This window comes from Squalius cephalus, assembly GCF_949319135.1.
Source record: "Squalius cephalus genome assembly, chromosome: 9".
NCBI classification, from domain to species: domain Eukaryota; kingdom Metazoa; phylum Chordata; class Actinopteri; order Cypriniformes; family Leuciscidae; genus Squalius; species Squalius cephalus.
The window spans coordinates 40,791,846-40,915,997 of record NC_137130.1 but is presented as its reverse complement, the minus strand read 5'-3'; the positions used below and the strand labels follow the sequence as shown (position 1 = coordinate 40,915,997).

The window sequence follows — 124,152 nt, the reverse complement described above, 5'->3', positions numbered from 1 at the left end:
GGGGGTCAGCGGCCGCCCCCAAAAACCAACCGTCCAACCGCGAGTGCACTGGACCAGGTGGCGGGGACCACTCAAGACCAATGGCCGCGGCTGCCCGGGAAAGCATGGCAGTCATCTCGGGATCAGACTCGGGCAATGCTGGCGCACCCGAAGGTGGCAGCACAGCCGAATCATCACTTCCCAAGGACTCCTGCCCACCTTGTGATGCAGCGATCGACATCACTTCTTCCTCTGGAGTGCCGAATGAGACCCGCAGCAAGTCAGAGGACTGTACTGCGGGCTCATTCGGAACACTCACGGGTTGCACGGTGCTAGAGGGCGGTGTGGAGCGTGGAATAGTCGGTGCTTTGTCCCACACCGTAACCCTCAGATCACCCTGGCCGCCAGCCGAAGTACCAGCTCACGCGGAGCTCGTAGATCGGAGTGCGGATGAGGGGACTCTACTATACAGATCATTGAGTCTCGATCGCAACCGTGCGATGGGCATGTTCCCGCAGTGGGAACATGACTCATCCACAAACGCTGTCTTAGCGTGCTCAATGCCCAAATACACAAGACAGCGATTGTGCCCATCAGAGTCAGAAATGTACAGACCGCAACCAGAAGTGCATGGGCGGGGCATCTTTAAAAAGACGTGCCGCGTGCAAGCTCTTTTAGAAAGGAGATTTCTCCACAAGTGTTGAAGCGACCAGAGAGATGAACACACAAACACTGGCAAATCACTGCACAGATAAGCAGGGAATGTGCACTCGCTGGAACTCGCTGTCACACCAACACCTGGAGAGAGGCTCGTCTCGAAGAGAATAGAGATGAAAACTCAGGATTTGGCTGTGGAGTGAAGTACTGAACTTGGCTCCGAAGCGAAAACATATCTGCATGTTGCCAGCACACTTCCTTGTATACCCCCAGGGTGGGGCGGAGTTACGCTATGCAAATTCCGCAGACCCATGGCATTTCTTTGCCATTGGCTCGTTTTATATACTCGAAGATGATAGGCTTTCTAAGCAAAACCTCATTCGTCGCTATCCGGCGTAACTCGGAGTGACGACGAAAGGGAACTACTGTTTTGAAACAGTTTAATTCAGTTCCCATAATCAATTGCCAGATGTGAATTTTTTATGTTTTTCTACCCATTTGCGTCTACATTACAAGTGTTGGTAGAGACGTCACACAGAGTAGCCTATGATCATACAAGCATTCAGCAGCAGAAAAAAATAATGACTGAATTTAAGTTTTAGGGGCGAGCCATCCCTTTAAGATTTAAACATTAATAAAATATTTTGCGTACTCAACACTGACTTTAAGATACAGTGCATGCATCTCACCTTCACAAAGGTATTCATAAAATGAACCTATCTTTTGAAGGTAGTCCTGGGCATAGGCGGAGAGTGTGCAGCGAGGGGTTAATATTTCACACTTAATTTCTTTTTTTTTTTGGTGTCATTTCCAAGAAGCAGAACTGGCTTGTATCCAATGGCATGGAGTTTCTCAAGGTGCAATGACAACATTGTGTATTTGCTGTTTAAAGTAATAGAAAAACAACATAAAAAATAACTAAGAATATTAATTATTATTTTAACCTAATGGTGAGTTTAGCTTTTGTATAACCAAGTATGTGCAAACAGGAAAGGCTCATTGTCACAGTGTCTGGTTGTGTTTCCCCGGGTACCCACTAGATGTCCTCCTTACCCCCACGGTGTCTGGCACTAGGAACTTCATCTCCCACAATTCTGTCTGTGAATTGCACCCAGGTGTCTGTATTTTGTAATCACCAGCTGTCTCTTGTTATCCCCTTGTCATTCATGTATATAAGCCCTGTTTGTCTTGTGTTCTTTGTGTATCAATGTTTAACGTCACACCGCGTCTGTTGCCCGAGTTTTTCCCTGCCTTGTCTGTTTCTTGTTTTGTTATTTGCCTACCTGGATTCTGACCTTTGCCTGTTTTTGGATTTCGCTTTTTGGATTACCCTTTTTATAATAAACACCTCACCTGCTGCACTTTGGATCCTGTGCTCATTCTCTTTGGCGGTCGTGACACTCATACAGTAGAAGCAAAAAACAACTCTTTGAGGGTACAATGTAACTTTTTGTAACATTAGTAGCTCAGGTTTTGCACCTACATTGATAAGATTATGTAACCATTATGTAACAATGACAATCTAAAGATTTATTAAAAATAAATCATTGTAAAGTGCTTTGAGTAGCATTTACAATGTGTACGCGTCAACTGTACATATGTGCAGCATTCACCCATTTGGTCATGTAATCACTTAGGTTCTGCCTTTATTTTTAACAAATCTTTAGATTGTCAATGCAGTTCATTTGTTATTTCTCATCCACCCGATAAGAAAGTTTGATTATTATATTGCACCTGTAATTTTGTCATAATGCATGCCTGCATTTGTTATGAACTAAAGAATTCCTGAGTATCAATTATATTTGCTGTGTGTTCAAATTTTGCTCTGGTAGATAATTTAGGTCTGTGATGTGTTACGGAGGAGATGTTATTACTTAAGGGTATTACCACTAAAATAAAAACTAAAAATCACAATTACATCTACCTTCAAATTTGATAGTTAAATTGTCCCAGCGAGCAAGAAGTAGTCTAGTAGACGTCTAAAAGACGTCATTCTTAGACATCCAGAAGACATCCTCACAGGAGCCAGAATGAAAGTTTTTTTGACGTCTTTTCTGGATATTGTATAGACGTCAATTAAAGACGTGATAATGACGTCATTTTTAGATATCCAGTAGACGTCTTTTCTGGACATTGTATAGACGTCAATTAAAGACGTGATAACGACGTCATTCTTAGACATCCAGAAGACGTCCTCACAGGAGCCAGAATGAAAGTTTTTTTACGTCTTTTCTGGACGTTGTTTAGACGTAAATTAAAGACGTTGTACAGACGTAGTTGTTAGACATCCAGAAGACGTCCTCACAGGAGTCAGAATGAAAGTTTTTTTGACGTCTTCTCTGGACGTTGTTTAGACGTAAATTAAAGACGTTCTACGGACGTAGTTTTTCGACATCCATAAGACGTCCTCACAGGAGCCAGAATGAAAGGTTTTTTGGCGTCTTTTCTGGACGTTGTTTAGACGTAAACTAAAGACGTTCTACGGACGTAGTTTTTCGACATCCAGAAGACGTCCTCACAGGAGCCAGAATGAAAGTTTTTTTGACGTCTTCTCTGGACGTTGTATAGAAGTAAAATAAAGACGTTCTACAGACGTAGTTGTTAGACATCCAGAAGACGTCCTCACAAGAGCCAGAAAGACAGTTTTTTTGATGTCTTTTTAGGACATTATTTAGACGTCAAAAACGTGCTAAATATGTCATTTTTAGACAGCCAGAATAAAAGTTGTATTAGATGCGTTTTCTGTAGAAATGTCAAAGATGACTGTTAAAGACTCGTATTAACATGGAAATCCTATCTGGACATATTTGCAAGGATCAAAATTCAAAAAAATGTTTGCTTCAAACAGTGGCATTGAGTGAGTTAGTTCTCACTGAGAAAAACCCAGTTACTCATTGTTAATGGTTGTCGTGTCATGAAACTGCAGACAGACCATAGACCTAAATTATTTGAAAGAATATGGATTATATTGAATATTCAATTGAATAATTGTTTAGTTTATATACTAGTCTTGCATTTTTGTATCTTATCAATATAATTGTAATAAACTGCTTACCATTTTCCTGTAAACCAAACTGATCACTCCAAGAAATCATCTAAATTTCAAAATATATTTTTATTACTAATATTTAGTAAAACTTGAAAACCAGAACAGCAGTATAAATTAAAACAACAACACACTAATACTTAAAACGAGAACAGAAAGTATAAATTAACACAATAACATAATAAAACTTAAAAGTCAGAACAGTAAAGTAATAAATAAAAGTGCTATAAAATTTTGTACTATTAGCACAGTGTATTTATTTATTAATAACCACCACCCCCGACTCTCCCAGGGGCATGTTTAAGGTGGTCCGATGCAGCCGACTTTATTTGGGCCTCTGTGGCAGCTGCATCCCATTTCATGACAGCATCTACAATCAAAGCAAAAAAATCCTGTGTAAAATAAATCAATTCAAACGCCACTGTTGTGGTTTAGCTTGCAGCAGAGATACATATTATGCTTAGATGAAAATTTGAGTAACAAATCAACTAAATGAAATAGATCACAAATTAAGTAAAATTACATCAAGCCTGATATTAAGCATTCCACACACATTTTTTTTAAATTACCATAATATAAATTCTTACCTTTTATTGCTGAAAACAATTTCTTGTCTTCGAGACCAATTTTCTCTTTTTTGCCCTTCCCCTTCAAATTAAATAGTGTCATTAGGTGGTTGGTGAAGAGCCTAATCCAATCCAAGACAAAAATAAAATGCAATTATTCCACCACATGCAGAATTGTCTTCAAATTAAAAAACAAAAAAAAAAACAGTGATTTTGATAGAGCATTGGCATTATGCACAGCCACACTATTTTTACCTTCATCAAATCGCCTGAAAAGACACTATACAATATAACCATATAGATCTCTACATACATTAGACCTCTTAGCTGAGAAGCACATAGGGATTCATAAATTAGCCAGTGTCAGCCTTAGGCTGGCTACACAAATTGGCTGCGTCGCATGAGCCTGGCGTTTCTGTTGTGTGGCGGCTGCGTTGCATTTTCTATGTCTTTGCACACCAGAAACGTGTCTGACGCTGCGCTGCTAGCCTTGTCTGTACACACGCATGTTTCCAATTGATTTACTGCAGTAGTACACTTCATGTTAACCCTCTGGGGTCTGGGGTGTTTTTGGGGTCCTTGAGATGTTCTGACATGCCCTGACATTTGTGCTTTTTTCAGTTGCTTATAAACATATTAATGGCAAAGGTGTAAATTCACTCTATATAGCACAAACAGGACTTCCATAATATGTGAGCCACATGTATGTACATGTTTTCATTTTTGAGAGAATAATGTTTATGCATGGTTATCGAAAAAACTAAAAATTAAAGTTTCTGAAATAAGGCCACAAAACACATACTAAATATGTGGCAATAAGACTTTTGACTAATGGATTTCATCGCCTAGTGTTTTTTCTTCAAAATGATATGAAAATCATCCTGCCTAATCATTCACAAAAAAACGATACATTGATTTTAATTTTGTGAAACACTTTTAGTTTGGAAAGCCAATATGCGGATGGGGCGTAACCGCTCCAACAGCATCATGCATATTTAGTAGTTCACACCTGGTGAGACTACGTCCCTGCATACTTAATGAGCCATTCATTCAGGTGTGTCACCTATAGCTAACTTTTCTAGGAGAAAATTTCAGATGGCATTTAGAGGCTTTTGCATCTGAACTCTTCATATATACACACACACACATATATATATGCATGCACATACATACTTTATAATCTTTTCAAAACTAGTCAACGTCTTTCAAAACTAAAGTATACATTTTATCATACGTATTTCAAAGTAAAGGATTCATTAGTTAGTTGATGACTTTATTTTTGACAAAACACATACAGTATATATTCCTCATCTCAGTATAGCAATAGAGTTTGCTAAAAGCTGTTCATTCAATACAGCAGTATTTGAAAATTGATCATATTTTGTAAAATTACATTTATATTTGCATTTATGTCAAAACCTAGACACTTTTAAACATCAAAAGGACATTTATTAATATGTATTCTTGTCAAAATGACAAATAAACAGATTTTCCTATTCAATTTTGCATGGAAACGCTTCCAAGACGCTTGCGTGTCGCGTGAAAAATAGGCGTCGGTTCTATTTCTAGAATGCACGCGTTTTCCACGCGGCTCGTGCCGCGCCTGAGACGCGCGTCTCACACAGGCAGTGTGCAAACTCTAAACTGTTAACATGGGAGCCGAAATAAAAACGGACACGCCACGCAGCTGAGACGCTTACGCCACGCATCCAGTGTTTCACCGGCCTTATCCAGCGGATGTGGGCGTTTCACAGGTTTGTATGGATCGCCTCACATTTGCGTTTGAATAGCGCGGTCTCCGTAGGCGGAGTCACATTAAAACTTAATTAGCTGAGATGAGAACGACTGACATCTCTCTCTTTACATACATATTATATAAACTGTGAATATTTGTTTTTTATAAAAATTACTTCATTTGAAAGAAGATAATTCAAGCTTCATGCCTGTGGGACTGTATGCCTGTTTGACTGAGTATTCGCTGAGTTACAGTTCATTTTCGGACGCGTTTCAGAATTGACTTCACTGACGGAGAGTAGGCAGAACTCGCATCATGTTTATTTTTCTTTATTTGGCGAAAAGCACAACACTTTGTTTTTATTATGAGCATACACAAAAAAATACACACTAAACAGGATCGATTGATGTATAACACAAGTATATAAGATAAAAAAAAAAAAATTTTTTTTTTTTTTTTTTTTGCACTCATACGGAAAAAAACGAGCCTATCGCGCCGGCGCGATAGCCGACCTCAGGGGGTTAAACATAAAAATATACTGATTTGATTTGAAGACAACTTTGGAAGTATTGACTTTTATTCAAGTATTTAATTAAAGTATTGCATTTTTTTATTACATTTATATCTGCATTTTTGTCAAAACCTAGAGACTTTCAAACAACATGTCATCGCGTGAAAAATAAGCGTCGGTTCTATTTCTAGTATGCATGCGTTTTCGGTGCGGCATTCTTGGATTGGAGCCAGGCAAAGCCACGGTGCCACTGCAAATTAGCCTTGGGAAGAAATTTCTTTTGGTGTAACATACATGTTCAAAAGTTGTTTTAGTCGTACAACAGAAAACTCAGATTGGACAGATAGTCTAGCTAGCTGTATGGATTTACCCTGCAGAGATCTGAGGAGCAATTTACATAAATCGACAGATCTTAAATTTATTTTCACGAGTTCACACTTACAAATAAGTCAGATAGAATAAATGCGTATTTGGCGTGCTGTCCGAGGAGAGGGCTCCGGGCTCGGTATTTGGCCCGAACCCAGAGTACTCCCCCCGTATTCCTGGCTGTGAAGAACAAGCCAAGAGTGAGGAGTCGGGGTGGTGGAGGGATGCTGAAAACTGTCAAGGAAGTTAGGTGAGTTGACAGAGTGAATATATATATATGCTTCCTCTCATGCTGATAGGGTAGACATGGTAATTGTTTGATGAGTTGATTGATTGATTGATTGATTGCTTGATTATTTGAACGTGCTCCTCCCGAACTTTGTTAATAAAACATCATTTCACGAGTTCACACTTACAAATAAGTCAGATAGAATAAATGCGTATTTGGCGTGCTGTCCGAGGAGAGGGCTCCGGGCTCGGTATTTGGCCCGAACCCAGAGTACTCCCCCCAAAAGCTGCAAATAAATGCCGGACAGCCACCAGAATGATGTTGATGTTGATGACCCCCCAAAAACTTGCAGAGTGCAAAGCTTAAGGTATCAGAAGTGGGAAAGGGTTAGTCGCTGGAAGGCTTCTTGTAACATCGGATGGGAGTTGGTTGTCATGACGTTGGATGGTTGTGCCTCTCCGGTAGTAGGCTAGGGATGGTACGTAATGTACTTTTGCGGAAGAGAATGGTATAACCGCTGCAGTGTGATGGAGCAAGTGTGATGAGAATTAGTTCCTGCAGGAGCGGAGGAGATGACACTGCTGCGGCAGTGGATCAAACTTGATTTCGACTTGCTTTCCAACTATCTGATGCAGAAGGATGGAGAATTGAGTACTTGTGGGAACGGAAGAGGAAACACTGCTGCGGCAGTGAAAGCGAGTTGGATGGAGAAACGGAGCTCCTGCGGGAGCGGAGGAGATGACACTGCTGCGGCAATGTACCAAACTTGCTTTTCAACTTGCTTTTAATTATCCAAAACAATTTGGACATAGAACTGAGCTCCTGCGGGAGTGGAGTAGATGAAGCTGCTGCGGCAGTGGAGCAAGTTTGGACGGAGTAACAGAGCTCCTGCGGGAGCGGAGTAGATGACACTGCTGCGGCAGTGGACCAAACTTGCTTTTCAACTTGCTTTTAAATATCCAAAACAATTTGGACATGGAACTGAGCTCCTGGTGGAGTGGAGTAGATGACACTGCTGCCGCAGTGGAGCAAGTTTGGACGGAGTAACAGAGCTCCTGAGGGAGCGGAGTAGATGACACTGCTGCGGCAGTGGACCAAACTTGCTTTCAACTTGCTTTTAAATATCCAAAACAATTTGACATAGAATTGAGCTCCTGCGGGAGTGGTGTAGATGACACTGCTGCGGCAGTAGAGCAAGTTTGGATGGAGTAACGGAGCTCCTGCGGGAGCGGAGTAGCTGACACTGCTGCGGCAGTGGACCAAAGCTTGCTTTTAAATATCCAAAACAATTTTGGATATAGAACTGAGCTCCTGCGGGAGCGGAGTAGATGACACTGCTGCGGCAGTGGAGCAAGTTTGGACGGAGTAACGGAGCTCCAGAGGGAGCGGAGTAGCTGACACTGCTGCGGCAGTGGACCAAGCTTGCTTTCTTAAATATCCAAACTATTTTGGACGGAGTAACGGAGCTGGCTGCGGGAGCGGACTAGATGACACTGCTGCGGCAGTGGACCAAACTTGCTTTCTTAAATATCCAATCTATTTTGGACGGAGTAACGGAGCTGGCTGCGGGAGCGGAGTAGATGACACTGCTGCGGCAGTAGAGCAAGTTTGGATGGAGTGACGGAACTTCTGCGGGAGTGGAGTAGGTTAGCTGTAGTAGACTTGGTTGACTTGCTTTTAACTGTCCGATGAGCCAGTTGGGTGGAGAATGGGCTCCTGTTGGAAGAGATGATGCTGCTGTTGTGGTGTTGGAAACAACTTGCTTTCAAACTGTGATCCAAAAGGTGAGTGGGACAGAGATCTGAGCTCCTGCTGGAGCGGAAAATAGCACTGCTGTTGCAGTAAAGCGAGTTAGGATGGGGAACGTGGCTCCTGCAGGAGTGGTGGTCTGTAGGGTTGGGTGTATGAGAAGTTGTCAAAGAATTAATGAGGGTTCGTTGGGCTTCTTTGATATGGAAGCGATTTGAGCGGATGTAACTCGAAAGCCTCCGCTGACCAGTGGCCAAGTGCTTGGATCTGCTGCTGAGAGAGGCCTTTTTTGGGCACCTGTTGTTGCGCCTATGCAAAATGAATGGCTGGAAAAGTGGTCTTCTGGGATGCCTGAATGGAGCAAAATTTGATCTGTCTTACTTTGCTTTATGGAGTAGGAGATGGTTTCATTGTCTAGCACTGATAGATCTGTGATTGTGGGGTGGACTTTTGGGTTAAAGCTGGAAGTGATGGTGAGTTCTGAGCATCTGAGGAAACTGAAAAAAGCCACTATGAACATTGCGTCCAGTGTGCGGGCAGTGTTGGTAGAGTGGTAGCCTTGGCGGAGGGTGGAGATGCATAGTAAGTATGTCTAACGTTATTGGTTGTCTGGCATCTGGGCGAGTAGGTTGGGTTATGAGGTTAATTGCTCATGGAAGAGATGGGTTTTCATTGGTCTTTGAATGTTGCCAGGGATTCTGCATTCCGGATGAGGGTGGGGAGAGCATTCCACCAGCATGGAACTGTGAATGATAATGTTCTGGAAAGTGATTTTGTGTCTCTCTGTGATGGAACCACGAGACGTCCCTCGTTGATCGACCGTAGGCTTCTGGTAGGGATGTAGGCTTGTAGGAGTGAGTAAAAGTAGGAGGGAGCTGAGCCTGTGATAGATCTGTGAGCAAGCGTCAATGCCTTGAACTTGATGCGAGAGGTAGCCAGTGCAGAGAGATGAACAGAGGAGTGACGTGGGCCCTTTGGGCTCGTTGAAGACAAGACGAGCTGCAGCGTTCTGAATCCTTTGTAGATGTTTAGTTGCACATGATGGAGGTCCAGCTAGAAGAGCATTGCAGTTCTTGATGCTGTTGAGATAGGATATGAATGAAGTGATGGCGAGCAGAGAAATTGGGAAAAGGCAGGTTGTATTGGAAGTGGAAAGACTTATAAAGCTTCCATGCGGTTAAGTAGGATTGTAGGGTGCTGGGTGAAACGGCTTGAAGAATGGAATTAAGAGAGGCGTCAAGAAGTGGTTTCAATGGGTGGTTAATGTGGATATCAGCTCTGAAGTGAGGTACTGAGGTTGGGAATGGGTCCGTGTCTGGTGCCAGCAACCTGAATTTCTGGAAAGCAAAACGTGACCCGGGAACATGTTTTGCAGTTATGATGAACTGATCGCAGGCTGCAATCCAAATGAGGCATCTTAGGAGAGGCATTACTGCAGGGGAAATTTGAGCGGCCTTGTTGATGCAATGCACGGATGCTTCGTTGTTGCAGTGTACTATGATGCTGTTAGAGGACCATTCTTTACCCCACAGGAAAGCTGCTTCCACTAAAGGATACAACTCGAACAGCGCCGAGGATGTTAATGACTGCGGTGAGTCTAACAGCTGGGCGGGCCATGTAAACTTGAACCAACGGCCTTGGTAGAATCCCCCGAAACCGATAGAGGGAGCTGCGTCGGTGAACAGTTGGATATCCACAGGGAGAGAAATCAGATTTTTTTTTTTAGAAAAAGGACAGGCCATTCAATTATTTAAGGAAGGTTAGACAGAAACTAAGCTCCTGCGGGAGCCAATGGTCACATCACTGCTGCGGCAGTGGAGAACATTAGCTAGAGAAACTGAGCTCCTGCAGGAGCGTGAGGAGACATCACTGCTGCGGCAGTGAAATCAATGTTAGCCAGAGAAACTGGACTCCAGTGGGAGCAGAATGGACTGCTGTGACAGTGAAGAAGTTTAACCAGAGGAACGGCAGAGACGGAGCTGCTGTGGGAGCGGAGGAGATGACACTGCTGTGGCAATGTGAGAAGCAAATGGGATCCTACGGGAAAGGTGGATATGGTGAGCTTGTAGGTTTAGAGTTTAGAGGGCAGCCTTGCAGGATTATGCACATCTGAAGTTTAAGTGGCCGAGCGAAGATAGTAGTTCGCGTTTAGGACAGTTTAAAATGTCTGAGAAGGTGGATGAAACCAGAAATATCCTTTGCAGTGCAGTGCAGCCTGGAAATTAACTGTATCCAAGTTAATGCAGAATTCAATGGATGTGGCTAGACCCATGGTTTATCCTGGGTGACTGGAATCCAAAGCTCACCAGAACCGTGTGGGGCTGAGAGATCGATTGCTAAATTATTTTTATTTTATTTATTTTGAATAAATACATTAGAAGCCTAAATGGTTTATAACCTGATTTGATAACGCATCGATTTGATACTGTAGTTGTTGTTTGATAATCAAACAGCAAAGTACAATCTGATTTAGATGATCGTTTGTTCCTTTATCTGTTGCTGGTTCATTTATTTAGTCAAGTTCAAAATAGACTCACTTATTGTAAAAGACAAAGAGCTTTCATAGAATTTTGCGCCTTGAATTTATCCAATTGTGTTTTAAAAATCACTAAGGACTTCAAACTTTGCCGTGGAAACACACTGCTTGTGTGTATTTTATCTAAAAATTTCTCTTCATTTCTATGGGTCACATTACCTGCCGATTTTGTTCGTTCTTAATCAGATTTTTTCAATGGTGAAGCTGTGGTTTTAAATTACTTTAAAATAAAATACAGCTGTGCTATAACGAAGTTTCGAAGCGATTTTGTAGATAAATTGCAAGACAACGTTAACGATAGGTTCTTAATGATTCTGTGTGCTTGCAATCTAATGTGCGAGCTACTGTTTGTACGTGATAGTTTAAGCCACAAGGAAGCAGCGCGTTAATGACGTCAAATAATTTGAACAGAAACCGTTTAAAACGTGTATTCCCCCGATCAAAATTAATATCCAGATGGCATAACTGTGCTTGAGACTCGACTGAAGCGATGCGAAATTTAACCAGGGACAAAAATGAGAAGGTTTTGAGCTGAGCACTCACGGAGTCGAGCCAGCGGGTCTAGAGTGTGAGCTGGCCGGCCGGGACTGAATCTGCGGCGCGGCTTACTGAGGGCCTGCTGCGGCGGCCTGGTCTTGGAGGAAGACCCGTTTGTTCGTGTGAAGAGGGCGGCATTGCCCGAGACGCGAGCGTGGTGCTCGGCGGGCCTTATAGTCCATTTCTCTATTGCAGGAAATATTGAATGGTCCGGTTTAGAGCAATGCGCGGAAGGAGATCGCGGATGTTTCGCCCATGGTGGTGAGGACCCGTTTGTTTGGCCTGACGCCCGCGAGATAACACCAGAGGATTGCGGCAAAGATTCCTGAAGGACGAAAGATTCTTCATTGGACGGGAGAGCTCATTTCGGAAATGATAGGAAGGTAGGGCGAGGCCAAATGCTGAAAACTGTCAAGGAAGTTAGGTGAGTTGACAGAGTGAATATATATATATGCTTCCTCTCATGCTGATAGGGTAGACATGGTAATTGTTTGATGAGTTGATTGATTGATTGATTGCTTGATTATTTGAACGTGCTCCTCCCGAACTTTGTTAATAAAACATCATTTAAAGAAAGATAACAGACATCTGGCCGAAAAGAGTGAAATCTGGTGGAATTTCCTCTCATGCCCTCTTTTGTCCGTGAGCCCCTGTCTGTCTCTCCTTCTCCCTCTCTTAATCCTCCTGTTATTGTTGTTGGAAACCAGAAATAGGGCTTTTTTTATTCAACGTAGGGAATAAAACAGGGAAGTAAACCTCTGCATTTTATTTTAATGACCATCCGTTTAAATAAAAGTGCATATGTCATCTCTAAGGTGGATTTGACTTACAAATTTAGCCATTTTCATAAAATATATGATATGCAGTTTATCTTTTAGCACCATTTAGCCAAAAAACACCAAGATATAAAAACTATCCATATTGCCAAGCCCTAGTGCACAGTCCTGCTCTTTACTTAAACCAACAACTAAACCAAACTACCAAATGAAAACAGATTGGGGATCTGTGTCTGTTAAGTTAATATGTAAATAAATACCTGTCCATCACTTTGTGCGTGCAGTCCTTCACATCTTTCCCACCCACTCTTGCCAGCTGACAAACCTATAATTAAAAAAACACATGCAAATATATTAATGGTAAAAAGTTGAGAACATTGGGGTCCAGTTGTTTGCCGCCCTAAAAAACATCACATGTAAACCATACAAAAATCATATGTATAATCATGAAATAATTGAAAGATTTTAACTCAAATATAACATTTTTTCCAAAACATTTTATCAGCAGGTAAATACAAAAAGCTGAAAGAATTTGCTGGATCGATATTGAAATGTATCAATATATAAGATCTCTGCTGTATTACTCTGTTGCATATATTTTCTGGCATAAAATGCGACTGCAGGGTGTGTCTCCTTACAACAAAATTAGCACGCATAATCTTTCGGAACCATATCACCCTGACTGACTTGCAGCTTGGCAAAACAAAAACTCCTGCTGTTCGGATGTTGCCATTGCTGATATTTTAACATTCCAACATTTTAATTAAAAGAAATACACTACAGTTTGCTCAGAAATACAAATTTTATTATAATAAGCAAAACTTAAGTTACCTAAGACATCACCTACCACTGCAGATGTGTTCTGTACTGAAGTGAAAAGTGGAAATAAGACCTGTTTTCCGGTTAGAACGTTCGGTGTTCCGCATAGCCCCCTATTGGCATTAGTCAAGTCAAGTTAGTGCTGGGCGGTTTGACCAAAAATTTATATCACGTTTTTTATTTTATTTTATTTTTTTATGATGACGGTTTTCCGGTTTATGACGTTTTTTTATTTTATTTTCATGCATAGTCAGGTGTTCAATGCATTTTCTACTCGTTGAGAGAGGAATTACTGCAGTAAATTGACTTAGGATGGTCTATTTTACTGTCATTAGTGAATATTGTAGAATATTTCCACACTAGTAATACAGGTTTGCATGGCCTCAGAAAATTATGCTGTTGCTTACAAATAAGAGCCAGTCATGCTTCTAATGAAGTGAGGAATCAGAATGCAAAGACAATTGTAGTCAAAATTCAGAACTTTAACTTTTCAAATTTCACTTTTTTTTTTTTTTTATAAAAACCAATACAAAAAATAGAACAACTTGCAATACAGGTACATTACACAGTATTCAAGTAAATCTAAAAAGGAAATATAAAACAAGTGACTTAGTGAAGTTACAATTTGCATTAATATTACATACACTATCACACACACAATCTCGCTCTTTTAATAAGTGTTTATGTTGAGAGGAATGGATTCCGAATGGCTACTGTTCTCTGTCATTTTACATTCAAAGCTCCGGTTTCTGTGTTTAGCGTGAAAGCTCACGTGATTGCCACCAACTCGGGATAAAATTTGTGCAGGACAGTCATGCCGTGTACCGGCTGCATTGATGCGAATGTGTGCAATATCTCACGACCTCCCAAGTGTCCGAACTTGCAGCGTGTACATCCGTAACACCAGAACACTGCCGTTTGTTTACCCTCACCACTGCCAAAGAGTAGGCTATAGAATCCCAAGAGGCGAAACTCTGTTGTGTTATGGGTAACAGTCTGTAGATGGCGCTGCGGAGGCGCGTCCGCCATTATGGACTGAAAGCTGCTGAAATCGTTAGCGCCAGTCAATGGCAAAATCCATTTTAGTAGGTGTTTATAGTTCATGTGTGCACTTGCTAGATTGCACATCTTTTTTGTACCTTTCCGCCTGTAATAGGACATTCATAGATTGTTTTTTTTCTTGCCATTGAAACGTTCACTGTGTGCACTTTCACTGAAGATGTTGAAAAAACAAGTTGTTAATATTTTTGTGATATTCTATGTAAAATATTAACTGTCTTTAGAAATGTTCATTTATAATTTTATTTATTTATTTATTTTTCCAAATCATATATATGGTGATGTTCACTAATTTCAAAATCAACATTTGAATAAATATCTTATATCTAATTACTGTGTGTCTGCCTATAGCCTAGCCTATATTATTTCATGAATTTCTGTTAGTCATATAACAAGGAAAGTGCATAATAGTACATAAATATTGATAGATTAAAGGTTTGCAGTAATTTTATAATTGTATCTTTGCAAACCGTGGTAGGCTGAAGCCGATTCGGTGGGGGACATACCCTTACGAAAAAGTACTATATAGGAATCTTATAGTATTTTGGGACAAAATATTATAGTAATCTTATAGGAATACTATAATTTGGGACATACTACAGAAGTACGATAAGACTACTATATAAATACTATAGCAGCTTAAAAATATTATAGAGGTATTAACATCACAGAAGTATGTTATGTTCTGTAATACCTCTATAATATCCTAGAGCAGCTATAGTATTTCTATAGTAGTCTTATAGTACTTCTATAGTAATATTTTGTCCCAAAATACTATTTTCTTAAGGCAATTATGCATAACCAACACATAGACGTATATTTCTGTCATTTAACGTCATTTAACGTCGGTCATCCTCATTATGTATTTTAAATTGTTTTCATATTTAGATATGATGGCCAGAAAAAATTAAGTTATGTTAAGTTTTTGTTATGTTAAGTTTTTCAGTGCCATTGACTTCCATTATTTTTCAGCGTTTTCCTTCAGTTTTCAGTCCATAATGGCGGCCGCGCCGTCACGTCATGGGGGCAACTGTTGCTATGGAGCGTTCTATTGAGTTTCGCCTCTTGGGCTTCTATACTCTTTGCCACTGCTTGCAATCGCTGAAGTGCAACATTTTAAAGGGTCCGTCTGAAACAGTGTCGTGTGGCGCAGTGCAACGTTCCGACTTCCGAACGTTGTGTACTTGAATACATCGGTTTGGCGGTTTATTAAAAATTAACATCGTAACGAAAATATACACCGGTTTTCGGTATGAACTGGTTTACCGCCCAGCACTAAGTCAAGTCAAGTCAGGTTTATTTATATAGCGCTTTTCACAATACGTATTGCCCCAAAGCAGCTTCACAGTACCAAATTAAAGGTAATAATGTAACAAGGTTTATTTCTAGTGGAAAAACACAATGTGATAATGTCTACGTTTATTAAGGATAATCAATAGGATTGTAAACTCATTAGAGGTTGAAAACTTCTTACCAAGGTTTCAAATTTGTTTTTATCCAGAAGAGAAGCCTCCTCCCTCTCGAACTCTTCCAAGGTGTTAATCTTTCTGATCTCAATGCTAGATTTAGGCATGCTCCTCTGGAGTTTTTTGACCTCATCAGTGAGAGTCACCAGCTTTGTCAGCACTATTTTTTGGAATTCTGGCAATAATGAGAAATTAAGAAAAAAAAAAAAAAAAATTACTCACTATAATCATGGTTCTCTGGTAACAGCAAGGCATTTCAGTAAAAGTGTGCTCTCTAGCAATCCCAGAAAAATGAATAACTATTCAATTTGTTACAAAACACTATTTAACAGGTAAACTTTAACCCTGTATTTGACAAATCAGTTGTATTAAATAACAATTTTATTAAGAGATGGTTCTAGACTAAATGTCATAAATGCCAAAGCAATAAGATGAAAACCTGAAGTCTGATTCACCAGTTACAAAGAGAATGTAATGTTAATACATAAGTAATTAGTCTGGGTGTTACATGAAAATATTCTTGTACTTACTCGCTTCTGACAGGGGGAATGTGGTTGGCACATCCCTATTATAACTGGACTTTTCATGTGAAAGACCTAAGCAGGAAAGAAAAAAGTGTGTGAAGCGATCAATATATTTAGAACACTTGTACAATGTGCCTCATTGAGTGATACAACCAATGACATTCACCATCTATGGACCTACTTTCCACAGCCTGGGACCTGGGTACACCTGAGAAACCCAAACCACCAACATTAGTTATTCAGTATGAATAGTATTATTCATGCTAATTTGATATTCAATAAGACAAGCCAAATGTAACTGGCAATACTCACGACTGCTTGAATTGTCCCGGCCCACAGACCTGGATGAACCTGTGCAACCCAAATGTAGCCATTATCAATAGTGCTAATTACCTATGCTAATTTAATATTCAATAAAACACAACTGTGCCTGGCTATACTTACAACTAATTGAACTGTCCCGGCCCACAGACCTGGAACTGGATCTGGATGAATCTGTGGAACCCAAAACTGAAACATCATTTTGTCATGACCAATTAGTAACCTGCATGCTGATTTGAAAATTTAAAAATGAAAAGTTTAACTCACCACTAGTTGACCTCTCGCGGTCCAAAGACCTGGGTGTGCCTAAGCAATGCAGAGCAGAAACATAAGTCATTCATTATCATTAGTCCTAGTGACCTGCCTGCAATATTCAGCAATGAAAGGCTATACTCACGACTAGTTGTCCTGTCACGGCCTGCAGACCTGGCTGTGCCTAAGCAATGCAGAGCAGAAACAAACATTAGTGATTCTTTATCAACAGTCCAAGTGACCAGCCTGCAATATTCAGCAATGAAAGGCTATACTCACGACTAGTTGACCTGTCACGGCCCGCAGACCTGCGTGAACCTAAGCAATGCAGAACAGAAACATCAGTGATTCATTATCAACAGTCCAAGTGACCAGCCTGCAATATTCAGCAATGAAAGGCTATACTCACGACTAGTTGACCTGTCACGGCCCGCAGACCTGGGTGAACCTAAGCAATGCAGAACAGAAACATCAGTCAGTCATTTTCAAGTGTTAGTTACCTGCATACTGATTTGATAATCTGGAAATTAAAAGTTATACTCACGACTAGTTGACCTGTCACGGCCTGCAGACCTGGGTGAACCTAAACAAACCAAATCGAAAATGTCAGTCAGTCATGATAAGTAGTAGGGCTGCACAATTAATCACATTTTAATTAAAATGGCAATATTTGTTAAAGGCAAAATATGTGTCATACATTCTAAAATAAAAGTATTGTGGTTCTGCAGAGACATCCTTGCCTACAAATAGTATCCTACAGTCTAAAGCAAAAAATCTTTGTTTGGTACAGATTCTCTCAAAAAAATAAATGTTTTTTTAATATTTCATTTTTTATATATATATATTTTACAATGAGCATAATGCTACAAAAATTATCATTCCCTCAAATATCATAAATCATATCACAGTTGCAATATCAGTCAAATTAATTGCAATTAGATATTTTCCTAATATCGTGTGATCACAGTAGTGATTACTTGCATGCTGATTTGGTATTCTAAAAATAAAAAGTAAACTTTGGAACGAATTGTTACATTTAAAATATAATTTGAATAGTAAAAAAAAAAAAAACTGATTAATCCAGGTGTGCCTGGCCTATGTAGTCACAGTAAACACTAATCAGACACACCTGGATTAATCAGTTTGTCCAATAATGTCAGACAGGAAACAAAAGAGCAGGCTGAAGCTCAGGAAGTCGTTCAACTGTGCATAAAGCCAATTCAAGTAAATTCAAGTTAGCGAGAGTGCGAAACACAAGGCAATGTGAGGTTTTTAGATTACTGAGCTAATGTTATGTATCATGTAATGTTAGTGACAGGCTGCAGCTGGGATTCGGAAGGATGGGTAATAGATTTAACATTAAGTTTAAAATTGTCATCCACCAAGCCAAAATGCTTATGTTATCATTATCATTAGACGGCTAATTATGTTTGTTTCAAATTATTCTAATGTTTCATTACAGTGTTGATAATGCATAATAGTGAAGTACAGGCTTCATTTGAGCATTAAATATTTGAATATTAAAAGAAAAATTAAATTTGAATAGTATTAAATGGGAAGATTGACAGCTCTACTCACCACTATTTGATCTGTCGAGGCCCACTGACAACAAAGACAGACATGGTTTAATACAAATACTTAACTTAAAATTTGAATCTGGTTAAAATGCACATGGTCATCTTAGTAACAACTCACCATTCTTTAACTTGATTGGTGGGGTGGGAAATACTGGAATTATTGGACTGGAATCTTAACAGTAAATAAGGGGTATAGCAAAATTAACATACAGTTTACTTGATTTTGTACTGAGCACAGGCAACGTTTCAATACACATTAAATGAATGCCACAATAAACATTTCTGTACCTCCTTTCCTCTTTTCTTTATCATCCTCCTCAGCAGTCGCCTCAGACAGGTCAGATCCTTTTAATATTAAAACACGTTGCAATTGTAACATGAGTTTGCATGTTTTCACTATTCAACAAATGATGGGGACATACCTTCAACAAAATCATCAAAATTTTTTGTTTTTTTCATCCTCTTTTTAACTACAACCTCTTCGTCTTCATCTTCTTCACATAGTTCAGCATGGCTGGTTTGATCGTAGTCTTCACACTCATGGAAACTTTCTGCAAAGACAGCATGCATGTCATCAAAGCTTATATCAATGTATAGTCCACATAACTTCTCCAATTTGTTTTACCAATGTATCAAAATATAAGAGGTTACCTGAGGTAAATTTAACTTTCAGCAATGGGAAAGTTTCCCAGTCCTCCTTAGGAGCCACATGATTGTCGAAACAATATTTTGCTCTCGTCTTTGGCCATCGAAGGGTTTTCTCGGCTAAATTAACCCAGGCATCAGGGATGGTCCCCTCCATTTCCTTCCCATTCTCATTCCAGACGGCTCTGACGAAAAGCATAACCTGCAACAAAAATGAATATAATAAATAAATGAACTATTATATATATGTATATATATATATATATATATACTCACTGCTCTTGACTAAAGAACTTTTGAAGCTTTATTAAGGATAAGTCTATATTTTATTTATATTTTACGCAGTGCAGGTTGTTTGATAATTAAATTTCGGTATATGTTCAAGGCCTACCAGTTAGACAGTAAGGGCACAGGTAAATATGACATCTTTACTGTTGTACTATTGAGACAAACAACAAGTTTGCAGTATTGCTAATATGTCAATATTTAGTTTAATTATATTTTATTTTAGAAAGCACAGTGCATTTAGTTTTTGCTTGTTTCGAGATTTGAGTTGAGCAATACACATTTCATGCAAATCATGCACCCATATACATACCCAGTATATACCCAACGTACTTTATGTCTTGCCAATCTTCATCATGAATGTTCAATGCCATGCAGCAGAGGAATCATGACAGGGCCATTGTTGAAAGGAAGGCAGGCTACTTTTCGACCAAGGTCTTTTTCCTTGACTTCTTTTCTTCTAAGTCTACGGCCATTCCCTATGTAAGCAATGTTCAAGAGGTTTGACGGACATGGTTTGTCAAACAGGTCGACAGTGTGTCTCTGTTTTACCACATCGCAAACAACTGTACCATCTCCCCTCCTCTCTTGAACAAAAGCAAAGCTCTCATCTTCCAGAAGGAAACAGCTGTCTCTCCTTTTTGATGAAATGTACATTTGGGGCTTTGCTTTAGGCTGTGCAGTGGAATTCCCCTGGGCATGTTCAATTTCGACCAGGCGTTTGGACACCTGCGCTAATGGATTTTGGCCAGTCCTGACCAATCTTTTGATCTGCTGCAAATAGTTCTCATATGGAAAGCAACATATGTCATTTAAAGAGCACCTGAAACGAGAGACATCTTCATGGATGTGTAACAGGGCATGCACATGCACAAATGTTTTTCCATAGAGTGCAGGGCAGCTAGACACAAAGTGCCTCATCAGTTCAGCAGAAAAATCCAAATAGGCAGCTCTTTTCCTCTCATCTGAGTCCAGCATGATGGATACTGCCACGGTCAATGTCACAAAATGAGCATACAGCTGTGAGGAGACTGTATTTTTGAGTACTATGGGTCCCGTGTACAGAAGAAACTAACGGAACTCTGTGGCTTTCCACCTGTCCAACTCCTGAAGGCCACGGGGCTGTCGCGCAAACTCACTGGGCATCTGGCCTCGTAGCAGGTTAAGTTTTTGTGAGATTTCATTTTTCTGTCTCACAGAAAGCCTACACAGTTTTGGGCCTCTAGTCAGATACACCAACAGCCGCCTAACAACACCCAAGCAAACCGTATGCATATAATCCAACACAAAGGCACTGACACAGGGAATCCCAGCAGCTATTAAAGGGCTAGACCCATTTTGATGGCGGGAATACTCTAACTGACTAAATCCTTCATCTGTGCGCAAGGTGGATGTCAGCTGATTGAAGACAACTCTTCTTTCAACATACTGACCTTTCACTTGGCATCTCTCACAGCTGTCATATGCAGTATGACCTTTAATGCATTTTAAATATGCTCTTGCCGGTGCATCACAGATAAAGGTACGAACATTTACGGCATACTTTTTCTCACGAAACACCAGGCCATTCTGTTGGAGATTATTGAACTCCTCCAAAAAGTCATGGAGATACGCATCAAGGGGCTCAGACTTGCTTTCCCCGCAGTATAATGCCACAATAAATGGACTGAAATTGCTAAATGTAACCAGTATGGGCCAGAACTGGACTTTACTACTTTTGAAGATTGGTAGTCCATCAATGTTCACATCCAAACTGACCGTACTGTGTTGTTGTCTGAAAGCATCATTTTGAGACAGTACACGGGAAATGCCCCCCTCCAAGCCATAGTAAATATACTGTCCATTGCATTTAGAATGGCTGTCAATGACTTGAGGAGTGGCTAGTAATGTCCGTGCATCTTTGGGGAGTACATGTCCATGATCCCTTAGAATCTGCAATAATTCATTTAGGGACCTATTAGTAATTTGATGTCTTGTACTCCACTCTCGCAAGTCATCGCCGATGTTTCTAACTTGGACTTCTGGTTCGGGGTTCAAAATCTCCACATCTGAGTCACACATTCCTATGTTAGTGTCAAAGTCTGAACCATCAGTGGTCACACTGATGCTGTGGTCATCAGTATTGCTTCCACCATCATCATTGGTTGTTTCCTCTCTGTCATTTGTGGTTACTGCGTCATCAATTCGTCATCAATCGTCAGATTGGAGAAGTTCATTGATGTCTGCTCTACGTTTCCTCCACATTCTTAAATAAGCCATCTTTAACCCTTAAGTTGAAAGTGTCAAAACAAAATTCAGTAAAATTAAATATTTTGCGTGTGCATACACACACACACTAGAGATGATGCCTTGTCCGGTTTTTATATGCAGATTCCGGATCACGTGTTCAGTTACAAATAAGTTAGATAGTATAATGTATATTTGGATTGCGGGCTCTCTTTGGCGTTTTTTTTTTTTTCCAACAGACAAAAAAAACTAAACTTATTTGGGTTTAAAACAACGTGAGAGAGTAAATTATGAAAATTAAATTTTTTGGGGGGAACTATCCCTTTAATGTAAATAAAACAACAAAACACAAGAGAAAATCTCACTAACAAAGATTTTTATCTTTGCCACTTTGGCCTAAATGTCTGCTATTCTATTTTATTCTTCTACAGGGGTGTATGTCTACCGTATGCATACACATTAAGGGTGTCACGATTTTGATTTTTAATCGAAATTGATCGAAATTAAATCACAATCTCGATCATCGAATTAAAAAATGTAGTTGTCAATACTGCTACGCCCCCATGTCACGTCCGGTCTACTACAGCTTACTAATACTCTAATGAGAGTTAGTTGACATGTAGCTGCTAGTTGAAAAGTTACTAGTTAGTAGACTGTCTAAAGTGGACTATCAAAATAAAGTGTAACCAAAAAAACTTTATGATATTTTGAAAAACACTCACTATTGGTATTACCCTATTATAACAATGTTACTTACAAAGTCCTTGATGGGACGTCGACTCAAGTGCAACACCGTCAAACAGCGACACGAGGAGCCTTCCTTGGCAACTATAAGCTAGCTTAAGTAGCTAGCACGTCCTTTTAGAGGGAAAAAACATTTGAATTACTTAGCTGAACCAACTTGGACTAACGAAAAAAACGTTATGATATAATTTCTGGAATCACTCACTATAAGTATAACCAATATTATAACATACTTACAAAGTCCTTGATGGGGACGTAGACTCAAGTGCAACACTGTGAGACAGCGACGAGGAGCTAGCTTAAGTAAGCTAGCGCGTCCATTTAGGGAAAACAAATTGAATTACTTAGCTGAACCAACTGGGACTAACGAAAAAAAAACTTTGATAACATTTCGAGAAACACTCAGTATTACCATATTATAACAATGTTACTTACAAATTCCTTGATGGGGACGTTGACTCAAGTGCAACACCGTGAGACAGCGACACGGAGACTACTAAGCGATCTTAAGTAACGTTAGGCGTCCATTTAGAGGGGAAAAAAACACATTTGAATTACTTAGCTGAACCAACTGGGACTAACGAAATAAAAACATTATAATAACATTTCGGGAATCACTCACTATTAGAATTATCAATAGTATAACATACTTACAAAGTTCTTGATGGGGACGTCAAGTGTAACACGATACAGCAAAAAGCCTTGGTGCAGAATGCGGCGGAGCATGCTGCGCGGACTGCAGTCACATATCCGTCCGCCACAGAACTGAGAAACTTATTCCGAGCATGTTTGATCATTATATAAATCATGTTATAAAAGTAAAAAAAAATCAAAGTAATTGACACAGTTTGTATTTTTATTATCACTATTAAGGTAGAACTATTTTTCGCATGGGATCTAGGGAATCTTCTTGAAACCGGAAGGTGTACCCAATAAAACCGCCTTTTCCACCACACTTTTAAGAACAAAAACGAAAGGGAAAAAAAACACTCTTATCCGAAAAACATCTATGCTTATCACTTTTAAAAATATATAATTTTACTAATTAGCATACACGTAATAAAAAAAACACCAAAACAATAAACTATAAAATAAATTGACATTTAGGAGTATTGGTTTAATTTATTTTATATTTGGGCTTGCCCATGTTGCTGAAGGGGTCAAGGTGGTCAGAACAGCGTGGAACCCCAGGCCTTTAAAAAGAACTTAAGGCCCAATATGTGGAAATTTACCCATCACCCTCAAACAAAGACAATGACAAATGGAAAAAATACAATAAATAAATAACTTTTTCTAGAATAAATAATTTAAAAACTTTAGAATATTAGTCCATATGGACTGGAAGTATTTGTGTCAACGTCTACCATTCCCACTTCTCAAAAATCATGTGGTTATAACTCACATTATCAGTTATTGACAGTTTGGTTTATTCCTCGCCTTGAGTTTGAGGCTCGATGGTGTTTTATGCCCCCAATGGCTCCTTAGAGGCAGCTAACCCTACCCTCAACCTTAAACCTACCCATCCCCTCGCTGCCTGGAAGGCGCCGTTGGGGGCATAAAACACCAAAGACCGAGTTTGAGGGACCAGATCTGTCAATTTGTGCCAACCTGCCTGTATCCTATAGGCCTACCTCTCAGAGATGATCAGATCATAAAAAATCATTATTCTGCCACTGCTTTCCCCATTGTAACTGACCTGCCTAAGTTTAAAAGAGCAAGGTGACCAAAATAATAAAATTATGTAGAGGGTTGAATGCAATACAATTGTGATATTGACAAGGATCTTAGCTAGCGTCAACTATGGCGTCGCTCCTACAGCGTTGTGACCGTTTCGGAGTGATAGGGTGATAAGTCTGATTTTGAAGATCTAATTTCAAAATGTTACTGCATATTGTAGGTTTTTTTTTGCAAATTCAGTGACTACTCCACACAGCTGATCAACACAGGACCAGTTTTGGAACTGTCTTTCACATGGATATTTTGGTGGTACATTTTGTAAATTTTATAAAATATTATGTGAATCCTAACTTTGAATTTAAATGTTTTCATGAATGTAAAAAGAAAATTGATAATTTTTAAATCTGAAAAAATTCTGTTTGCTAAATGTATTCACAAATGTAAATTTTATGCAATCCTCTTTTTAAAGATTTAAACATTTGCCCAAAAATGAAAATGCTGTCATCATTTACCCACCCTCAAGTTGTTTCAAACCTGTATGAATTTCTTTTTTCTGCTGAACACAAAAGAAGATATTTTGAAAAATGTCGGTAACCAAACAGTTGATGGACCCCATTGACTTCCATGGTATTTTTTTTTACTATGGAAGTCAATGGGGTCCATCAACTGTTTGGTTACAGACATTTTTCAAAATATCTTCTTTTGTGTTCAGCAGAAAAAAGAAATTCATACAGGTTTGAAACAACTTCAGGGTTAGTAAATGATGACAGAATTTTCATTTTTGTGCGAACTATCCCTTTAACTGCAGGGGTTAGGCCTTTAGCATTGATAAAGGACAAAAATCTTCTCACTGTGACAGTCTGTTTAGTAAAGATTGTTTGTATGGATTGTCCCTAAACTAGAGCTATTGATGCATTCAAGACATACCTAGTATCATAAAGATCGTATTTACAAATTGAACACACATGAACGCCCCCACAATGATGAAAAATATGAGTAGGAAGCTTGGGATTTTCTTTAAGCCCGATCTTGAAGAGTTATGAGTGTGTCAGTGAGAAACATTGTGGAATACCACAATACTTAGGTATTTAGCAGTTACATTGTCAGGCTTTTCTATTTACGATGAAGTAATGCCTGCACAAAATATGACAGTATTATAGTATAACAATATAACTTGTAGTAGGCTAATGATAAATTTTACAGTGGCTTCATAAATTAATTTAAAACATAAAAAAAAACAAATAGTAAAACCTCATGAATACAAACTTCCCAGGAGGACTTAAAAGCGCCATGTGTGCATCATGAACCCTGTTGGTGTCTAACCAGCAAGATCAATTTAACAGTTAATGATATAGTCCATAAATTAACAGTCAGTTAATTAATTTACAGATATTGTTTGTCATTTTGTTCTGAACTAGTTCTGGCTGTCAGTCATTGACTGTTTCTGGATTTCAACAGACGTCCAGATTATAGTCAGTATGAACGTCTTTTCTGAACTAGTTCTGGCTGTCTGTGGACGTTTAGATTATGGCCGGATTGGACATAATTTCTCAGCGTCATTAATCGACTAATTCTGGCTGTCAATGGACGTTCAGATCATGGCCTGGACGGGCGGACTTGATATCAACCTGTTTTGTACGTCCACAGACGTCGCTTGCTCAGTGGGGTACTTTTAAATTAGTTCTGATGACACAGGGAGGACAAAGTATCATTGAAAAAAATTATTCAACTTTATCTATATTGGCAAAAAATAATGCCTTTCTGACCTTGCGCTGGCATGCTCACTTAATAACAAATGGTGCCACTGAATGTACTTCCTAGATGATCTGGACAGTTTAATGTCATGTATGAAATTGTACGTACCATAATATTGGCTTCATCCTTGATGGATGCAATGTTGTGGTTTTTCTTATGGCCAACCACCCATTCCTCTCGTTTCTCCTCAAACCTCTGAAGCTTCTTCTTGAGGCGCTGCTTCAGAGCCTGCTCCTTTTTACAATGTGAACAGATCTTTTGTGCGCAAAATAAAATGCCCTGACAAAAGGGGCAGATCTTTTTTGTAGACCCCCCTGGCATTATAACAGTCAGATACAGACAGACAGACAGACTGACAAAGATGGATAAGACAGACAAGTAGACAAAGACAGACAGAGAGAAAAGAACGAGCAATAGATAAAGACTGTGAGATAGATAAAGATATAGATTGGAGAGATGGACAGAAATATAGATATTGAGAACAGAGAGGATGTGAGATATAGAAAATAATGAAGATATAGAGGTTGGCTCTTAAAAGTGCCTTTGGGTTTTGAAAATCAGGTGTGGCTATAGGTTTGGACAGGTGATGTGTTTGACAGGATCTGCAGGGAGAACAACAGAAAATGTTAACTAGTGTTATTATGTTGATATAAGATTTAAAAAGTTTACACTAATAGTGAGTGATTCCCATTTTCTTATAAATACTTAGGATAAATAAATACAGATTCACTTAACATTTTACTGCTTTAATTTTCCTTGCTTTTATTTTGTGATTATTTTAATTATATAAAATAATAGCCGGCAATACCAGCTTTTTTTCTTATCAGTGCAGAAGAGACTCAAAATACTCTGTTGATTTTGATCTTACATATAAGTGTTATACATCATTCTGTTAAATGATGTATAAAAAAAACTGTTAAATGTCTTCTTTTATTTGTGTACACTCATAATAAAAACAAAATGTTGTGTTTTTCGTAAAATAAAGAAAATAAACATGATGCACGTTCTGCCGTCTCTCTCAATGTGAAGTTCATTCTGAAACACGGCAGAAAATGACCTGTAACTCAGCGAATGTTTGTCACACAGATTTGAGACATATGTCTATACAAAGCTTGTAAATTATATCAAAAACAAATATTCTCTGTTTAAGTAATCCGTATGAAAGCAATGACATGTACAGTTTCTCAAACGCATCCTCATTGTTTTTATGTGTCTTTCCACTTTAATAAAGACAAACACCCAAACTATCTTGACTCTTCTTTTTAATAAACTTGTGGGTCTCTAACATAGACAGTGGTCTCATACACACATTTCACATGTGACTGCTCTCTCTGGTGTGTTCCCTTTTTTGTGGATCCCCACTCCAACAACATCTACAACAATAGTTCCTATTGTTACATCCTTTCTGTTACAGACCGTTCTTTTTTAAATAAGAACTAACATTCCAAACCAAAACTCCTAATCAATTTCTGGTACCGTCAAGAACAATATACCATTTCCTTATAACATGTCACATTTCCATCACAACATTTTTACATTTCTTTCAAAAAAAAAAAAAAAAAGTTTTTTCAAAAAGTAAATTCTTACTTTTTTTTTTTTTTCATGTGACATAGTCTTGTAAGTGTTGAGGTTTCTTTACTAAACGTCCTGCTTTTGTGACAACAGGTTCTGAGATATCTGGCTGTACAGTGTTTTGCATCTGATTCTCCATTTTGGTGGTGAGTTGTGAGTGAGTGTCCGCAGGTTTTTTCGTTTTTTTGTATTGTCAGGATCAACAGTCTCTGTTTGGTTGGACTCTATAGGCTGCATGATCCCTTCGGAGATGTCTCCTGTTTCTCCTTATAACTCCTCCCGAATCCAACTGGACACTGTATGATCTCAAGTCAACAAGCTTCACTACGGTGCCCTTTCTCCAGATCTTATGGGGCTCAAATGGTTGAATTCTCACTAATTTCCCCTGTTTCAGTGTGTCTAAGTCTTTGGCTGATCTGTCAAAGTATGTTTGTTGACGTTGTTGGTTTGCTGTCAATTCCCTCAAGGGATTTTGAATCTTTGGTTGCAGGAGGCTGGTTTTCGTGGGTAGTAGAGTCTTAGTGCGACGGCTAAGCAGCCTCTGTGCTGGGCTGGTAGATAATCCATGTGTTGGTGTGTTTCTGTGGTCCAGTATTGCTAAATATGGATCCTGTCTGGATATTTGTGCTTTGAGCATCAGTCTCTTGGCAGTTTTGACTGCTGATTCCGCCTTGCCGTTGCTCTGAGGATAGCCAGGTGATGAAGTCTTGTGTAGAAATTCCCAGTGATGACTGAACTTCTGGAACTCCTGTGATGAGAACTGCGGGCCATTGTCTGAGATGACTATGTCCGGAATACCCTGCCGGGCGAAGTGAGCTTTTAGCTTTCTGATGACCGTCGCTGATTTGGTGTCTGGTAGATAATCAATTTCCCAAAAATTGGTAAAGTAGTCTACTGTGATGAGATAATCCTTGTTGTCAAAAGTAAACAGGTCCGTGCCTACCTTGGCCCAAGGTCTATTCGGCATGTCATGTGGTCGCAGTGTCTCCTTTTGCTGGTTCCAGTCCACTGATCGGCAGGTGTCACATTGCTGTACATATGCTTTGATCTGCTCTTTCATTCCTTGCCAGTACACACACTCTCTGGCTCTCCTCAGACATCCTTCCACGCCTAAATGAGAAGAGTGTATACGCCGAGTTATTTCTCTCCAGAGTCTCCAAGGGATAACAGCTCGTTCACCTCTGAAAACAATTCCATCCTGGTAACTCAGCTCCCCTTGAAACAGGTCATAATGTCCTATTTCGTGTGGCGTCTCTGCTATGTTCTTTGGCCAACCCTGTTGTATGGTTTTGATCAGTGTTTGTAAAGTTTTGTCCTCTTTTGTTGCAGAACGGATTAGACTAAGTCTGTCCTCTGAGATTGGTAGGTGTTGCGCCATGTTGATTGTCTCTAGCTCTGCTTCCACAGAACCAGTGGGTGCACTCTCTGGTAGATATGCTCTGCTTAGAGTATCTGCTAGCCACATCTCTGGCCCTGGAACATACACAACATCTACTGTTGAAGTCTTTTTGGTGCACTCAACAGTGGTTTACGCTGGATGTTTTCAGTGGGTTTGTGATCACTTTGTGCTGTTACTTTCCATCCGTATGTATAATAGTGAAACTTTTCCATCCCGAAGAGTAGAGCTAATAACTCTTTCTCAATTTGTGCATATCCACGCTCTGTACGTGTCAGTGCTCTACTTGTGAATGCTACTGGCTTACCTCCTTGCATTAGTGCAGCACCGAGACCTCCGTCAGAGGCATCACATTGGATGGTAAGTTCTTCCTCATGGTTGTAATACTTCAACACTGGAGCATTTGCAATTGTCTCTTTTATTTAACAGAATGCCTCTTCATGCTGTATGGTCCATCTCCATTCGCAGTCTTTCTGCGTCAACTGTCTCAGGGTCTCGCACTGGTCTGAAAGATGTGCACAAAACTTTGAGAGGTAATTTACCATCCCTAGCAGTCTCTGAACCCCTTTTACATCTGTTGTTTTCGGCATGTGTGTTATTGCACGAACTTTGTCTGGGTCGATTTTCAATCCATCAGATGTCAGGAGGTGTCCGATGTAAGAGACTTCTCTTTGTCTCAATTTGAGCTTGTCAGCATTTAGCTTGATACCTCTCTCTCTGCATCGTGTAAGAAACGCTTTCAGCTTCTCATCGTGGTCTCTCTCAGCTGTTTCTTGAGTCTCTCCTTGTCCTGTAATAAGCACATCATCAGCTATAATGTATATTCCTGGCAGGCCCTCTAATGCAAGCGTGAGCTTCCTCTGAAAAATCTCAGGGGCCGGACTTATCCCCATAGGCATCCGCAGCCAACGATACCTTCCGAACAGGGTAGAGAATGTGGTGAGAAAGCTGGACTCTTCCTCCAGCCTGACATGCCAAAAACCACTTTTCACATCGCACACTGTAAACACTTTGGCTTTGGATAGGTCAGGGAGAATGTCATCAATTGTGGGTAGTGGGAAATGACTGCGCTTTAAAGCTTTATTTAAGGGTTTTGGATCTATACATACTCTGAGTCTGCCGCTGGGTTTCTGCACGACCACCATACTACTGATCCAATCCGTGCTCCTCTCTACTGGTGCAATGATTCCTCTTTTCTGAAGATCTTGCTGCTCTTCCTTCAAAGGTTTCATCATGGCGACTGGAACCCTTCTTTTTGGGAGTTGTACAGGTTTAACAGCGTTGTCAATCTCAATTCTGTATTCTCCCTCTAGGCATCCATCACCCTCGAATACATCCGCATAATCTGTCTTTATCTGTTGCAGTGACCACTGGCTGGTTGTAGGTTTTTCTGTGGTGACAATGCTGTCTATTGCAAGAATGTTCTCGTAATGCACTTTGATTAGTTGCATAGCTTCACTTGCTCTTTTACCTATTAAAGGGACAGTACATTTGTTATCCACCACCTGAAACTCCAGCCTGTAAAGTTTGTGGTTTCTTGGGTTTCTTACTTTCAGTTTGCACTTTCCTAGCGGCGTCACTTTGCTTTGGTTGTACATTACTAGCACAGTCTTTGTATCCTCCAGTTTTATATTTGGGCTCAGTAGATTAATGGGGATTACATTACAGCTTGCACCACAGTCAATTTGAATTTTCACAAGGTCCTTTCCCAAAAACATCCCTGCTTTCCCTGAAAACAACTGTTTTTTCTTTTCATTGTCATTTTCTATTTTGTTTACAGTCTCTGAGTTTGCTACACCAACAGTAAGAATATCTTCATACTCATCGCTGTCCTCTCCAGTTACCTTGTGTACTGATTTGTGGTTTGTTTGTCTCATCTGGGCTCTACATTTAACTGCGAAGTGATTTGCCTTTCCACACTCTTTGCATTTTTTTTCCAAAAGCTGGGCATTTCTGTTTATTCATTTCATGCTCTTTACCACAGAATTTGCATGTGATCATCCTGTCGCGTTGGTGTCGATATTGACGCGCTCCTTGCCTGACAGCATGCACCTCTTCTACCGCTGCTCCCGCAATGGCTCTGCTGTTCTGCCGTGACAGCTCCGCTGCTCTACATATGTGTATGCACGTCTGCAGTGTTAAATCTTTCTCGCGAAGCAGCCGCTCTCTCAGTCCTGCGTTGTTAATTCCGCATACGATCCTGTCACGTATGAGCGAGTCCTTGATTTCTCCGAAGTTGCATGTTTTAGCAAGCATTCGTAACTCCGTGACATAATTATCGATCAACTGGTCCGCTCCCTGGCTTTTTGTGAAGAATCTATAACGCTCTACCGTCTCGTTTATCCTGGGATTACAGTGTTCATCAAACTTTGCAAAAATGTTATTTACCGTTCTTGCATCCGCGGCTACGTCACTCATCAGAGTTTCCAGCAGTTCTCGGCCGCTCTCGCCGATGAGGTAGTGAAACAACTTCACTTTTATCTTTTCCTCCGCGTCCGACATTGTTAGCTCCAAGTAGAGGTGAAACTGGTCCCTCCAGGATTTCCAGGACTTGGAAAGATTGTCGGTGTCTATGCATAATGGCGATGGGGGTTTTAGTCCGTCCATCATGCAGCTCTGTGCAGCCGCAGCTCTCCACTGTCTGATTCTCAACTTTCAAATCTAGTAATCTAGAAGTGCCCACGCTGCCACCATGTTTTTATGTGTCTTTCCACTTTCATAAAGACAAACACCCAAACTATCTTGACTCTTCTTTTTAATAAACTTGTGGGTCTCTAACATAGACAGTGGTCTCATACACACATTTCACATGTGACTGCTCTCTCTGGTGTGTTCCCTTTTTTGTGGATCCCCACTCTAACAACATCTACAACAATAGTTCCTATTATTACACTCATTAACTCTAATGTGACCACACCCACGCGCGCACAAGCGATTGACATGCAAATAGTCCACGTGAAGGAACGCAGACCTGTAAACGCCCTCATTACCTCAAAAACAAAGAATCAGAGACTTCAGTTCTCCTCTGCTTTTCATTGAGTTTGGAAGACACGTTGTGTTTGTGCTGTGCTGTTTACCTTGGATTTACCTCAGAAGAATTAGAAGAATGCGATTTGAAGATGAGAAGATTTTTAAGGTAAGGCATTTCCACTCATAATATTAAGCATGTTATTGTTGTATAAACTTTACATTGTAGCTACTAGTTAAACTGATGCCAGACTAAAATGTGCATTCTGAAATGTGATTGGAGTAAAAACATGAAGCCTAGTGTACATGTATATGTATCTATATATAGACAGAAACATGTTGAAACGTGAACTAGACAGGTAGTGTTTTGGCAAATTCAAAGTCCTTTTTGGTTCAGGTCTCAAAAAAGCTCTCAGAGTCGAAGTTCTAGGTCAAAAGAATTAACTTTATTGACAAGCAACAAAGTGAGATGCCAGCTGGCCATCTGAAGTTACCATTCCCAGTCCTCATGTCTTATACTTTTTTCTTATCGCTAGGTGCCCAATGGGCACCCTCATATCTATCTCTTCTTCTTTGTCACTCCTTGTGGCCTTGCCACCATTAAAAACATCTTCCCCTAGACCTTCTTCTATTGGTTGAACATCTCAAAACATCTTATATAACACATTTTCAACACCTGCATCCCTCCTGTTTTTGGGTATTTTTCCATTCTCTTATCCTCGTGACCTATTTTCTGCTTGGCATTACAGCATTCAGACTTTTACATGAGACAAGGGAAATTCTCCAACAGTAGGCAACCTTTCAATGCTAAATGTATATACTTAAACCAGGGTCTGGGTGAATACTCAGCCTTACATATTCACCCTTACATAATATGGTAACAATGTTTCATAGTTTGGAGCGGCTCGATCGCTTCAGTAAATGTTCTCTGCACGCACTGTGAGTTTGAGTCACTCGCGCTGTGTGTTTGAAAAGCAAAACGCGCCAAACATTAGGCTTCATAATTTTATGTATGTATGTGTGTGTGTGTATATGTGTATTTTGTAAATTATAAATCGCAATTTTAACCAGAAAAATCTTAAATGTATTCCCAAAATCGTGTAGCCCTATAGTTTCTCTTGGTATCAGCATGTTCACAGCTGTTTTTTTTTTTGTTTTTTTTTTGTTTTTTTACAGGGACCAGATGCCACCGATGAGTCCTGCTGACTTCAACATTCACATGAGTCTCTGTACATGAACATGGTAAAGTGAAAAATCAAACACCTTGGAAATGACAGGTATGTACTATGTTTCAGGAATGGCACACAGGTGTGTGAGTGTTCAAGTCTCTGTCTTTACATCAGTGTGTTAAATAATGTGCTTTTTTGTCATTTGTTGTGTATCTTTGGATTATATTGTGTTGTAAATAAATCCAAACAATCAAAAGGCCATTCTTTTTTAAATCTCTCCTCATTCTTTGTGCAAGGTTCCTCTTAATGATAGGGCCTGAGAGCACCTGATAGGCTCTTTGGCCGGGTCTTTGGCGAGGCCGGTGGCGTGATTGCTAATGAGCGACACCTGTGAGACGCACAGGTCTCGTATCTCTCACGGAGGAGTGGAATCATAAAAGGAGCAACGACAATGTTTTTGCTAATAAAGCCTTTAAGGGTTATGAAATGCTCATCATCGTTTTACAGTATACCATAGAAACATATAATATACAAATACTGAAGCAGTACATTTTGTGAAACAAAATTGTCACTGATAATATATTTGCCACAGCTGTACTGCACACAACTCATCAGGTACTGGTGGAATACTGGTGGATATTTAACTGGAAGTAACAGTTGTAATCTTGCAGAGAGTAAGAGCAAAGACGAGGACACATGAAGGATATGAACATCCAGATAAACAATACACTGGAAGTCTCAAATTGGTCCTGAAGAGTCTTTCTTATGTCTTACTTGTACAGTTTTACAGGATAATCCAATGGAGAGACCAGATGCTGACTGTGGGTCTGTGCTGGGTGAGTGTCCGTGATTAAGGGATAAAGGGGAATAGGTAAGCTTGATTAGAACTCTACTAAGTGTGAGTGACGTATAGCTGGGAGCGTCAGGAGTGTAACCTTGACAGTAGTGTTCTTGGACCCACAATGGAATACAGTAAAGTTATATCACAAGAAGAACAATGCCCAACTGGGGCTGGAAGAGGGTTCAGCCATTTGGTGTTGTGAAGGTATTCTAGGTTGCGGTGGTCTGTGATCACTAGGACCTCCAGCCAGTGGCGCCACACTTCTGGTGCCAGCTTGATAGCAAGGAGCTCAAAGTCACCAATGTCGTAGTTCTTCTATTAGCTTTATGAAGTAGGCGCATGGATGGTACGTGGACAGATTCCTCTGCTGCTAAGACAACACTGCTCCGATGCCTGAGGTGGCGACATCCACTTCCACCACAAAGCGGAGGTAGGGGTTGGCATGAATGATGATAGGCATGTTGGTGGATTGCAGTGCCTTCCTGCTACATTTTTCGTATTACATAGAGAGGCAGCCACATCCCTTCTCTGATTCGAGCAAACATTGTGTTTATCCCTTTGCTCTCTGGACGCATTTTGCAATGGGCAAACACTATCTGGATATAGTCCCCGTCACGCAATTAGCAGTGAGTCAGGATCAGTGGTGAGGCACTTGCAGCTCTAACAAACTTCCAGCTGTCACCAGATGAGCCCCAACAGTGGCCATATTCAAGTCCAGATTGAAGACATTACCAATGCATTCTCTCACTTAAAATGAAGCAAAGAATGCTGTGTTCTTATTTCATTCAGTTTTTGTAATTTTATGTATAATCATTCAGTTACATTGTGGCAATTCACAGCATTGCAGCATTTTTAACACGTGAACCGCTTTGTTCCTGTGCAAGTACTTGTGTGAGCCTTAAGATTTCCTTTTTGTGAAAAACTCTTGCCACACAGTTTACAGATGAAAGGCTTCTCTCCAGTGTGAAGTCTCATGTGAGTGTTGAGACTACTTTTATGACTCAAACTCTTTCCACAGTGATGACATATAAAACTGTTTTCTCCTGAGTGAATCCTCATGTGGCAATCAAGGGTTCTTTTACGTGTGAAACTCTTTCCACACTGATCACATGTGAACGTTTTTTTTCCAATTAACGATTTCTCTCCATTGTGAATGATAATGTGATACCTAAGATTTACAACAGTTGTGAAGCGCTTTCCACATTGATCACATATGAAAAGCTTTTCTCCAGTGTGAATTCTCATGTGGGAATTAAGGGTGTTTTTATGTGCAAAACTCTGTCCACAATGAGAGCAAGTATAAGGCTTTTCTCCACTGTGAATTCTCATGTGGGCTTTAAGGTGTTGTTTTTGAGTAAAACTCTTTCCACACTGTTTACAGGTGAAACGGCTCTCTCCAGTGTGAATTCTGATATGGACATTAAGGTTTTGTTTTTGAGTGAAACTCTTTCCACACTTTTGGCAGGGAAAACTGATCTCTCCAGTGTGAATTCTCATGTGGACTTTAAGGCTTTGTATTTGAGTAAAACTCTTTCCACACTGTTGGCAATTGAAAGGCTTCTCTCCAGTGTGAACTCTCATGTGGACTTCCAGGTTTCGTTTTTGACCGAAATATTTTCCACATTGACGGCAAGTGAAATTAGGTTTGGTCTTTTGAGCTCTTTTTCGTGAGCGAGTCTTTTCCATCTTTGTGGATTTCTCTCCAGTCATGAAATCATGATGTTTCTTATACTGATCTTTCTCTTCCATTCCATTCGGTTCTTGACTCTCCTCTTTCAGTGGCATCAAGTCTAAAGCGAAAACAGACAAATACAAGTTAACACGAGTTTAATGGCACAAAACAGCAGATATAAAAACCAACTCAAGGTATCAAAGCCTACTGAAATCAGTCCACTGAAAAAGGAGTTGTCTGCAATCTTTTAGGACTTTCAAGCACTTTTTCCAGCATAAATTTTTAGATTTCAAGGACACCATAAAATACATGTTACTACTGTTACGTCTTCCTCTTTTAGTCTAGGGGTAACGACGAACAATACTGTAAATATGTGGAGAGACCTTGAGATCTTCAACACTCCAGCCCCAGAGTCAAAAACAACCAAACATTAGGGTTTCAAAGATGGCATGTCTGCCTTTTATTTTTACGTTAAGCAGGGGTTCAAAAGTAACCAAGAAAATATTAAATAAAACATTACAAATAACCCAAAAATACAAACAAAAACATTACCTCAGGAGGAGGACCCAAACAAAAGAAAACCAAAATACCTCTAAATTAAGGGAATAACATTTACTTACCTATACATAAAATAAAGAAAAATAAACAACATATATCTTCCCTCTCTCCCTAACTATCCATTAAACAGGAGAAAAGATATAGGTATCCTCCACCCTACGTTACCCACAAGTTTTAACTTATCATTAATGTCATTAACTCAGCTGAACGTTATGGTGCACACATTGTAACCCAACAACAAAGAGCGCAATGAGTGCCAGCTCGTCTGGGACTCGAGAGTGGAACGACCTCAACACCGAGTTTGTCTCTCTCTTTCCTTCACGCTATCTCAGCTACTTTATAGGGAAATCCTCAAGACACGCACCAATTAGTGCGTTGCCAGCACTCAGATCAATGAATGAGCACAGGTGGTAGTAATTTACGCATACACTGCAGCTGGTGGTTAATGACAGTTTTAATGTGTTTGTGCATCAGGTTATTGATACAGCTGGGCAGCTTGTCAGACACTTCAACCACAACACCCCTACATACAAGGTACTGGAGACAAAAAAAAAAAAAAAAAAACTTCCATAACACCAGCTCATTCAATCGTGCAAAACAAGATGAAACTCAGGGTGTGATGTGTTTGGAAGTCTTCTTCAACATAGGTGGGCTGTTCTGTCTAACCGAACGGTAACAAAGCTGCAAGTAACCAGAACCCTTGAGATCCGAGATGAATACTGACAGAAGATTGCAGAGATTGCGCCAGTTTTGGAAACCTTAAAATGTCCAACCACCATCATGTCAATAGAAAAAGAATGTGTCAGTTTCCAACATTTACCCCATCACATTTAACCTCCTAAACGTATAACTGATCAGAGCTGAGGATGACAGCCAAAGAGTGACAGAGTTCAAGGCGAAAGTTCAGAAGTTCTTAAGTGACTGCATGCGGGTAGGTGTTTTTATTATTAGCCTTTTATTATTATTATTCCTTTGAATTGGTATAATCCCTAGCGTGTAATGTAATTGGGATCAATTGAGGGAACCCTACCATCTTCGAGTGTCACGTCTGTTGTATTCCACCAGTACCTGATGAATCGCGTCACGCGCCCCGCCCCGCAGCACGGGTATAAACAGGAAGCGGGCACAAGCACCTTTGTCTTTCACTTTGGAGCCGAGCTTCCTGTTTGTTTTTGACTACCAAAACTGCGTTGAAGACTCTTCATCTCTCCACTACAGTGTTGCCGTCACGGCGTGATCAGCGAGTGACTGCAAGCTTATAGCTCAAACAACTGCTGTTATTATAGCATAGAGATTTCTATTGTGTCGGTTCGGTGGGCGTTCCTGTGTGAGTGTCAAAAAATATATATATTTTTTTTTTTCTTCACACAAGAGCAACAAAGGCATGACACTGCGTTTCTAGATGCGGTCATTCCCTAGCGCCAGCAGACGGCCACAATAGCTGCCTCTTGTGTTTGGGCATTCAGCACGCTAATGCAGCCTTTGTGAATAGTTCATGTTCCCATAGCGGGAATATGATTATGGCAGTGTTAAGATCGAGACTTGCTTACCTCAAGGGAGGTGCAGTCCCCTCGCCTATGCCTCGATCTAGTGCCTTTTCGGACCTCAGAATAGACCTACTTTGGGCGCTTAGCCAGGGTGATCTGAGGATTACCGTGAGGGCTTCCCTGCCGAGACAATCTTCGTGGGTCCCTCATGTCTCACAAACGCTGCCGCCGTTGAAACCTTCAAAGGAGCGTGGTGGTCCTTCGCATGGACGACCAGTCGTGTCCTTTGGAGCTCCACCTGACTACCACATGTCGGTTGCAGTACCGGAGAGGGAGCATCAGTCCTCTGGAGATGAGGATTCGGCTGCGTTACCCCCTTCATGGAGTGTAGCTTTGCCCGAGTCTGATCCAGAATGGGCAGCTATGCTTTCCCGGGCCGCTGAGAATGTCGGGCTCCCGAACTGTCTCGGTTGGACGATTAGTTTCTCGGGGCGAGCCGTGCTGGTTCTCAGTGTGCTGATCCGGTGCCATTCTTCCCGAAGGTGCATGAGGAGCTCACTAGGACATGGATGGCGCCGTCCTAGTGGCTCCTCCCTCTTCACCACCCTCAATGGCGGAGCAGCTAAGGGGTGTGTGGATGCTTATGGTCGGACCCTTCGTTCCTGCAGGCAGGTGTACCCCTAGATCAAGTGTCCAGGCATTCTGTGGTCACCACCACCTCTGCCACCGGCTGGGGGGCCACATTCAACGGGCATGCAGCTTCAGGTCTGTGGATGATACCTTGGAACATCAACTGCCTCGAGTTGTTAGAAGTACACCTTGCGCTGGGCCACTTCAAAACACCACTACTAGGCAAGCATGTACTGGTCCGTACGTACGCAACGGTCGCAGTGCTGTCCATCAACTGCCAGGGTAGTCTACATTCCCGCCGCATGTCACAACTCACCCGCCATCTCCTCTTTGAAGCCTATTCCGCTTCGTTTCGAGCCATTCATATTCCGGGCCTGCTCAACCGTGCAGCTGATGAGATCTCATGGCAGCAGGTGCTCCCAGGAGAATGGAGACTCCATCCCCAGGTGGTCAATCTGATTTGGAGGTGCTTCGGGACCGCACAGGTAGATCTGTTTGCCACCCCGGACACGTCACACTGCCAGTTGTTTTACTTCCCTACCGAGGCTTGGACGTGGCCATGTAATTTTAGAAAATATTGAAAGATGACAGGCGCTTTTGGTGATGTATGATTACGCATAGGCTAATATGTGTGGTAAAAAAAAAAACAATAGCAATGGGAAACTCTTGTGTTGTCATCCAATGTGAAGCCTATGCTATAACGAATACGCCCATGTGTGGATTTGCATAATCTCGCGTATATTACATTGCAACTTTGTTTGTGCAACCATTTGCTTCCTGGAAATTTACGCACACACGCTCGTCGTGACGCACAGAAGTTGTCCTGACTCCTGCTACACCTGCTCTCTAGCGCTCGCTCCATTTATATTCGCCATTTCGACTGCTGCAATGGATTCACGTCGGGGACAGAAGTTATTTTCTCCTGCAGCTGCATTGTAAGAACTTCTGTGAAGCAGTGATGAAGAAAATGTGGAATATTCAGAAGTGAGTGCTGTATCCAGCGTCGACTCTGAAGAAGAGGCTATGTTTTTGGAAGGTCTCGATCCAGTTTTAGATCAGTAAGTGTCTAAACATTTTAGTGAGTTTTTGTTACATCGCCTTTTAGTTTTGATTTTCTGCACTATTGCGGCTTATAATATAAGTACTATGAAGTACCGTGAAATGCCATTGTTATTCAAGTGCTGTATTAGAAGAAACCCTGTACAACATTGAGCATATTATTTTATGTAGCTAAGTAGGCTACTGTTATGTATGTAGATCGCAAGACGAAGTTCAAACCAAACTCTTCAGAGAAGAAAATGCAATAATATGGGTCATTTTCTGATTTCTGTGTGTAAGATAATCAGTTGTGTTAGGTGTGTTCCTAATCCTTTTTGTGTAATTCAACAGTGATGAAACTTCAGATGATGACTGGGCACCAAAGGCCTCTGGACAACAGGCAAAGCGTCCCTGCGTGGCTGCAACTTCTTCAGCTGCCTCCAGAAGTTCAAGAGGACAGAAAGGAAGACAGAAACATCCCAGCACTTTGTGGTAAGCAAATAATGTGATGAGCATACCTCTTGAGAATTTTAGAGCATCATTATTGTCTGATTGCAGTCTGCATTATTAGCTGGTGGTGTAAATGTTCAATAATAGTAGCAATAGAGTGGGTATGGAGGTAGATCGAAATAAAATGTGTCTATATCTAAATTTCTTTTCCTGTTTGTTATTCAATAGTGATGGTAATTCAGATGATTCACCCAGCACTTCAGGGACAGGATGGTGCAGTAACATGGACAGCACAGAACCTCCTGAAATCATCTTTAGGCCTCTTCACGCTGTTGGAGCAAAGCTTTTAAAAACAGCTTTATACAGTCCTGTACTAGCTGTTCTTTTCAAGTTCGTTGCTGCAGACACTGATGGCTAACTCCAATGCCTATGGATCAATGCGCCAGACGGTCAACGGCAAGCCATGGAAAGAAATAACCTTGAAAGACATGATGTCATACCTGGCACTTGTTATTTATAAGGGAATGGTGAAACATTGCTGGACTATTGGAGGAAGTCTGCGCTCTACATTCTGCCCCTGCCATCTGTAATAATGTCAGGGAGGAAGTTTAGTCATGTTTCAACCTTTATTCATCTGAGTGATCCTAAAGCTGATGCCGAGAACGAGAAGAAAAAGGGATCACCAGCCTATGACCGACTCTGCAAAATAAAGCCCATATATGATGTTATCAGGGAAGCAAGCAAGGCATATTTCCATCCCAATCAGCACATTTCTGTTGACGAAAGGATGGTGACATCCGAAGCCAGATCTGGACTCAAACAGTACATGAAAAGTAAACCCACCAGGTGGGGATATAAACTACTTGTACTGGCTGATTCACTTGTCTGCTATACTTGGGACTTCTCTGTGTATGAGGGCAAGTCTGCAGCTAATAAAGTCACAGAGAATGGTGTGAGTTGGAATGAATGAGAATGGAATGAGTTATGATGCAGTCATGGCACTGGTAAATGAGAAGGTGTTGGGAACTGGTTACAAGTTATTTGTTGACAACTTTTATACCAGTCCAACCCTCTTCAAAGATCTCCTGAGCAAAATTATTTATGCTTGTGGTACCATCAGACCTAACAGAAAAGGCTTTCCCAAAACAACTTTGAACAAGATGCCCAAGAAAACACCTCGTGGCACCATACGCTGGATAAGGGATAATAGTCTGTTGTTTGTGGAGTGGAAGGACACGAGGGAAGTGTTGGTAGCCTCCGCCTTCCACAAAGCCTTCACTGGTGACACTGTGAAAAGAAGGGTCAAAGGGATTGACGGTTCTTGGTCACTCATGGATGTCTCCATTCCAGCCGCTGTGAAGGACTACAATAGGTTAGTATTATTTTATATTATATTATATTTTACTTTATGATATTATATTTGTTTGGTTTACTAAATGTACACATTTTTACTTATTTTTCCAGGTACATGGGGGGAGTGGATAACTCTGATGCGCTTATTGGATACTACAGCGTCCTTCACAAGACCAAAAAGTGGTATCAGACATTCTTTTATCACTTTGTGGACATCGCAATGGTAAATGCTTTCCTTCTGCACCAGGATTTGGCAATGACTAAAAACCAGAAGCCAATGTCTCAGAAAGCATTCCGGGAGACACTGATTGTGGAGCTGGCAGGACTTCCCACCAAAAGCAAGGTGCCTGACACTCCTCTTCGTCCTTCTTGAGGGTGTCACAGTCCTGTGCACATCACCAACGACAGCACTGCAGGTAGACGCATATCTAAGATGTGCCGCCGGAATCCTCATGTGAAGTGCCACAGCTGTGATGTAGCTTTCTGCTACCTCCCTAAAAGGAACTGCTTTATGGAGGATCATACACAGAACAACCTCCTAGTGTGACTTCATATTTAGTCCAAAGCAGAATAACTATTTTGCGATAGGGATTGTGAGAGTATATGTACCTGGTGGACGAGTGGGCTAATTGACAAACCGTCCTTCTCTATGTGTGCTGGACACTTCGGGCCCTATTTTAATGATCTGAAACGCAAGTCGCAAAGCGCAAGTAACTTTGTGGGCGGGTCTTGGCACTGTTGCTATTTTCCCGGCGGGATAAATGACTCTTGCGCCAGGCGCAAATCTGAAATGGGTTGGTCTGAAGAGCTTCATTATTCATAGGTGTGGTTTGGGCGTAACGTGAAATAAACCAATCAGAGCTTCATCTCACATTCCCTTTAACCCTCTGGGGTCTGGGGTGTTTTTGGGGTCCTTGAGATGTTCTGACATGCCCTGACATTTGTGCTTTTTTCAGTTGCTTATAAACATATTAATGGCAAAGGTGTAAATTCACTCTATATAGCACAAACAGGACTTCCATAATATGTGAGCCACATGTATGTACATGTTTTCATTTTTGAGAGAATAATGTTTATGCATGGTTATCGAAAAAACTAAAAATTAAAGTTTCTGAAATAAGGCCACAAAACACATACTAAATATGTGGCAATAAGACTTTTGACTAATGGATGTCATCGCCTAGTGTTTTTTCTTCAAAATGATATGAAAATCATCCTGCCTAATCATTCACATAAAACGATACATTGATTTTAGTTTTGTGAAACACTTTTAGTTTGGAAAGCCAATATGCGGATGGGGCGTAAACGCTCCAACAGCATCATGCATATTTAGTAGTTCACACCTGGTGAGACTACGTCCCTGCATACTTAATGAGCCATTCATTCAGGTGTGTCACCTATAGCTAACTTAAATATACAAGCTTCATAAAAATGATCATTCTAGGAGAAAATTTCAGATGGCATTTAGAGGCTTTTGCATCTGAACTCTTCATATATACACACACACATATATATATATGCATGCACATACATACTTTATAATCTTTTCAAAACTAGTCAACGTCTTTCAAAACTAAAGTATACATTTTATCATACGTATAATCTTTTCAAAACTAGTCAACGTCTTTCAAAACTAAAGTATACATTTTATCATACGTATTTCAAAGTAAAGGATTCATTAGTTAGTTGATGACTTTATTTTTGACAAAACACATACAGTATATATTCCTCATCTCAGTATAGCAATAGAGTTTGCTAAAAGCTGTTCATTCAATACAGCAGTATTTGAAAATCAATCATATTTTGTAAAACTACATTTATATTTGCATTTATGTCAAAACCTAGACACTTTTAAACATCAAAAGGACATTTATTAATATGTATTCGTGTCAAAATGACAAATAAACAGATTTTCCTATTCAATTTTGCATGGAAACGCTTCCAAGACGCTTGCGTGTCGCGTGAAAAATAGGCGTCGGTTCTATTTCTAGAATGCACGCGTTTTCCACGCGGCTCGTGCCGCGCCTGAGACGCGCGTCTCACACAGGCAGTGTGCAAACTCTAAACTGTTAACATGGGAGCCGAAATAAAAACGGACACGCCACGCAGCTGAGACAACGCCACGCATCCAGTGTTTCACCGGCCTTATCCAGCGGATGTGGGCGTTTCACAGGTTTGTATGGATCGCCTCACATTTGCGTTTGAATAGCGCGGTCTCCGTAGGCGGAGTCACATTAAAACTTAATTAGCTGAGATGAGAACGACTGACATCTCTCTCTTTACATACATATTATATAAACTGTGAATATTTGTTTTTTATAAAAATTACTTCATTTGAAAGAAGAGAATTCAAGCTTCATGCCTGTGTGACTGTATGCCTGTTTGACTGAGTATTCGCTGAGTTACAGTTCATTTTCGGACGCGTTTCAGAATTGACTTCACTGACGGAGAGTAGGCAGAACTCGCATCATGTTTATTTTTCTTTATTTGGCGAAAAGCACAACACTTTGTTTTTATTATGAGCATACACAAAAAAAAATACACACTAAACAGAATCGATTGATGTATAACACAAGCATATAAGATAAAAATAAAAATAAAAAAATCTTTTTTTTTTGCACTCATACGGAAAAAAACGAGCCTATCGCGCCGGCGCGATAGCCGACCTCAGGGGGTTAAGAGCAGGCGCGCTTGTTCTAAAGCGGATTCCTATTATAACGGCGGATTTGCCAGGCGCGCGCCAGGAGCGGTTCACAGCCGAGGAGAGCAACGCTCTCGTCAGGGACGTTGGGGATGGAGAAACACACCCAAATTAACTTCGGTTAAAAAGCCGTATGATAATTTGGGTAAATGTGTAAGCTAGATGTATGCTTTTATAATAAATTGTCTATCTATCTATCTATCTATCTATCGTAATAATGTATGATTTGCAAAAATGAAAACTGCTGCTTCTGTGTAGATGAGAGAATCAAAGTGCGCGTTGTGCACACGCTACATTGATTATGGCCAAGCATGCGCCCTTAAAATTGCTTATGAATAACATGCAACGCGCCACTGACTTTAAACTATTTTTTCCTGGTTAGTGGCGCAATTGTTTTCTAAACCTGCAAAATAGCATAAAGGAACGTTTGCGTCGGAACACGCCTCCTTTTTTGCGCTGAACCGCCCAGGGAGCGCAAGTTCATTCCCTAGTTTAGCGACGTGCTTCTGTGGAGGGAAAAGCGCGCTTTGCGCGGGTGCAAAATAGGAATGATACATGCGTCGGTGTACAAAGTCAATTGCGCTGGGTGCAAGATAGGGCCCTTCATCTTTCACTCTGCTAGTATGAATGACAACCTCCTAGCGTGACTTCATATTTAGTCCAAAGCAGAATAACAATTTTGCAATAGGGATTGTGAGAGTATATGTACCGGGTGGACGAGTGGGCTAATTGACAAACCGTCTTTAACTGTGGTAAAACTCTTCTCTATGTGTGCTGGACACTTCATCTTTCACGCTGCTAGTATGAATGACAACCTCCTAGTGTGACTTCATAATTAGTCCAATGTAGAATAACTATTTTTCAATAGGGATTGTATATGTACCGGCTAATTGTCAAACCATCAACAGAACAGCATTGCCAAACTGTGCAATACTTTGTAAATAGAAAATTTGTTTGTTTTTGGGGGCAACTTTTTGAGAAATGTTTATCACTATGTTGATTGCTAATAACTAAGAAACAGTATTGTTTGTAGCTATATACAAATATATAAATAAAAAACGTTTTATTTGCTAAATAATGTATCATATTCTTAATAGTCTTTTGTCTTTAAATACCTTACTTTCAAGTTGTGTCATAAGATTTCTCTAGATCAAAGAAAACAGCAATCACATGTTCCTTCCTTTTAAATGCATCCCGTATGTAATTCTCAAGGCTAATGAGGTGATCCATGGTGCTTCTTCCTCTCCTAAAACCACACGGAGCATCACTTATAAGATAATTTGACTCCAGCATAGAAGTTGTCCGTTGACCATCTTTTCCATATTTTTACATAAACAACTTGTTAAAGCAATTGGATGATAATTGGATGGATTGCTGAGATCCTCCTGCTTTTGGGATAGGGATTATCACTGCTTCTTTCCAGGATGATGGAATCATTCCTGATATTCAGATGGAATTAAAAATTATCAAAAGCAAGCACAGATACTCAAGGTAAATTCTTTAAAAATTGATAGTTAAAGTTATCTGGACCAACAGCTGTATGTGATCTGTTTATGGCCCTTAGCAGTTCTTCCATGGTGAAAAGTTGGTTATATGACTCCAAATGATCCGATAAAAAGTTGTACAAAAAAGTTCTTCTGTAGCCCTGAATTGCTTTAAAGGCTTTAGAGTTTTTACCAAAAGTTTCTGCAAGGATATTAACAATTTCTTGTTTTGTGTTGAATTTGAGGTCCACAATTCTTCCCCATCACCCTAAGCCTTGCGAAGAGGTCTCTATCTGCTTTGAGGGCTATCGCCCAGCCTCTCACTTTGGTGACACTTGAGGTAGCTGTGTCCTTAAATGTCTTGAGTTTCATTTTTTTCAATGGTGCATGAAATTCAACCTCATCTGTGTTGAGACGTTGCTGAAAGAATTCAACAAATGCCTTCTCACCTATTTCCTGTACATTCAGCAGATCTGCAGAGATGGCTTCTGATGCTACCTGACCTGATATAACATGGGAAAGATGCTCTTTTTCCAGTGTTTGATCAAATGGGTTCATCATGTGATGTATGGTTGACAGAATGCTCTGAACATCTTTTTCATCCTGTTCCTTTCTTTTCTCATCCAATTCTGTTCTCTATCTTGTTGATGTGTTCTGCCCAGCCATGTCCTTGACCTCCATTGTGATGGCTGCTCTCTCGTGCTGTGTCAGTGTCCACCTGTGGACTGCACCTTTGTTCAACGAAAAACCTGTAAGCCCACCTTTGGTCTTTGAGTCCCTGTTTGCTGTCTGTTAAGATCCAGTTAAGATCCAATTATCCAAAGATCCAATTACCTGGTCACTTGCAGTACCTGTAAAGGCATATGCCTGCTGCCTCTGTGCCACAAAGTCACCTGATTGTACCTGTGTGTAGATTCTTGGATGAGTTTCCTTTAGAATGTTCATCTCCTGCCAGTATGCTGATAGGTATCTACTGTAATTGATTCTGTCTGTCGGCAGCATGAACCGGATGCTGGAAAGATGCAGACCCCAGTTTGCCTCTCATGTGGCCCTGATGAATGATAGCAGATCCTCTACCATTTCAATGTAGGAACTCCAAAACTGGTATGTCTTGCTTTCTTGTTGTTTGTTGAATTTGTCATAGCCTTCAAGTTTTGAGGAGATCAAATGTTGGATGGCAAATAATTTCTTACAATTAAATGAAAGTAAGAGCGAAATTTTGACTTTAGGCCCCTCTAGCTTCTCATCTACTTCTAATTCTGGTTCGATCCCTGACAGTGCTCGACCTCATGTAAGGAATCTCGGATTTACATTTGATTCGGCACTTAACTTTGATAAACAAGTCAGCTCAGTGGTAAAAGGCAGTTTCTTTCACTTGAGATCGATTGCAAAGGTAAAACATTTCTTGTCTCAGAAAGATTTAGAGATTGTAATCCACGCCTTCATTACATCACGGCTGGACTACTGTAATTCCCTGTACTGTGGTCTGCCTCAAACTACAATCTCTCACCTGCAAATTGTTCAAAATGCTGCAGCGAGACTTCTGACCGGTACAAAAAAGAGAGATCACATTTCACCTATCCTAGAAACTTTACATTGGCTTCCGGTGAAGTTCAGAATCGATTTTAAAATAGCAGTTTTTGTTTACAAGGCGTTATCCGGTGTTGCACCAAAATACCTATCTGACCTTCTTACTCTGTACACTCCCCAAAGAACTCTCAGGTCTTGTAATCAGCTTCTTTTAACTGTCCCGCGCTTTCGCTGCAAAACCAAGGGTGGTCGGGCCTTCTCTGCTGCGGCACCTAAACTCTGGAACAGTTTGCCCTTCGCTGTGAGGTCTGCCCCGTCATTATCCAGTTTTAAATCGCCTCTTAAAAATTATTTATTCTCTCTGGCTTTTAATTAAGTCTATTTTGATTGATTTTATATGATCTATTAAATGGATTATATTGGGTGTAATCGTGTCTATAATTGTATTTTGTCTTGTCTATTCTAATGCTTTTTATTTGCACACTGTAGCTCTGTACAGCACTTTGGCGCAACTCTGTTGTTTTTAAATGTGCTATAGAAATAAAATTTGACTTGACTTGACTTGACTTGACTTCAAGGATTGTGTTTAACACCTGTGATTCAATAATTACTTGACATATTCAGCTTCACGGCAGTCTTGAGAAAGGGTTTCAAGGTAGGCTTGCCAGCGTAAACTGTGTAGTGCCTCACACATCAACTTGTGGCTTCGGATGCTTCTGTTATATTGGTGACCTGTTATAACTCCCCCAACAGACCCAGCAGCAATAACATCAGCCTCAATCCAGGACAGGAAAGCCATACATGTGTGAAACTCCCCTATTCTAATTGTAAGTCTTTCCTTGTATGTTTCACTCTTCCACCGTATCTACTGAGCTTTGGCATAGATGGCTTGGTCAAAGACTAGAACTAGATCTCCTGAAGTTGGAGTCTGTCTGCAATTTCTGTTGATCTTTTAAAGGATATTTTTTACAGTTCCCAATTCTGTAGGACTTGCATCAATCACTGGAAGGTACCCAATGTTGGTTGGTGGTGGAATTGGATCTCCACGGATCACTGTGTTAAAACCAGTCCAGGAAGGAAGGACTTTGCCATGGACTGCAGTCTTCATCAGGAAGTAGGCGCCATCTAATTTGTGTGCTGATTTCCTGGTAAGGATGTGGGTGTCTCGATTTAGTTCCACTTCTTTTCCAAAATGTTCTGGGCCTGTTCTCTTCCCTCTGATGTATGTCTCAAGGTTAGTAGGGGGTGGATCAAGAGACCTCTTTCTTGTTTTCTGTAAACACTGATGGTCAGGGGTAGGTTCATTATATGGGATCATTTTTTGAATTATTATGCCATTTGTATTGTGTGTAGTCCCCTTACCAGGCAACGTTTCCTCTCCAAAATCATTATTGTCCCAAACTAGAGTTGCTTGCAACTGTACTTGCATGTTTTGGGGGATGTAAGTGTCACCTCGTAGTATTTGTAGCTGTGCTAAAGCTGTGTCATGTCCAAGTACCTGTTAGTTATACCCCTTTTCCACCAACAAGAACCGGGTGCTGGTTCAGAGCCAGAGCCAAAGCTGGTTCAGAGTTGGTTCGACTGACGAGCTTACTAAGAACCGGTTTGCCTTTCCACCGGCTAGAGAGCCACAACAGAGCCAGATCTTACGTCACTGTATACGTCTCATGTTGCCCAGCAACCGCTAGTGCGGTAGCGCCAAACACAAACACGCCAGGCTTGTTCGAGATGCATCGGCTTCTCTCAGATCGATCGCCGCATGACATCAAAGCACTGCGATAGCGATCTAAAAGCACAAGGAGTCGTATGCTCTCCAAACACTCCCGCAGCTCCGATCGGTCCTCGCCGCTCCGATGCATCTCGAACAAGCCATCAACAATAACGGACATTACAATACTATGGATGCTCATGGGTTTGCAAAAATACATCGGAGTCCAACGCGTTCGTGCAGCTCGCCGTAACTTACATAGACGGATATTATAATCGAGCTGCTATTAGCTTGACTAGGTGCTATTTAAAAATGGCGGTCACATAGTTTCTATTCGTCTTGTTGGTCACGGTAACCCCGCCCCCAGCCCCTGACGCAAGCGGTTCTTTCTTAGCTCCGTTCTAGACCCTGCAATGATTTGGTGCTACTTAAGAACCAGTTTTACTGGTTCGGAGCTGGTGCTTTGGCGGTGGAAAAACAAAGAACCGATTTGAAACTAGGCTCTGGCTCCGAACCAGCACCAGCTCTGCCTTGGTGGAAAAGGGGTATTAGAGGAACAGTGCCCAAGACCATTCAGCTGAGCTGATCCTGTCATGTGTCTGACAGCCATGGCTAATGCACAATGTTTGGGCATAAGCTATCTCCCTTTCATTGTTAGCTTAATAACATCCTGGCCAATTGACACAATCTTCTCAGCGTCCTCTTCACTAACATTCACTCTTTCATTGTCAGTTGAGGGATCTGTTGTCGTGGCTGTAGTCCATGCAATGAAATTGAATAGCTTATCTGGGACCAGATTTGATGCAGCTGACTTTGTAAGTTGCTTTGCTGTTGGTGGCCATGTGAGTTTGGGTGTTGCCTTACACTTTTCAACAATGGCATCTTTCAGTGTCATGGCTGCATGGAACAAGAGGCGGGTCTCATTTGTGTCATCTGTTTCAATTTTTCTTGTGTTGTCTTCATCTGATGATGAGGATGAACATGCTGATGACAAAGATGATCCAGCTGTGGCAACTTCATCTTGGACCATTTCATGTGGTGTCAAATCCTCAACAAAGACAAAGTCATGCCTTGATAGTTTTTGAAACTTTAGAAAAGGATATGACTTTTTTAGTCTCACTTTTAAGGAACCAGATTTGTAAGAGGAGATGTCAATTCCTTCTGTTTCATGGACACATTTCTTGAACAGTGCATTCAACTTTGATAGCTTAAGTACCTTCCGCTTTCTTAGCAAACTTTCCTCCACCACTGTTGTACAGAAATGCTTGTATCCAGTCTGAAACTTTTTTCCTGTGCAGTCATGTTCATCTGTTTTGTACAGAAATACAGTGTAGTTTCTGTAGCATCTGAAATGATACATTGCTTCTGAGGTAACAAGGTCCATTCCACGTATTTGTAGTAGCAGATTTTCATCCCTGCGTGACTCGGCTGCAAGAAGCAGCTTACCAGCTGTCAGTGTTTCACATTTCTGAAGATTCTCCTTTACCCTCTTCCGGTTATATTTTTGGGTGAAATATTTATCTCTTCTGCATATTATGCACTGCCTTGGAAGGAGATGTGGTGCTCTTTTTAGATGACCCGGAACCTCTGTTGTGGTTGAGCGGAGAGCTCTAACCTCTGTTGGCGTATTATCGTTTGTATTTGTGGTGTAGGCTTCTCCATCTAATATATTTTAATGGAAAAGATCAGGGAAAAACAGAAAAATGTGATGACTGCATGGATTGTAGTAGTAATGCTTCCAACTTTATAGTTTTACAACCTGTGTCTAACTAAAGCGAACAAAAAGTAAAAAATTGCCCCAATTTTGAAAAACAAACTTGTATGTATGTATGTATGTATGTATGTATGTATATATATATATATATATATATATATATATATATATATATATATATATATATATATATAAAGCAATAGACAGGGCTCAACAGTGATGGTTGCCAACAACAGCAGCAGCTGCACTTCTGAAATTTTCTATACCAGGAATTGAGAGTGGACATGTTAGCAGATAACACTTGAGATTCAAATTCTTTAAATTGTCAAATAAACAAGATATAATTGTTTGTTTAATGTAATAAAGCTTTTTTTCCTTTTGTTTAGTATATTAATTACTCATGACATAAATTTGCTAAAAATGTCAACCTTATTTTCAGTTTCAGCAACTACAAGCTGATACCAAGTTGGATAACCACTTCTTCAAGTTACAGCTGAGCCCTAATGGTATGCTTTTATTAATCATATTGACACAAGGTGTGATTACTGTATGCAATTTAATCTGGGCTCATCTAGTTACTTTAAAAAAAAAAAAAATTTTAGTAAGTCCCTCATAAATGTAAATCCTCATTTATTAGACCGTGAACCAATAATTTTACTACACTGTTTACAACTCTGCTAATCTGTTTCCCCAGGTAATCCCAGATCCTCAGCCCTGCTGTGAGACATCTTCTCGACCTAATCTGAATAAGCCCTGACACATCTATTCTGATGAAACAATGAAAATGCCCTTTGTTTTTCACGGTTCATCATAAAACCCTTTTAATGTTTTGCTCATCTGATTGGTGGAGCACATTTTCAGTCGCTATATGTTGAAAAATGTGTCCACTAGATGTCGCTGTGTCTATAGTAGCCGATTATTAGTTAACCTTGACTAAAATGCCAATTAAGACACAGGGCTATGTCTGGCCTTTCTCTTAATACATCCATGGTCTGGCCTGGCAGGGTTTACATGGGCAGGGTTTATTTTTTGTGTGCATTATCATTTGTGTGACGTATCGCCTGCGATAATTAATGCGATATGGCTCAGCTTGTCAGTTAACTACGGCTCTTTGTAGTAAATGCTGCTCCATCTGAAAGCAGGTGATGGCGATTTACTACTAATCAAGGAACCGGCTTTACTGACGAGATATGCTTAACAATGTCATGCGATATATCGCCCAGCCCTAGTAACATGCACACAACACTCCATATCCAAGATAAAGTGTCATATTTATGTTAGATATATAAATATATATGCCTACAATATAACATTACCGCTATGTCACTCCCGCCCATTTCGGGGTCCTAGTCTGGCCGTCTGCGATTGGTTAGTATTTTTAATGACGTTAAAAACTACAATCTGATTGGTTCAGCTACTAGAGCTGTCCCGTGATTTGCCTAAGAAGATTGACAATCAAAACATACGTTTGTGAAAATATATGATCAAACCAGAATTGCCAACAAATTTTATTTGACTACATGTAATTACTTAAAGGGGTGGTTCGGGATTTTTGACATCGGACCTCATTTTTAAGTCAGCCTGGTTGTTATTCATCAGTGGAGACATTTTTTTTTTTAAATTATCCAGTCCTTATATTTGGATAGTTAGCCGATGCTAGGCTAGCGCGAGTCAATGGTAGATGTTAGCCAGCCATTAAAAACCGTTATACCCACTCCACAGTGCACCAAACGCAAATCAATTATAACACTAGACTATCGATGCAAATGTCCGTTGAGAGAATAATGTTAGAAATCAAACTTACCTTTCATCTCAATGATCCCAAAGGAACTAGTTTCTCAGCAGCTGCGGAATTTTACTTTGCTCCGGTTAGTAATGCGGCAAAAAGTAAACACAGAACAGAAGCGCACTACAGTCATGTGTGTACCGGCTCACTCGGTTGCCTAGGTAATCAATATCACTCCGCTGCTGCTGTAGACAAGGCTTATGATTACAGGGAACAAATTATAACTAATGCAATGTGATGAAAGGTAAGTTTGATTTCTAACATTATTCTCTCAACGGACATTTGCATCGATAGTCTAGTGTTATAATTGATTTGCGTTTGGTGCACTGTGGAGTGGGTAAAACGTTTTTTAATGGCTGGCTAACATCTACCATTGACTCGCGCTAGCCTAGCATCGGCTAACTATCCAAATATAAGGACTGGATAATTTAAAAAAAAAAATGTCTCCACTGATGAATAACAACCAGGCAGACTTAAAAATGAGGTCCGATGTCAAAAATCCCGAACCACCCCTTTAATATCGTACATAAAAGAAGTGTATACTCTATCGATGGAGATTGATCAACAACACGAAAAACGCGTTTGGCCCACCGTCTAAGTGGCAGGAAACGGAGAACAAAGGACAAAGTGTCTACCGGATACATTTGGATACGGCATTTTCGTTTAAAAATGCTCTCTGTCCACACCAGCATTTTCCGACGTTTCAGTGTGGATGAGAAACTTTTGGAAAACGCCTGAAAACGCTAAATTCAACTTACAGCACAATGAAAATGAATGCGTAAACCCCCACTGAGTTGATGCAGACGGAAAAATAATCATGCGATTCGTCGGACAGGACCATTTTATTCAGCAACATATCTCAGCATTCACTGATGATTCCAGCTCGGTCACCATTTGATTGGTCTAAAACGAGAATGCTCTCATGTATTGCCGCTGGACAGCAAATGCGAGTGAATTGTCTGTCATGTTTGCAGGACTGTGATATGAAGAGTGTTCAAAGTAACATTTTAGCAACAGTGTGAAAGTGAATAGCACAAACAGGTCCAGTACTGGAAACGTGAATATCTATTGGTACAATATGCGTCACATGACTAAACTTACGTCATCGTTTTTAAATACCTCCGTTTTGACAGTCCACACTACAAAGCGCAAAAGGCTTTTTAAAATTTATCCACTTTGAAGAGCGTTTTCAAAAAGCTTTGTTTTTATTAATAAAAAACGCCGTCTCAGTGTGGACGAACCGCCAAAACGGAGAGAAAAAGATGCGTTTTCAAACGTAAACGTATGCACAAGGCCTTAATTAGGACACTCATATAACACTCTTAAAAAACATAATTAATTTCTGTAGATCATTTTAATAAGGATTGAATGAAACTAACCTGTTTGTTCCTCAGTATCTTCATGTTTCACGCTGAACACTTCTTCAATCTTTATGTCTTCACTCTCCTGTTTAATAAACGCCATCTTTATAATAGTGTCACGTGGATCTCAGATGTTTCTCCAGGAGTTTTCCTGTGTGTTTGGACAATTTGTCATGTTTAAGATGAGAATAATTAACAGTAAGAAAAATAAATCCACAGTGAATCTCTGAGAGCGTCTCAATCAGCTCTAGTTCAGTAGTTCAGCGCACTGGTGAGGGAGTCAGTCAGAGGGAGAGTTAATGGACTTAAACTGACTAGACAAAAATCACTCAAAACAAGCACTACAATATAATAAAATAACAAATTATACAGACACATCATATTTAATTATTTGTAGATTTAACAGTTTACGGCGTCATAAAAACATTTGCGATTTTTTCATTAAAGTTGTCATTATTAATAATAATATTTGTGTTTTCGTTGTATTTTTACAGTTTTGAGCGGCAGGATTCGTCAGCGCGCGGTGATTCAAGCGCTTTGAATCAGTGAATCATTTGGCAAAGCATTAGATTCAATTGACTCGGAGTTTCGAAAAGCTCCGTTTCTCCATCACCACTTTCCAAAACCCGAATTCGTGTTTAAAATAAACTGATACACGATATAGTGCGCGAAATGAGACGCACCTTTTTTGTTACTCACATGTGAATTCGCTTTACTCACACAAAAAAAACGCAATATTGTTACATTAAGCATATTACAAAGATGTTCAGTAATACATGGTCACATACCTCGTGTAAAAACTATAAAATCGACGTGTATCGATTTAAACACTTTAAATGCATAAAACCACAAACCTTTCTTCAGTCTAATCATAACAGTTGCAGGAGCACGGCGCAGCTTTATGATGTCATATATTCAGACCAAAATAAAAGTCCTGTTCAATCTGCTGTCCAAAAGTCCATAATACATGTCATGGGAATTCATGGTGAAATGTATATTTTAATACATGTTGTACAAATATGTGATAAAAAAGATTAATAACTACTAATAACTTGTTAAAAAGACTGTATTCGTTCTTAAAGCACAGTTAATGTGTCAGCATTGAAATGCATATATCTTCCTCAACAATCAGTAAAAGAGATAGGCTAACTTAAAACAAAAAGCAATAAAAATGTTAAGGTTAATGTTAATGCTAAAAAAGTATTGACAAAAATGGTCATTGTGGTTCCCTGTGTTTGTCTTTTCTGGTGTTCTATAATAAACATCTTTATCTTTGTCTGTGACAGATGTCCATCCTGTTCAGCATTTACAATGATTTCATAAAGTCAGCAATAAATAAAGTGTCAATGAAAATGTATTGAAGTGTCAATAATTAAAAAAAAAGTTTTTCTTTAAAAAACGGATATTTATATAATAATAAAATATTAGTTTATGATACAGTTTATTATACTTCATTTTGCAAGCAAGACAGCGAGACATTAACGAATGAAAAATGCAAGTAAGTTATTACCTGTTGGTGGTCAGTCAATAGCCGTGTGTGGTGTCCAAGTTTGTAAATAAAGACTAAATGACAGCTTCTGAAATATTTGTATAGCGATTTATTTCATTTATCTCCTTCTTGCTGGTGTACCTTTGTTATTGTGTGACAGTTCAATGTGCGGGTATTACAGTGTGTTTATATTTATGACGATTCAGGCATGATTTTGGTACTGGCCAGTGGAAAAGCGACTAATGGGTGAAGATGGCAGAAGAAGACTGTACATTCGCGAGATGGACGTATGGGCATTATTTCGAGTTTGTCAGAGATAAGGACAAGAAGAACGTAATAGTCAAATGCAACCTTTGTCTAAAATCGAAAGAACTGTCAACGTCGCGAAATAGCACTAGCAATTTAAAAAAAACATCTCGAACGGTGCCATGCGACCACTCCACTTACTGAGAAGAGAAAAAAACAGAGGACGAGAGTGATAAACCAAAGCAGCAGAAATTAAATTTCTCTCAGTCTGCCATCATGCCACTTGAACCTCGAGAAGTCAGAAGACTTGTGGCAGAGTATGTCGTCGAAAAGATGTTACCATTGTCTAAGGTGTAATCTTCCCCATCGCCTCGCCCTGACGGCGCCGCCCCAGCGTCTCGCCCTACCGGCTCCACCCATGCGACCTACCAAGCCAGTGCTTCTTCGCGTCACGTCTGCCGATCCATAGACTGTTCACGTCACGTATGCCGAGCCAGTGTCTCCAGACAAGATGGCCGCCGCTGAGCCAGTGTCTCTGGACAAGATGGCCGCCGCCGAGCCAGTGTCTCCGGACAAGATGGCCGCTGCTGAGTCTGTGTCTCTGGACAAGATGGCCGCCGCCGAGCCTGTGTCTGTTCCTGAGCCGGTGTCTGTTCCTGTTCCTGAGCCTGAGTCTGTTCCTGTTTCTGAGCCGGGTTCTGTTCCTGCGCCGTTGTCTGTTCCTGTGTCATGGCCGCCCAAAGGATCGTCTCCGCCCTGGTCGTCTCCACCATGGCCGCCCGAAGGGCCTGCCCCGTCTCGGTCGTCTCCACCATGGCCGCCCGAAGGGCCTGCCCCGTCCCGGTCGCCTGCACAGCCTGCTCCACCCTGGTCGTCTCCACCATGTACGCCCGAATGGTCGTCTCCACCATGGCCGCCCTGGTCACCCGTACAGCCCTGGCCGCCTGAACTGTCTGGTACGCCCTGGCCCTCTGCCAGGAATCTTTGCCCACCCGAGTTTCCTCTGGCTCCCCTCCCCTCGTTGTCTCTGTTTTTTGATCTGCCTGTCTTGTCTGTGGTTGTCCTTCAGTCTTGTTCCGGTCTTGTTTTTGGTGTCTCTCTTTGGGGACGCCTTTAGAGGGGGGGTAATGTCAGAGTTCTGTCACTTCTGTTTGGGTTACATCTTGGGTTGGTGACAGAGCTCTGGCATTACCGGTCTGTCATGCGTTGGGTATAGTCTGGTTTGTAGTGAGCACATGGCTTGTCATGTTTTTCCTTGTGCCATGTGCTCTCCTGTCAATTGTCAAGCCCCTCCCATCTTGTTACCTGATTATTGATTAATTTGCCTCACCTGTTTTCCTCGTTACCCTCTTTTGTTTGCTTCCCTATTTAGTCTCCCTGTGTTTGCAGTCCTGTGCTGGTTCGTTGTTTATGTTCCCTCGTGTTCTTGTTTGATGCCATATGCCTGTCTTGTTTTTCCCCACGGGGAGTTTTGGTTTGTAATTTTGTTTTGTTTAATAAAGATCCTGAGTTTCCTGCACATGAATCCTCGCTTCACTATTTACCATTCCTTGACAGATAGGACCTATACTGCCATGGAAAAAGAGCTAAAGAAAACAATTGATGAGCAGCAGTACGTGTCAACAACTGCAGACATATGGACCGCCTACAACAGGAGTTTTTTGGGGGTGACGGTCCATTGGATCGATTCGGAGACGTTGCAATGGAAGAAGGCTGCAATCGCTTGTCGTAGGTTCAGAGGTAGACACACTTATGACGCAATTGCATCTGAACTTGAGGATATTTTTTCCCAGTATGGATTAACTACTGAAAAAGTGACTGCATGTGTGACAGACAATGGCGGCAACTTTGTTAAGGAATACCAACAAGTCGAAACTAAGGAGGATGAAGAAGAGGAGGATGATGGGAAATTGGCCTTCACCAACCTGCACAGCATTCTCACTGGAGGAGACAATGAGGATGCACAGCAAGGGCTGTGTGTGCACGCTCAACCTCACTGCAAACCCAGAATAAGGGGCTGTTTACCACAGTTCCACAGCTAAGTGTTCAGCACTATGGACCAAAGCTAGCCGGTCCACAGTTGCATCTGTGTGCCTAGAAGAGATCAGTGAAAGGAAGTTGATTGTGCCCTCAGTAACCCAGTGAAACTCATTTTATGATGCCTATGTTCAGATCATAGAAATGCCACTAACTGACATTAACACACTGAGACTTAACACAGATTCAGATTAAATGTATGAATGACAGGGAACACCAGTTTCTGAAGAAATACTGCTCCATTATGAAGCCTTTCAGTGTTGCACTGGACATCCTACCTACAGGGTGAGGAAACCCTCACCCTGTTTTTATGGGACACTTCAACCAACACTTGAAGTTCTAATGGCCAAAACCTTAGCAATGCAAAATGGCCTTTCACAGATGATCACTGAGTTGCCTGAAATAATTGTGGGAGCAATTAAAACTCGCTTTGCCACAACAATTGACTCCAAGGATGCCCTACTGGCTGCAGTCTCGCTGCCTAAGTTTAAACTGCGCTGGGTAAAAGAGGAAACCAGAAGCGATCACATCAAGTACCTTCTCACCACTGAGTGCCACGCCCTAAAGCCTTGTTTATACTTTCGCCAGGCTCAGCAGCACGAGTCTCCGCAGACTGCGCACGCACCTCCTCAAATGGACGAGGCATTAATACTCGACGCGCTCACCGTTGTACTATTCTTTGAAACGATAGGGGGCGACTCGAGTAATTGTCCTCTAAACCATCGGGAATCAGCGGTGAGAAGAAGAAAGCTATACACACGTGACAATGTTTATTTTAGTACACCACCACCAATACCACACTACAAAAAGAATCGTGTAAAACCCAGTAAACCCTGAGATTATTACTTGTGACACTAAAACAAAATATATGGATATGAGAATGTGTACACTATAACTAAATTAACAACCTCTTACATATTTTCTAATTTCACTAAACATATTTCATTAAGTGTCGTGAACATTTTTATTAAACATGGACCTTTATGTTCATTAAAAATACTTTATATGCTATTGTATGCTCATTTTTTTAAATGTAAGCAATTTATTTAGACGTGCAAACTGGGTGCCGGTGTGGTGAGAAGTTCGAGCTCGGCCAGAATCGTCTCGAAGTCATTCGTCTTCGGATGCGGAGCCGCGCACTGTTACAAAAAAAGCTGCGCACACTGCCAAGCGAAATGGGGTCTTGCGCACCCAACGCGCACGACCGCCCACACCGCAATGACATAATTTTTGCCGCGCGCACCTTCGCGCTCGTGCGGACGCGTTGAGTATAAACCTAGCTTATGGGCCGTTACATAGTCAACGCATCGATACGCATGCACGTCCGCAAGGCTACATTTCGCTACGCTTCGCTACGCTTCGGCCGCCATTATGCATCAATGCGTAGCCAAATGTGTCATCCTAGTTTTTGATATGCAACGCGTCGATGCATGCAATACTATGCGTTGTTGGTGAGGGCGACATTTTAAGTATTGTACATTAATTCAAGTATATTATGTTTACAGAAGAAGGTTTGAATACAATGGCGGGCGAAGAGGAAAAATTATGCAAGCTTATACGTATACATCCGCATTTATATGACAGTTCATCGCAATTACGCTCCAATAAAATAGCGTTGGAAAATGCCTGGAGAGAGGTTGCAACCACGATGGGAAAGACCGTAGATAAGGTGAAAAGGGACTGGAAAAGTGCCCGAGACACAAACTCCCCATCCTGATCTCTTCTTCGGTTTAAAGGTCCCGTGAAGAGACGACTCGACGTCTGTGAAGAGACGACTTCTCTTCGACTACAGCGATGTTATGCCCTAAATTAATACATGATTAACTAACTTTATTTTTCTATGTACATTTATGAAATGCACTTTCTGTAAAGAAAGTTTTATTTGAAACAATGTGTATTGTGAAAAGCGCTATACAAATAAATTTGAATTGAATTGAATTGAATTAAAGGGCGAACATACCTCCGCCTATCTCTGCGCTGCCTTTGTTGCCGCCGATGTAAAATTAGCAATAGGATGCACTCCTCTTCAGTTGCCATTTTGATCTGAATATCACGTGACCCGACTCTACTAATATCACCCGACTCTACTACCCCCTGTTGCGTGAGCGGTGTATTGCATTTCACGCATCGCCCGTGACGCTTGCGTCTGCTTGCGTCCACTGTTTAGACTATGAAAGGGAGCGCATCGTTCGCGTTGCTTGCTCACGTTGACTGTAACGGCCCTAACAGTAGAAGAGCCTGCCACCCCAATGAGTGATGCTCCTCAACCTGCTGCAATCACCTCCTATGAGGATGACTTCTTTTCATTAGATGAAAAGCCCAATGCCATGGCTGATGCACCTATGTCAGTGGAAACAGAGGTAACATCTTATTTCAATTCTGATCCGGTGATGGAAAGCCTGCATCAGTTTCCAAGAATTAAAAAAATTGCACTACACTATAATGCACCAACACCATCCAGTGCACCAGTCGAAAGACTTTTCAGTCTTGGGAGTCTGGTACTCACCCCAAAACGCAACCGTCTTGGTTATGGACGCTTTCATCGCCTTATTCTGATGCGCTTCAACAGATATTTCAGTCAAGTGGGTATAATGGAGTAGGCTAGCCCTCACCATAGCCGTAAGCACAGGAACTTTTAAAATCCAATTCCTGTTTGGCAGGAAACAGAACTTTTAAAATCCAATTTTCCTGTCGGAAATGTCTGACCATTACTGAAGTTTCTGATTTTGAACCATATTTGCTGTCAGGCCTTGTGGGCCCAAACACCTTAATTTCAGCTTTAAAAGTTCTTATTTCCATTTTTTTCTCATATGACTTCCCTTATTACTGAACTTTTTTGAGTTTGACTTAAATGACTGAGCCATATTTCCTGTTAGGCCTGTAGGCCCAAGCACTTTAATTTCATTTTTGTATTCTCGAAAAGTGTCTAGTCCTATAGTTTCATAGAACCAACTGCAATCTGTCTTGTTGTTGTAGCCTAAGTGGATTTATTTGAACATGCATTTAATTGGTAGCCTGTTTTCACATATAGGCCTAAGGGTCTCTATTTGTTCTGTGTTTTCTTTCTAAGCAGTTAGGCTATGTTTAGCCTATATGTTAATTTCTATGGACTAAAATGACTGAGGCTGAGGGTTGGTCCTCCAATTGCACTTTATACTTCCCGAGAAAGCATAAGCTATGTTCATCGTGAGAGTTACAGTATGTGTTGTGAACCTCTTGAATTCAAAGAGAATAAAATAATGGCAACAATAAGAAAAGAACAAATGTGCATCTTGTCATGGCATTAGAGTTTACATACAGTTTTGTTGTGTCTAATATGAATAGACCCAAGATATTCCCAGATATTGCCAGATAATCACTTTGCCTCTACCACACTTTGATCAGACTTGGATCGTTTGTGATTCTGTCTGTCATCCTTTCTTGCATTGTCTTGAGCCTTCACTTTGCCATTTATGTGCTATATTGTTAGTAGCCTGGATAGCCCACAGTCATTATACACACTGTAAAAAGTTGTTCAGTGCTATTGTCCATATGACTTAATTTTAAAAACTATATTTATTCCAATAAATTAATTTATTTTTCTTTCTTTGTTTTTTGAGTTATCAATAAGTAAAAAGTGTGAATATTTTCATAACTTAATATTTTCTATAATAAAATTAATTTCATTGGACTTCACCATAAATTGATTTTACAAAACCCATTTTAAAAGTTAATACCAGACGTAAAAAGACACGACCCGCCCACCTGCAGCAACGGAAGAACAAGCCCGGGCAAATCCTTCACTCTCGTCCGTTCCAGGAGTTTATTGGAACAGGATTTTCCACGGAGCCGGATCATTTATACTTCATGTACCCCATGTAAGTAACTCTTTGTATTGTTAAAAGTTTTTGATTTTACCCTAATTAACATGTTTGTGTTGTGCAATCTGCAAAAGCATCACTCTGTTTCCTACAAACTTTTGCAACCGCCAAATTCGAATGTGCTCTATCTCAAACAGCTTGTTAACTTGAGCCGCGCTGAAGTCCCGTGGGAACTCAGTTGTAGCCGGAAAAAGGTAAATAGCAGTGTCCACGGAATGGCATTTTTCTTCAACCGGCCCCGCTGTGTTGTGTCTGTGTACTCATCCTTGTCAAAGTGTTCGCTACAAATGCAGTAATCTTTAGCGTGTAGTACTTGTATGGGAGTTTGCACATCAAGTTGAAGTACAACTAGCCACAACTGCAGAATCTCGAGGTCATGGAAAGGAAGACGATGAAAATTTAAATTTCTTGTATTTTCGCATTCTGTTGCCACAATTCGGAACAGCACAAACCCAAACCGTTTCTTCTTCACTTGTGAGCAACTCCGATCTTCACTCTTCACACACTACGCTCCTCCCACCTGCACACTGCTATTTACCTTTTTCCGGCTACAACTAAGTCCCTGCGGGACTTCAGCGCAAGACTACAGCTAGCCGTCTAAAACACTATTTATGTGAATTTAAACAATGGGTAAGTTGCTAAATGCATCTTGTTGTCATGTAAGGGCCCTGTTCATGTTGGACAGACATTTTAATTGCATTTTGTGTCTGTTAAGAGGCACAAAGTCACTCTTTATGTATATGCCCCCATAACTGCCGTTTTAGCCGAGTAGGAGCTCTGGGCATTAGCTGTAGCAGCTCCGTGTTGCAAGCACCAATCTGGCTCGTTTTTTTTTTTTTATAGACAGTACTCACAAAGGTATATAGATCAAGATTAACTTAAAAATTGCCCGGAGTTCTCCTTTAAAGTTAAGGGACTACTGGCAGAAAATCGCAGAGATGGATTTGGTGAGGGCTGCGACAAGTTCTGTGCTGATGTACAAGGCCTGTACAGTGCATGTCTGGAGTATCTTGAGAAGTGGATGACTCCCATGGAAGAGTTCTCAACATTTATGTGAATGGATATGAGTGAGCCACCAGATTGGAATGATGTGGAGGCCTGCATCAAGTACCTAAGAGAGAAGGGGGTGCCAAATGACGATGTCAAGTGTTTTGACCAGGTCGCCAATCTGAAGAAATTCATAGAAAGGTGCAAAAGTGATGAGGAGTTCATTGGCCTGCAGGTGCACCAGAAGTGGACCAAATACTTTGAGAAGGCCAAAAGCATTGCATGCTACTCAGAACTACTGAAGATTTCACAGTTTGTCTTTGCACTTCCCTCTCACAATTTAAATGTTGAGAGGGTTTTCTCACTGATGCAGAGCCAGTGGACAAAGGAGAGGAACCAGCTCTCTGTTAAGTCATTGAAAGGGATTCTATTTGTGCAATGCAACTTCAAAGACACTTCTTGCAAAGACGTTCATGCTTATTTGTTAAGCAACAAAAAACTGCTGGGAAAGATCAGCTCTACCTCAAGATATAGATGGGCAAACAAGGAGGATGAGGAAGAAAAACAGGATAAAGAGGAAGAAGAAAACTAAAGATATAAATATCTTTTGTTAGTTAGTTTTTGTAAGTTTGTGAGAGCTATTTTTGTTCAATTTGGAGGTATTTTTTGTTATTTATAATTTATTTATTTATTTTTCTAATACAGGAGAGACATTATTTCTATCATTATTTCATTCATTATTTTTGAAACCTGTCATAATAAAACACGTTGAGTAACCTCTGAGAAGCCTATCTGAATTTGTGTCTTTGGTTATAGATAGTATTTTGTAATATAACAATTTTCTATCCATACAGAGGAGGCATAGCCTACTTTAAAATGTATTGAAATTAATAAGGCATCTTTGAGTAAACTTTGAGTATCATTTGAGTATCTCATTGCCGGGCTGAGTGTCCTGGTTTTCGGCAATCAAAATATGATCACCCTAAATTAGTTAACTGTCTGTAGGTGCTGTATGATGATATCATTACAAAAATTCAGTGGGGTTTTTACTAGGGCCGGGACTCGATTAAAAAAATTAATCTAATTAATTAGAGGCTTTGTAATTAATTAATCGAAATTAATCGCATTTTAATTGCATATAAATATTTGACCCGAGAACAGTGAGAAGTATTTTTTTTCAAATGGATTTTTAGTATACCATTGAATAATGACTGAATACATAAGCTTAAGCAACAAAATATTGTTTATTTTTGTTCAACCAAGTCCAGCAGACCAGTGCAATTTTTTCCATTAAGTGTAGCAATAGCATATTTAGAAGAGCAAAGACGAGGACACATGAAGGATATGAACATCCAGATAAACAATACACTGAAAGTCTCAAACTGGTCCTGAAGAGTCTTTCTTATGTCTTACTCATACAGTTTTACAGGGTAATATAATGGAGAGACCAGACACTGAATGTGTGTCTGTGCTGGGTGAGTGTCCGTGATGAAGGGATAAAGGGGAATAGTAATCTAATCAAGTAGAGAGCTTGATTAGAACTCTACTAAGTGTGAGTGATGTATAGCTGGGAGCGTCAGGAGTGTAACCTTGACAGTAGTGTTCTTGGACCCACGATGGGATACAGTAAAGTTGAATCACATGAAGAACAATGCCCAACTGGGCCTGGAGAGGGTTCAGCCATTTGGTGTTGTGAAGGTATTCTAGGTTGCGATGGTCTGTGATCACTAGGACCTCCAGCCAGTGGCGCCACACTTCTGGTGCCAGTTTGATAGCAAGGAGCTCAAAGTCACCAATGTCGTAGTTCTGCTAAGCTTTATGAAGTAGGTGCATGGATGGTGCGCGGACAGATTCCTCTGCTGCTAAGACAACACTGCTCCAATGCCTGAGGTGGCGACATCCACTTCCACCACAAAGCGGAGGTAGAGGTTGGCATGAATGATGATAGGTATGTTGGTGGATTGCAGTGCCTTCCTGCTACATTGTTCGTACTAGATGGAGAGGCAGCCACATCCCTTCCCCAAGATTTGAGCAAACATTGGGTTTGTTATCTCTTTGCTCTCTGGACGCATTTTGCAATGGGCAAATTCTTTCTCAAAGCAGTCACCATCATGCAATTAGCAGTGAGTCAGGATCAGTGGTGAGGCACTTGCAGCTCTAACAGACTTCCAGATGTCACCAGATGAGCCCCAACAGTGGCCATATTCAAGTCCAGATTGAAGACATTACCAATGCATTCTCTCACTAAAAATTAAGCAAAGAATGCCGTGTTCTTATTTCATTCAGTTTTTGTAATTTTATGTATAATCATTCAGTTACATTGTGGCATTTCACAGCAAGACAGCATTTTCAACACGTGACCTGCTCTCCTGTGCAAGTACTTGTGTGAGCCTTAAGATTTCCTTTTTGTGAAAAACTCTTGCCACACAGTTTACAGATGAAACGTTTCTCTCCAGCGTGAAGTCTCATGTGAGTGTTGAGGCTACTTTTACAACTGAAACTCTTTCCACAGTGATGACATATAAAACTGTTCTCTCCTGAGTGAATCCTCATGTGGCAATTAAGGGTTACTTTACGTGTGAAACTCTTTCCACACTGATCACATGTGAATGCTTTTTTTCCAATTAACTGTTTCTCTCCACTGTGAATGATAATGTGATACCTAAGATTTAAAACAGTTGTGAAGCACTTTCCACATTGACCACATATGAAAGGCTTTTCTCCAGTGTGAATTCTCATGTGGGAATTAAGGGTGTTTTTATGTGCAAAACTCCGTCCACAATGAGAGCAAGTATAAGGCTTTTCTCCAGTGTGAATTCTCATGTGGGCTTTAAGGTTGTATTTTTGAGTGAAACTCTTTCCACACTGTTGGCAGGTAAAACGGCTATCTCCAGTATGAATTCTCTTGTGGGCTTTAAGGTTTTGTTTCTGAATGAAACTCTTTCCACACTGTTGACAGTTAAAACGGATGTCTCCAGTGTGAATTCTGATGTGGACATTAAGGTTTTGTTTTTGATTGAAACTCTTTCCACACTGTTGGCATGTGAAAGGCTTCTCTCCAGTGTGAACTCTCATATGGGATTTAAGGTTTCGTTTTTGACTGAAATTTTTTCCACATTGACGGCAAGTGAAATAACTGTTAGGTTTGGTCTTTTGAGCTCTTTTTCGTGAGCGAGTCTTTTCCATCATTGTGGATTTCTTTCCAGTCATGAAATCATGATGTTTCTTATACTGATAATTCTCTTCCATTCCATTCGGTTCTTGACTCTCCTCTTTCAGCGGCATCAAGTCTAAAGCGGAAACAGACAAATACAAGTTAACACGAGTTTAATGGCACAAAACAGCAGACATAAAAAACAACTCTCCCAAACAGGTGAAATGGGACTCAGTAGCCTGTTTTGTGCATACACTGCAGCTGGTGGTTAATGATAGTTTTAATGCGTCTGTGCATCGGGTTATCATTACAGCTGGGCGGCTTGTCAGGCACTTTAACCACAGCACCCCTACATACACTGGAGGCACTGGAGGCAAAACAAGAAATGAAACTTTCGAAACACCAGCTCATTCAATTATGCAAAACAAAATGAAACTTAGCATGTAATGTGTTTAGAAGACTTCTTGACCAACAGTTCTGTCTGACCGAACGGTAACAAAGCTGCAAAAAGCCAGAACCCTCGAGATCCGAGTACTGAATACTGGCAGAAAATGGCAGAGATTGCGACAATGTTGGAAACCTTAAAATGTGCAGCCACCATCATGTCAATAGAAAAGGACATGTCAATTTCCAACATTTACTCCATCACATTTAACCTCCTAAACATAAGCAAGTCCTTAAAGGGCACCTATTATGCCCCTTTTTACAAGATGTAAAATAAGTCTCTGATGTCCCCAGAGTGTGTATGTGACTATATTTTTTTACATCATGTTAAATTTGCCACTTTTGGAGGGTGAGCAAAAACACAACGTTTTTGTGTGTGTCCCTTTAAATACAAATGAGCTGCTGCTGCTGGCACAGAGGGCAGAGTTCAAGAAGAGGGCGGAGCTTCAGGAGCTTGTGCTCTGGTGTCAGGACAATCTCATCTCACAGAATGAACATGTCACAACAGAAACTGTCAGTAGCGGTGTTCAGTTCGAATCAGAGTCGGACAATGTTGTCCATAGAGCCAGAGAATATATTCTGCATGGAGATAGAACAGGTATAGTTTAGTTTAATTACGGTAATAACTTATTTGTCATCTTGATTTTATTCACTATTAGTACAAGCTTGTTTTAACCAACCCCGTCCGAATGATGGCCAAAAATTTACTGATGAGTTTTATGAAGTTTAGGCCCAATCCCAATTCTATTTTATACCCCTTCGCCTACCCCTTACCCTTGCCCCTTGAAACAGAGTGGCAAGGCGTAGGGGTGAAAATATTCCCCTAAGAAATGGGACACCACTACTACAAACGTTACACATCATTATACGTCGTTGCTAGCGCCTACGTCACAGGATATGCACCAATGTTTATCACAAACTTCCAAGATGTCGTCGTCAGTTGTAGTCATCTCAACTGTGTTAGTTACAGCTATTTTTTTGCATTTTTCTTCTGAAGTTCGCAGAAAACAACGGAGATGACGATATCTTCGACGCCTAAGTATTTTTGGACTTCAGGAAACGTTGCTTGTTGTCAGCGTGAAAACGAATGAGCCTCCGGGTTTCCTCAGGTGTCCCTGTTTGATAAAGAACATACAAGACTGGTTGATCATGTTGCAAAAAGCACGAAACTGTGTAAGCAGTGTTCATTTATATCGTGTTCACATATAACCACAAGAAAACAATGCATTCATAGCAGACGTAAAGATAAGCCAATTCCCTGCCGCAATTACATTCACCAGTTATCAGACATGAAAAGATGTTGCGGGACTATCGTTAACGAACTTCAGTGATTTTTTTGCAAACGTTTCTTTGAAGAACATGACCGTAAATATGAACACAAGACTGAATGTGACATAAAGAAAATGATTATTGGCAGCCATGTTGCCTCTGTAGCCGGTGTATGCAGGTACATTTCTCATACCCCTTCGTTAGAAGTGTGGTCCCGAAAAAAATCTTCGTTTCAAGGGCTATCTGGCAGTAGGGAAAGTGCCAGTATGGAGGGATGAGTTGATGATGTGTGTGTGAGTGTTGGTAGAAGTGTGGGAAAGATGGCTTGTAGAAGGTGTGAGGGGATGGGGTCTAGAGGACAGGTGGTAGGATGACTGGAGAGGAGAAGTTTAGATACTTCTTCATCGGTTAGTGGAGAGGAGGAGGAGAGAAGATTATTGGCTGTGGGTGTGGTTGGTCTGGGTTCCTGTGTGTGTGGAGCTGAGAACTGACTGCTGATAGTTGTTGTTTTGTTGGTGAAGAAGTTAGCAAAATCATCAGCAGTTAAAGAGGAGGCGGTTAGAGGTGGAGGTGGACAGAGGAGAGAGTTGAATGTCTTGAAGAGTGCAAGGAACCTCAGATAACCAGGGGTTAGAGGGAGTAGCACATGCAGGCCTGGAGGAGAGAGGGCAGATATTATCTAGAGAAAAAGTTAGGATGGAGCATAAGGCATCCGTTGCAGTATTTACATCCATAGATAAGAATTGTGAGGGTAAGGGAAGAGAAGATGATACAGCAGAGGAAAGATGGGAGGGAGAAAGTGAGCGCAGGTTTCATCTGAAAGTGACTGGTAGGGGGGTTGGTGGTGCACGGGTAAGTTATAGATTAAAAGCAATTGATTTGTGAGTACCTGTGGTGATGAGTCGTTTGAGATTGAATGAGGCTATGAGAGAGATGAAGTCTGTTGCATACGGTTTCTCTAGATCAGGGGTGTCAAACTCATTTTGGTCTGGGGGCCGCATACAGCTTAATCTGATCTCAAGGGGGCCAGACCAGTAAACTCATAGCAAAATTACATAGAACTAACAATAAGTCCACTTTTTTTCTTTGTATTAGTGCAAAGAAGTAAATTATAAAAATCTTTATATTAAATGAATTGTCCTTTTACAAAATATATTAATGAACAACCTAATTAGTATGTGCAATTTCAACAACACTATTACTCAGTTTAACATTTATTTAAGTGCATTATGCATAAAAGCTGATCACAGTTATTGTACAATGTCGCAAAACATTTAGTCACAGTTTTGTGGAACTTAAAAACACTGTCCTGCATGTTAACATAAATCAAACATCAAAAGAAATTATTTAAAATCCATTTTCAAATTCTGGGAAGCAATTCTGAACACATGAATTGACTCCACACACTTAAAATCTTAAGTGGCAGCTGTTTTAAAAAGAAAATCTTTGTAAAATTTGCAAATTTATACATAAGTATGTAAGTTTTTTTAAAACAGAGTTTTTTTTTTTTTTTTAAAGTAAACATATTTACTTTATCAATTTGCCCCTGAAACTTGGCATCTTTTAGCCTGCACAAGTGCATCAATATCGGGCATCATGTCCTGAGTAGCAGCCAATTTTAGAATCTCATTTAAGTGCTTATGTGTGAGCTTTGAGCGCAGCTTCGTTTTATTAATGTTCATTACTGAGAAAACTTGCTCACAAAGGTAGGTGGTCCCAAACATGCACAACATTTTTGCAGCCAGTGCAGTTAATTTAGGATAGCCTGGCAGGAGATACTGATAAAAAGTGTCCAAGCCCACAGAGGCAAATTTGTCCTTCAATTCTACATCACACTGCAAATCAATTATTTCAAGTTGCATGTCAACGGGCACATCAGAAGCTCTGACTGTGAATGGTGAGCGAAAAATTGCGAATTCTGTCTCGAGTTCGCTAAAGACCTGAAATCGTTTCTCAAACTCCCTTAGCAACCCTGAAATCTTGTCTTTGTACTGTCTCACGTCAGGATTAACGCTTGCTGCGCACACATCTCTTAGACAGGGAAAATGAGCAGGGTCACCGCTTGCCATCTGCGTCTCCCATAACATGAGCTTTAACTTGAATGAACGTATGCTGTCATAATACTGTGTAACAATTTTTTTGCGTCCTTGCAACATTTTGTTCAGATTATTCAAGTGCTCTGTAATATCAACCATAAATGCAAGGTCCTGCAGCCATAGTGGGCACTGTAATTCCTTAACAGGTTTACCTTTTCCCTCCATGAAATGTCCGATTTCCCCACATAGATCAAAGAAGCGCTTCAGCACAGTACCTCTGCTTAACCATCTTACTTCAGTGTGGTATGGCAGACCATGGGTAATGTTACAGTCACTGAGAAGGCTGTCAAACTGACGATGATTGAGACCTCTGGCTCGGATGAAATTAACAGTTCGGACAACCACCTCCATGACGTGATCCATTTTTAACGACTTGCAGCATAATGCCTCCTGATGCAAAATGCAATGAAATGTCCAAAAATCACCCCCTCCATTTGCGGCTTGTACTTTCTCTCTGAACTTTGTCACAACACCTGCCTTTTTCCCGATCATTGACGGCGCACCATCTGTAGCCAGGCTTACGGCGCGGGACCAGTCCGCCCCGACTCTGTCCAGCGCTCCAACGACGGAGCGGAAAATGTCCTCCGCTGTTGTGGTGTCGGTCATTGGCACCAACTCAAGAAACTCCTCTGTGATTGTCAAAGTCTCGTCAACTCCACGAATGAATATGGCCAGTTGAGCGACATCCGTAATATCAGTACTCTCATCAATTGCAACAGAAAATGCCAGAAATGACTCCACTTTGCGTTTCAGTTGGCTGTCCAAATCTACCGATAGTTCCGAAATCCTGTCTGCCACGGTATTTCTCGTCAAGCTAATATTGGCAAAAGCTTGTCGCTTCTCAGGACACACAATTTCGGCAGCCTTCAGCATGCAATTTTTAACGAACTCCCCCTCACAGTACGGCTTTGATGCTAATGCGATTTCGCTAGCAATTAGATAGCTGGCTTTCACTGCAGCATCACTGACCTCTCGGCTCCGGGTGAAAACAGATTGCTGTTTCCTCAGACCCAGCAACATTTCATTTACCTTCTGTCTTCTCAGTTCTCCGTGCAAGCTGTTGTATTTTTCGCCATGGTGAGTTTCATAGTGGCGCCGAATATTATATTCCTTAAGCACCGAAACTTGCTGCGTGCACACCAGGCACACGGGTTTCCCATTCACCTCCGTGAACATATAGGAAGAGGTCCATTTTTTTTGAAAAATCCGACACTCTGTGTCCACTTTTCTCTTTTTTTTTGACAAAGACATTTCGCTGATGAGTGTGCCAGGGCCAATATAAAAGCGGGTAAACTGATAGAACAAAACGCCACTCAGACCCTGAAGCTCAGTGCTGCCATCTGCTGTTTGTTCCGCCGAAAATGAAAATTATTTTTTTCATATTGCAGATTTATCCCCCGGGCCGTACTGAACTCCCTGGCAGGCCGGTTCCGGCCGTATGTTTGACACCCCTGCTCTAGATGAATGTTGAAATAACCAAAGACTAGAAGTGGGGTGCCATCCTCAGGGAAAGAGGACAGCAGCACATCCAGCTCCTCTACAAAGCTTCCCAGTTGACCTGGGGGACGATATATGACTACAATATGGATCCTATTGGGAGTTGTAAGTGTAATAGCATGATATTCAAACGAGTTGTTGTTGCATAGAGAAGAGAGCGCTGAGTATTTCCAATTGTTAGAAACGAGAAGCCCTGTACCCCCACCTCTCCCAGACTGGCGAGGGGAGTGAGAGAAAGAGAAATTGCTAGAGAGAGCAGCGGGGGTTGCTGAGTCTTCTGGACGAATCCAGGTCTCAGTCAAGCCCAAGATACTAAGAGTAGATTGAGATGCAAAGGCTGGAATAAAGTCAGCTTTATTGACTGCTGACTGACAATTCCATAGACCCACAGAAAGAGAGAGAGGTGTGTGTGAGGATGAGAGAATGGGACGCAGATTAGCAGTATAGGCCTTTATCACAACACAATAGAACGCCGGAAGTAGCCGCGAAGCAGTGTACAGCGTCTTCCGGTTATTGCAATCACCATGGCTGCATGTTAATTATCACTGGACTACTTCGCTCTCGCGTCTCCCAAAAGTTTCATTTTTTTGTTGTTGAATGGTTTAATTAAATTGTTATAACCAATTGTTTAAAATGTAATGATTTAAGCAAACATTTCTTCAAAGGTTAAACCAAACTTTTATTTTGACGGGTTGCCGTGTAGACCTTTGAGTCTCTCTGTGTTTTATGATGATAGTTTCTCTCAAATAAGGCTAAAATGCTGCTCAAGTGACTCTCAGAGCGGCCGTGTTGATGAAGTGCATTAATGTTAATACGTAAGGCTGAAAAAAATCGCGAGCGTCATGCGTGCCTCAGTGTGTGTGTGTGTGTGGTAAATGAAACGCGTCAGTGCCATTCATTCACAGAGACACGCAGAACATGCACGATTCCTATTTAAATAGTCTTTATGCGGTTTAATATTGACAGACACTGGTCTATATCGCGATTTTATTTAAGTTTACTGACCTACTTTTCATCTAAATGTGTAACTAAGTAACCAACGGAAGTGCGAGTACACTGCTTGGCGATTTCGAACGTTCCGAAACCAGGAAATGAGATAAAGGCCTATTGCACTGCCTCCTGCGTGTGATGAAAGAGAGCTGAACGCTTCTGCTGACGCTTCCGCAACAGCGCGCAAACAACATAGATATAATGCTTTCACCGCTGAGTGAGGACAGCTGTCTCGGCCCAGCAATTAGCACAGCTAAAGCAAATAATCTGAAAATGGGAGGAATCGAAACTGCTTTTGGACTTATGAATAAAATAAAATTCTTGTAACTTTAAAAAATGATAAAAAATAAAATTCAAACTGCAATTATTTTCAGACACGGCTGTTATTTAAAGTAGGAACGCGTATAAATAAAATTCAGATTTATGTGAAGGTAAAATTTTTAAATAAGTAGAGAATCGAAAATAGCCGTACCTTGACTCAAATAGTAAACTGAAACAACAGGAGAACTGGGTATTAAGAAAAACCACCTGCACGCTCTCGCCGTTTCCACAGACTGACCGATTGTCCTGGCCTTGTCCTGAATCCTGAATCCTAATTCTGTTTTAAATCTGATTGAAGATTTAAAACAGAATCAGATGCTTTTGCCTGATCAGATGAGATTATTTAGCTACTTCGGTAGCAGCTTTTTCCAAGCAAAACAAAATGCAAACTTCAAACTCATGTTCATTTGTTGTCATGAACAAAATGTTTAACTCAATATTAAATTCCACAGGGATCTTTGAATCCTTACAAACAGGGTGCGAATTGTAAATAAAGCAGAGGGGGATGTTTTTGAAAACGTTGAAAAGGTTTCGGTACCCAACCCTAGCTGTGGTGATAGTTAAAGGGATATTTCATCCAAAATTAATGTTCTTCTCTCATCATTTACTCACTCATACCATCCCAGATGTATATGATTTCCTTTCTTCGGATCAACACAGATTTCTAATCCATATAAATAATCATCTAGTCCGGTCATTCCCAAACTGTGGTCCGCGGACCACTAGTGGTCCGTGAGGGTACTGCAGGTGGTCCGTGGAAAGGCAAAATAAAATATAAAATAATTTTTTTTTTTTTTACCTTCATTTTACCAGGAAATTCTAGGGCCCTATGATTTCCGTGATGCGGAAAACGCGGACGAAGGTAACTAGCTCGTCATGGGGCCGTTCACATGTCGTGTCTTTTGCGTGCTCAAGTTCGTTATTTCAAATGTAGTGTCTTTTGCGCGCTCATAATTGAAGCGGCGCGCTCATTTTTTCCAGGTGCAGCGAGATGAAAACGCCTAAACTTTTCAGAATGCCGCAAGCGCACCGCAGTTCATGAGACAAGAAACAATATATCAACTTCACCCTTTCCATAACAACATTGAAAGCTCAGTCAACAAAGGATGGGGGTACACCACAAACACTACGGGTGTTTTTCTCTTCTCCGTAAATAAATCTTTTAGCAGAGCTATAGCAAGCGTTTTTCGGTGGTGGAAATCTATTAGCTACTAAAACTTCTTTGTCGTTGTGGAGAGCGCAGTGGTTGCATAGCAACGACAGACGCCACGGGAAAATCGGACCGAATTTTACTATTAATAATAAAAGATAAGCTAATATGCATTGTATTTGTAAATGTCAGTATCATTGTAAATGTTTATATTTTTTGACACATTATTTTTATAAAAATGATTTAAAGGTTTAAATATGCGAGGTTTATCTTTTTATAAAACATTCTTTGTGAAAAATGATTTAAAAGCTAATTTAATCTTTAATTTAATACTCATCAATCCTACCTTGTAACTGTTATTTTTGGCCAGAGATTTGTTGAAGGTTTGGCTGAATTTTGAAGAATTTTGAATGTGCTTGCTGAATTGTGAGTTTGTGTAAGTACATTTTTAAAGGTCAATACTGCTTAGAAGTGAAAAGAAAACAAGAAATATCCGAAAAATCCGAAAGGGATAAAAAAAAAAATTTAAAAAAAAAAAAGGAATTTGAAAAAATAAAAAAAAACAGAATTTGAGAAAAAATAAAACGGATTTCATAGGGCCCTAAAATTCCCATAAAAAAGTAAAAAGAATATGTAGGCCTATATTGATATAAATTTTAAATTAAATTGTCAAGTTATTGTGTGATTACTAAAATAGGCTAGTGGCGCTCGCGGCCGTGACATTCAAGTTCAGTGCCGTACAAAATGGATCGGTGGATAGCAACAGGTTCTCTGAAAAGAAAAGAGGCAGAGGCAGAGGTTACCAATAATGAACAGATTGACAGTGAGACGGAGGCATCTACGAGCCAGATTCCTCATAAAAAAACAAAGAAAAGGAGGGTGAAGAGAAAATACTATGAAAGCTACTTAGCATTAGGTTTCAGCTACACCGGCCCAGAAGACGAGCCGTTGCCCGTTTGCGTTTGTTGCTACGAGGCACTGGCTAACGAGAGCATGAAACCATCAAATCTTCGCCGGCATCTGGAAACCAAGCATGGGGAATTTAAGTCCAAGCCAGTCGAGTTTTTCAAAAGCAAGCTCCAGGAATACCGTACAAGCAAAAAAGTAATAGAATCGACATCTGCAGGTGGCGCTACTGCTAAAGCAGTGGAAGTCTCGTACCGGGTGTCCCGAATCATAGTGAAAAAAGGGATGCCACATACACTCTGGGAGGAGGTGGTGCTACCAGCAATTAAAGAGACTGTGGGTATCATGCTGGGTGACAAAGCACGAAAGCAAATGGACTTAATTCCTCTATCAGACAACACTGTGCAGCGCAGAATCGAGGAGATGGCCAGCAATGTGAACGACCAGCTAATATTGCGGATCAAAGCCAGTCGATATTTTGCTCTTCAGCTGGACGAATCCACGGACATAGCGAACCTCGCCAACCTGCTCGCCTACGTAAGGTATGAATACAACGGAGAAATAGAGGAGGAATTTCTCTTTTGTAAACCTTTGCAGACACGCACAACCGCAGAGGCCCTTTTTGACATGTTGAACAGTTTCATCACAGAACATGAGATTGATTGGTCAAGATGCGTGGGAATAAGCACAGACGGGGCAGCCGCCATGCTAGGCCAACACAGCGGCCTTGTTAAATGTGTGCAAGCAGTTGCTCCGCAAGCGAAATCTATCCACTGCTGCATCCACAGAGAGGCTCTCGCAGCCAAAAGAATGCCACCTGATCTCAAAACTGTTCTGGATGAAGCAGTAAAAACTGTCAATTTTATCAAGGCCCGTCCACTGAATTCAAGACTGTTTTCAGTTTTATGTGACGAGATGGGCAGTGAGCACCGACAATTGCTGCTCCATACCGAGGTCCGGTGGCTGTCAAGAGGGAAGGTGCTTGCACGGCTTTATGAGTTGCGAGATGAGGTGAGACTTGTTTCTACTTGACACCAAGTTCGACCTTTCTGGTCGATTCAATGATGCAGACTGGCTTGCCAAGTTGGCATATCTGTCGGACATTTTTGAGCACTTGAATGGACTAAATAGGAGCCTACAGGGGAAGTCGGTTACTCTTTTTCATACGCAAGACAAAGTTGAAGCCGTAATTAAGAAGATGGGGATGTGGGAAAGGCGCGTGAAGGAGGCAAACTATGACTCATTTCCAAATCTTTCTGATTTTTTAGACAGCTCAGACACTCACCTTTCAAGTGCTGTGCAAGATGATATCAGACAACACCTGCACCTGCTGAAAACTCAGCTACGGATTTATTTCCCAATCCCCGACACAACAGCGAATTGGATGACTACATCCTGACAAACCTCACCTCCAGAGAGCAAGACAGCTTGGCCGAACTGTCCTGTGACAGTGCTTTAAAAGTGGACTTAGAAATGCCTGCCTGCTTTTTGGCTGAAAGTTGCCACAGAATACCCCGAGCTGTCAGACAAAGCCATGAAGTGGCTTGTGCCTTTTCCAACAACTTATCTCTGTGAATCAGGATTTTCATCCCTGGTCATGTTGAAGACAAAATATCGGAACAGACTTAATATTGAACCAGACCTCAGATTGAGGCTGTCATCACTGGAACCTGACATCCAGAAATTAACGTCTGCAAAGCAACATCATCCATCTCATTAGGTGAGCATTTATTTAGTTGTTAGCTTGTTTTTAATATAGGCCTATATTAGACAGACGATAAAAAGAGGAAGGGAAAGATGTGGAGGGGGGCAAAGGATATTAAGTTCACATCGGGCTGGCAACTCCAATGGCTTTTCCTTTTGACAACTTTTTTTATTTTTATATATTTTATTTTATTGATGGATATTTCATGTGTTGCTGTCTTTTGTTTAATTCATTTTTTAATTGTTCGAAATAAAGAATTTGTTCGTTCGTTCGTTCATTCATTCATTTTTAACCTGGAGTAGGCCTACTGTGTTTTCATTAAATATATTCTCATAATCACATCACACGCAATGAAACGAAATGTTTATAAATGGAATGAATAAGGCCTGGTATTATTTTAATTTCCAGTTAGTTTCTTGATCTCACGTTTCTGAAATGTTTTGCGGATGTGCTGTTAAAGTGGACTTGTAAAACTCTGAAGATTAATAATCCCCTAAAATCGCCAAAGATTTTGACATGTTGACTATATCCAAGTGTTCTTATTACTGTATAGATTTCATATTATTCCATTGCTATGGAAATAAGCCCGTTGTTCAAATGAATCATGCCCTCGGGCGCTTGAGTAAGTAAATAAATTAAATATGTGGCAGCCGTTTTGTGCAGTAAACTTTCTTTTAACAAACCTGTTGTACTGATGTGATGACCAGTTATAGTTTTAGTGCTAGTAAGCCTATTTAGAGGTGCAGATTAATTCAGGTAGGACTGTGTGTAGACATATTTTATTATGAGTATTATGAGGTGGTCCGCAAAAATTCTTGATTACAAATAGTGGTCCACACACACAAAAAGTTTGAAAACCCCTGATCTAGTCCATATAATCCAAGTGTACAGGTCCTCTAAAGTTCATGCCTCTGGTCATGTGATCTCAACAAACATGTCTATCCACATGAGAAGACCCGCTCCATGTCAAATAAAACCACTTTAATTCAGGAAAATCATGACAACATTCTTCAAAAATATCATTAATTTCTGTAGATCATTTTAATAAGGACCGAATGAAACTAACCTGTTTGTTCCTCAGTTTCTTCATGTTTCACGCTGAACACTTCTTCAATCTTTATGTCTTCACTCTCCTGTTTAATAAATGCCATCTTTATAATAGTGACACGTGGATCTCAGATGTTTCTCCAGGAGTTTTCCTGTGTGTTTGGACAATTTGTCATGTTTAAGATGAGAATAATTAACAGTAAGAAAAATAAATCCACAGTGAATCTCTGAGTGCGTCTCAATCAGCTCTAGTTCAGTAGTTCAGCGCACTGGTGAGGGAGTCAGTCAGAGTGAGAGTTAATGGACTTAAATAATAAACTGATTAGACAAAAATCACTCAAAACAAGCACTACAATATAATAAAATAACAAATTATACAGACACTTCATATTTAAAGATTTGTAGATTTAACAGATTACGTTATCATAAAAAAAATTTGCGATTTGTTCATGAAAGTTGTCATTATTTATCATAATATTTGTGTTTTCGTTGTATTTTTACACTGTTTTGAGCGGCAGGATTCGTCAGCGCGCGGTGATTCAAGCGCTTTGAATCAGTGAGTCATTTGGCAAAGCATTAGATTCAAATGACTCCGTTTCTCCATCACCACTTTCCAAAACCCGAATTCGTGTTTAAAATAAACTGATACACGATATAGTGCGCGAAATGAGACGCAATTTTTCTGTTTCTCACATATGAATACGCTTTACTCACACAAAAACGCAATGTTGTTACATTAAGCATATTACAAAGATATGTTCAATAATACATGGCCACATACCTCTTGTAAAAACTATAAAATCGATGTGTATCAATTTAAATGCTTAAAACCACAAACCTTTCTTCACTCTAATCAAAACAGTTGCAGGAGCACGGCGCAGCTTTATGATGTCATATCGCCAGACCAAAATAAAAGTCCTGTTCAATCTGCTGTCAAATATCCAGAGTCCATAGAAATATATATAGAATACATGTCATGGGAATTCTTGGTGAAATGTATATTTTAATACATGTTGTCCAATTATGTGATGAAAAGGATCAAGAACTACAAATAACTTGTTAAAAATGTTTAAGAATATGAGTTCTTAAAGCACAGTTCATATGTGTCATTATTGAAATGCATATATCTTCCCCAAGAATCACTACAAGATCACTTTAAAAAAAAAAAAAAAAGTAATAAAAATGTTAGGGTTAATGTTAATACTAAAAAGTATTGAAAAAGTACAAAAATCCTGTATCCTGGTGTCACCTGGTCGTTGTGGTTCCATGTGTTTGTCTTTTCTGGTGTTCTATAATAAACATCTTCTGATAACAACATTATTATCTTTGTCTGTGACAGATGTCCATCCTGTTAAAGACACAATATGTAATATTTCGCCGCTAGGGGTCGCTAACCTCTTATTATAACAAAGGCGTAGTTTGATGACGCATTAAGCGGAATTATGGAACTTATTGTCAAAGCTCATGGATCTAATAATGTTTATGGATGAGTGAATACACTGATGTGTTTAACATGACTGTGGTGTGAAGCAGGGCGTTATTGCTAATGAGAGACAGAAATCAGCGTCACAGAATCAGAGTCCCGCGGATATAAAGGAATAAGGACATTTAATACTACCGAACTACACGCATGTCTGGATTACTACTCACACAGGTCAGTTTATTAGACGAATTAAACTTGTGAGGTAATGCAGCGTCGTTTCACTTGGTCTACTCAAATTGCATTTGAGTGTGTTGAAAGTTATAATGTTATTCTATGTGTTAGTTTGGCTGTATGAGACTAGCAGTGAGCTAGATCAGCATTAGAATAACATACTGATCATATTCTAACATTTCATCATGTTGAGCTGTATAACATTGATTAGTTTTATGTACATTTGCTCACCTGTCTAATAAAGTACATGCAAGAGCGGCGTCTCTGTCAAGTGGAAGTTAGTCACGGACGCTAGCTCTCGGCATCTCGAAAACGCCAGGCTGATGTTGATCCCCGTTTTAGTTCTCCTTTTGTCTCAGAGTCTGCTTGCCATGATCCATAATGTTTGAACGAAACAACAACAACCTTGAGCGTGCAGCTACACATAACGCAGTTATCCACGTCTGTCTCCATGGTTACTATGGCAGTACAAGCGGCCAGAAACAAAAAATAATAATTTTGCAAGGTGGTAGGGGAAGACTCATTAGGAAACTCATTCCTGATTGGCTCGCCGTTCTGAAGAATACTCCAACGTTCTGAGAAGCGATGGTAACCCCAAACAATGACAAAGTAGTTTATTTCTCAGGCTGGAAGACTGTCATTGGGGCGGATGAAATGGGAGACAACCAACTTTAAAACATTTATTCAAATATATAGCTGCATCCCATGCAGTTAGCACAACATTAGCACTGCATCCCATGCAATTAGGCCTACTTCAATCAGTGCACTATGCACCAATATGCCATTTGTAAAAACAAATTACATTTTCTATAGATAGAAATTTAAACAAGAACAATAAAAAAAAATAAAAAAATAAAAATAAAAAATGACCTTCCGACATTGTCTATTTACTGTGTTTTTTGCCAAGTGCAACACAGTCAGTGACACACTGGGATAGACTATGTGGTGCCTGCCTTTTGGGAAGTGAATTGCCCCTTGCCCTTCCATAGCTGTGCCCTCTTCTTGAGCTTTTTGTTGGTCGCCGCCCAGTAATGAGGGCACGCCTGCCTCCAAGTGGCGTTTTCCGACGAGCCACTGCTGTCGGCTGCACTCCAATGCTCGTGCTTGTTTGTATGCCCCTTCTCGCCATCATCCCAGCACCTGATCCGGCAGATGTGGCCAGTGCAGAGATTAGCTGGCTGTCTGTTGTCAGTCTGTCATAGGAGGCCAGCATCCAGCATCCGGAATATTCCAATGAGGCCCTCCATCATCCCCCTGACCCGAGTCCCAGCCTGCTGACAATGGGCACAACAACATACATCAACAAGTATTGGTTAATGGTTACTAAAGTACATTTTTGTGATGGTGTGTGTGTGTGTGTGTGTGTGTGTGTGTAAATGGTAGTAACTTTTGGTGTGTGTGTGTTGTAACTTCTTAAGGTAGTAACTTCTGGTGTGTGTGTGTGTGTATCAGTCACCACCGCCCCTCAAACACACACTTACGCACACCTTTTTTGCCCCTAAACAGGGAATGCAAACAACACGTCATGGTCCATCATTTCGTCTACATGTAACAGAAAGTCCCACATCCCTGTCTCTCTCTCTCTCGCCAGCACTAGCCAGAAAACCCACCTGACCTGAACCGCATAGATCTATGCGATAATGTCGTGAGGGAGATGAGAAACAGCACACCCAACAATACCAATGGCCTGAAGGTCACTATCAGAGCAAGCCTAGCCCATCCATCTCTCTCCCACTCATTTTTATTATTTCTCTGCTGTCCTGTTTCACTGAAAGACCACATTAAATCACTTAATTTGATTTCTGCCCTCCTCTGCCTGTTGGATTGTTCGGATGAGCCCTCACCAGCTGAGCAGTCGTCACTATCGCCAGCCTCGTCCACTCCTCGGGCTGGGCTTTCTGGGCTTTCTGCTGCAGCTGGATCTAAATAAAAATTTAAAGAGAAATTTAAAAGAATTATATATTTTTGAAATGCAACTATGGCTGATTGTCTAATGAACAGTATATTCATTCCAAGTTATTTACCTGTGACAGACTGGTCTGCATTTAGATCTTCAGTCATTCCCATGTACCAGTGGCCTGGAATGTTGTTCTTTCCTTTGTAGGGCAGAGGAAGAGGTTATTACTTTCTATACTGTATCTAAACACATAAAGCATTCGATGAAGGGCAAATCTGGTGTAAACTGACCCATAGCCCCGTCTTAGAGATCACCATGTGCTGTCCATATCAATCAATCAATCAATCAATCAATCAAACCTTTATTACAGACTCAAGGTCCAAAAAAAAAAAAAACCTTTTATAGCCTATACATACATCAATACGGTACAAAAATACTAAAGTACCAGTGTTTCCACAACTTAGACTGATGTAGTGCTTGATAGGCCCATGATTATCTCATTTTTAGAAGCATTAAGTCGGCAGATAAATCTGTACATAAGATTTAAATGTGTTAACCTTACATGTCCCACACTTACAAACATTTCACTCGCACTATGCCATCTAGGTCTCCTTAATAAAATTCTCATTGCATCATTGTAAGCTACTTGAAGCCTCTGTAAACTAGATTTTTTATAACTTGTCCACAAATGGGCAGTATAAAGTGGTGTACAGTATGCTTTAAATAGTGATGTCTTTATCTGAACAAGAACCAAACTTCCGCAAAAGTAGATTAGCCTGCATGTACAACATGCGACGTTGCCGTTCAATGTCCTCATCATCTGTCATGTGCTCAGTTATAAAATGACCAAGATATTTCACTTTCGCACACACAGCAAGCGCCTCCAAATCCGAGGCCATGGTTCTCAGTCGGAAAAGGGTGGCTTGCCCACTTCAGGTTGGTGGAGAGTTCCTGCCTCAAGTGGAGGAGTTCAAGTATATTGGGGTTTGTTCACGAGTGAGGGAAGGATGGAACGGGATATTGACAGACTGATCGGTGCAGCTTCTGCAGTAATGCGGTCGATGTACCGGTCTGTCATGGTGAAGAAAGAGCTGAGCTCGATTTACCGGTCAATCTACGTTCCTACTCTCACCTATGGTCATGAGCTGTGGGTCATGACCGAAAGGACAAGATCCCGGATACAGGCGGCCGAAATGAGCTTTCTCCGCAGGGTGGCTGGGCGATCCCTTAGAGATAGGGTGAGAAGCTCGGTCACTCGGGAGGAGCTCAGAGTAGAGCCGCTGCTCCTCCACATCGAGAGGGGTCAGCTGAGGTGACTTGGGCATCTGTTCCGGATGCCTCCTGGTCGCCTTCCCGGGAAGGTGTTCCGGGCACGTCCCACCGGGAGGAGACCCCGAGAAAGACCTAGGACACGCTGGAGGGACTATGTCTCCCGGCTGGCCTGGGAACGCCTCGGTGTCCCTCCGGAAGAGCTGGAGGAAGTGTCTAGGGAGAGGGAAGTTTGGGCATCTTTGCTTTGCATCCATACAACCGTACAACCAGTTTTACAGGCATTCAAGCATTTAGATAAGTCATCCATGTAAAGATTAAAAAGAACAGAGGACAAAATTCCTCCTTGTCGCACACCATTATTAACCCCAAAAGATGCAGAAACTTTATTGCCCCATTTTACTCGCATCATCTGGTGGGCATACCAATAAGCCAAAATTCTCACAATATATTCTGGCACCCCTCTTTGTCTCATTTTAACATATAACTTTACATGTTTAACCCGATCAAAAGCTTTAGATGCATCAATAAAACACATATACTCCCTATACTTATTTAAGTACTAATTTCAATAACTAATTTCCTTCAAGGCATAGATGCATAGATCGGTACCGTGTTTAGCTTTAAAACCAAACTGGTTATCTGTAGAATTTATGAACACATTTATCCTATCCAGCTAAATTTTCTCTAACACTTTAGACAAAATACTGGCTACAGTTATGGACCTATGATTATCTAAGCAACCCACCATACCGGCTTTATCCTTAATCACTGGCACTAACAAAACAGACAACATTGAATCTGGTAACACACCATTAATCATAAAACCAGAAAAACAGAGAGCTAAAAGGGGAGTTAACTTCTTACTACCATATTTAAGATGTTCAGTGGAGATATGATCTAGACCACTTGCTTTGTTGTCAGACAATTTGCTTATCAGTGTTGGGTCGTTCAAGAACGATGCGTTCATTGCGTCTGTCATGTGACAAATGAACGAAACACTCGGAAGGTAAATTAAATGTTTTTATACCATGGGCTGTTTAAATACTCGATTCTGATTGGCTGGAAGGTGTGCAGTAAAACCGTTTAATGCACAGGTAGTTCCAGTCAGTTTGATTACAGTTCGAAATTAATCCGCTACATTGGTAACCATAGTAACACAGATACACTTGCAAGCAGAGTGAGAGACGCATATGAAAACGTTTAGGTAGGCTAAATGGATGATTTTTGAATATCGTTTAATTTGTATCAGTGTTGCCTGTCATTCATAAATAATTGTAATAAATCCATTAAAGAATCATTAAGTTAGCTATATGCTTAAGCAACGAGGGGACTGTAGCTGCTAGACTTTAAAGAAGAGATCGACGCACACAGGTAACTCGCGCACGCATCTCTCTCTCTCTCTGTTCCTTCTCCTTCAGTTCTCTGTCTCTCTCTTTTAATAATGAATTTAAATAAATGTGAATTCATTCAAATAAAAGCAATCCGATGGCTCTACTTTATTTAAAGCGGACGGAGTGCAAGAACCGACGAGCCTTAACTTAAGAAATAACCGTCATTTTTACACGTCTGTTAAAAATATACACTGTAAACATCAGTTACAGCTTTAACTTATTTTTAACTTGGCAAATAACCAAGGTATAAGCGGGATAATCCACGGCTAGCCATGCATTAAAGAATTTTAATGCACTTCGTAGAGGCAACCACCCTCCGCTTCGCGTCGGGTGGTTCTTCGCCTCTACGTCGTGCATTAAAATCCTTTAATGCATGGCTAGCCGTGGATTATCCCTTACATGTTTCCTGTAAATTATCTTTGGCTGCATTATAATGATTTCTTAATTCAAAATATGATCACGATTGTGTAGATGTATGTGTTTGGGGAATTCGGCTGTAAAAAATTCTTCCTTATTCTTATGTTTAAAATATGGCTTACTACAATTGTACAAAACATTTACTATATCATTATACATAGAGCAGATATCCCTCCCATGGTTTACGTCTTTACAGATAACATCGCTACACATTATTGCCTCCTTAGGTAAATAAATATTATTCAAGGATCTATCTGTACCAATATAAAAAGCTAAAAGATCCTCCTTAGTAAGTTCTGACCAATCCATTTTTTACAGTATTGACATTCTTTTCATTGTCCGAAATCACTATAAGATACTCCACATTTATCAACATAAAAACAGGAATATGATCAGTTGTTACTGTGTCATATAATATACTCATATCCTTCAAAGAGGCATGTGCATCAGCTGTACTGATACAATGATCTAACCAAGATATAGTATTCCAAGCCTCGCTAACATAAGTATAGCTATCTACAAGCAAAATCACTTCACTTGACAATATGAGATTAGTATCCTGGCAGAATTGAACAATGCTTTAAAAACAAAGTTTTTTTTTTCTGAAATGTCTGCATTCATATCCCCAATAACATATACATTAGAAGTAGAATTACTTTCAATAAAAGAATGAATAAAGGCTACCCTATTTGAATACTCATCTTCAGTTTTTCCAACTCTTGCACAGCTAAAAATGACTCTTGCAAACATAGAATATCACAGTTCTCCAACATCCTGTCAACAACGTTCCCTTTCAAAAGCTACAATCGATGCTGCGCTGCTCATCGCATTGGGAACGTCTTTAAACGTGACCATGAATGACGGTGCTGGCCTTCCTTGGCTCTGTTGGAATGATCCACAATGGTGACTTCGTTTCCTTCCAAAAACTTGGAGAGTTGGAGCGGCAGCTTCCCGTTACCCAGAGGCACATGAAGGAGTTGCGCATCCTTTCACAACTTCTCTTGGTGCAGTCTCCTGCAATCTGGAGATTACACGACTCAGTCCCTACAAAGCTGGTCCTGCCTCCAGTTGTGCCACCCAGACCGGCCCATCCACGTCCTCCTGTAGCCCAGGAAAGAAGAGAAGTGGGCTGACTTCGAGGTTGATGAGGAACCTGAAGAGGAGTTGATCGAAAGGATCCAGCCATCCACAGTTCCTGCCAGCGCGAATGCCAGGTGGACAGACCTGGAGACTGGCTACATCAATGTGAGCCGTGATATGAGCCACATCAGAGCCTATGAGGAGTATTCCGTCGCTGTCTGAACGTTCAGTGCGTTTAAAAGAAAACGCCAGCGTCTGATGTCAGATGTGTGATTCACACACATTTTTTTTTTTCATGTTCTAAATGGTTCCGTTTTTGCAAAACAATCTACTTCAAAGTGAAGATTTTTTGTTATGTTTTTTAAATTATTGTACTTTTCCTGTTTTGGAGAAAACATCTACCTCAAAGTCGAAGAAGAAGAAGTAACTGCTGTCCGGAGGCAGCAGGAACACCTCTTGGCCCTATTGGAGGAGGTGAAAATGCTACACCTCCAAATAGAAGTCAAAGACAAACAGATTGCAGATTTGGAGTGGAGGGTGAGCGAGCTCGAGCAGTACTCCCGGATGAACGACCTGGTCATCACCGGTCTACCGATCAAACGGGACAATGGGGATGAGCCAGAGCTCGGTGGAGCAACAGGTGGAGCAACAGGTGGAAAGCTTTCTCCAAAGTAAAGGAATGGAGCTAATCCTGGATCACATCGAAGCATGCCACCCTCTACCCAGGAAGAGCAACAACAAGCCCGCAGTCATCATCCGATTTGTCAATAGGGAGAATAAAATAGCATTGTTGAAGCAAGGACGCAAACTCAAAGGAACAAATGTTTACTTGAACGAACACTTGACAAAGAAGAATGCCGAAATAGCCAGGAAAGCAAGAGACCTCAAGAAACAACATAAAATCCAACACACATGGGTAACCAACTGTAAAATCTTTATCAAGTTGAATGGCTCAGCGGAGGAAGCCAAGATTCTCACCGTGAGACATTTGGAGAAACTGGACAAGTATCAGTGAATGCAAAGAGTCAACGCACATGCCGACGTGAATACATCAAGGTAACTTCTGATTTACAGTTGAACTATGATAACTATACAGTATGTCCAATCCAAAGGACAATAATAGTGAACTATTGCAGAGAATCCATGAAATCCAACTGCTGGACCTGAATATGTTTAGATATACAGAATACAATAATCATGACACAGAGACAGACATTGACCTGGACAACAATTTTCTTTCCTCTGCTAATATTAATTGCAAGTATTATACCAATGCACAGTATAATACTAACTTGATTACAAAGGGTAAATTGTCTATTATCCATTTCAACAGTCGAAGTATGTACTCCAATTACAGTGAAATACGTGACTATTTAGAGTCATTTATTCATCCTTTTAGTGTCATAGCAATATCCGAAACTTGGTTTAATGATGACAAAGGAATCAACTTTGAAATGAATGACTATGACCTCAACTACATCAATAGACAAAAAACAGGTGGTGGCGTAGCACTGTACGTCCACAAAACAATACATTTTTCAATAGTTAATAGTTTGTCAATAGCACTTGATAATGTAATGAAATGTGTAACTACCGAACTAAAAAATGAAAAGCAAAAGAATTATTATCATAAGCTGTGTCTATAGGTCACCTGGATCAAGCGTAGACTTATTCAATGAATGGATGGTGAAATTGTTCTCTGAAGTTATAAATAAGCCCTTATTTGTATGTGGGGATTTCAATATTGACCTTTTGAACTCAAACAATCACAAACCTACCTGTGAATTTGTTGATAGGATGTATAGTATGTCCTTATTTCCATCAATCACAAAGCCCAGTAGGATCACCTCTCACAATGCAACCTTAATTGATAACATCTTTACTAACAACTTTTTAAACAATGCCCTTGGATTTCCAAAGGCCTGCAGAATGCATGTAAGAAGAAAAATAACCTTTATAAATTGTTTGTTAAATCCAACCAAAGAACCAAAGAAGCGGAGGATAGATACAAGCTGTACAAAAATAAATTGACAGCTATAATGAGAATGGCGAAAAAACAATATTATGAAAAACTATTACTTGCTAATAAATCTAACATAAAAAGAACCTGGGCAGTATTAAATAGTATCATTAAGCAAGGATCTAATAAAATGGATTATCCGGAATATTTTGTTGACTCTAATGGAGAAAACTATGACATGAATAAATTGGTAAATGACTTGAATTTTTTTGTAAATGTTGGCCCTGATTTAGCAGCCAAAATTCCAAACCATGAATTGGAGCTGAACTCTGAAAGAAACGACCATACTTTTTTCCTTTCTTCTGTCAGTGAGTGTGAAATAATGAATATTGTTCAAAAATCAAAAAAACACGTTATCTACAGACTGTCACTCATTCGATATGGTACTAATAAAAAAAGATAATTAAAAGTATAATAAAGCCTCTAACACATATCTGTAACCTGTCGCTTAAAAACGGCTGTGTGCCAAGAAAAATGAAAATTGCTAAGGTCATACCATTGTTAAAAAATGGAAATAAGAATCACTTCACTAATTACAGACCCATTTCACTCCTTCCCCAGTTTTCAAAAATCCTTGAAAAGGTTTCATACATAAGCATAAGGGCTGGGGTAGCCACTCCCAGACACGACGTCATGTCTGCCAGCCAATTGGGGCTGGCTGGGAAATGGGTGAAAAGTTATTTGAGCGACAGAGTACAGTATGTCCAAATGGGTGAGCTCTCTTCTGGATGTCTTGACATTGCTTGTGGTGTCCCCCAGGGGTTAGTATTGGGCCCAAAATTATTTAATTTGTATATTAATGATATTTTTAATGTTTCTCAATTGGTTAAATGGCAAGGCAAGGCAAGGCAAGTTTATTTATATAGCACATTTCATACACAATGGCAATTCAAAGTGCTTTACATAGAAGAAATTAAAATAATAACAGAAATAAGAATAATTAAAACAGTTTAGAAAAATAAAATAAAATACAGTACAGTACAAACAGTCGGACGAACATTGGCACAGTGCTCATTCAGTAAATGCACAGCTAAACAGAAGTGTTTTGAGTCTGGATTTGAATGTGACTACTGTAGGAGCACGTCTGATTTCCTCTGGAAGCTGGTTCCAGCTGCGGCTGGCATAATAGCTAAAAGCGGACTCGCCATGCTTAGAGTGAACCCTTGGTATTTCTAGCTGATGTGATCCTAATGATCTGAGTGATCTGTTGGGTTTATATTCAGTGAGCATATCTGCAATGTATTGAGGTCCTAGGCCATTGAATGATTTATATACCAGTAATAATACTTTAAAATCAATCCTAAATGTAACTGGGAGCCAGTGTAAAGACCTGAGGACTGGTGTGATGTGTTCATGTTTTCTGGTTCTGCTCAGAATCCTGGCGGCAGCGTTCTGTATGAGCTGCAACTGTCTTATGGTCTTTTTGGGAAGGCCAGTGAGGAGTCCATTACAATAATCCACCCTGCTGGTGATGAAAGCATGCACAAGTTTCTCTAAGTCTTGTCTGGAAACAAAGCATCTAATTCTTGCAATATTTTTCAGATGATAGTATGCTGATTTAGTTATTGCTTTGACATGACTACTGAAACTAAGGTCTGACTCTAGGGACACACCGAGATTCCTTACTTGATTTTTAGTTGTTTGACCCCTAGAGTGAAGGTATGCATTCACCTTGAGAACTTCATCTTTGTTTCCAAACGCAATGACTTCAGTTTTGTCTTTGTTTAACTGAAGAAAGTTTTGACACATCCAACTGTTGACTTCGTCAATGCATTGGCACAGGGAGTCAATGGGGCTGTAATCGTTAGGCGATAGGGCTAAGTAGAGCTGTGTGTCGTCTGCATAGCTGTGGTAAGCAATTTGGTTCTTTCTCATTATTTGGCTCATTGGGAGCATATACAGGTTGAACAGGAGTGGTGCAAGAATTGAGCCTTGAGGTACTCCGCATGTCATGGATGTCCACTCAGACTTATGATCTCCTATACTCACATAATAACCTCTCCCATCTAAGTATGACCTGAACCATTTTAGGACTATCCCAGAAAGCCCCACCCAGTTTTCCAGCCTGTCAAGAAGTATGTTATGATCAACAGTGTCAAATGCAGCACTGAGGTCGAGTAGTACCAGCACTGATAATTTGCCTGAATCAGTATTTAAGCGAATATCGTTTATTATCTTTATGAGCGCTGTCTCTGTGCTGTGGTGCGGTCGGAAACCAGATTGAAAATTGTCAAAGTATCCATTCAAGCTCAAGAATTTGTTCAGCTGATTGAAGACAACTTTTTCAATGATCTTGCCTATGAAAGGAAGATTTGAGATCGGTCTATATTTGCTTAATATGGTCTTATCCAGATTGCTCTTTTTCAGGAGGGGCTTGACAACTGCAGTTTTCAGGGAGTATGGAAAACTCCCAGAGAGAAGTGAGGCATTTACCACTTCTAGGAGATCTGCTTCTAAACTGTTTAACACACTTTTGAAAAATGATGTGGGAAGTGTGTCAAGAGCGCATGTTGATGTTTTAAGGTGCTGTACAGTTTCTTCCAAAATTTTGCCATTAATTTCTTTGAAATCAGACATAGTAACTACTTTCTCAGGTGGTTTGATCTGTCTGACCTCAGTGCAACTCAAGGATGTGCTGATCACCTTTCTGATATTACTGATTTTCTCAGAGAAGAAAGAAGCAAACTCACTACACTTGTTCTCTGAGAGCATTTCACTGGGAATCTGGCTTGGAGGGTTTGTCAGTCTCTCTACAGTAGCAAAAAGAGTGCGTGTGTTGTTTAAATTACTGTTTATAATATTTGAGAAGAAAGTCTGTCTAGCTTTGCCTAGTTCCATATTGAAAGCATGAAGGCTGTCTTTGTAGATGTTATAATGGACTACAAGTTTAGTCTTCCGCCACATGCGCTCTGCTTTTCTGCATTGTCTTTTCATATTTTGCACTGCTGTTGAGTTTCTCCAAGGTGCTTTTTGTCTGCCACTCTTCTTCCTGACTTTAACAGGAGCAATATCATCAATTATACCTTTAACTTTTGAGTTAAAAGAATCAAGGAGAAAATCAACAGAGTCAGCAGATATACTTGGTGTTAGGGATATAGCCTTCATAAATAGTACACTGGTGTTCTCATTTAAGCATCTCTTCTTGACAGACACAGATTTAGCTTCAATGGCAGGAGAGATCAATATATCAAAGAAAATACAGAAATGATCAGACAGCGCTACATCCTTAATAACAATTAATGAAATGTTTAGACCCTTACTGATAAGTAAATCTAGAGTGTGTCCACGATTGTGTGTGGGTCCATGTACATGCTGAGTCAGATCAAAAGTTTTTAAAACAGTTTTGATTTCTTTTGCCATATTGTTTTCTGCATTATCTATGTGAATGTTAAAATCTCCAGCAATGGCAAAACAGTCAAACTCTGAGGTAATTGCTGATAACAGTTCTGTAAAGTCCTCAGCAAAGGCTGGAGAGTATTTTGGAGGCCTGTAAATAATGATAAGTAAAATGCGTGGAGCACCTTTCAACACAATACCCAGATATTCGAAAGAAGGGTAATTCCTAAATGATATTTGCTTACATTGATAGATATCTTTAAAAAGAGCAGCTAGACCCCCACCTCTCTTAACAGCTCTGCAGACACTCATAAAAGTAAAGTTCGGAGGGGCTGTTTCATTGAGGACTGTTGCACTGCAGCTGTCTTCTAGCCAGATTTCATTTAGAAGCATAAAATCCAGGTTGTTTGTGGTTATTAAATCGTTGACTAGAAGTGATTTATTTTTAAGTGAACGAATGTTTAAAAGTGCTAACTTAACAGTCTTACTTTTTGTCCCCACATCAATCTTACTTTGACGTGTAATAGGCACCAGATTAGTTAGGTTTGCTGCATGGCTATTGAAGGCCTTAGACTTTCTATCTTGTAATAGAGCAGCAATAGAGAAAGATACAGGCACACTGGGTTCCCGCTTGTTCTGTAAACATTTGAGAAAGTTACTGTTATCAGAGCGGGGACCCAAAACACATCACTGAGAGCTGGTATCAGTTGTTTTTGGTTCACCTCGAGCAGAAGGAGGATGGTGTGGGCCCTGGCGTTGTGGTAGAGGCCGAAGAGCTCTCACAGGAGGGGGAGGGCGAGCTGGGCCCGCAGGCTTTGGTGCAGGTGGTAGCGGTGCCTGTCGTTTTTTGGTTGGTATCTGGGGGCTTGCAGCAAAAGAGTGGGATAGTCTGGTTCCAGCATACACTAGTTCTTCCATTTTCTGTGAGAAACACAGTAGTGGCGATGCTGGAGAGAGGGATAACGTGTCTAGTGAAAGAGGCTGTTGCTCTGGTGTTATAGGAGGCTGTGATATGCTGTCCTGGCTTCCCTGGCTGTTTTCCAGGAAGTCGTCCTTGGGTGCTGAATCTTCAAGCAGTTCTGATATGTCTCTCTGTGGGCAGGGCTCAGCTGAGATTGTGTCCGTGAGCAGAGGTTGTTGTGGCGGAGTGGTGTTATCATTGTCCTTGTGTGATATGTCAACCGCATGTCCATTTTGCTGCTGAAGTGAAGTCCCGTGGTCATTCATACTGTGTCCATGTGTGTGTGTGCCGTTCAGATTGAGTGGATTGGCACAAACTGCAGAAGGATGATTGAGGGAGAAGTAGAAATTGTCCTTTAACACTCTTGAACCAAGTTTGTTTGTGTGATGGCCATCCCGATGAAAAAGTTGTCTCTGACTCCAGAAAAGATTGAAATTGTCAATGAAGTTTACTCCTTTTATATTGGAGGTTTTTTGCAGCCATGTATTTAGCCCAAGCAACCGTGAGAACCTGTTTGTTCCTCTTGCCGGGAGTGGTCCACTGATGAATGTTTGAACTTTCAGTCTTTTAAGTGTTTCAAAAAGTTCATGGAAATCCTTCTTAAGGAGTTCTGACTGCTCTTTATGAATATCATTCTTCCCCACATGTATGATGAGTCGATTTGCAGTCTTATGTTTCATCAGAATGTTCTGAAGTTCCCTGTTTACATCAGAAGTTGTTGCTTGTGGAAGGCAGCACGTAGTTGTATCCCTGCCGCTAATGTTTCTGATTATCGAGTCCCCCACTATCAGAGTCCTGGGCTCGGCTGTGCTCTGAGCTGAGTGCCGCTGTCTGCTCGACCTTGAGCGCCAGTTAGCATCAGTGTTAGCTACTGGTCCATTCAGTCTGTGTTCGATCATATTCATCACATTTGGGGATTCCTCATTTACATTCATTAGTACTTCAAATCTGTTCTCAAGATGTATAGGCGGTGGTAGAAGACCAATGTTTGCAATCCTTGTCAGAGCTGTATCTGGGGTAGAGGATGCTACTGCGGCAATATGTGATGCTCGTGACAATCTGATGTCTCGAGTGCCTTTGGGTCTCGCTCCCTGTTTGTGCCATCGATTAGTAAGTCGATCGGCTTGTTTCTCTACCTGTCGAGGAGCACTAGTTTCATGGGACTCACCGGTATGCTGAGGGTGTCCATGACGAAGCTCTGTTGTGTGCTCCATCTGGTTTGGTGGTCCCGTAAGTAACTTTGTTTCGAGAACTGCAATCCTTTGTAAAAGTCTGTGGCAGTTGGTGCAGCAAGTAGATTCTTGAACCTGAAGAGGCATTTTCTCTCTTATCCGTATGAATGTAGGCAGTTGTGTTTTCCTTTCCCGGAATGTAAGCTGGTCGGGTAAAAGAATTCTGCGTTTTTGTAGTAATCCAAACTTTGTTGTCTGAGCACTGTGCTGTTTGCTGAAGTTAAAATTAGATGATAAAAGGAAATAAAATATAAAATATAGGAGATAAAATGTAAAAGAGCGTCCGAACAGTAGCTGAGCAGGAAGTCAAGTGAATGTGTATTGTATGCTAACGATACAAACATTTTCTATAGTAACGACAGTTTGGAGCGACTTATTAGCATTGTAAACAAAGAACTAAATAAATTTTAAAAATGGATGGAAAGTAATAAATTATCCTTAAACCTAGATAAATCTAAAGTGTAGTTTTTTGGAAAGTATCAAGCCGACTCACAGAAATTGGTTGAGATAGACGGAGTACACATTGAAAATGTCCAGGAAATAAAAATTTTAGGTGTAACGATAGACCATAAGTTAAGTTGGAATGCCCACATCAGACATATAACTACTAAAGTCTCCAAAAGCCTTGCTATAATTAGTAGAGTTAAACATATCCTTGATCATAATGCACTCCATACCTTGTATTGTTCTTTAATACAGCCATATCTAATCTACTGTGTAGAGGTATGGGGCAATAATTACAAAAATGTAATACAGTCACTTTTTTTGCTACAGAAAAGGGCTGTACGAATTATACACAAGGCCGCCTATTTTGAACACACAAATCCTCTCTTTCTCAAATCAAAGTTATTAAAAATGCAGGATCTTGTAAAATTATATAATGCACAGTTCATGTTCAAAGCGTATCACTATTTATTACCTGTGAACATTCAAAATATGTTTTCTCATAAAGAGCAGTCGTACAGTTTGAGAGGATTTGGGAACTTTGTGGTCCCAATGTCGGGTTCCACCAGGAGGAGTTTTTCTATGTCTGTATGTGGGGTTACTTTGTGGAATAATCTGATAATCCATCTACCATTGTTGGTAGGTGTTCGTCATTGTTATGTATCCTTGTGGTATTCCGTCTACCATTGTTGGTATTTGATAAACATTGTTACCTGAGGTAATATCTGTATATTATGAATATGTATAGTATGTATGTGTGGTTTTGCACATGTGCAACTATAATACTGTTTCTTAATGAGGTATTATTATTACTATTATTTATTTTATATATTTTTTTTTTCTCTTGGAGATAATTGAACAAGGAATCAGCTATTTTGTTTGTATAAATTCTTTGACAGACTGGGGTGGGGTTCAATAAGTTTTACTTCTCCCCACTCCATTTCAAGCATAAGAGTATAAGTTATTATTATTATTATTATTGTGTATATTTTCTGTTGTCACACTATTTGCTTGAAATAAATAAATAAATAAATAAATAAATAAAAATAAATATAGTCAGACTTCAAGCAGCCATTCTTTGAGCGTTCCTCACACGACGATAAATCCGTCGAGGAATTACTCAAGGTGGTTTCTCACGAACAAGAGACCCCCAAATGCAGTAAGCCAGAGGACAGGTTTCTGTCCGGTGGTAAGGCGAAGAAACCTACTTTGTAGAGCCACAGACCTGTCTCTTCGTGCTACCAAGCAAACGGCCCGCACCATTGGCCGTTCAATGTCTGCTTTGGTGAGCACGGAGAGGCAACTGTGGCATCAAAGACAAAGAGAGAGTATTTTTTACCTGACGCCCCGATCTCCCCCTCTGGTTTATTTGGTGATGCAGTTAACACTGTAGTCACCAGATTTAGAGAAGTGAAAAAACACAAGGAAGCATTTGTCCAGTTTCTTCCTCGCCGCTCTCAAGCGGAGGGGCCATCGGCCACCCAACCTCTCCCCGGTCCTTCAAGACCTAGGGAGGTTAAGAAGCAGAGTGTGGCGAGTCGCGCTCCCCCTCGTTGAGACGGGACCGGCTCGTCGCACTCAGCAACCTCCCAGGGCGGACCTCAGGACTATTATCTCTAATAAAAAGAAGTCGTCCTGATGGTCTTGCACCCAGTCTAGTGCCCTCACAAAACCTTTTAAAAAAAGTAGTCGATTGCCGAGTTCACGCGCGTGATCATAGGTAACTAAACATATGCGCGTGAACTCGACAATCGACTACTTTGGACTTCAACCGAAAACAGGATGTAAACTCAGGTATTTGCGCTGGCTTAAATAACATCATTTTTATACATATCTTTCACATCTACTGCAGTCAGATTCACTCGTGTTCACTCTGAAGGAATCACTCACATGACCTGTGCACTTGTAATGACACATCAAGGATGTTAAGAGGCTAAAAGCAGGTTTAAAACTTGCCCCATTGAAGTCAACAGGGTGCAAATTTTAAAAATAGAATAACTCGGTGTAGGCAACACCGATTTTTGTCGTTGTTCTCTGTATTGACAGCACTCCAAATGTACAAAAAAATTAGCTCAATGTTAAAATTGACCGGAGTTCTCCTTTAAGGGGTCATGATGAAACAGCAGAAAGTCATAATAAGGGCAACTTCTTGGAATGCATGGGGCTTTTGCAGAAGTTTGATCCTTTCTTGCACCATTACACTGCCCCATCAAACAGCACATACCTCTCCCCTGTCAGTCAGAATGAAATGATAGAGTGCTGCTCGAAAGAGGTGACAGCAACTTTTATCAAAGAAATGCATGAGTCAAAAATGTTTGCCATTATGGCAGACGAGGCCAGAGATGGACACACAGAACAGCTAGCAATTTGTGTGAGGTATGTCACTGAGGGAACAGTTAAAGAGAGATTCCTGTCCCTGACAGAGCTGAGAAGTTTCGACGCAAAATCAATAACAGAGGCATTAGAAAGAAAATTACAAGAAGAACTAATTGCTCAATTGAAGTGTGTTGCTCAGACATACGATGGAGCAGCAGTTATGAGTGGAGCAGCTGGAGGTGTTCAGTTTCTTTTCAGGGAGAAGCACACTGAGGCTATATATGTTCACTGTTATGCCCATGAGTTGAATCTTGTCTTGTGCCACACCTGCAGAGGGATTACTGAGGCCGCAGAGTTCTTTAGCCTGCTGGAAAGTTTGTATTAATTTTTTAGTGTTTCCCTGGTCAGCCACCACAAGTTTAAAGAAGCACAAGCAAAATTAGGATTGCAACCATGTGAACTGGTGCAGCTGTCCAACACACGGTGGGCGTGCCAGCTTCACTCAGTGAATGCTGTGCTTGAAAATTTGCCTGCCATCATTGATTGCCTCTCTGCCATCAATACAGCAACTGCAGTGGGGTTGAAAACAAAAATATGCAAATTCTCATTTGTGTATTTGTTGATTCTTTTCAAGGATCTCCTATCTGTAGTAGCAGGCTTGCACAAATATCTCCAAAAAGAGACCATTGACCTTCCCCAAGCTGTGGCATACAAAGATGCTGTATGTGACTCCTTAAAGCAGAAACGCAGTGATCCCACTGCTGCAGATATATATGCTAGAGCAAAGGCAGTGTGTAAAGATAATGACATTGTAGCTGAGGAGCAACTTTCTGGCCAGAGACAGAAAAAAAAAAGGATGGATGATTTTGTTGTTGAAACAACTTATGGTGCACATAGGAGAATCAGCACAGATGCCGAACAATTCAAAACAAAGTTACTATATCCATGTCTGGATAGAATGATAACTGAACTGGAGAACCGTTTTTCTGCTGTAAATGGCGCATTGCTTCAAGGTATTCAAGCATGCAGTCCAGTGTCTGAAAACGTCCTGTCTGAGCCACATTTGGAAGAACTAGCACACCATTACAACATTGATTTAAAGACAGAGGAAGTCATGGTAGCAAGGCACTTTTTGACACGTAAAAAGCAAGCTGGTGCAGCTCCACAGGACATGGTTTCACTTTATAACCTGCTGGATTCTGAAATGTTTCCATCACTGAAATCTGTCATCCAGGTTGCCCTCACTGTACCTGTTAGCAACTGTTCGTGCGAGAGGTCTTTCAGTGCTCTTCGCCGTCTCCGCAACTGGCTAAGGAGAACAATGGGTCAGAGCAGGCTCCATCAGCTGGCAGTTATGGCCATCGAGAAAGATGTCGTTGAGCAATTGGACCATGATAAAATTATCAACAGGTTTGCTACTCTTAAGGAGAGAAGCCACAGGTTGATGCTCCCAATGAAAGACCAGTAACTGGGCTGCAAGACTGCTGCTTCTCACTGGCTGCTTCTTCATTTTGGCTTGTTTTTCATTACTTCTGATAGTTAACCACCACAGCCCCCACTTAATCCATTGTCCAGCCTCATACCTGTGTTGTTTATATTGCTGATATGGATAATCAAAGTTTATGGCTTTTATGTTATTTTCTGGTTAAAATGTTATTTAATTTTGTCAGAAAAATTCCTATCTAAGGTTTGTATGTGAGCATAGAAATGCAAACAGTAAAATGTTGTGTTTGTACTGGAAACGTGTGCGTGTTTTTGTACAGTGAATGAATCAGGAGGTCTTCATTGTAAAAAAAAAAAAAAAAAAAACAACACATTCCCTATTTTCTAGTGGTCACATCCAATAATTATTTTTTATTACAGTGTTGTATATGGCTCAGTCAGTACTCCTACTCCCATATATGAAATACAGGGAATACAATGGAATAGTGGATTGCAGTAAGGTTAGTAGCATACCACCCTACCCTAATAGTCAAATAATATTTTTTTAATCATACCCTTATTGGGGGCTGAGCCCCCCTAAAATAAAAATCCTAGAATCGCCCCTGGTGAGACCCAATAACTCGTAATCATAATAACGCGGCTCATAATAACATCTAACAAATGCCCCTTCAGGCCAGAGCTCCGGGTCATACATTTCACTGACCTCATTACATTCAGCAGATACTTTAAGTCAAGTCGTCAAGTCACCTTCATTTATATAGCGCTTTTAACAATATAGATTGTTTCAAAGCAGCTTTACAGTGATAATAGGAAACATAGACTGTTTTGACTTTACAACAGCTCTAGAATAGTTAAGAATAGAAAAGTTATTGTCCAGCTAAAGTTAGTTTTGATTGATTCACTTCCGTCTCAACGATCATTTGCTATTAACTTAGGGGCCGCTAACACGACATCGTTCTAACAGAAAACCCTTAATGCGATCTGGCCACTCATTTGCACAGAACAGTGCCTGGTGGCTTGAGAACGCAAACCATGAAATAGGTTCCAAGGTACAAGCCTTGAAAAATGTATAATACAGAATTTTTTATCGCTTCCGCGTAGCCACGTGAACCGGAATTATCCCGACAACGCTTTATCTGTACAGACGTAAAGGCAAGGGAAGGAGGCCTTCACAGGGAAGAGACTAGTTGACACTGCGTTTTCACCGTGTCCAGCCGCAGGTCCTTCATCAGATCCGGATACAGCCTGGATCCGGCAAACTGCAGTAAACCTCAGGATAAACAGAGAGACTACTATTATAATATACATCAGGCTTTATGGGAAGTGTTCCCAGTTCCGGCTGCCCTAATCTATGCAGCCTAACACTTTAAATTAACTATATCTGCTATATACAAAATCAATCCTCTGACAAGCAACTTGAACTTTTTCTTTCAGATACTCAGACAAAGTCAAAGCATCTAAATCAGGTGTGAACTTGGAGGCAAAAACACTCACCAGTTTAGTCTTAATCATTTTGATGTTGCCCATTGCTCCAGTGCTAACAACAGACATAGCATTATCAACCTTCTTTTTCTGTCTGAAAATGGCAGCAGGTGATCTTGATTTGGTAGTATCATTCTCAAAACCTTGACGCAAGCCTTTTTCACCACGCGACTCCCCTGTGGAGAGTTTGAGGATAACGTTAATCCAACTCCATCTGTTGTCATGGAACTTTCCACACTCTGGGCATTCAAAGCTCCTCCACCGGTGCCCACATCAAAGGCCTCCACCGACACCGCTGCCGACTCCTCCGGACATTCGCCTCGGGTCAAATCCGTAGAACGCTCCAAAGCAGACACCCTACGATTAATTTCAACTGTGATAGTTCGAAGATCTTACAATCCAAAGGGATTGAAATGGACTGCAACAACATAGAGGCCTGCCACCCTCTGCCCCGGAGAGATGGCAACGACAAACGAGCTGTCATTATGAGATTTATCAGGCGAAAACACAAAACAGCTCTGTTAAAACAAGGAAGGAAACTGAAGGGATCAAACATATTCATCAATGAGCATCTGGCAAAACGAAACGCCGATATCGCCAGAAAAGCACGTCTTATGAAAAAACAGGGAAAAATTCAACACACATGGACATCAAACTGTAAAGTATTTATTAAACTTAATGGGACACCTGAACAAGCGAAAGCCCTTGTCATCAGGAACATCGAGGAACTGGAAAAATACGAATGATCATTACAATCCGGACAGTAAGGTATGATGGCTCATACACAACACACCATAATGACACGGTCTGACAGAAGTCATTCATCTACACCTGGAGGCATTGGAGATATAGCACAGAGGATTGCTGATCATGAAAAACTTGAATTGAGAACATTTCAATACACTGATCATAATTTACTGGACATGGAGCATGACATAGACCCGGACAATAATTTTTTCTCTAATATTAACAACAACTGCTGCTACTACACAGATGAACAGTAGCCTACAATCTGACCATTAAAAAGGATAGCAAATTATCAATAATCCATTTTAATAGCAGGAGTATGTATGCAAATTTCAATAACATAAGGGAATATCTAAGTCAGTTTATAAAACCATTTAAAATTATTGCTATATCAGAAACATGGATCAATACAGATAAAGGAATGGATTTTGAACTTGATGGATATGAATTTAACTGTGTAAATAGAAAGAACAAGAGTGGAGGAGGAGTGGCTGTGTATGTAGATAAAATGTTAAATTATAAAGTAGTAGAAAAAATGACAACTGTGATTGATAATTTATTAGAATGTATAACAATTGAAATATATGAAGAAAAAAGTAAAAATGTAATAATCAGCTGTATATACAGAGCACCAGGCTCTAGTATCGAAGCATTCAATAACTGGATAGAGGAAATGTTTTCAAAAACGAATCAAAAAGTTGTATTTATCTGTGGTGATTTAAATATTGACCTGCTTAATCCAAATAAGCACAAAATGATTGATGAATTTATTAACACAATGTACAGCATGAGTTTATACCCCAAAATTACCAGACCGAGTAGAATCACATCCCATTGTGCTACTTTAATCGATAACATATTCACTAATGACACTGACAATAATACAGTGAGTGGACTATTAATTAACGACATCAGTGACCACCTACCAGTTTTTACTGTTTATAATAGCAACAACCAGAGAAAACAGCCAGAAGAAAAACTAAAATACAGACGAGTAAGGACAGCGGAAACTATAACTGCATTTAAGAACAATCTACTGGCACTAAATTGGGAAAAGGTATATAATGAAAGTAATATTGATAGTGCATATGAAACTTTTTTAAGTATATTCACGTCATTATATGATAAAAATTGTCCAATAAAACAGTACTACAGAAAACAAAAATACAAAGATCAACCATGGCTCACGAAGGGATTACAAAATGCCTGTAAAAAGAAAAATACACTATATAGAGAATTCATAAAACGAAGGACTAAAGAGGCAGAAAATAAATACAAAAAATATAAGAATAAATTAACCAATATTATAAGGGTATGTAGGAAAGATTACTATAGTAAAATATTAGATAATAACAAAAACAATATTAAAGAAACATGGAACATATTGAACAGCATTATTAAAAATGGTTTGAAACAAAAGAGCTACCCTCAATATTTTATTGATAACGATATGAAAAAAGATAATATGGATGATGTGGTAAACAGTTTTAATAATTTTTTTGTAAATGTTGGACGTAACCTAGCAGAACAAATTCCTGATTCACTGTCATCCGAGGATTGGGAGGATAATCTCATAGTGAGAAATCCGTGCTCAATGTTTCTTACAGCAGTTGAAGAAAAAGAAATAATACATATTGTAAATAACTGTAAAGGTAAAACATCTACCGATTTAAATGAAATCGATATGAAAGTTGTAAAAAAGGTCATTGATGGGATTTCAAAACCACTTACATACATCTGTAACTTATCATTCCAAACCGGTAAATTTCCTAATAAAATGAAAATAGCAAAAGTTGTGCCATTGTATAAAACTGGGGATAGACACCACAAATTACAGGCCTGTTTCTTTACTTTCACAATTTTCAAAAATACTAGAAAAACTATTCAATAACCGATTAGAAAATTTCATAAACAAATACAAATTACTTTCTGACAGTCAATATGGATTTAGAGCAAACAGTTCAACATCACTGGCACTAACTGAATCATTTCAGGTGATCACAGAAGCAATAGACCAAAGACTGCATTCAGTTGGAATATTCATAGATCTTAAAAAAGCTTTTGACACAATTAATCATGAAATATTAATCAATAAACTGGAACGGTATGGGATCAGGGGGTTAGTATTGCACTGGGTGAGAAGTTATTTAAGCAACAGAAAACAATTTGTGAAGTTGGGTGAATATTCATCATCATGCTTGGACATTGTTTGTGGCGTCCCCCAGGGGTCAGTATTAGGTCCAAAACTGTTTTTACTATATATCAATGATATATGCAACATTTCAAAAACATTAAAAATAGTATTATTTGCAGATGACACTAGTATTTTCTGTTCTGGGGGAGATTTGCATGAACTACTGGGGAGGATTACTTCTGAAATGTGCAAAATGAAATTGTTGTTTGATAGAAACAAATTATCAATAAACTTAAGTAAAAAAGGTTTAGCAGAGGATGGTTTCGATCCATTGACCTCTGGGTTATGTTCATCGGCATTTAAAAGGACTTGTGTTTAGGCACACATGAAGAGAACATGTGCGAGCTTTTCTTCAAGTAAGAACAGAGCATGTTTATAAGTGAAGCAGTCTTAGCAGAGGATGGTTTCGATCCATCGACCTCTGGGTTATGGGCCCAGCACGCTTCCGCTGCGCCACTCTGCTCCTGATAACAAAATTGCCATACCCTACTGTTTTCAAAAGGACATGCGTTTAGGCACACTTGAAGGGTTCTTGGGCTTTAGCACACAGATAAGGCAACTTTTCTCCAAGTAGGAACAGAGCACGTACATAAGTGAAGCAGACTTAGCAGAGGATGGTTTCGATCCATCGACCTCTGGGTTATGGGCCCAGCACGCTTCCGCTGCGCCACTCTGCTCCTGATAACAAAATTGCCATACCCTACTGTTTTCAAAAGGACATGCGCTTAGGCACTCTTTGAAGGGTTCTTGGGTTTTAGCACACAGCTAAGGCAACTTTTCTCCAAGTAGGAACAGAGCACGTACATAAGTGAAGCAGTCTTAGCAGAGGATGGTTTCGATCCATCGACCTCTGGGTTATGGGCCCAGCACGCTTGCGCTGCGCCACTCTGCTGTAAACCACCCCAGATGGGACTCGAACCCACAATCCCTGGCTTAGGAGGCCAGTGCCTTATCCATTAGACCACTGGGGCTGATAAAAACCTGTGCTCATGTGCCCCCATTACTTTGGCTTCAGTGACAACAACAGCATCGGCATTTAAACAAGGCCAGCACAAAAAGTAATCCGGATGAACGACTACTTCGACAGGCCACTGGGGCATGACTCGCTTGCCCTACTAATCCTCCATCTCATTCAGGTGGCTTAGTCAATGAGGCGTTTGAATAGGGCATACACACAGATTTTCTGAACGAACAAGCGGGATGTGTGAGCTTTCCTTCAAGTAAGAACAGAGCATGTTTATAAGTGAAGCAGTCTTAGCAGAGGATGGTTTCGATCCATCGATCTCTGGGTTATGGGCCCAGCAAGCTCCCGCTGCGCCACTCTGCTCCTGATAACAAAATTGCCATACCCTACTGTTTTCAAAAGGACATGCGTTTAGGCACACTTGAAGGGTTCTTCTGTTATCTATTAGAACATGTGAAAACTGCAGAGGGTTTTAGCACACAGCTAAGGCAACTTTTCTGCAAGTAGGAACAGAGCACGTACATAACTGAAGCAGTCTTAGCAGAGGATGGTTTCGATCCATCGATCCATTCTTCAAGTAAGAACAGAGCATGTTTATAAGTGAAGCAGTCTTAGCAGAGGATGGTTTCGATCCATCGACCTCTGGGTTATGGGCCCAGCACGCTTCCGCTGCGCCACTCTGCTCCTGATAACAAATTTGCCATACCCAACTGTTTTCAAAAGGACATGCGTTTAGGCACACTTGAAGGGTTCTTGGGCTTTAGCACACAGATAAGGCAACTTTTCTCCAAGTAAGAACAGAGCATGTTTATAAGTGAAGCAGTCTTAGCAGAGAATGGTTTCGATCCATCGATCTCTGGGTTATGGGCCCAGCAAGCTCCCGCTGCGCCACTCTGCTCCTGATAACAAAATTGCCATACCCTACTGTTTTCAAAAGGACATGCGTTTAGGCACACTTGAAGGGTTCTTGGGCTTTAGCACACAGATAAGGCAACTTTTCTCCAAGTAGGAACAGAGCACGTACATAAGTGAAGCAGTCTTAGCAGAGGATGGTTTCGATCCATCGACCTCTGGGTTATGGGCCCAGCACGCTTCCGCTGCGCCACTCTGCTCGTCATAGAAGATATCCAATTCACAGGTGTTTTCAAAAGGACTTGTGTTTAGGCACACATGAAGAGAACATGTGTGAGCTTTTCTTCAAGTAAGAACAGAGCATGTTTATAAGTGAAGCAGTCTTAGCAGAGGATGGTTTCGATCCATCGACCTCTGGGTTATGGGCCCAGCACGCTTCCGCTGCGCCACTCTGCTCCTGATAACAAATTTGCCATACCCTACTGTTTTCAAAAAGACATGCGTTTAGGCACTCTTTGAAGGGTTCTTGGGTTTTAGCACACAGCTAAGGCAACTTTTCTCCAAGTAGGAACAGAGCATGTACATAAGTGAAGCAGTCTTAGCAGAGGATGGTTTCGATCCATCGACCTCTGGGTTATGGGCCCAGCACGCTTCCGCTGCGCCACTCTGCTGTAAACCACCCCAGATGGGACTCGAACCCACAATCCCTAGCTTAGGAGGCCAGTGCCTTATCCATTAAGCACTGGGGCTGATAAAAACCTGTGCTCATGTGCCCCCATTACTTTGGCTTCAGTGACAACAACAGCATCGGCATTTAAACAAGGCCAGCACACAAAGTAATCCGGATGAACGACTACTTCGACAGGCCACTGGGGCATGACTCGCTTGCCCTACTAATTCTCCATCTCATTCAGGTGGCTTAGTCAATGAGGCGTTTGAATAGGGCATACACACAGATTTTCTGAACGAACAAGCGGGATGTGTGAGCTTTCCTTCAAGTAAGAACAGAGCATGTTTATAAGTGAAGCAGTCTTAGCAGAGAATGGTTTCGATCCATCGATCTCTGGGTTATGGGCCCAGCAAGCTCCCGCTGCGCCACTCTGCTCCTGATAACAAAATTGCCATACCCTACTGTTTTCAAAAGGACATGCGTTTAGGCACACTTGAAGGGTTCTTCTGTTATCTATTAGAACATGTGAAAACTGCAGAGGGTTTTAGCACACAGCTAAGGCAACTTTTCTGCAAGTAGGAACAGAGCACGTACATAACTGAAGCAGTCTTAGCAGAGGATGGTTTCGATCCATCGATCCATTCTTCAAGTAAGAACAGAGCATGTTTATAAGTGAAGCAGTCTTAGCAGAGGATGGTTTCGATCCATCGACCTCTGGGTTATGGGCCCAGCACGCTTCCGCTGCGCCACTCTGCTCCTGATAACAAATTTGCCATACCCAACTGTTTTCAAAAGGACATGCGTTTAGGCACACTTGAAGGGTTCTTGGGCTTTAGCACACAGATAAGGCAACTTTTCTCCAAGTAAGAACAGAGCATGTTTATAAGTGAAGCAGTCTTAGCAGAGGATGGTTTCGATCCATCGACCTCTGGGTTATGGGCCCAGCACGCTTCCGCTGCGCCACTCTGCTCCTGATAACAAATTTGTCATACCCAACTGTTTTCAAAAGGACATGTGTTTAGGCACACATGAAGAGAACATGTGTGAGCTTTTCTTCAAGTAAGAACAGAGCGTGTTTATAAGTGAAGCAGTCTTAGCAGAGGATGGTTTTGATCCATCGACCTCTGGGTTATGGGCCCAGCACGCTTCCGCTGTGCCACTCTGCTCCTGATAACAAATTTGCCATACCCAACTGTTTTCAAAAGGACATGCGTTTAGGCACACTTGAAGGGTTCTTGGGCTTTAGCACACAGATAAGGCAACTTTTCTCCAAGTAGGAATAGAGCACGTGCATAAGTGAAGCAGTCTTAGCAGAGGATGGTTTCGATCCATCGACCTCTGGGTTATGGGCCCAGCACGCTTCCGCTGCGCCACTCTGCGCGCCATGGAAGATATCCAATTCACAGGTGTTTTCAAAAGGACTTGTGTTTAGGCACACATGAAGAGAACATGTGTGAGCTTTTCTTCAAGTAAGAACAGAGCATGTTTATAAGTGAAGCAGTCTTAGCAGAGGATGGTTTCGATCCATCGACCTCTGGGTTATGGGCCCAGCACGCTTCCGCTGCGCCACTCTGCTCCTGATAACAAAGTTGCCATACCCTACTGTTTTCAAAAGGTCATGCGTTTAGGCACACTTGAAGGGTTCTTGGGCTTTAGCACACAGATAAGGCAACTTTTCTCCAAGTAGGAACAGAGCACGTACATAAGTGAAGCAGTCTTAGCAGAGGATGGTTTCGATCCATCGACCTCTGGGTTATGGGCCCAGCACGCTTCCGCTGCGCCACTCTGCTCCTGATAACAAATTTGCCATACCCTACTGTTTTCAAAAGGACATGCGTTTAGGCACACTTGAAGGGTTCTTGGGCTTTAGCACACAGATAAGGCAACTTTTCTCCAAGTAGGAACAGAGCACGTACATAAGTGAAGCAGTCTTAGCAGAGGATGGTTTCGATCCATCGACCTCTGGGTTATGGGCCCAGCACGCTTCCGCTGCGCCACTCTGCTCGTCATGGAAGATATCCAATTCACAGGTGTTTTCAAAAGGACTTGTGTTTAGGCACACATGAAGAGAACATGTGTGAGCTTTTCTTCAAGTAAGAACAGAGCATGTTTATAAGTGAAGCAGTCTTAGCAGAGGATGGTTTCGATCCATCGATCTCTGGGTTATGGGCCCAGCAAGCTCCCGCTGCGCCACTCTGCTCCTGATAACAAAATTGCCATACCCTACTGTTTTCAAAAGGACATGCGTTTAGGCACACTTGAAGGGTTCTTCTGTTATCTATTAGAACATGTGAAAACTGCAGAGGGTTTTAGCACACAGCTAAGGCAACTTTTCTGCAAGTAGGAACAGAGCACGTACATAACTGAAGCAGTCTTAGCAGAGGATGGTTTCGATCCATCGATCCATTCTTCAAGTAAGAACAGAGCATGTTTATAAGTGAAGCAGTCTTAGCAGAGGATGGTTTCGATCCATCGACCTCTGGGTTATGGGCCCAGCACGCTTCCGCTGCGCCACTCTGCTCCTGATAACAAATTTGCCATACCCAACTGTTTTCAAAAGGACATGCGTTTAGGCACACTTGAAGGGTTCTTGGGCTTTAGCACACAGATAAGGCAACTTTTCTCCAAGTAAGAACAGAGCATGTTTATAAGTGAAGCAGTCTTAGCAGAGGATGGTTTCGATCCATCGATCTCTGGGTTATGGGCCCAGCAAGCTCCCGCTGCGCCACTCTGCTCCTGATAACAAAATTGCCATACCCTACTGTTTTCAAAAGGACATGCGTTTAGGCACACTTGAAGGGTTCTTCTGTTATCTATTAGAACATGTGAAAACTGCAGAGGGTTTTAGCACACAGCTAAGGCAACTTTTCTGCAAGTAGGAACAGAGCACGTACATAACTGAAGCAGTCTTAGCAGAGGATGGTTTCGATCCATCGATCCATTCTTCAAGTAAGAACAGAGCATGTTTATAAGTGAAGCAGTCTTAGCAGAGGATGGTTTCGATCCATCGACCTCTGGGTTATGGGCCCAGCACGCTTCCGCTGCGCCACTCTGCTCCTGATAACAAATTTGCCATACCCAACTGTTTTCAAAAGGACATGCGTTTAGGCACACTTGAAGGGTTCTTGGGCTTTAGCACACAGATAAGGCAACTTTTCTCCAAGTAAGAACAGAGCATGTTTATAAGTGAAGCAGTCTTAGCAGAGGATGGTTTCGATCCATCGACCTCTGGGTTATGGGCCCAGCACGCTTCCGCTGCGCCACTCTGCTCCTGATAACAAATTTGCCATACCCAACTGTTTTCAAAAGGACATGCGTTTAGGCACACTTGAAGGGTTCTTGGGCTTTAGCACACAGATAAGGCAACTTTTCTCCAAGTAGGAACAGAGCACGTACATAAGTGAAGCAGTCTTAGCAGAGGATGGTTTCGAACCATCGACCTCTGGGTTATGGGCCCAGCACGCTTCCGCTGCGCCACTCTGCGCGCCATGGAAGATATCCAATTCACAGGTGTTTTCAAAAGGACTTGTGTTTAGGCACACATGAAGAGAACATGTGTGAGCTTTTCTTCAAGTAAGAACAGAGCATGTTTATAAGTGAAGCAGTCTTAGCAGAGGATGGTTTCGATCCATCGACCTCTGGGTTATGGGCCCAGCACGCTTCCGCTGCGCCACTCTGCTCCTGATAACAAAGTTGCCATACCCTACTGTTTTCAAAAGGTCATGCGTTTAGGCACACTTGAAGGGTTCTTGGGCTTTAGCACACAGATAAGGCAACTTTTCTCCAAGTAGGAACAGAGCACGTACATAAGTGAAGCAGTCTTAGCAGAGGATGGTTTCGATCCATCGACCTCTGGGTTATGGGCCCAGCACGCTTCCGCTGCGCCACTCTGCTCCTGATAACAAATTTGCCTTACCCTACTGTTTTCAAAAGGACATGCGTTTAGGCACACTTGAAGGGTTCTTGGGCTTTAGCACACAGATAAGGCAACTTTTCTCCAAGTAGGAACAGAGCACGTACATAAGTGAAGCAGTCTTAGCAGAGGATGGTTTCGATCCATCGACCTCTGGGTTATGGGCCCAGCACGCTTCCGCTGCGCCACTCTGCTCGTCATGGAAGATATCCAATTCACAGGTGTTTTCAAAAGGACTTGTGTTTAGGCACACATGAAGAGAACATGTGTGAGCTTTTCTTCAAGTAAGAACAGAGCATGTTTATAAGTGAAGCAGTCTTAGCAGAGGATGGTTTCGATCCATCGACCTCTGGGTTATGGGCCCAGCACGCTTCCACTGCACCACTCTGCTCCTGATAACAAATTTGCCATACCCTACTGTTTTCAAAAAGACATGCGTTTAGGCACTCTTTGAAGGGTTCTTGGGTTTTAGCACACAGCTAAGGCAACTTTTCTCCAAGTAGGAACAGAGCATGTACATAAGTGAAGCAGTCTTAGCAGAGGATGGTTTTGATCCATCGACCTCTGGGTTATGGGCCCAGCACGCTTCCGCTGCGCCACTCTGCTGTAAACCACCCCAGATGGGACTCGAACCCACAATCCCTGGCTTAGGAGGCCAGTGCCTTATCCATTAGGCCACTGGGGCTGATAAAAACCTGTGCTCATGTGCCCCCATTACTTTGGCTTCAGTGACAACAACAGCATCGGCATTTAAACAAGGCCAGCACACAAAGTAATCCGGATGAACGACTACTTCGACAGGCCACTGGGGCATGACTCGCTTGCCCTACTAATTCTCCATCTCATTCAGGTGGCTTAGTCAATGAGGCATTTGAATAGGGCATACACACAGATTTTCTGAACGAACAAGCGAGATGTGTGAGCTTTCCTTCAAGTAAGAACAGAGCATGTTTATAAGTGAAGCAGTCTTAGCAGAGGATGGTTTCGATCCATCGATCTCTGGGTTATGGGCCCAGCAAGCTCCCGCTGCGCCACTCTGCTCCTGATAACAAAATTGCCATACCCTACTGTTTTCAAAAGGACATGCGTTTAGGCACACTTGAAGGGTTCTTCTGTTATCTATTAGAACATGTGAAAACTGCAGAGGGTTTTAGCACACAGCTAAGGCAACTTTTCTGCAAGTAGGAACAGAGCACGTACATAACTGAAGCAGTCTTAGCAGAGGATGGTTTCGATCCATCGATCCATTCTTCAAGTAAGAACAGAGCATGTTTATAAGTGAAGCAGTCTTAGCAGAGGATGGTTTCGATCCATCGACCTCTGGGTTATGGGCCCAGCACGCTTCCGCTGCGCCACTCTGCTCCTGATAACAAATTTGCCATACCCAACTGTTTTCAAAAGGACATGCGTTTAGGCACACTTGAAGGGTTCTTGGGCTTTAGCACACAGATAAGGCAACTTTTCTCCAAGTAAGAACAGAGCATGTTTATAAGTGAAGCAGTCTTAGCAGAGGATGGTTTCGATCCATCGACCTCTGGGTTATGGGCCCAGCACGCTTCCGCTGCGCCACTCTGCTCCTGATAACAAATTTGTCATACCCAACTGTTTTCAAAAGGACATGTGTTTAGGCACACATGAAGAGAACATGTGTGAGCTTTTCTTCAAGTAAGAACAGAGCGTGTTTATAAGTGAAGCAGTCTTAGCAGAGGATGGTTTTGATCCATCGACCTCTGGGTTATGGGCCCAGCACGCTTCCGCTGTGCCACTCTGCTCCTGATAACAAATTTGCCATACCCAACTGTTTTCAAAAGGACATGCGTTTAGGCACACTTGAAGGGTTCTTGGGCTTTAGCACACAGATAAGGCAACTTTTCTCCAAGTAGGAATAGAGCACGTGCATAAGTGAAGCAGTCTTAGCAGAGGATGGTTTCGATCCATCGACCTCTGGGTTATGGGCCCAGCACGCTTCCGCTGCGCCACTCTGCGCGCCATGGAAGATATCCAATTCACAGGTGTTTTCAAAAGGACTTGTGTTTAGGCACACATGAAGAGAACATGTGTGAGCTTTTCTTCAAGTAAGAACAGAGCATGTTTATAAGTGAAGCAGTCTTAGCAGAGGATGGTTTCGATCCATCGACCTCTGGGTTATGGGCCCAGCACGCTTCCGCTGCGCCACTCTGCTCCTGATAACAAAGTTGCCATACCCTACTGTTTTCAAAAGGTCATGCGTTTAGGCACACTTGAAGGGTTCTTGGGCTTTAGCACACAGATAAGGCAACTTTTCTCCAAGTAGGAACAGAGCACGTACATAAGTGAAGCAGTCTTAGCAGAGGATGGTTTCGATCCATCGACCTCTGGGTTATGGGCCCAGCACGCTTCCGCTGCGCCACTCTGCTCCTGATAACAAATTTGCCATACCCTACTGTTTTCAAAAGGACATGCGTTTAGGCACACTTGAAGGGTTCTTGGGCTTTAGCACACAGATAAGGCAACTTTTCTCCAAGTAGGAACAGAGCACGTACATAAGTGAAGCAGTCTTAGCAGAGGATGGTTTCGATCCATCGACCTCTGGGTTATGGGCCCAGCACGCTTCCGCTGCGCCACTCTGCTCGTCATGGAAGATATCCAATTCACAGGTGTTTTCAAAAGGACTTGTGTTTAGGCACACATGAAGAGAACATGTGTGAGCTTTTCTTCAAGTAAGAACAGAGCATGTTTATAAGTGAAGCAGTCTTAGCAGAGGATGGTTTCGATCCATCGATCTCTGGGTTATGGGCCCAGCAAGCTCCCGCTGCGCCACTCTGCTCCTGATAACAAAATTGCCATACCCTACTGTTTTCAAAAGGACATGCGTTTAGGCACACTTGAAGGGTTCTTCTGTTATCTATTAGAACATGTGAAAACTGCAGAGGGTTTTAGCACACAGCTAAGGCAACTTTTCTGCAAGTAGGAACAGAGCACGTACATAACTGAAGCAGTCTTAGCAGAGGATGGTTTCGATCCATCGATCCATTCTTCAAGTAAGAACAGAGCATGTTTATAAGTGAAGCAGTCTTAGCAGAGGATGGTTTCGATCCATCGACCTCTGGGTTATGGGCCCAGCACGCTTCCGCTGCGCCACTCTGCTCCTGATAACAAATTTGCCATACCCAACTGTTTTCAAAAGGACATGCGTTTAGGCACACTTGAAGGGTTCTTGGGCTTTAGCACACAGATAAGGCAACTTTTCTCCAAGTAAGAACAGAGCATGTTTATAAGTGAAGCAGTCTTAGCAGAGGATGGTTTCGATCCATCGATCTCTGGGTTATGGGCCCAGCAAGCTCCCGCTGCGCCACTCTGCTCCTGATAACAAAATTGCCATACCCTACTGTTTTCAAAAGGACATGCGTTTAGGCACACTTGAAGGGTTCTTCTGTTATCTATTAGAACATGTGAAAACTGCAGAGGGTTTTAGCACACAGCTAAGGCAACTTTTCTGCAAGTAGGAACAGAGCACGTACATAACTGAAGCAGTCTTAGCAGAGGATGGTTTCGATCCATCGATCCATTCTTCAAGTAAGAACAGAGCATGTTTATAAGTGAAGCAGTCTTAGCAGAGGATGGTTTCGATCCATCGACCTCTGGGTTATGGGCCCAGCACGCTTCCGCTGCGCCACTCTGCTCCTGATAACAAATTTGCCATACCCAACTGTTTTCAAAAGGACATGCGTTTAGGCACACTTGAAGGGTTCTTGGGCTTTAGCACACAGATAAGGCAACTTTTCTCCAAGTAAGAACAGAGCATGTTTATAAGTGAAGCAGTCTTAGCAGAGGATGGTTTCGATCCATCGACCTCTGGGTTATGGGCCCAGCACGCTTCCGCTGCGCCACTCTGCTCCTGATAACAAATTTGCCATACCCAACTGTTTTCAAAAGGACATGCGTTTAGGCACACTTGAAGGGTTCTTGGGCTTTAGCACACAGATAAGGCAACTTTTCTCCAAGTAGGAACAGAGCACGTACATAAGTGAAGCAGTCTTAGCAGAGGATGGTTTCGAACCATCGACCTCTGGGTTATGGGCCCAGCACGCTTCCGCTGCGCCACTCTGCGCGCCATGGAAGATATCCAATTCACAGGTGTTTTCAAAAGGACTTGTGTTTAGGCACACATGAAGAGAACATGTGTGAGCTTTTCTCCAAGTAGGAACAGAGCACGTACATAAGTGAAGCAGTCTTAGCAGAGGATGGTTTCGATCCATCGACCTCTGGGTTATGGGCCCAGCACGCTTCCGCTGCGCCACTCTGCTCCTGATAACAAATTTGCCTTACCCTACTGTTTTCAAAAGGACATGCGTTTAGGCACACTTGAAGGGTTCTTGGGCTTTAGCACACAGATAAGGCAACTTTTCTCCAAGTAGGAACAGAGCACGTACATAAGTGAAGCAGTCTTAGCAGAGGATGGTTTCGATCCATCGACCTCTGGGTTATGGGCCCAGCACGCTTCCGCTGCGCCACTCTGCTCGTCATGGAAGATATCCAATTCACAGGTGTTTTCAAAAGGACTTGTGTTTAGGCACACATGAAGAGAACATGTGTGAGCTTTTCTTCAAGTAAGAACAGAGCATGTTTATAAGTGAAGCAGTCTTAGCAGAGGATGGTTTCGATCCATCGACCTCTGGGTTATGGGCCCAGCACGCTTCCACTGCACCACTCTGCTCCTGATAACAAATTTGCCATACCCTACTGTTTTCAAAAAGACATGCGTTTAGGCACTCTTTGAAGGGTTCTTGGGTTTTAGCACACAGCTAAGGCAACTTTTCTCCAAGTAGGAACAGAGCATGTACATAAGTGAAGCAGTCTTAGCAGAGGATGGTTTTGATCCATCGACCTCTGGGTTATGGGCCCAGCACGCTTCCGCTGCGCCACTCTGCTGTAAACCACCCCAGATGGGACTCGAACCCACAATCCCTGGCTTAGGAGGCCAGTGCCTTATCCATTAGGCCACTGGGGCTGATAAAAACCTGTGCTCATGTGCCCCCATTACTTTGGCTTCAGTGACAACAACAGCATCGGCATTTAAACAAGGCCAGCACACAAAGTAATCCGGATGAACGACTACTTCGACAGGCCACTGGGGCATGACTCGCTTGCCCTACTAATTCTCCATCTCATTCAGGTGGCTTAGTCAATGAGGCATTTGAATAGGGCATACACACAGATTTTCTGAACGAACAAGCGGGATGTGTGAGCTTTCCTTCAAGTAAGAACAGAGCATGTTTATAAGTGAAGCAGTCTTAGCAGAGGATGGTTTCGATCCATCGATCTCTGGGTTATGGGCCCAGCAAGCTCCCGCTGCGCCACTCTGCTCCTGATAACAAAATTGCCATACCCTACTGTTTTCAAAAGGACATGCGTTTAGGCACACTTGAAGGGTTCTTCTGTTATCTATTAGAACATGTGAAAACTGCAGAGGGTTTTAGCATACAGCTAAGGCAACTTTTCTGCAAGTAGGAACAGAGCACGTACATAACTGAAGCAGTCTTAGCAGAGGATGGTTTCGATCCATCGATCCATTCTTCAAGTAAGAACAGAGCATGTTTATAAGTGAAGCAGTCTTAGCAGAGGATGGTTTCGATCCATCGACCTCTGGGTTATGGGCCCAGCACGCTTCCGCTGCGCCACTCTGCTCCTGATAACAAATTTGCCATACCCAACTGTTTTCAAAAGGACATGCGTTTAGGCACACTTGAAGGGTTCTTGGGCTTTAGCACACAGATAAGGCAACTTTTCTCCAAGTAAGAACAGAGCATGTTTATAAGTGAAGCAGTCTTAGCAGAGGATGGTTTCGATCCATCGACCTCTGGGTTATGGGCCCAGCACGCTTCCGCTGCGCCACTCTGCTCCTGATAACAAATTTGCCATACCCAACTGTTTTCAAAAGGACATGCGTTTAGGCACACTTGAAGGGTTCTTGGGCTTTAGCACACAGATAAGGCAACTTTTCTCCAAGTAGGAACAGAGCACGTACATAAGTGAAGCAGTCTTAGCAGAGGATGGTTTCGAACCATCGACCTCTGGGTTATGGGCCCAGCACGCTTCCGCTGCGCCACTCTGCTCGCCATGGAAGATATCCAATTCACAGGTGTTTTCAAAAGGACTTGTGTTTAGGCACACATGAAGAGAACATGTGTGAGCTTTTCTTCAAGTAAGAACAGAGCGTGTTTATAAGTGAAGCAGTCTTAGCAGAGGATGGTTTCGATCCATCGACCTCTGGGTTATGGGCCCAGCACGCTTCCGCTGTGCCACTCTGCTCCTGATAACAAATTTGCCATACCCTACTGTTTTCAAAAAGACATGCGTTTAGGCACTCTTTGAAGGGTTCTTGGGTTTTAGCACACAGCTAAGGCAACTTTTCTCCAAGTAGGAACAGAGCATGTACATAAGTGAAGCAGTCTTAGCAGAGGATGGTTTCGATCCATCGACCTCTGGGTTATGGGCCCAGCACGCTTCCGCTGCACCACTCTGCTGTAAACCACCCCAGATGGGACTCGAACCCACAATCCCTGGCTTAGGAGGCCAGTGCCTTATCCATTAGGCCACTGAGGCTGATAAAAACCTGTGCTCATGTGCCCCCATTACTTTGGCTTCAGTGACAACAACAGCATCGGCATTTAAACAAGGCCAGCACACAAAGTAATCCGGATGAACGACTACTTCGACAGGCCACTGGGGCATGACTCGCTTGCCCTACTAATTCTCCATCTCATTCAGGTGGCTTAGTCAATGAGGCGTTTGAATAGGGCATACACACAGATTTTCTGAACGAACAAGCGGGATGTGTGAGCTTTCCTTCAAGTAAGAACAGAGCATGTTTATAAGTGAAGCAGTCTTAGCAGAGGATGGTTTCGATCCATCGATCTCTGGGTTATGGGCCCAGCAAGCTCCCGCTGCGCCACTCTGCTCCTGATAACAAAATTGCCATACCCTACTGTTTTCAAAAGGACATGCGTTTAGGCACACTTGAAGGGTTCTTCTGTTATCTATTAGAACATGTGAAAACTGCAGAGGGTTTTAGCACACAGCTAAGGCAACTTTTCTGCAAGTAGGAACAGAGCACGTACATAACTGAAGCAGTCTTAGCAGAGGATGGTTTCGATCCATCGATCCATTCTTCAAGTAAGAACAGAGCATGTTTATAAGTGAAGCAGTCTTAGCAGAGGATGGTTTCGATCCATCGACCTCTGGGTTATGGGCCCAGCACGCTTCCGCTGCGCCACTCTGCTCCTGATAACAAATTTGCCATACCCAACTGTTTTCAAAAGGACATGCGTTTAGGCACACTTGAAGGGTTCTTGGGCTTTAGCACACAGATAAGGCAACTTTTCTCCAAGTAAGAACAGAGCATGTTTATAAGTGAAGCAGTCTTAGCAGAGGATGGTTTCGATCCATCGACCTCTGGGTTATGGGCCCAGCACGCTTCCGCTGCGCCACTCTGCTCCTGATAACAAATTTGCCATACCCAACTGTTTTCAAAAGGACATGTGTTTAGGCACACATGAAGAGAACATGTGTGAGCTTTTCTTCAAGTAAGAACAGAGCGTGTTTATAAGTGAAGCAGTCTTAGCAGAGGATGGTTTTGATCCATCGACCTCTGGGTTATGGGCCCAGCACGCTTCCGCTGTGCCACTCTGCTCCTGATAACAAATTTGCCATACCCAACTGTTTTCAAAAGGACATGCGTTTAGGCACACTTGAAGGGTTCTTGGGCTTTAGCACACAGATAAGGCAACTTTTCTCCAAGTAGGAATAGAGCACGTGCATAAGTGAAGCAGTCTTAGCAGAGGATGGTTTCGATCCATCGACCTCTGGGTTATGGGCCCAGCACGCTTCCGCTGCGCCACTCTGCGCGCCATGGAAGATATCCAATTCACAGGTGTTTTCAAAAGGACTTGTGTTTAGGCACACATGAAGAGAACATGTGTGAGCTTTTCTTCAAGTAAGAACAGAGCATGTTTATAAGTGAAGCAGTCTTAGCAGAGGATGGTTTCGATCCATCGACCTCTGGGTTATGGGCCCAGCACGCTTCCGCTGCGCCACTCTGCTCCTGATAACAAAGTTGCCATACCCTACTGTTTTCAAAAGGTCATGCGTTTAGGCACACTTGAAGGGTTCTTGGGCTTTAGCACACAGATAAGGCAACTTTTCTCCAAGTAGGAACAGAGCACGTACATAAGTGAAGCAGTCTTAGCAGAGGATGGTTTCGATCCATCGACCTCTGGGTTATGGGCCCAGCACGCTTCCGCTGCGCCACTCTGCTCCTGATAACAAATTTGCCATACCCTACTGTTTTCAAAAGGACATGCGTTTAGGCACACTTGAAGGGTTCTTGGGCTTTAGCACACAGATAAGGCAACTTTTCTCCAAGTAGGAACAGAGCACGTACATAAGTGAAGCAGTCTTAGCAGAGGATGGTTTCGATCCATCGACCTCTGGGTTATGGGCCCAGCACGCTTCCGCTGCGCCACTCTGCTCGTCATGGAAGATATCCAATTCACAGGTGTTTTCAAAAGGACTTGTGTTTAGGCACACATGAAGAGAACATGTGTGAGCTTTTCTTCAAGTAAGAACAGAGCATGTTTATAAGTGAAGCAGTCTTAGCAGAGGATGGTTTCGATCCATCGATCTCTGGGTTATGGGCCCAGCAAGCTCCCGCTGCGCCACTCTGCTCCTGATAACAAAATTGCCATACCCTACTGTTTTCAAAAGGACATGCGTTTAGGCACACTTGAAGGGTTCTTCTGTTATCTATTAGAACATGTGAAAACTGCAGAGGGTTTTAGCACACAGCTAAGGCAACTTTTCTGCAAGTAGGAACAGAGCACGTACATAACTGAAGCAGTCTTAGCAGAGGATGGTTTCGATCCATCGATCCATTCTTCAAGTAAGAACAGAGCATGTTTATAAGTGAAGCAGTCTTAGCAGAGGATGGTTTCGATCCATCGACCTCTGGGTTATGGGCCCAGCACGCTTCCGCTGCGCCACTCTGCTCCTGATAACAAATTTGCCATACCCAACTGTTTTCAAAAGGACATGCGTTTAGGCACACTTGAAGGGTTCTTGGGCTTTAGCACACAGATAAGGCAACTTTTCTCCAAGTAAGAACAGAGCATGTTTATAAGTGAAGCAGTCTTAGCAGAGGATGGTTTCGATCCATCGATCTCTGGGTTATGGGCCCAGCAAGCTCCCGCTGCGCCACTCTGCTCCTGATAACAAAATTGCCATACCCTACTGTTTTCAAAAGGACATGCGTTTAGGCACACTTGAAGGGTTCTTCTGTTATCTATTAGAACATGTGAAAACTGCAGAGGGTTTTAGCACACAGCTAAGGCAACTTTTCTGCAAGTAGGAACAGAGCACGTACATAACTGAAGCAGTCTTAGCAGAGGATGGTTTCGATCCATCGATCCATTCTTCAAGTAAGAACAGAGCATGTTTATAAGTGAAGCAGTCTTAGCAGAGGATGGTTTCGATCCATCGACCTCTGGGTTATGGGCCCAGCACGCTTCCGCTGCGCCACTCTGCTCCTGATAACAAATTTGCCATACCCAACTGTTTTCAAAAGGACATGCGTTTAGGCACACTTGAAGGGTTCTTGGGCTTTAGCACACAGATAAGGCAACTTTTCTCCAAGTAAGAACAGAGCATGTTTATAAGTGAAGCAGTCTTAGCAGAGGATGGTTTCGATCCATCGACCTCTGGGTTATGGGCCCAGCACGCTTCCGCTGCGCCACTCTGCTCCTGATAACAAATTTGCCATACCCAACTGTTTTCAAAAGGACATGCGTTTAGGCACACTTGAAGGGTTCTTGGGCTTTAGCACACAGATAAGGCAACTTTTCTCCAAGTAGGAACAGAGCACGTACATAAGTGAAGCAGTCTTAGCAGAGGATGGTTTCGAACCATCGACCTCTGGGTTATGGGCCCAGCACGCTTCCGCTGCGCCACTCTGCGCGCCATGGAAGATATCCAATTCACAGGTGTTTTCAAAAGGACTTGTGTTTAGGCACACATGAAGAGAACATGTGTGAGCTTTTCTTCAAGTAAGAACAGAGCATGTTTATAAGTGAAGCAGTCTTAGCAGAGGATGGTTTCGATCCATCGACCTCTGGGTTATGGGCCCAGCACGCTTCCGCTGCGCCACTCTGCTCCTGATAACAAAGTTGCCATACCCTACTGTTTTCAAAAGGTCATGCGTTTAGGCACACTTGAAGGGTTCTTGGGCTTTAGCACACAGATAAGGCAACTTTTCTCCAAGTAGGAACAGAGCACGTACATAAGTGAAGCAGTCTTAGCAGAGGATGGTTTCGATCCATCGACCTCTGGGTTATGGGCCCAGCACGCTTCCGCTGCGCCACTCTGCTCCTGATAACAAATTTGCCTTACCCTACTGTTTTCAAAAGGACATGCGTTTAGGCACACTTGAAGGGTTCTTGGGCTTTAGCACACAGATAAGGCAACTTTTCTCCAAGTAGGAACAGAGCACGTACATAAGTGAAGCAGTCTTAGCAGAGGATGGTTTCGATCCATCGACCTCTGGGTTATGGGCCCAGCACGCTTCCGCTGCGCCACTCTGCTCGTCATGGAAGAGATCCAATTCACAGGTGTTTTCAAAAGGACTTGTGTTTAGGCACACATGAAGAGAACATGTGTGAGCTTTTCTTCAAGTAAGAACAGAGCATGTTTATAAGTGAAGCAGTCTTAGCAGAGGATGGTTTCGATCCATCGACCTCTGGGTTATGGGCCCAGCACGCTTCCACTGCACCACTCTGCTCCTGATAACAAATTTGCCATACCCTACTGTTTTCAAAAAGACATGCGTTTAGGCACTCTTTGAAGGGTTCTTGGGTTTTAGCACACAGCTAAGGCAACTTTTCTCCAAGTAGGAACAGAGCATGTACATAAGTGAAGCAGTCTTAGCAGAGGATGGTTTTGATCCATCGACCTCTGGGTTATGGGCCCAGCACGCTTCCGCTGCGCCACTCTGCTGTAAACCACCCCAGATGGGACTCGAACCCACAATCCCTGGCTTAGGAGGCCAGTGCCTTATCCATTAGGCCACTGGGGCTGATAAAAACCTGTGCTCATGTGCCCCCATTACTTTGGCTTCAGTGACAACAACAGCATCGGCATTTAAACAAGGCCAGCACACAAAGTAATCCGGATGAACGACTACTTCGACAGGCCACTGGGGCATGACTCGCTTGCCCTACTAATTCTCCATCTCATTCAGGTGGCTTAGTCAATGAGGCATTTGAATAGGGCATACACACAGATTTTCTGAACGAACAAGCGGGATGTGTGAGCTTTCCTTCAAGTAAGAACAGAGCATGTTTATAAGTGAAGCAGTCTTAGCAGAGGATGGTTTCGATCCATCGATCTCTGGGTTATGGGCCCAGCAAGCTCCCGCTGCGCCACTCTGCTCCTGATAACAAAATTGCCATACCCTACTGTTTTCAAAAGGACATGCGTTTAGGCACACTTGAAGGGTTCTTCTGTTATCTATTAGAACATGTGAAAACTGCAGAGGGTTTTAGCACACAGCTAAGGCAACTTTTCTGCAAGTAGGAACAGAGCACGTACATAACTGAAGCAGTCTTAGCAGAGGATGGTTTCGATCCATCGATCCATTCTTCAAGTAAGAACAGAGCATGTTTATAAGTGAAGCAGTCTTAGCAGAGGATGGTTTCGATCCATCGACCTCTGGGTTATGGGCCCAGCACGCTTCCGCTGCGCCACTCTGCTCCTGATAACAAATTTGCCATACCCAACTGTTTTCAAAAGGACATGCGTTTAGGCACACTTGAAGGGTTCTTGGGCTTTAGCACACAGATAAGGCAACTTTTCTCCAAGTAAGAACAGAGCATGTTTATAAGTGAAGCAGTCTTAGCAGAGGATGGTTTCGATCCATCGACCTCTGGGTTATGGGCCCAGCACGCTTCCGCTGCGCCACTCTGCTCCTGATAACAAATTTGTCATACCCAACTGTTTTCAAAAGGACATGTGTTTAGGCACACATGAAGAGAACATGTGTGAGCTTTTCTTCAAGTAAGAACAGAGCGTGTTTATAAGTGAAGCAGTCTTAGCAGAGGATGGTTTTGATCCATCGACCTCTGGGTTATGGGCCCAGCACGCTTCCGCTGTGCCACTCTGCTCCTGATAACAAATTTGCCATACCCAACTGTTTTCAAAAGGACATGCGTTTAGGCACACTTGAAGGGTTCTTGGGCTTTAGCACACAGATAAGGCAACTTTTCTCCAAGTAGGAATAGAGCACGTGCATAAGTGAAGCAGTCTTAGCAGAGGATGGTTTCGATCCATCGACCTCTGGGTTATGGGCCCAGCACGCTTCCGCTGCGCCACTCTGCGCGCCATGGAAGATATCCAATTCACAGGTGTTTTCAAAAGGACTTGTGTTTAGGCACACATGAAGAGAACATGTGTGAGCTTTTCTTCAAGTAAGAACAGAGCATGTTTATAAGTGAAGCAGTCTTAGCAGAGGATGGTTTCGATCCATCGACCTCTGGGTTATGGGCCCAGCACGCTTCCGCTGCGCCACTCTGCTCCTGATAACAAAGTTGCCATACCCTACTGTTTTCAAAAGGTCATGCGTTTAGGCACACTTGAAGGGTTCTTGGGCTTTAGCACACAGATAAGGCAACTTTTCTCCAAGTAGGAACAGAGCACGTACATAAGTGAAGCAGTCTTAGCAGAGGATGGTTTCGATCCATCGACCTCTGGGTTATGGGCCCAGCACGCTTCCGCTGCGCCACTCTGCTCCTGATAACAAATTTGCCATACCCTACTGTTTTCAAAAGGACATGCGTTTAGGCACACTTGAAGGGTTCTTGGGCTTTAGCACACAGATAAGGCAACTTTTCTCCAAGTAGGAACAGAGCACGTACATAAGTGAAGCAGTCTTAGCAGAGGATGGTTTCGATCCATCGACCTCTGGGTTATGGGCCCAGCACGCTTCCGCTGCGCCACTCTGCTCGTCATGGAAGATATCCAATTCACAGGTGTTTTCAAAAGGACTTGTGTTTAGGCACACATGAAGAGAACATGTGTGAGCTTTTCTTCAAGTAAGAACAGAGCATGTTTATAAGTGAAGCAGTCTTAGCAGAGGATGGTTTCGATCCATCGATCTCTGGGTTATGGGCCCAGCAAGCTCCCGCTGCGCCACTCTGCTCCTGATAACAAAATTGCCATACCCTACTGTTTTCAAAAGGACATGCGTTTAGGCACACTTGAAGGGTTCTTCTGTTATCTATTAGAACATGTGAAAACTGCAGAGGGTTTTAGCACACAGCTAAGGCAACTTTTCTGCAAGTAGGAACAGAGCACGTACATAACTGAAGCAGTCTTAGCAGAGGATGGTTTCGATCCATCGATCCATTCTTCAAGTAAGAACAGAGCATGTTTATAAGTGAAGCAGTCTTAGCAGAGGATGGTTTCGATCCATCGACCTCTGGGTTATGGGCCCAGCACGCTTCCGCTGCGCCACTCTGCTCCTGATAACAAATTTGCCATACCCAACTGTTTTCAAAAGGACATGCGTTTAGGCACACTTGAAGGGTTCTTGGGCTTTAGCACACAGATAAGGCAACTTTTCTCCAAGTAAGAACAGAGCATGTTTATAAGTGAAGCAGTCTTAGCAGAGGATGGTTTCGATCCATCGACCTCTGGGTTATGGGCCCAGCACGCTTCCGCTGCGCCACTCTGCTCCTGATAACAAATTTGCCATACCCAACTGTTTTCAAAAGGACATGTGTTTAGGCACACATGAAGAGAACATGTGTGAGCTTTTCTTCAAGTAAGAACAGAGCGTGTTTATAAGTGAAGCAGTCTTAGCAGAGGATGGTTTTGATCCATCGACCTCTGGGTTATGGGCCCAGCACGCTTCCGCTGTGCCACTCTGCTCCTGATAACAAATTTGCCATACCCAACTGTTTTCAAAAGGACATGCGTTTAGGCACACTTGAAGGGTTCTTGGGCTTTAGCACACAGATAAGGCAACTTTTCTCCAAGTAGGAATAGAGCACGTGCATAAGTGAAGCAGTCTTAGCAGAGGATGGTTTCGATCCATCGACCTCTGGGTTATGGGCCCAGCACGCTTCCGCTGCGCCACTCTGCGCGCCATGGAAGATATCCAATTCACAGGTGTTTTCAAAAGGACTTGTGTTTAGGCACACATGAAGAGAACATGTGTGAGCTTTTCTTCAAGTAAGAACAGAGCATGTTTATAAGTGAAGCAGTCTTAGCAGAGGATGGTTTCGATCCATCGACCTCTGGGTTATGGGCCCAGCACGCTTCCGCTGCGCCACTCTGCTCCTGATAACAAAGTTGCCATACCCTACTGTTTTCAAAAGGTCATGCGTTTAGGCACACTTGAAGGGTTCTTGGGCTTTAGCACACAGATAAGGCAACTTTTCTCCAAGTAGGAACAGAGCACGTACATAAGTGAAGCAGTCTTAGCAGAGGATGGTTTCGATCCATCGACCTCTGGGTTATGGGCCCAGCACGCTTCCGCTGCGCCACTCTGCTCCTGATAACAAATTTGCCATACCCTACTGTTTTCAAAAGGACATGCGTTTAGGCACACTTGAAGGGTTCTTCTGTTATCTATTAGAACATGTGAAAACTGCAGAGGGTTTTAGCACACAGCTAAGGCAACTTTTCTGCAAGTAGGAACAGAGCACGTACATAACTGAAGCAGTCTTAGCAGAGGATGGTTTCGATCCATCGATCCATTCTTCAAGTAAGAACAGAGCATGTTTATAAGTGAAGCAGTCTTAGCAGAGGATGGTTTCGATCCATCGACCTCTGGGTTATGGGCCCAGCACGCTTCCGCTGCGCCACTCTGCTCCTGATAACAAATTTGCCATACCCAACTGTTTTCAAAAGGACATGCGTTTAGGCACACTTGAAGGGTTCTTGGGCTTTAGCACACAGATAAGGCAACTTTTCTCCAAGTAAGAACAGAGCATGTTTATAAGTGAAGCAGTCTTAGCAGAGGATGGTTTCGATCCATCGATCTCTGGGTTATGGGCCCAGCAAGCTCCCGCTGCGCCACTCTGCTCCTGATAACAAAATTGCCATACCCTACTGTTTTCAAAAGGACATGCGTTTAGGCACACTTGAAGGGTTCTTCTGTTATCTATTAGAACATGTGAAAACTGCAGAGGGTTTTAGCACACAGCTAAGGCAACTTTTCTGCAAGTAGGAACAGAGCACGTACATAACTGAAGCAGTCTTAGCAGAGGATGGTTTCGATCCATCGATCCATTCTTCAAGTAAGAACAGAGCATGTTTATAAGTGAAGCAGTCTTAGCAGAGGATGGTTTCGATCCATCGACCTCTGGGTTATGGGCCCAGCACGCTTCCGCTGCGCCACTCTGCTCCTGATAACAAATTTGCCATACCCAACTGTTTTCAAAAGGACATGCGTTTAGGCACACTTGAAGGGTTCTTGGGCTTTAGCACACAGATAAGGCAACTTTTCTCCAAGTAAGAACAGAGCATGTTTATAAGTGAAGCAGTCTTAGCAGAGGATGGTTTCGATCCATCGACCTCTGGGTTATGGGCCCAGCACGCTTCCGCTGCGCCACTCTGCTCCTGATAACAAATTTGCCATACCCAACTGTTTTCAAAAGGACATGCGTTTAGGCACACTTGAAGGGTTCTTGGGCTTTAGCACACAGATAAGGCAACTTTTCTCCAAGTAGGAACAGAGCACGTACATAAGTGAAGCAGTCTTAGCAGAGGATGGTTTCGAACCATCGACCTCTGGGTTATGGGCCCAGCACGCTTCCGCTGCGCCACTCTGCGCGCCATGGAAGATATCCAATTCACAGGTGTTTTCAAAAGGACTTGTGTTTAGGCACACATGAAGAGAACATGTGTGAGCTTTTCTTCAAGTAAGAACAGAGCATGTTTATAAGTGAAGCAGTCTTAGCAGAGGATGGTTTCGATCCATCGACCTCTGGGTTATGGGCCCAGCACGCTTCCGCTGCGCCACTCTGCTCCTGATAACAAAGTTGCCATACCCTACTGTTTTCAAAAGGTCATGCGTTTAGGCACACTTGAAGGGTTCTTGGGCTTTAGCACACAGATAAGGCAACTTTTCTCCAAGTAGGAACAGAGCACGTACATAAGTGAAGCAGTCTTAGCAGAGGATGGTTTCGATCCATCGACCTCTGGGTTATGGGCCCAGCACGCTTCCGCTGCGCCACTCTGCTCCTGATAACAAATTTGCCTTACCCTACTGTTTTCAAAAGGACATGCGTTTAGGCACACTTGAAGGGTTCTTGGGCTTTAGCACACAGATAAGGCAACTTTTCTCCAAGTAGGAACAGAGCACGTACATAAGTGAAGCAGTCTTAGCAGAGGATGGTTTCGATCCATCGACCTCTGGGTTATGGGCCCAGCACGCTTCCGCTGCGCCACTCTGCTCGTCATGGAAGATATCCAATTCACAGGTGTTTTCAAAAGGACTTGTGTTTAGGCACACATGAAGAGAACATGTGTGAGCTTTTCTTCAAGTAAGAACAGAGCATGTTTATAAGTGAAGCAGTCTTAGCAGAGGATGGTTTCGATCCATCGACCTCTGGGTTATGGGCCCAGCACGCTTCCACTGCACCACTCTGCTCCTGATAACAAATTTGCCATACCCTACTGTTTTCAAAAAGACATGCGTTTAGGCACTCTTTGAAGGGTTCTTGGGTTTTAGCACACAGCTAAGGCAACTTTTCTCCAAGTAGGAACAGAGCATGTACATAAGTGAAGCAGTCTTAGCAGAGGATGGTTTTGATCCATCGACCTCTGGGTTATGGGCCCAGCACGCTTCCGCTGCGCCACTCTGCTGTAAACCACCCCAGATGGGACTCGAACCCACAATCCCTGGCTTAGGAGGCCAGTGCCTTATCCATTAGGCCACTGGGGCTGATAAAAACCTGTGCTCATGTGCCCCCATTACTTTGGCTTCAGTGACAACAACAGCATCGGCATTTAAACAAGGCCAGCACACAAAGTAATCCGGATGAACGACTACTTCGACAGGCCACTGGGGCATGACTCGCTTGCCCTACTAATTCTCCATCTCATTCAGGTGGCTTAGTCAATGAGGCATTTGAATAGGGCATACACACAGATTTTCTGAACGAACAAGCGGGATGTGTGA

At 41.6% G+C, this 124,152-nt stretch overlaps 4 protein-coding genes and 1 long non-coding RNA gene across 8 annotated transcripts; all 5 read right to left on the bottom strand.

Annotated features, from left to right (window-relative positions):
- Positions 1-3,945: 3,945 nt before the first annotated feature.
- Positions 3,946-17,213, bottom strand: LOC307164673 (uncharacterized protein; the record flags this gene model as incomplete). The annotated part of the gene is made up of 5 exons (XM_079881707.1): positions 3,946-4,052; positions 4,270-4,370; positions 12,948-13,012; positions 16,040-16,206; positions 17,144-17,213. The coding sequence occupies 5 exons, from the start codon at positions 17,211-17,213 to the stop codon at positions 3,946-3,948; spliced, it is 510 nt and encodes a 169-aa protein (XP_079737833.1).
- Positions 17,214-17,271: 58 nt separating this feature from the next.
- LOC307164396 lies at positions 17,272-17,852 on the bottom strand. The gene is made up of 3 exons (XR_013822275.1): positions 17,673-17,852; positions 17,538-17,576; positions 17,272-17,312 (listed from the first exon to the last, which is right to left on the bottom strand). It is a non-coding gene; the product is annotated as an uncharacterized lncRNA (long non-coding RNA).
- Positions 17,853-18,698: 846 nt separating this feature from the next.
- Positions 18,699-22,653, bottom strand: LOC307164672 (uncharacterized protein; the record flags this gene model as incomplete). Its single annotated transcript, XM_079881706.1, has 6 exons — positions 22,619-22,653; positions 19,357-19,552; positions 19,128-19,256; positions 18,994-19,050; positions 18,824-18,877; positions 18,699-18,730 (listed from the first exon to the last, which is right to left on the bottom strand). The coding sequence occupies exons 2-6, from the start codon at positions 19,547-19,549 to the stop codon at positions 18,699-18,701; spliced, it is 465 nt and encodes a 154-aa protein (XP_079737832.1). The 5' UTR covers positions 19,550-19,552; positions 22,619-22,653.
- Positions 22,654-33,145: 10,492 nt separating this feature from the next.
- LOC307164909 (uncharacterized protein) lies at positions 33,146-54,365 on the bottom strand. 2 transcript variants are annotated; one of them, XM_079882127.1, is made up of 3 exons: positions 54,309-54,365; positions 53,473-53,605; positions 33,146-35,772 (listed from the first exon to the last, which is right to left on the bottom strand). In XM_079882127.1, the coding sequence occupies exons 2-3, from the start codon at positions 53,555-53,557 to the stop codon at positions 34,835-34,837; spliced, it is 1,023 nt and encodes a 340-aa protein (XP_079738253.1). In that variant the 5' UTR covers positions 53,558-53,605; positions 54,309-54,365; the 3' UTR covers positions 33,146-34,834. The 2 variants fall into 2 exon arrangements, 1 of the variants encoding a protein (XP_079738253.1); XR_013822359.1 differs by lacking the exon at positions 33,146-35,772 and adding an exon at positions 50,048-50,255.
- Positions 54,366-63,298: 8,933 nt separating this feature from the next.
- On the bottom strand, positions 63,299-77,545 carry LOC307164610 (uncharacterized protein). 3 transcript variants are annotated; one of them, XR_013822306.1, is made up of 4 exons: positions 77,491-77,545; positions 76,672-76,804; positions 64,066-65,363; positions 63,299-63,927 (listed from the first exon to the last, which is right to left on the bottom strand). XR_013822306.1 is itself a non-coding variant. In XM_079881615.1 (3 exons), the coding sequence occupies exons 2-3, from the start codon at positions 76,754-76,756 to the stop codon at positions 64,423-64,425; spliced, it is 1,026 nt and encodes a 341-aa protein (XP_079737741.1). In that variant the 5' UTR covers positions 76,757-76,804; positions 77,491-77,545; the 3' UTR covers positions 63,299-64,422. The 3 variants fall into 3 exon arrangements, 2 of the variants coding, with proteins under 2 accessions (XP_079737741.1, XP_079737742.1); XM_079881615.1 differs by having other exon boundaries at positions 63,299-65,363; XM_079881616.1 differs by having other exon boundaries at positions 63,299-65,363; positions 77,434-77,507.
- Between the last annotated feature and the right edge of the window lie 46,607 nt (positions 77,546-124,152).

Excerpts from the sequence above, each read along its gene's own strand:
- LOC307164909 (XM_079882127.1), bottom strand. The coding sequence starts at position 53,557 with ATGGCGTTTATTAAACAGGAGAGTGAAGACATAAAGATTGAAGAAGTG. Across the intron at positions 35,773-53,472 it reads AGATACTGAGGAACAAACAG|ACTTGATGCCACTGAAAGAG; the intron begins GTTAGTTTCATT and ends TTTTCGCTTTAG.
- LOC307164610 (XM_079881615.1), bottom strand. The coding sequence starts at position 76,756 with ATGGCATTTATTAAACAGGAGAGTGAAGACATAAAGATTGAAGAAGTG. Across the intron at positions 65,364-76,671 it reads AGAAACTGAGGAACAAACAG|ACTTGATGCCGCTGAAAGAG; the intron begins GTTAGTTTCATT and ends TTTCCGCTTTAG.